This window comes from Puntigrus tetrazona, chromosome 1, assembly GCF_018831695.1.
Source record: "Puntigrus tetrazona isolate hp1 chromosome 1, ASM1883169v1, whole genome shotgun sequence".
Lineage (NCBI taxonomy): Eukaryota > Metazoa > Chordata > Actinopteri > Cypriniformes > Cyprinidae > Puntigrus > Puntigrus tetrazona.
The window spans coordinates 27,503,311-27,647,489 of NC_056699.1; the positions used below are offsets into that span (position 1 = coordinate 27,503,311).

At 38.3% G+C, this 144,179-nt stretch overlaps 2 protein-coding genes, 1 long non-coding RNA gene and 2 pseudogenes across 3 annotated transcripts; 2 read left to right on the top strand and 3 right to left on the bottom strand.

Annotated features, from left to right (window-relative positions):
• Nucleotides 1–2,730: 2,730 nt before the first annotated feature.
• On the top strand, nucleotides 2,731–13,877 carry LOC122344650. Its single transcript, XR_006250917.1, has 3 exons — nucleotides 2,731–2,866; nucleotides 3,053–3,156; nucleotides 13,748–13,877. It is a non-coding gene; the product is annotated as an uncharacterized LOC122344650 (long non-coding RNA).
• LOC122344592 lies at nucleotides 3,405–27,565 on the bottom strand (annotated as a pseudogene).
• Nucleotides 27,566–29,493: 1,928 nt separating this feature from the next.
• LOC122349218 lies at nucleotides 29,494–56,841 on the bottom strand (annotated as a pseudogene).
• Nucleotides 56,842–68,712: 11,871 nt separating this feature from the next.
• Nucleotides 68,713–91,816, top strand: LOC122344622 (complement C3-like). The gene is given in 41 exon segments (XM_043238141.1): nucleotides 68,713–68,874; nucleotides 70,896–70,966; nucleotides 71,463–71,551; nucleotides 71,693–71,775; nucleotides 71,862–71,949; nucleotides 72,068–72,170; nucleotides 72,286–72,406; nucleotides 72,484–72,528; nucleotides 72,531–72,598; nucleotides 72,833–72,985; nucleotides 73,147–73,350; nucleotides 73,480–73,671; nucleotides 73,758–73,910; nucleotides 73,985–74,114; nucleotides 74,906–74,950; nucleotides 76,127–76,238; nucleotides 76,314–76,405; nucleotides 76,507–76,649; nucleotides 77,953–78,159; nucleotides 78,493–78,553; nucleotides 78,687–78,770; nucleotides 81,182–81,391; nucleotides 81,760–81,835; nucleotides 81,983–82,142; nucleotides 82,755–82,850; nucleotides 82,932–83,088; nucleotides 83,352–83,515; nucleotides 83,586–83,744; nucleotides 83,946–84,005; nucleotides 85,974–86,061; nucleotides 86,157–86,202; nucleotides 86,467–86,557; nucleotides 86,669–86,755; nucleotides 87,639–87,744; nucleotides 87,996–88,009; nucleotides 88,011–88,061; nucleotides 88,063–88,078; nucleotides 88,684–88,764; nucleotides 88,850–88,933; nucleotides 89,052–89,190; nucleotides 91,040–91,816. Coding segments are annotated over 41 exon segments (4,341 nt in total). The 5' UTR covers nucleotides 68,713–68,804; the 3' UTR covers nucleotides 91,182–91,816.
• Nucleotides 91,817–100,867: 9,051 nt separating this feature from the next.
• gcgrb (glucagon receptor b) lies at nucleotides 100,868–130,464 on the bottom strand. The gene is given in 15 exon segments (XM_043228661.1): nucleotides 100,868–101,618; nucleotides 102,451–102,492; nucleotides 102,629–102,773; nucleotides 102,845–102,933; nucleotides 103,838–103,907; nucleotides 106,485–106,545; nucleotides 106,699–106,858; nucleotides 107,052–107,211; nucleotides 107,600–107,706; nucleotides 108,375–108,469; nucleotides 109,554–109,590; nucleotides 109,593–109,663; nucleotides 109,736–109,832; nucleotides 112,324–112,413; nucleotides 130,282–130,464. Coding segments are annotated over 14 exon segments (1,539 nt in total). The 5' UTR covers nucleotides 112,375–112,413; nucleotides 130,282–130,464; the 3' UTR covers nucleotides 100,868–101,264.
• Between the last annotated feature and the right edge of the window lie 13,715 nt (nucleotides 130,465–144,179).

The window sequence follows — 144,179 nt, forward strand, 5'->3', positions numbered from 1 at the left end:
TTTGGAGAAGACCGCACAGTATTTGATGCCAGACAAGATGCTCCTGAAAGTGTGTGTGTGTGTGTGTGTGTGTGTGTGTGTGTGTGCACGCAGTCTTTTCTCGTTTGCCTACACTTTGGGTGGACGTATATTTTAAGCAAATTTTCCTCAAGTGAGATCAGTGGATTGGCTGGACTGCCGAGGCTCCTTCATGCAAATCTGAAATCAGGGTGGACTGTTGAAGATCGGAAAACACTTGCACAAAAAACGCATGGGTTCAGTGGTGATTTCGCCGGTCTAGTTATGGGTTGTGAGAACAGCAAAGAGTCTTGTGAGAACTGCAAGGACAGCTGCGACACCGAATGCGCGTGCCACTGTCATCAGCGTCGCCATGACGACGTGCTGGACGCGTGCGACACGTGTAGTGTATGCATGGACAGTTTCCCCGGATGCTGTGATGTTGTGGAAGTGTGTATAGATTGTTGTTCAGACAGGTGAGTGTCGTTCCTCACTTTTAGTAGTAGGCTCAGCGCTCCTTAACCTCAGTAACCTTTCGGGCCGGTGAAATTTCTGACTCAGGGACAGAGAGACAGAGGGGATTTCGCCTGTTTTAAAAACATTTTGCTCATTTCTGCCGTTTATCTAAGGTGATACTGGAAGTTTAAAACGAACCAAAAATCTTTGGTCGCACAGTAGTGCATTTGCTTCTTGTATTTGATTTAAACTTTATTTTTTCCGTCGTTATTTAGACGTTCCCACGTCAAAGTGCATGTCTCCGTGCCTCCAAACTTTATTTGTGTTGCTAATAAACGTCTGAAATGATTTGTCCCTCACCCAGTCGGCGGTGTGATGTCACAGTGATGTCATCATGAGCTCCCGGGCCACTCGTGATGACGTCACAACGCTAGGACGCAGTTAAAAAGCTAAAAGTGTAACCTCAGTGTGTGCTGGTACTACAGTGAGGTCAAAGTGCACTCATGCATTGCAGCGGGAAGCTTTAGGTTGTCTTTAAAACGTTAAAACATTGCTCTGGGCTTTTGCAACTGGCTCTTTATAATCACAGAGCTATTATAATTGTAAACTTTAGGTTAATAGCTCCTCACAAAAACTGCATGCCGATTGTGTTATTAACCAACCAACTTCATTCACAAATGAAGTTACAGCGGCCCGAAAAATATAATTTTATAACGTCAAATATTTTGATGAACTATCACTATCTCTGGAAAATAAATACAAAAAGAAAATGTAGGGTGACCATTCAATGATACACAACGTATTTAATTATTACAATTATTACGATGCTTTTAAAAATATCAGGCTAAATTCATTTGACCACAGTGAATGTGACAAATTAATAATTGGTTCTGTCTTTGCCCCTAAGTGTTTAATCTGTCCGGAGGATTTCTGGAGGTAATGCAGCGGTCAGCAGTGGAGAGCATCACCCAACATAAAGCCAACAGAACTGTGTGTGTGTGTGTGTGTGTGTGTGTGTGTTCTTGTAAATTGTAAAGATTGCTATACTGCTGAAGACAATTTGTTATATTTTTTGGAAAGTGTACTGCAGGTTTCTACTGGGTCTCCTTCTGGTGGCTCGTTAAAACCAATAAATCCTACATAAATCCTTCAGAGAACAGTTCTTAATGTTTTTAATTGTTAAAAGTTGATGGTTTGTAATGGTGTTGTAGCGTAAAGCTTTATAAATGTATGTGATTATTGCGTTGCTGTTGTCTTTCAGCAGGCGTATCATCATCATGATTCAATTAAAGGAATAAAATCATACCATATTTTACTCACCCGAAGCCAGCCAAGGTGTATATGACTTCTTTAGACAGTTTTTTTTTATTATTTTTGGCTCTTCCAAGCTTGGTAATGTTGTTCAATCAGGTATATCTGCAAGTACTGCTTTGTAAAACTACTATGGCGTTATTTTATATATTGAAAATGACTGGAAAGCCTGCAAGCGTTGACACCTGGTGACATCTGATATTCTGTAAAGTCTCAGACTAGATAACACTTAACACTAACACTTTCAACTGGCTTTTGACTTTATAAAAGCTCGTGAACACTTACTGAGAGAGTGTCTGTTCCTGTTCCTCGAGCGGTTACATTGAAGTCCTTGAAGCAATAGAGATAACTGAAGATTTCATTGATGCAGAAAACAATATTGACAAAGCAGTGGTTAATCGTAAACGTTATCTCCGATATACAACGAATTAATCCTGAGTCTGTAAACGGCATGCTAACACAGGAAAGAGATGCTGAAAATGTAAATGTAATTCTGTAACAGAAATATAGGAAGAAAATATAAATAACGAACTGGTGGTGTGATGGGGCTATATGAACGTAGAGAAAAGTTCAGATGGCAATGCAATTTTCTTTTCTTTTTTACCTCAGAAAGTAGCATTTTCTGGGTGATATGGCAAAAAAAGAGAAACGTTAATCAGAACAAATGTCAGCATAATAGAAAAGTTAAACATATCATTTGATAATTATCTTTACAGAAAACATGCATGAACTACAACTACATCTTGTACAAACGTGTCCTCTGTTTGTTTCATGCAAATGTTTTATGTAGCATAATTTCATAAAGTTTTTTTTTTAGTTATTGCTTTAAAAATAATTATTTTGCTTGTTCCGAAAATACTTATAATTCAAATGTAACCCTGTTTCATAAAATACGTTAATTAAATAAAATAAAATGTATGTTAATTGCGTGTCAGTGAATCGCGGTGATCATCCAATTGCGTTCGAGTGGAACAGAAGCCCCGCCCACCACGTTAGCCGCTCGTGCTGGGCGCCATTTTAGTTTCTCTCCGAGAGATTCACGAGACGAGCAGCGGAATAAAGATACAAATGCATCTTTTGTTGTTTATTTCTTCGGATTTTGGTGAGTTCACAGTTTCTAATGTGTATAAACGGTCGTGTGCGCGCGAACTCCAGTAACGTACTCTTAAATGTAATTTCTCACGAGTTAAGAGAAGTCTGTTGTTTGATGCTAGTTTTAAAAGTTCACATTGTGTAACGATAATTCTGACGTGCTTGTGTGAACGTATTATTGCCTGTATTTATGCAGGTCAGGTTTTTCTCCAGAGCGTGAAGTTCGTTTAGTTCAACGAGTTTCGTGATGGCGAGTCAACCCTCGAGAGACTCGACTGAGTGAACTTCTCCTCAGAACGGGTAGGAGAGATCAGCTTTACTTTTCTTCAAGCGGTTGCTTAAAGCAGTGTGTACTTTTTGTGGAGACGGAGCTATTTTTCTTCCTTTTAATTTAAATTTTCTTCACACCAAACGTTCCCCGCGACTCTTTTGATTCAGATCCGATCGAACCGAGTTTAATGAACGGACTGAACTGAACCCTTCTTCTGAATTGCCTTATTTTACTATACAAATGAATGTTAGGCACACAAAAGGAGATGACAAACACGTTCTCTTTCACCGTTTAATGGACATGATGAAAAATATGCGTAGTAATAATGTAAAAACGCCAAATGCAGCTTTTATATCCATTAAAGAAAAGTAAACGGGCTCATTCTCCAGCTCCCCCAGAGGTAATAAGTTTTACAATTTTGTATTCAGCCGATCTTCGCAATCCAGAATTTGCCATTGCTGGACGCTGAGTCTTTTCTTGTCTCCCAAAAACCTTTAAAATATCTGGTTGTAATTCTGTGACTGTATATGTATGATTCCATCTTTCATTTACCTGATGATGATCTAATGAACCTTAAGGAGGTTAACCAATATGCAGTATAATATGCAGAAACTAAGTCTTCTAAGTTACTCCAGTTTTTTTTTTAAGGTTGATGTACATTTTTCATTTATAGTTTGTGTAAATTCACGTAAATTTACAAAAATATTTAAAAAGAAATACTACTGAGATCAATATCTTGCTATAATGTACAACTAAACTAAACTGTCCTGAAACTGCAGCCTACGGTTGTGCAGGAGCTATTGTTTTTTCATCATCATCATCATCATCATCTGCTGCTCCATATACAGCATTAAATTCAGATACATAACATTTAGTTTAAATGATCTTTAATGCTTACTAGAATACATCCTGTGATGTAATTAAAGGTATTAGCATCAAGCTACACTTTAACATGTATGTAATTATTAACGTATTTGCTTAAACACACACTTGAAGCTAATAATGGGCAAAAGTAATATTGCTTAAAAAAACGTAATGCTTAAATATTGGAAAGAAGAACTGCACTGCTCAGGCTTTGGAGGCGGTGGAGACAATAATTATTCATGCCGCAGTGCATGATGGGAGTTTTCACTATGGTATTACTATTACACAGCATGTATTGCACCATGAAGAATTTTGTTGATTGCCACCGTTGTAGAGGTTCATGTGCTGGTTCTTGATGATGCATCACATGTAGTTTCACATGTAGTTCATATAAACAAATAAAACAAGAAAACATTTTGGATGTGAATAATACCCTTTGATTACCTCATCATATGTAAACACCTACTACTCGCTCACTGTCCAGCGCTGATGTCGCTGCTTCTCTGATCAATCCAGCATAAACAAGCTAGTTTTATTGATTTAATCTTTATCATGGAATTACACCATTCATATGTTATCAAGAACAATTCATTTATAGTATGCAAGAGATGATGTTACATTTCCAGTAATAAAGAAATGTTAAACAGGACATCTACGCTGGAGAAGGATGTCTTGGATTTTGGAGATACCGCTGTATCGCTCCCTGTGTTCTTTCGTTTGGCTTTCTTCTTTTGTAGGCCAGTATTCAACCCAGGTCTGCTCTCCAAACATATACTGCAGACTAAAAACACCAGAAAACACTATTGAAAAACATATGAATTCATTTTTTTTAATAAGTGTACACTAAAAGCCTTTTTTTTTTAGGCATAGTTTGACTTGGTTTTCATCAGTCTGACAAATGACTCATCCAGGAATTTTATTTAAATGTCACCATAATATATTTCTAAATACATTATGATGTTAGGCTGCATTCTATAAATTCATCCGTTTATTTACTGGGTTCTGGTTCTTTTGTTCAGCTCACATAAAAGCCAGACAAAAAACTTGTATGTGACCGTATTGACAACAACCACCAGGCTATGTACAACGATCAGCCAGAAGAAGTTGACTATAAGAACTTAACAATCCCATTTACTAAAGAAACTCAAATTGATAACAGTATGAGGCTTCGTGTAGATTCCCTATCCTGTGTGCAGCTCTGGCACGTCACAAGCTGATCTGTGACAGAAGAAATTTGCCAGATGCTTTTCCAGATCTTTGGGCTGAGCTGTTGTCTATGTATTGGCGTGTTTCTCCAATGAGTGATTTCTGTCCAAGGGCTGATTTTGTTGTGCGTAGCTTTGCACAAAAGGATTTTTGAAATCTCGATAGCTGATTCTGCCTTTTCATTCAGTTTGGGATATTTCTTGTGAGGAGCCTACATGCTCAAATTCCAAACCTAAACGGCACATGTCAGCTCATGTCGAGAAAACTGAGCCTTGCAGAGCCTGATGGCTGTTTCTGATAGATCAGAAAGCAGTTCAGTCTTGTAAAATCTAAGAAATGGTCTATGATTAAGAGATGGTCCTTTTGGCAATGACCTGGCAATTTGTCATGGCCTGGTAGGAGTGTAATGAGATGGCATGGTTTCCAAAGGTCTCACAAAGTCTTTGAGGTTCGCTTGCATACTACTGAATGCGCTTAGGCATCTCTAGGCACAATGATTTAAAAATAATGCACTAATTTGATCTCGATAAGGCCACAATTCTTGTATGCGCTGTTTTTCATTCTGCAAGAACAATGGTTTTGAAAGCCTGTAGTGCATCATCCCCTTCGTTGTGATCTCTGATTGTCTGTAGCTGCTGGTTTGTCACATTCAGGTACTGTTTGGTTGATGAGTTGTACATCTTCTTGCTCTGTCAGCACACCAATGGTATCAGGAACAGACAAGCTTGAAGGACGTCCTTCTAACTAGTTGTAAAACTGATCAATGACCATCCTACACAGCAAAATCCCAGGTGTTAAATGAACCCTTCCAAAGTAAATACGGTAGTTAAGTGTTTACTGTAGTTGTGCTCTTGACTTTAAAGTATTCCATAATTTTTGGCTGCTGTAAATGAATTATAACAACCAGACAAACGAAGAGCAGAAGTCATAGGTGGAGGTGCAAATCTTTGACAATAAAGATACTGTGAAGATTACTTGAAGCCTGCCAGAAATTTCTTCTCTAATTGCATCCAGAATAGATTTAATGTCCAACACAGTTAAACTTTGGTAATAAACATGCCTGCATTCAGATCCCTCTCTCGATCACACAGCAAGACCTGTGACCAGTGAATAATCCTGGTTATATTATGGTACGTGGGCTGCAAAGTGGGCTGGAATGCCACTTCACGGACGAGGTGCTGTCAGCGTCCACGGGCGAAAACTTAATCTGAATGCTCTGTTACTGAGTGCATTATACATCTTCTGACACCATGTTTAGAACTCACTTAGGCATCAAATAAAAGGCAGACACAAGAATGCATGTGACTGTATTGACAACAACCACCAGGGCCATAACAGACGGTAGCAAACGATAACATGAGTTATTACATCCTATAACACTTTTGTGCAAAACCAGAATCCTGTAGGAAAACGCCAACACCTACCTTTCGCCGAGCTTTGTCAGGTCAACAGATTTGCCCATGACGAGGTACGACTTTCCTTTTACCAATCCTAAATGATCTCTGCAACTGGGATGAGCCAGATAGTTTGTCACGTTCGCATCCGCATTCTTATCAACGCCTACAAGACAGAAGAAGCGGTGATGCTTTTTACAGAAACATCCCACATGTCAGCCACAGTTCAAAAGTCATAACCTATTATATTTATATTTAGCTGGACACTGAATAATTAAGTGTACCTTTTCTCAGCACCAGCTCTACCTTCATGTCATAGCTGTCAAAGCCTTTTCTCAGATCCATCTCCACCACTGTGGCTTTGTAAACTGTGAAACACTTGTGTTATACTGGTGTTACATCAAAGCTGTGAGACTAGACGTCAATGGCTGAGGAAGAAGAACATGTGTGTTTACCATAATCCACACCAGCTCCACAGGCTGTAGAAAACGCTCCTGATCTATATCCCGATCCTTTTTTTGTAACTGCATCTTTCTGCGTTGAGATTTAAAAAAAAAAAAAAATACACAACACACTAACAAAACATTTTCATCCAATATAAAATTAAGTAAATTAATAACATGACTTATAACACCATATAAAGAACTCCAATCACAGCTCTCAAAAGAGACATCGAACAACATCCTAGCCCTATCTGTCATCAACTTATGATATAGCACTGAGCATGAAACACCTCCTAGCAGCTAGTTTCATACACAGTTGAATCACGTTGAATTATGAACAAACACAATGATAGATGAATTATTCCACTCATGCGTTAAAACTGAAGGTCTTCTGTGGAAAACTAGCCATTTTTCATCCATTTATCCCAAACTATATAGATACTACATAGTGTATATATATATATGGGAAGGTTTTGAATCCTAATCTCTTTTTTAAAAAACTATATAAAGACAATCCTTTTAGTGGAATCACAAAACCTCGTGAAGGAAGATGGACCTAATCTCGAAAAATAATAATAATAAATGTGATTGTTTGTCATAAGTCCTCAAAGAGTTAAAGTTAATGAGATAATTAAGAGACTAATGAAATGATGGTTGTGTATTATCGATGAACACCTGTTATTGAGAATTACAGAGTGTGCTTAAGATTATTATGCTTTTATGAAAAATGCTGAATGGCTTTTGTTAAACATGTTTGGTGAAGGAGTTTAATACCTTCTACACACTTGCAAAGATCTCCTTTGATCTTGCAAAGATCTCTCCTTTCAGGGTGGTAGAACTTTGTACAGCGTGCATCTGAAAACACATTTAATTATAAATTCTCGTGCATTGTGAAACCTTGCCAGAAAATAAATCCAAGATGCATGCAGCAAGTCATACACACTTTCAGCCTTAAACCAGAGCATTTGTTTTGCACTTTTAAAACAATGTCCTTGTGTGTTGAAATCTGTTACAGCAGAACAACTTTTGATTCGAAGCGAATTGATTTATTCCATCCACTCCATACTTCAGTGTATTATTTTCATTGGTTAATCGTTTTGGCTAAATGATATATTTTGGGTGTGTAGAAGATGCTCCTTACCTGGTGAGTAATATTCATATATTGTGACTGCAGCAGGTGGTAGCAGACCCACATTAAACATCTTGTGCATTCTGATGGAAATTATTGGTTGATCTTCACGCAAAACCTAACAATAAATCAAATGTAAAAAAAAAAAAGTGATTTTGCTCGTTATTAACACATTAAATAATAATATAAAAAAAAAATCTAATCTATGTATCTCAACTGACAAACAGCATATTTAGAGCTGTGGATGACTTCTGATTGGCTACGACATGCTTTTTTGATGGTCAGCGTTGTTTGCTGTAAATGTTGTGGCAAAAAAAAGAGGCAAAACAACAGATTAAAAATAAATGCTCTGCTATGCAAACACACACATCAAGAATCAGTGTATGAATCTAAACAACAGTGACAATCAACCAAAATAATAAACAGATCAATCAATCAGTGGCATATTTTAATCGTTGCAATGCTTCATAAGCGAGGTTTGTACTGCACTGGTACCCAGCATGCATTGCAGCATAAAGCTTTTTACTCACTATTTGTGAGGTTCATATGCTGCTGTCATAAGGATGTTGTAGTACTAAAGGTGTTGTGCATAAGACTTCTTACATTTGTTCATAGTAGTTTATTTTGCAGAATGATAACGATATTAAACTAAAACAAAACGCAGTGTCATTAAAGTGTACCCAGTAAATGAGATCAGAGAAGCAGGCCTGCTTTATGATGACTTCAATACATAAACATTTACTTAAAATACAAGAACTGTTTTATGTTGTAGCAGCCAGAAACAAAAATAGCATTAAAACATCAAGAGCCCAACTGAAGCAAATGCCACGGCTGTGCAGTAACTGTGCAGTTAATGAAGCACTTCCATCAGAATCAAGTATTAAACATTTCACAGAATATTAAAGCAAAAGCACATATTTTTCAGACTACATGAGGAAGAACGAGAGTTTGCTGACATACCTTATTTAAGTACAGGATGAGAGATCTTTGCTCTGACAGTATTTGGTTTTCATATTTCTGAATATATATGTCCTTTCCTGAAGACATCTGAGTGCAAGAAAATATCAAAAAACGCAATGCATTATCAAAATGATTTATGTTATGTCTGAAAATGTGTTGAGTTCCTCTTCTAAAAACATAAGTTTATCACCACACTACCTCTTTGAGATCTTTTTGATCAACGTAAAATCCAGTCGGTATGCTAATGTCCAGAATAGTCATGGTGGCATCGGTTTTATCACTTTTGTAGCTGCGAAGATGGAGATCAAGAACAGATGTTATAACAGTTTTGGTGTTTTCCTTCATCTTCTCATTCTGCCTTTAAGGCTGTTTTCACACTAGAGCTTTTGGTGTAAATCCAAGTCTGTTTTACCTCAGATTTATTGTTTTTGTAAAGCATCACATTTGCGACGTGGACATACCACCAGAATGAGAAAAGTGAGATGGGAACAAAGTGTGGAAATGAAACGGTTTTCCAGCATAACAAATGATTAGAACATGTGTTCACATACTAGAAATCCAGAGTGAGCTTGTACGTTTCAATGGCGTATGGTTCCGCTAAAGAAAACAAGAAAAGTAATTCAAATAAAAAGCAGCACACAAAGTATTTGAGGTTTTATTTCTGAAATTCCCCAGAAAGGGTAAGAACTTACGTTTGCTGTCTTTTTCCATCGTAACATTCAGATTAAAGGCTGTACAGTCTGTGTTCTCAGCAGGTCTGGCGTAGTACTGCGTCGTAACCTGAACACAGCAACACAACCGGTTATATTTTAACACACCTGTGTGTCAAGTTAAGGACAACACATTTGGTGCTAAATCCATTTTAACACAGGCAGTGTGTTGATATTTAACACGCTGTGTGTCATAAATCACACAGGAAAAAAACTGCTATATTTGTCTAGATTCAAACGTGTTTTGAATACTCAACATTAATAACAACAAAAGTAGTTCACAAGCACTAATGTAATGTTCTCAGAGCATCCCGCCAGAGTCATTGACATTCACTGAACGTTTCCTGAGATGAGCGAGATGTGGAGGCCTTTAAAGGATTGAGAGTCGTTATTCGGAGGATTTTCAGATCAACACACTCTGAACAGTGTTAAAGTAACACTGAAACAGAGCCGAACATTAATGACAAGCAGAATTACCAAAAGGAAAAGACCAACTGAAACACAACTACAACTGACTAAGTCACAGCCTGAGAGGAAATCTCAAGATCTCAGCATCTCCCACTTCATTACTATTGTTCAAACCTCATTTAATTACTCAGTTATCTCATGAAGTCTTTGAGGATTTGGGATTTGACTCTGCTTGGTTGTGTCTTGAAAGGAATAACTTTGGTTCCTCCACTGGTGTAATCAGCTCCTGAGTAGTAGTTGTGTTTCTGTTGGTCTCTCTTTTATTTGTTTCTCTTTCCTTCTGCTTGTTAATGTTCTTAAGTTCTTCTCTTTCAGCGTTACTGTAATACTCTGTGTTGTGGGATCAAACGCACTCTGAGTGTTATTCTGAAGAACCTCAACCCTTTAACACTACATTTTACCCTTTGCTGTTATTCAAATGTCGATAAGTCTCCCAGTCATTGCCTTACTAAAACAGCATAATTTATAATCCCCTGTTGTTAAAAATTGTTTATATGAAGCCAGATCAAAACGAAGTGCATTTATACCCAAATTTACCCACCATATAACAGCTGTATTTTCGTGCTGTCATTTTCTGGCCGCTTATGTTCTAAAATTGTTCATTGCTAGGCAACACTTTCACTCAGTGACCAAGTGATTTAATAAATAAAGACAAAATAAGTAAAGAAAGATGATTTATGGTTGCTAAATAGGTATAAGTAGTAGTGCTGGGTGGTATACTGGTATTCATATAGAATGTATTTTTCTTATGATATGCATTTTTTTTTTTATTGCAGCGATATACGGCATATACTGACTTCCAGTTATTTTTCACAAGAGCATCGAGTTCCAGCTTCATTGAGTCATAGGTCAATCTGCTTTAGAGGACATGTGATCGCATTTTACGTCACAGTACTTGTGGATATATCTGATTTACGGAGCTTCAAAATAGTGGCTGCTATCCACCAGCATTACTAAGATTAGAAGAGCCAGGATACATTTAAAAAAAAAAAAAAACTGTGTTCATCTTAAAGAAAAAGCCATAAACACCTAGCACGGCTTGAGGGCGAGTAGTTTATGGGGCAATTTTCATTTTGGGTGAACTAGTCCTTTAATAAGCCTATATTCATTAATGACTTATAATATTATACAACCCAAATATGTTGACAACTCCCATTGTCAATGCAGACTTGTTTAGCTTATATTTACCGTTATGAAAAAAGCAGAGTGTAATTTTTATTAAAAAAGCCAGGACAAAAATGTAGTTGATAACTAGATATAATCATTCCATGACATTTACACTTCCCTTGTGAATATTGTGGCATAATACAGTGAAATAATAGCCATATAAAAACAGCTGTAAAATTTTCCCTGCCATTTTTAGGGCATAAAGTGAGCCTCAGCGGTTCTAGTGTTTTTAAGTGCTCCACATCATGATCATCTCAGGAAGTGTTTGTTAAATGTCATTGACACCAGCGGGATGCTCTGAGAACACTCCGGGAACATCACATTTCTAGCGGGTAAATACCTAATACTCTGTTGTTCCTCTCCTGTAAACACATATAGTGCATGAAAACTCACAGAGAGTGGCTCTTCCAGTTCCTCGAGCAGTTACATTAAATTCCTGGCTTAGGTCAAACTGTTGAGTGAACGCAGAAGCATTTGAGGCATCAGCATACTTAAAACCTTAAGATTTCATTGATCACACACTTTTAGCATAGGTAATAAAATCACGAATGGTAAACAAAACACCCAATTCTTCATTTAATAAAACCTTATGTACTTTAACAGAAATGAGCAGCAAACAACTTAAAATGTAGCAGATGAGGTAATCCTCACCCTCTCTGTCCGTCTAAGATGCATGTTATTTCTTTGGAAAATCCATTTGACAGGTTTGCTTCTTCCTTGTACAGACAGCTCCACGTCCAGATTGAAGTTTTGTTTGTTCTTCACCTGCGTGCGATACTCTGCCACGGCCTGGAACACCATGATGGTCGCCTAGAAAAGACAGAAAAGCATTGAAATCAAGTCCTGTAGTGTCAAATGATGAGGTGTTGATGTACAGCACCTGTGTGGTTCCAGATCCTCCATAGTGAGACTGTTGTCTGCCCAGCCAGTGCACTGCCTCTCCTGCTTTATCAAACTCTTTGGCTTTCACAAGCGCCAGCACAGCATACGCCACGTCGCCTCTAGTGAGTGATGATGCTGTCCAGAGACTCTCCAATACCGACCGCCTGTTTCAAACACAACACAGCAATAGAAACACAATTGTTAAGAATTTACAGCCAAGAAGTGCTCATTACGGAGTGATGTCGGCCTGTGATTGATCGCTCAGAAGAGAAGAGCGTGAACTAGTCTACAGTATGAGTAGACAACAGAAACATTCCTTCTTTATCTCAAGCAGCTGTCATTGCACCACAATGCCTTTGTAATGCTTCAACTATTTGGGTGAGTTGCAAAATGAATCTCTTTTTGGTGGCTTTTTGACTTGACTTACCTTCTGTTGGAGTAGAGTGTTTCATCAACATTTCTTTACTGAATTTGTCGGCATTGGCCATGGCGTAGGATGCCATCGCAACAGCGTAAGGGTTGCTCAGTTGTGAAGTCGACCTTCCAAGAACGTAACAGCCTTCCTCATACTGTCAGGCAGACTCTGTAAAAGTGTGTAAAATCATAAGCGTGTGAAAAAGCCAATGTTCATTTTTAATAGTTCTAAAAAGATGTGTACTTACACCAACTGTTTGATCACAAACATCTTTGCCCTCTTGCATGGCAATCACAACAAAGGCCGTCAGAGAGGCATCGGCATCTTTGCCCTGTACATCACCCCTGGAATAAAGCAATAATAAACAGAAAATCATTAAAAAAATCAAATCAGCAAAGTTTGGTAAAAAAACTTTTTTCATGACTAGAGGACTACAGGAGATGGGTGCAACAATTTGTTAGATTTGTTGCCCTATGTTAGATCTGCTGTTTATTATTTATCATTAGTTTATTATTATTATAATTTTGGGAAAGTGATGTAAGGCCAGGAATAGAGGGTGATTATTCACTCCCCTACCAACAATTTCTGCCGCACCTGAGGCTCAAACTTGCGAACTTTGGTTACAAGTCCAACTCTAATCATTAGGCCAACTGTCCCTGTGGTCAACCAATAAGCTTATCTTATATCTTACTATAGGGACATGGTGATCTTTGCTTTTGGGGTAAAAATGTTTGTGTTGCCCAAACAATTTCGTCATGGATCACTCCAAAAACAAACAAAAACAATGAAATAAATATATAACAGCAGAATTAACTAGTACTAGTACTGAGCAAGCGTGTTCAGCAGAGTGCAATACTTTTATATATATAAGAGCAAAAGCATTGAAATATATTTTTCCTTTGTATCACTTGAACTGCATTTTGTTTAAATGCAATCGGTCATAGTGACGTTCAACTTACCACCATCTCTCTGTGAATTACAGCTGAATCCTCTTTAAAAGAGCCGTCTGACTGTTGTTTGTTGAGGACCAGCCACTTGAGGGCACTGCAGAGCACATTGTCCTCCATCACAACAAGATCCCTGGCCATGAAGAAGACTTTGGCCACGTATGCTGTCAGCCTTTAACAGACAGAAACAAATGTAACTTATTAACAAGCAACAATTTTCCACCAATAATATTTATTGTTAATCATCATCATACGTTTTAAGGAGAAATTGGAAATAATGACAGATAAAAACAAATGTAATCAATTTAAATAAAACTACCATGTGCTGCTCGGTCTTTGTGTCCATGCAGCGTAGGATCCATCTGATTTACGATAACTCAACTGCCGCTGATATCCTTAATACAAAAGGGATATATATATATATATATATATATATATATATATATATATATATATATATATATATATATATATATATATATATATATAGTAATTAATTAATCAAACTGCCCAACTAAACTACACTAATCACCAAGGGTTGAATTGGGATTTGTTCTTCAATTAACAAACAAGTAAAAATTAACAATTGTATTGTACTTGTATTTCGGCAATTAACAATTGTACCAATTGACAAACTGTATAATATAACGAAAAACGCCTCTAGTGTAAACGGGCCTCAAAATCATTCTAGATGCTGGCAGTGTGATATTTGTATAGTTATAGATATAGATACTTTATATCTGTTGTGTTCTGCTGACCTGTGTTGACATGGTTGACGGCTTCATTACGGCGCTCCACACCAACAGCATCCCACTGATTTGTGTGGTCCAGATAATGAGTGGCAATGAGAGGAAGAGTCATATAGATCATTATTGTCTCTCCATATCCAACGGGTTGGACAATAAGTCGACCCATGAAGCTTCCACTGATGGCCTGCTCGACTTCGACTGCCTGAGTGATCTCTTCAGCTGGAGAAATGAAAGAAGAAAAACCAAGCTAAGACTAACACAAATGATCAAGAAAAAACTGGAAAGAAAGAAGAGCATCCTTTAGAGTATTTTAATGGTGCGCCAAAGTAAAGACAAAGTCTCAAAACTAGATGGCACAGGCCTACGGCTTCTAGCTCAGCCTGATATAATGGACATCATTATTCATGTTCAACATTTAAAGTGTTTGCTGTAGCAGTTGCAAGGTGTCTAGATAGCAACTGAAATTTCAAATCCAAGGTAGGTTCAATACTTAAATGCTATTGTGTTTTAAAGCTTCTTAACACTTTTGAGACTGCTGCTGTACGGCAAACTCAAAGCAAAATTAACTCTATAATTGTACTCTATAAAATGAACTCTTAATTAACCTAACTTTAACTTTTTGCCGACTTGGAATTTGACTCGAGACTTGTTTGTGTCTTGAAAGGAATGACTTGGTTCCTCCTTTGATGAAATTAAAAAAAAAAAAGATGAAAAAAAAATAGATTTCTGGTGAAATCAGCTGCTGAGATCATGAGTGGAATAAACATATGGCAGGATTTTTACACTTTTACTCTTTGTCCCCTGGATTTAACACCTGTCTCTAATATACAGTCATGTGAAAAAATTAGGACACCCTTTGAAAGCATGTGGTTTTATTGTAACATTTTTAATAAATGGTTATTTCATCTCAGTTTCAACAATACAGAGAGATTAAAGTAATCAAACTAAACAATGAAAACTGAAGAAAAGTCTTTTCAAGATCTTCTGTACATGTCATTCTACAAAAATGCCTATTCTAACTGAGGAAAAAGATAGGACACCCTTGCCCCTAATAGCGAGTGTTACCTCCTTTGGCTGAAATAACGGCAGTGAGAGTTCTTGTAGCCATCTACCAGTCTCCGACATCGGTCTGAGGGAAATTTTACCCCCTCAATGCAGAACTTTTCAGCTGTGAGATGTTTGAGGGTTTCTTGCACAGACAGCCCTTTTCAAGTCACCCCACAGCATCTCAATGGGATTCAAATCTGGACTTTGACTTGGCCGTTCCCAGGACTCTCCATTTCTTCTTTTCAGCCAATCTTTGGTTGATTTACTAGTATGTTTTGGGTCATTGTCATGTTGCATGGTCCAGTTCCGCTTCAGCTTTAATTTTCTAACTGATGGTCTCACATGTTCTTCAAGCACCTTCTGATACACAGTAGAATTCATGGGGGATTCTATGATGGTGAGCTGACCAGGTCCTGCTGCAGCAAAGCAGCCCCCAAACCATGACACTTCCACCTCCATGCTTCACAGTTGGTATGAGGTTCTTTTCTTGGAATGCTGTGTTTGGTTTACGCCAAACATGTCCTCTGCTCTTGTGTCCAAATAATTCAATTTTGGACTCATCTGTCCAAAGAACATTATTCCAGAAGTCCTGGTCTTTGTCAACTTTATCTCTGGCAAATGTCAGTCTGGCCTTGATGTTTCTGTTGGAAAGCAAAGATTTCCTCCTTGCACACCTCCCATGCAAGTTAAACTTGTACAGTCTCTTTCTGATTGTAGAGGCATGTACTTCTACATCAACAGTAACCAGAGCCTGCTGTAGTTCTCGAGATGACACTTTAGGGTTTTTGGAGACCTCTTTTTAGCATCTTGCAGGTCTGCTCTTGGGGTGAACTTGCTGGGGCGACCAGTCCTGGGCATGTTGGCAGTTGTTTTGAAAGCCCTCCACTTGTAGACTATCTTCCGGACAGTGGAATGGCTGATTTCAAAATCTTTTGAGATCTTTTTAAATCCCTTCCCAGACTCATAGGCTGCTACAATCTTTTTTCTGAAGTCCTCTGACAGCTCCTTTTGCTCTCACCATGGTGCTCACTCTCACTTCAACAGTCAGGAGCACACCAAACTAAATGTCTGAGGTTTAAATAGGGCAAGCCTCATTCAACATGCAGAGTAACGATCTACTAATTATGTGCACCTGGTGTGATGTACCTGTGTGAGATCTGAGCCAATTTAAGAGGGAATACATGTGAGGGTGTCCTATCTTTTTCCTCAGTTAGAATAGGCATTTTGTAGAATGACATGTACAGAAGATCTTGAAAAGACTTTTCTTCAGTTTTCATTTAGTTTGATTACTTTAATCTCTCTGTATTGTTGAAACTGAGATGAAATAACCATTTATTAAAAATGTTACAATAAAACCACATGCTTTCAAAGGGTGTCCTAATTTTTTCACATGTATCTGCTTGTTTTACACTCTTTGGTGACCAGGTGGTGCTGTGAGCAAACAAAGCCTCCAGAAATGAACCCTTTTGTGAACAACTTGGCTGAAATCTCCACAAGCTTAATTTAACAATGGACTTCATTTCTCTCAAAATAAAACATGAATGCAACTTTAAAGAAATAAACAAATGAAATCATCCCTTTCCTTACCGGTAATGAAGATGTTAGTGTAAGCAGGTGTGTCTGAAACCGATCAGCCGGTATGGCAGCTTTAAAAACGAAAGGATTTTCACCTGATCCATTTGGGAAGAGAAAACGCAGAAAAACAGCAAGATGGAAGAATGTTTAAAACCCCTTGACTCTGGTGTTGAGTAACAACAGAAGTATAACACAGTGACGTTTTCGCGTGGTTCCCAGCAACTCTCACCATTCTTATTAGGATTGAGCTCCACATTTGCTTCACGTATTATACTCAGCACACCCTCAGGCTGAAAGAGAAAAAGAGTGTAAACTACCAGCTTTTGTTGCTCTAGTTCAGGGGGAGCCACGGTCCTGGAGAATTCAGCTTCAAGCATAATCAAACAAGCTAATAAATGTGTTCAGGATTATTAGGGCTTCAGACAGGTGAGATCAGAACCGGATCAGACTCTACCCCTGCTTTAGTTCATGCAGGTGTTTAATCTTGCTCATGAGCTCGTGGTGATAATACTGTGAAATCAAATTGTTGATTGGGATGACATTCATTGATCATTGCATTAACATCTAACCAAATCGAATGAAACGGAAGTGCAGAGAAGTGACAGATTTCCCATCAAACCTACCACCACCTTCAGCGTCTTTCTCACTCCATCTTCAAAATCTAATATCGAAGCTTTCACCTCAATATCATGATCTCCCGTCGTCATGGGAATAATCACGTATGAAACTGCTACGCTGGAGTCCTTATCAACTGATATTATTGTTCTGTATTTTCCTTTCTTCCAGGCAGAGCTGCAAACATCTTCTGTCTCCATGAACTCCACACGCACCTGGTGAAAACATTTATTTATATAGAATGAGACTCAGATTTGACAATAAAAAAAACTACAGAAGAAAAAAAAACTTACCAGGCAAACAATAGTATGATGTAAGCAAAACTACAGAAGCGCATTTTCCAAAAAATACATTAAACAATTCTCAGTCTGAAAGCATATTAAATGCAATACAAACCCAACAGAATAGGAATAAAGCCATGAATCGTTTAATTTGTGTTCCTCAGAGCAAATTATACGGTAAGGGAGATAATTAATAATAATATCAAAAAGAATAATAATAATAACAATAATCACATAAGTCATAATGCACAACCAGTACCAAATTTTATCAAAGGAGGAACCAAGTCATTCCTTTCAAGACACCAACAAGTCTCGAGTCAAATCCCAAGTCCTCAAATAGTTAATGAGATAATTAAGTGATTAATTAAATTACAAAGGATCACATGTTGATGTTTTACTGGCTAAAATGATTACGCCACCCTTGATATAAGTGTTTGCTTTAGTTGGGCTCTTGACCCTTGACTCCAGTTTTAAATCTCTCTCTGTAGCAATTTAGATTAGATTAGATTCAACTTTATTGTCATCACACAATGTACAAGTACAAGGTAACGAAATGCAGTTCAGGTCTAACCAGGAGTGCAATAAGCAGCAAGTGCAGGATACAGGTACAATATAAATTACAAAGACAAAGATAAATATGTACAAATTAAATTACAGATGAATTTACAGTTCGTGTGGTGTTGAGAAGCAGAGAGATCAGTGCTGGACAATGAGCAGATGTTAGCTGTTTTTATGATGAGATAATTATCACAAGCTGGTTTGGGTGGCAAATGAATCTCAGCAGAGGAGACAATCAACAGAATGCTTCGTACTGCAATGCATGCTGGGTAACATCCGAATAAAAATATTTATTGATATTTATTAATATAAATATGTATTAATATTTATACTCTATAATTGTTATAACTATTAGTTTAGAAACATGCATGGCAGTTACTGAAATTTAATGCATTACAGTAACATACTTTAACATGGCTAAAAACTGTACAATTACAGTAACCTAAAGGCAAATGTGCTAACAGTATTTTACAGGATAATTTTTACTACACCATAATTATATGCCAAAATAAAAAAAAAATAATAAGTACTTAAAGTACTAAAAGTGAAGCTGCTGTCGGATTATTACTGTAAAATTACAGTGAAACATTTTATGATGTAGTACATGATTTGATTAAAGCATAATTGGTTGCTATGGCTTTAATTTTTACCTCATATGTTTAAATATCAAATGAGATCTACCTTCTTCAGTTTAACTGGGGTGTAGTTGTGAATAATGGCCTTGATTTCCAGTTGTTCACCGCGCACAGCTGAGTAAGGAATCTTGAGATCAATAAAAAATCTCTTAGAAAAGACTATCTCCTCAGGTTCTGCCACACAGATGCCTTTGGGACACAAACAACAATAGAAGTTCTTAAAGTAACAGCTCCTGGATGCTAATGTTGCTTTTCAGAGCATATATATTGGGTTTGCAGCTTCTTCTTACCAAGTGTTGAGACAGACTGACAGCCAAGATCTGCCACGTAGTGATAGAGTCTTTCAGGTAGATCAGTTTATTTGTGGCTGATGTTGATTCACTGAAAAATGAGCAAGGAAAGACTTGCGTGATTCAGTTCAATACAATAGTGTTGTCTAAAGAAACAGACTCTTACTAGTAGTTTCCATTGTTATTGGGTAGATCAATCTCCTCAAAAAAACAGCTCTCAGGGAACTGTGTGCGTGAGACAATATCTTCAGAATCTGTATAACTGCCATCATCATCATCTGTTTTTCACAGAAACAATCATTAATATCTCCAGCATCTGTGGATACATTTATTGCTATCAATATATCTTAATAAATATAAATGCATATCTGTTTCTTAATTCATCAATGTATTTAATTCAAGGGCAAAGCCACATAAGGACTGGAGTAACACTGCTCAGTCAACACGTGAGGTCATGCAATGATCACAGTGACATCACAGCAGGGCTGTCCAAACTCAGTCCTGGAGCGCCGATGTCCATCAGAGTTTAACTCCAATTTACCTCAACACACAAGCATGAAAGTTTCTAACATGCTTCAGGTGTTTAATTAGAGTTGAACCAAACCTGGACCAGCCCTGTCATACAGTGATCCTCACAATGCGAGTAATATGTGAGCTAATATGTGTGGTGATGGCCAGATGAAGCCTCGTGAAGACAGGAGCTTTTCAGTTTTTCTTAAAGGATTCATTTCTGGAGGCTTCGTTTGTCAGAGGTGGAAGCTCAGGGGGACAAAAAGCAAAAAGTCCTGTTTATTCCAGCTATGAACTCAGCATCTGATTTCACCAGAGGAACAAGTCATACAAGTCAAAGGTAATGAGATAATTAAGATTAAATGATGATTATGCACTAGTAGTGAACAACTGCTTGTTATTGAGAATTAGAGGACCAGATGGTGATATGTTGAAATGATGCCACCATCATGGAGATCAGTGTTTGCTTTAGTTAAAATCAGATGATGGCTATAATTGATAAAATACACCAAACTGAGAGATTCAGGTGAAATTATGTTGATATCAAAACATAAATCAACACCACCTGATTTCTTTATTGGTTTGGGGGTGTTCCATGTAAACAACAAAAATATTAATTTGTGAATAGGTTGACATAACGTGCATGCATATTAAATTTTTGCAGGTAGTCTTTTTTGTGCAGTGAATATTTTTGTTGAAAGTGCACATTTTATGCTATTTTACTTTTTTTTTTTTTTAAGGTTAATCGTAAACATTTAATATGATTAATTCTATTAATTAATCAGAAATATTGATTGTAATGTTTTACAATCAATATTACATATGGCAGTACTTTTCTGACCCCTGGACTTTCCACCTCTGAACATATTTAACAGCAAAGATGAACTCTGAAAACATTTCTAATATTTAAATGAGTTGATTCAGAATTGCTGTTTCTCACCCAGTGATCGCCGCCTTCTCTTTGAAAGTAAGGGACACGCTGGTGCTAGAGGAAAATTCATTATATACAGTATATAGGTAACATTAAGTGGATAAGAAGAAAAGAGAGCATAGACAACTTTGATGGAAGGTTTTGATTCGTATTTTCTCAGCATTTTTGCCTTTATTATTGATGAGACAGTGGCATCTTCAATTGGCTGCATTCAGACTAATGCACAGATCTATTTTTCGGTCTATATCTTGATATATCAGATCCATCCTACTCTGTATAACTGACTATGTTTACATCGATTTCATATAAAAGTACTGAAAAATTCATTTAGTGCATTCAACTGCAGTGGCGATCAGTTGCTCCAGAACAAGCAAATAAAAACCGCATGTGAAAGTCTGTTAGTGCATGACTTTCATGCATCTATAAAGTACTGCATTCCAAACTATTAATGAAAGTATATCTAAATTAAAACATGGTGGGTGGAAGCACATACTTTCAAGCAATGTGCACACGTCTCACAGCAAAATTCTTTGCAATAAAGCTGCCTCAATTGTCTACTGTGCCCATGACAAAAAAAAAACAAGCTCAGAACAGAAGTAAAAATTATGATGCATCGGAGAATATATATATATATATATATATATATATATATATATATATATATATATATATATATATATATATATATATATATATATATATATATATATATATATATGTATGTATATATATATATATATGTATATGTATATATATATATATATATATGTATATGTATATATATATATATATGTGTGTGTGTGTGTGTGTGTATGTGTGTGTGTGTTACAAATACACATATATACTTGTTCTGGTGTTGGTTCCTCCTGCAGTGTTGGACACAAACATCAGACCTGCATCGTGAAAACCCCATACTGTCCTTTCCTCCTCCTGCTGTACAGCCGGTGTCATACTGCTCTATGACGTCCCCAGATCTAAAGAAACAGACCATTTACAAACAAATCTCAAGCATCCAATGACTTTCGAGGAGCTGATGAATGCCCTTCACCTTTGTCTGGGTGAGTCTGTTCTTGTTAAGGACATGCACAGCCTTGTCAACCACCACCAGACCAACTTTAGCTCCAGGATCTCCAGTGATCTGCAGCTGAACATCATCTCCTGTGCTGTAGGTATTCCTATTATCCTTCACCTCAACCTTGAGCTGTCATTAAAACAAGACATGCTGTGTCAAGAAAAAAAACTAGCTGCTTGGCACAACAAGTTATTTGGTGATCTTACTTGACCCACCGTTCCCATGCACGTGTCCTTCACATCGACCCAGACTGAATCAGACACCACTTCAGACGAGCCCACATGATAATACGCCACAAAGCGGAAGGACGGTATCATGTCTTTGGTTACAGTCACAGGCACAGCCACTAGAGATTGTTCATTTGGCTTAAACCTGCCTACTTCTACAATCTGACCTTTACTTAAGATCTAAAAATGATACAGATGACAAAATAAACATATTAATTTACTCATAATATTCAATATAATACAAAAACTATACACATTTTACTCAAACAATGACATCTCTGCTTGAACCATGACATGACTGTTTCTCACCATGTATGTGAAGTCCTGATCTTTAAATCCTGGACTTCGTCCGCAATTAGATAAACTGTAATTTGATCATGAATCTGAAGCTGCAGAGCATCAATGATAATATGCAGGTAGTTTTGGAGCCGTCTTTGGGCTGGTAGGCCTGAGCTGTCATCTTCTTCACTGCCTGCTGATCGTCTCTTAATTGTGGGTCTACGGTCTTTGCCTGGAAATCATAAGTATTTCGTTTCTGATGTGCTAAGTACAATGTAATATAATATAATAAACAGCTGCACTGCTTGTTTAACATCAATTAACTCATTTATTTTACACTAGATCGCCAGTGAAGCTGACAGATCATCAGTGCTGTCGAGATGGCAGGTCTTACAGTGATCTCAAGTGTTGAATATAATCCCAGAGTGTTAACAGCAACCTTCGCAATGCCATTGGTTTTTGTTTTGCCTCTGACTGGCCCCTGATTGCCCATCACTTCAACTTCCACATTTACAGCAGGTGTCTGGTCAATGTTTGATACATAGACCTGTTGTAAAACCAAGTAAAAAAAAAAGAAGGAATTCTCAGTTCCTATAACCTTTAAGCTTCTCAAATATCTAGTCCAGCAGTTCACCCCCGCCCAAACTGACCGTTCAAGCAGTGATCCTCTAACAAGATGCTAATCCTAAATCAGGTGTGTTAAATAAGAGAGACGTGCAAAATATAGGGACTGTATACAAGGACTGTCATTTGAGAACCGCTGATCTAGCTGGGTGTCTTATACCAAGACAGTGAGGGGCATCCCAGGTTTGAAGAAGTGTGGTGTTTTTGAAGTGGATGGTGTACGGGACGTCACAATCTGAATGCCTCTCCTTTCTGCTTCCACCATTTCACTTCCTGAAACACAAACGATGATCTTCTCACACACATGCGTGTAAACATGTGCATACAGATGTACAGTATCTGTTGAGTCTTACCACTTTCTGTTAAAAGACTGACAGAAACATAGATCGACCGTCCAACCAGCTGGTTAATGCTTGGAAAGGTCTTTTTTAATCATCTCATCGGTCAGTTCTGCAGCGCCTTCTCCATTCTCAATCTATTCATATCCAAGAAAAACAGAAATATCAGTCTACAATATGTAGTGAAAAGCTGTTGTGTTTAAATTTTCACTCTATATAGGTGAGAAGAAATTAGATTGAAGACATCGCTCACCTCAACTTTTTGCAGAGAAGTAGGAATACTTGTTTTCTTCTCACCATTCCATCACACCAAACACCACTTAACGCATTTCCATCTACCTTCTGTCCAAACAGATACCTATAAAGCACATCAAAACTCTGTTGAATGTTTATTAATTATTATTAGCACTAGTTACATTTTATTTCAGCTGGAGTATCCTAATGAAGTGTGGTGGTTTAGTCATGTTCGTCTTACTTGGCCTCAATGTCGACTGTCAGACTGTCATCAAGCACATGGAAGAATGACTTACTGGGCTTTAATTTCACATCGAATGTTGGAAGCACTAAAACCAAACCAGACACACAAATGAAGTAAAACATACTTTGACTTGTCCTTTTCTTACACATGTTGATTAATCACAGCTCTCACCATATTCTTTAACCTCAAAGTCTGCAGTAAACGTCTTCTGAGGAGTGTTTGTAAAAAGTGTGATAACCTGCCAGATCCCAGAGCTGAAACAAACACAACACATACAGAATCATGCACGTCTGCCTTCATGGCCGTTTTTGTACGACATTTCCCTATTGTTGAAGTTGTGGTTTCACAAAAAGCTTCAGTCCTGACAGTGTTTTTACGTACGTGGCAATCTCAGGAATGGCATATTTTCCGGACTTCATCCCTTTGACTGGAAAGATCTTCTCTGATGAAACTGTGATGCCTTGAGGATTCTTCAGAAACACAGAAATCGGTATAAAAACTCTTGGGCTGCTGAGATCGTCAGCGTAATGAAGCCCATTACCAGTGTTGTATCAGTGTTAAGCTGATACAGTGCCAAGACCAAGTTGTGTTTCTTTTTTCTTCAGTGATAATGATTGCTAACAGAAGGTGTTCATTACATAATTTAATTAGCTACTTAATTATCTCATATTAACTTTGATCAAAACTATATTAATTATAACTCGATGCTGGACTCGGATGCAACGCTGAATATTACAGTTGAAATCTTTTATCTCTTGTGTGTGTGTGTGTGTGTGTGTGTGTGCGTATGTGTGTGTGTGTGTGCGCGCGCGCGTGTGTGTGTGTGTGTGTGTGTGCGTGTGTGTGTAAATGTGCATGTGTGTGTGAGTGTGTGTGTGTGAGTGTGTGTGTGTGTGTGAGTGTGTGTGTGTGTGTGTGTGTGTGTGTGTGCATACCTTGATTTCAACTGTGATTCCAGACTGACTGAGTTCCAGGTTGGGTGTTAGGGAGAAAATCCTGTAATGAACTGCAAAGGAAGTACAAATATATCAAATAAAATCAAAGTGTGTGTGTGCGCGTGTGTCTGTGTGTATCTATGTGTGTGTGTTATAGCTCAGGGATGTCCAACCTTCTTCCTGTTTCCAGGAGATCTACCTTACTGCTCTGATCAACCCTGATCAAACACAACTGAACCGACTAATTAGGATCTGAAGTCTGATAGTGGTGTGTACACTGCCAGCGTTTATCACACGCTTGTGTATTGCAAAACAGAGCATTGTTATTTCTGGCTCATATTTCCATTGTTCTCCTTCAAACACTATGCCATCCCACATGAAAGAATACTCTAGTTATTTATTGAGTACTGCAGCGTTTCTGAACCATGCTACAGTGAAGTGTACACACGTAAAATGATTCACTATATTTACTCCATAAAACTATCGATTAATTAAACACATTAGAATGAATTAGAATTAGCCGAATGAAATGCGATGAAAAGTAAATTTTAAACTAAAATATTTTAGAAGCAATATTATGAATTAAATTTAACACATGAAAAATGAACTAGAATTAACCAAATGAGGATGTATGAGATGTTATATCCCAGACTTGGCAGCAGTGGACAGGTGCTAGAAGTTAAGAACTGAGAGAGGTCCTAGCTGCACCGAGACAGCTGAAGAGAAGGTGGAGAGATATGGCTGAGTGTTTTTGATTGTACTATTCACACTTCATAGAGATTTGTGAACAGTCCGTAGAACTTCCTTACCTGCCTGATGTACTGAATTGCCACATAGACCAATCATTACCAATCTGTCCATCATAGACTGTGAGACTTTGTGCGGATTTTTTTTTCAGTGACTAAGCAACAAATACATTTTTGGCTGGCCAAGACTAAAGGGTATCTGACTATTAGGGGGCCTCCCTAGTTGAATTCATCATTTCAATTTTGTGCTCAATGTTTTCCGTTTCACAATGTCTTTAAGCTTAGATGAAGTCAAATTTACATTTCGCCCGTTGACTGTTTTATTGAATCTCTTTAATCTTCAACCGACTAAAGACATAAACGGTAGACTTATCAATTTATAAAAACAGTTTACTCCTTATTCAGATTTTTGCTTTTGGATATAAACACTCAGACACAAAAATGATGTAAAAGTTGCTGGTTACCAGAGCGATCATGTAGGGAATATTTTCACCAACAGAGGGCGCTGCAAGCTACACTGAGTCCGTAATTTTTACCTCGTTGTCGCCATCTCTGTTTGAAAAAAGTGGCATTGCAGTTATTTGCAGAATTATATCCCATGTGTGGTTTGTGCTTCATGAATCTAAGGTTTTGAGGTGAATGTGTAGCTGATTCGCCAGAGATCAGAATAATCACAGATTCTAAATCACGTAGTAGTAAGTAGTAAGGGCACTATTTAGGAGTTGGCCATTTTAAGGGCGGTCTCAACCACAAAATGGAGCATCGGCACTCACTACCAGAAATAACATCATATAAATATATTTAAATCTCAAAAATTTAGCTAATATTAACATCATTAATGGTCTGTCTTATCCTTGGAATATATTGACGTAATTATTCATTTAGTGAGGTTAGGCTCATAAAATTATGTGAGTTTCCATTGTGGGATTTTTAAAGGGAAATATTTAATACAGTAAAATATTTAAACAGGATGATAGCTGGAAGATATCAAATACGGACGAATCCTGGAAAAAGGGAGTGTTGACAGTTAAGGTCTTTGAGGATCCTGCTATCTTGATAATTCCAAGGGATTGTGGAGACAAGAGAGAAGACGCCACTCTACTCAAAATGTCATTTCTACCAAGATTTCTACCACTATGTTTTCTAGGTCCTCTGAACAACATATTGATTCAGGGACCCTTGAAGAAATGGTATTTTCAGCAGGGTGACTCTGGGCTTGTGCACACATCCCATTATGATTGTAAGTTCACATTGTGCATTAATACACTCTGTATTCGTTTTGTATAATGTTTGTAACACTTAATTGGTACCTGTGCTAGAAGGTGTGTAGATGGGCTTGTCTGTTTGTACAAATATATATCCAGACTGGAATGAGACCATGACCACTTTCTCCAGAGTGATGGTAGGAAACTCAGCTTGTAGATACACAAACTGCTTCTCCAGAGGATCGTCAGAGAATAAGTTCTGATCATCAGGGATCTAAATGACAGAAAATGAATTAGTACTCTACCAGTTTTGAATATATATATATATATATTAGTAATACAAACTAAATTGGATATGATGCATTACACAACTAAACGGTCACCTTTATATCTGTAAGGATCTGGAAATTGCTGGCTGCAGTCAGTGTCACTGATTTGGACAGTATCTCCTTGTCTTGTTTTAGGTAGTTCTTAACCATGATCTTCACGTTCAGGTCTCCTCCAGAGTAATCCTGAGCCTCCAGAAATACCTTCTGAGAGAACCCACCCTCAGCAAGTTAGGAGCTGACAGAACGTTACTCTGAGGAGATCAAATCAGAGCGTTTGAGAACAGATCCGTTAGTGACTCCGTGAACAAACAGTGTTTGATACTCACAGCGGGTCACATAGTGTGAGGATCGGTGAGGAGAGAAGAACAACAGTCAGAAACAGCAGCTTGACGTCCATCCTGACCGTCTGTGTGTCTCTTCCTGTGAGTGCACAGATTTCTCGTAAATGACCTGCAGAAACAAGTTGTGTAAATTCAACCTTTAAAGTAAATTGGCAGCTGTTCTGTTGATCTTTTAAGGGTCAAAAAATGGACGAATAATATATAATGCCATGCAAATATGTCCTAGATGTTTCAGCTCAACACCAGTGTTGGAAAACCAGAAGACATAGAGTAAAAGTGTTGTCTATTCCAGCCATGAACTCCAGCTGATTTCACCAGAGGAGGAACAAGTCATTCCTTTCAAGACACAAACAGTCCTTAAAGAGTTAAAGTTAATAGTTGTATTGGTACGTGATAAAAAAACAACAGCAACAAATCATTTTGTTGATAAATAATTTTTTTAATACCACTCATCCAATCATCCTAAAAAAATTCCATTGGCATAGAATCTATAAAAGGATACAGGAAGTATTTAGACACACACTGACTTCAAGATGCAGCATGAATAATCATTGTCACCACTGCTGACGATCTAATAAGTGTTCATGTCTAAAAACCTGAGTAATATGAGTAATATAGTTTTTTTCTCTCCTCAATATTTAAGCATTTTGGAAACATTTGTTTAATAGGACATTTTTACAACAAACTTACAGATGTCAGGCAGTAAACCAAAATAGAACACCTTCATGATGTTCAAGTGACTTATAAGCATAAAGTGTTTTCTATTGAAGCGTTATGGTGGCATTTGTTTAATAGAATTTATTTTGCAGTTCAGTAATACCTATATGCTAGTCAATAAACCAAAGAGAGAACCCTGTTGTTTCAACTTGAAATAACTTATTACATTGTGTGTGTGTGTGTGTGTGTTCTTTCCAGATCTTGATATTTTCATTTATGTATTTATTTAACAGCAGGTGCTCACTAATGCTCAATCATCATTTAACTAGGGCGCTTATTTATCTCATTAACTTTAACTCTTTGAGGACTTGTGTCTTGAATGGAAAGACTTAGTCTCGCATGATTTGTACAAAATGCTAAGGAACTTTTACTTTCTGCATCCGGCCTCTCCACCTCTGCCTTTAAGACATGTATTGGGTTCATTATGGTACCTTTAAAAGGCACAAATAGGTCCTTGGGGTACAGTTATATGTTTTGTTTCCTAGGATCAAAATTGTACAAAACAATGATATAATAATGTTGTATAATACTCATTGAAGGAGTTCTTCATGATAAAACAGTTACGTTATAACTGTAACAAACATGCTATAGTTAACTAGAGCGAACATTAATTTGAGTGGTTTACAGATATTATAGGATTGATGCAGATATGATGATCAAAATCGATTTCAAAGAGGAAAATTAAACGAATTGTTTAAATAAAAATTGAATTTATAATTGTGCATATAAATAACTGGGAAAAACATATACATCAGATAAAAACAGTGCACAGTTCATTTGCCTATTATGCCATTTCTGTACTTTGGTTTCCCTTTATAAAAGTCCAGCAATTTGACAATTTGACGATGCCGATGTGCAGCCAATCAGCTACGGCTCGTGGTTTCAAGTATCTACACAGCTTCCCTTTTGGAGAGACGTGAGAGCGTGCAGGATTAAACAAATGAATCCAGAGAGTTTAATCTAATACGCTAATTTGTTTAAAGAACCAGCAGTTATCAGGCGAGAAGATCTGGCATCTCTTAAATCATCTCAGATGTATTAAAGAAGGTACGGAAGAACAGACCTTTGGTTTAAAACACTTTATTTAAGCAAATAAAAGTAACTTCAAATTTCAAGTTGATTAAACCAAACAAACAGGTTGTTTTTTACAGTGTATCAGAAAGCTACTAAAACTATGCAGCTTTAGATTTGCTAACATAGTGGACTCGTGGAAAAAAACACAACGGATTATCATATATTTTGTTTTATCATTATTTTATTTTTTCAAGCAATGACACCATGATTAATAAGTCAGGGTTCTAAAATGAACTAGCTTTATTCAGTCGACATTTAACAAAATTCTTTTGACGTAAACAATATTATTGAAGATTCAGAGAGAGATTATGCTTGTTTGCTTATAATCAAGAAATACCCATTATCTAATTATGTAGCACATCCATGCTCGAAAAGCCTGTTCTGGAGGTCAGATATGCCGATGTATCGCTCCCTGTGTTCTCGAGTTTGGCTTTCTTCTCTCGTAGGCCAGTATTCAACCCAGGTCTGCTCTCCAAAAACATACTGCTTACTAAAAGAGAAGAGAAGAGTGAAATCAAAACAGCAAAACCCAAGGCATTCTTTCAGCTTTAATAAAAAGAGATGTTTTTCAAAACTGCATGCGTCTATAAAATACATTTAATACACAATTATTTTCTTTTTATAGGTCTATAATGGCTTCCTGCAAAAAGGTTCTGTTATACTAACTATATAATACATCTAATAATAAGCTTTTTTTTGATTCGGTTCCAATTTTAAATGACTCCCTATAAAATCCTAAGCTAACTTTGAGCTAATTCATTCCTTACACACAAAAAAAAAATCTATTTGAATTAACTTCAATTATGTAATTAAGGACAGTGGTTCCAATTTGTTTTGTATTTACATCAACTGCTCTAAATTTAATTAAGTTGCGTCAACTAAACTGAATGAGGACGAATCTGTGAAATTGTAAAGTCATTCACTTTCTGCAACTCAAACCAGTTAAGTTCAGTGAACATATTTTGGTTTATTAAAAACTGACCAAATGTCTTCCACTTTAACAACAATCCTTTAACAAAGCATTTTTGTGTGCACTTTGTGCACTGTGAAAATAAAGAACCTCGACTCTATTCTAGGTTATTAAAAGTGCATTATGACAACAAAGACATGAACAAAAGGATATTTTGCTTATTTCACGGTGCAATAGCCACCTTTCACCTAAGGTCAAGAATCTGCCCATGATGAGGTTTTACGACTTGTCTTGTACCAATTTCAAATTTTCTCTGCAAGCAGGACCAGAGCCAGAAATTTTCTCACAGTACCTTCCAAAGCGACCACATCAGTGCCTTTCACCTAAGAGAGAACGGAGTTTGATACGACTTGTCTTGTAGACGTGTTATTGAGAGGACACATCAAATGCATTTCAACATGCAGGGAATAATAAAGCACCTTCTTTCAGCACGTGTTTCACCTCCATGGCATAGCTGTCGATTTCCTGTGACAGATTCATCCCACCACTTTGACTTTGTAAACTGTCACAAACAGGGGTTATATTGTTATTGGCTCGTCTGATTACACCCAATCAGTTTCAAAAGTCAAACATTTTTATTGCATTCACACACAGCAGTGCTGGCTGTCTACATGGATCCATTCTACAGAGTGTTAAAAATGAACACTGAACGCATAAATCAAGTGATGATTGTCTATTACTGAAGACACCTGATGTTCATCATCACTCCATTACCTCATTAACTTTAACTATAGGTTGGATCCATATATATATACACCCAGCAGTGTTCTTTTAAGGGTTAAAGGAATATTTCACTCAAATAGACACATTATCATCATTTATGCTCTCATGGTGTCCTGTATGACTTTCCTTTGCACAAAAACATCATTTTTCGATTAAAAATCATATTATCTGACTGCTCACTGACTTGCAATGGTTGTGAGAATTAGCAGAGAAAACTGAATGCATTTACCGTAATCCATGCCTGCTTCGCACGACGTATTCCAACGTAGCTCTTCATCAACATCGTTTTTCAACTGGTACGTGCAGTTTTCTGTGTTTAGAGAAGTGAAAGTTTACACACACACACACACACACACACACCAATGAACAAGAATTATAAAACAACTGTTTAAAAATTACAAATTAAAACTACAAGGAACAATACCTTCTGCACACTGGCACGCTTCTCCTTTACAGAGTCTGAATATCGCACCATCTGTTCTTTCAGGGTGATAGAACTTTGTACAGCGTGCATACTGATACACACACACACACACACACACACAACTATTGTCAATTATTTAAAAACAATACTGTAATAAAAATGTAATGATATACAATCTCAATAAATATAAAACATGTCTAATGAGAAAAGTCAGCTGATGCAAGCTCTGTACATTTCAATAATGGTCTTCACTTGTCCGTAGTTGCATTTGTCTGCTTATTTAGTTTACCAAGTTTATTTAACCCACTGCACCTTTGGAATTGTGTGAAGTAGGGAGCTCACCCTTAAAACGTGTGTCTGTCTGTGTGTGTGTGTGTGTGTGTGTGTGTGTGTGTGTGTGTGTGTGTGTGTGTGTGTGTGTGTGTGTGTGTGTGTGTGTGCAAAGTGTGTGTGTGTGTGTGTGTGTGTGTGTGTGTGTGTGTGTGTGTGTGTAAAGTGTGTGTGTGTGTGTGTGCGTGTGCTCCAGTAGCTCACCTGGTGAGTAATATTCATATATCGTGACTGAAGCAGGTTGTAGCAGACCCACATCTGAGTTGTTGTGCATTTGGAAAACAACATTTTCTCTCTCTTATGAGAAACCTAGTGAGACAAAATGTGTGTGATATTAAATATGTTGCACATTGTAAACGGTCACATTTGCTTCCTCGCTTTTGTGTGAACTTTTAAGTCTCCTCCTATCCGGTGTGTCTTTGTAGTCAGTTTGTAGTTTTTTGGCTCCTGCCATTATTCTCTTATTGTGTACAGATGCGTCTTATTAGTTAATTATAGGGTGACCGCATGTCCTCTTTTTCCCAGACATCACAGCATCACAGTGAGGACGTCGATACAGAGGTTTCCAAACACGCTCCTGGAGGTGCTTTTTGTTGGTTTTGCTTTCTTTATTCTTTGGCTTATTGTGTTAAATTGCACATGGATCCTACTCGCCTGTGTTTGCATACATTACCTTATTTAGGTACAGGATGAGGGATCCTCGCTCTGACAGCACTTTATTATTTTCATATTTCTGAACGTATCTGTCCTTTCCTGAAGACATCTGAGTACAAGGAAATAATAATAATAATATGACACATATCAGAGAACATGGCGTGATCAAAAGTTTCAGGTCTTGTCTGCACATGCAGGCTAGATTCATCTGCTCTATACAGATGTGAATCATCACTGAACCAGTTTATCACCACAGTACCTCTTTAAGATCTTTTTTTTTCATCAACGTAAAATCCAGTCGGTATGCTAATGTCCAGAATAGTCATGGTGGCATTAGCTGCATCACTTTTTGTAGCTGTGAAGATGGAGATCAAGAATCAAGGTCAAGCTAAAGAAAACACTCTATAACTTTATTATTTTCAGCATCTAAACCTCTGTTTTATTATCAGTTAACCATCAATGAATACGTTTCGACTGGTTTGTAATAAGCAAAGATGCTGAGGTTTAGAGGAGTTTATTGTTCTGTTGCCGCCATGTGATTCATTTATCACAGAGCTTGGCCACAAAAACTGTACAATTACAGTGTTTTCAGCATATTTAAATAATGTCACATTCATTTGATATTTTTGGGTTTTGATGGCTGCATTTCCACGGCAGGTTCTGATGACCAGTTCTGATTTCGTGACTGTAGTTCTCCATGTAGTCTAATGGGATGCGGAGACAAACTAAATGAAAGTCTCACTTTAAAAGGCTCTTATATGACAATCAGCAGACTAAAATTTGACCGGTCCAGCTAATAATAAAAAAAGGACAGGGCCTTGTTTTTGATCGACCCGATTCTCTCACTAATGTGCAGACTCCTGTCCCAAATCAGCGCCAGTATGGTCGCACTCTATTCGTGACAATGGCGGCCTCAGCGTTATTCAATGGAAGTGAATGAAGGCGCGTCGCCCATCTTTTTCCACAGTCTATGTCCTGCCCCTCAATTCGATTGACAGCATTAATGTAGACTTTAGAAATTCAAATGCGAAAGGAATTATGCATTCTGTTTGAGTTTTGGCAGGTTGCATGAGCGCCGCAGAGAAAAAGAAAACGTACAATTAATATCGCTATTTTTAATATGTCAGGCTCATAGCTCTTAAGGCATGAAAAATACGGTTGCAAATGAAAAGTAGCGGTCACTGTGCAAGATTTGGATTGTCACAACTTACGTGTCCACATATAAAAATGCAATTTGCAGTTCTATTTGAAAATACTCCTGAAAATCACTCATCATAACAATGTCTTGACAACGACAACAAAAATAAATAAATTAAACTTATTAGGATACTGGGTCACATACATGAAATCCAAAGCTTAATCTGTAAGTTGCAATGGCTCCTGTTTTGCTAAAGGGAAACAAAATATATAATATGTCATTAAGAGTTAGGTCTAAATAGGGGTTTTCACACTTAAAGTAGTTAACCCTGGGTCATTCTAAACATAAGTCTAGGTTATATTGCTTCACGTTCACCCTGCTAGTTTACTCCAGGATTAACAGCTAACATATTTTCACATTTTACATTCCTAAACCCTGAGTTGACATTTCAATTTGCATGTCCGTAGTGTTAGTGTAATTTATTATCTGTACACTGTAAACAAAATTACAGTACATTTTGAAAAAATTGTTCAAATTCCTGTGAGCTGAGATTTTTTTATTTATATATATATATATATATATATATATACATATATTGTATGTATATATATGTGTACTGTGCAAAGGTGTGAAAAAATGCTATTAGAAATACAAATAATGATTGTTTATTTTATCAATTCACAAAATGCAAAGTGACAAAAGAAAAATTTCAATCAAATCAATGTTTGGTGTTACTACCTTTGGCCTTCAAACCATCAGCAATTCTTCTAGGTACACTTGCACAAAGTCAGGATTTCTGTTGGATGATCGGGGAACGAGGCCAAACGACTCAAGTATGCAGGAAAACGTAGGAGCTGGGGTGCAGAAAATTTGCAGCATTGCTCTGGACTGATGAGTCAAAATGAAATATTTAGCTGTAGCAGAAGGCAGTTTGTTCGCCGGGCTGGAGAGCGTTACAATACTGAGTGTCTGCAGGCAACAGTGAAGCATGGTGGAGGTTCCTTGAATGTTTGGGGCTGCGTTTCTGCAAATGGAGTTGCAGATACTTATCCATCATGCAATACCATCAGGGAGGCGTGTGATTGGCCCCAGATTTATTCTGCAGCAGGACAATGACCCCAAACATACAGCCAAAGCCATTAAGAACTATGTTCAGCCTAAAGTAGTAGTAGTAGTACTGGAAGTGATGGCATGGCCCCCACAGAGTCTTGATCTGAACATCATCGAGTGTGTCTGGGATTACATGAAGAAACAGAAGGATGTGAGAAAGCCTACATCCACAGAAGATCTGGGGATCTTAGTTCTCCAAGATGTTTGGAACAACCTACCAGTGTAAGTGTACCTAGAAGAATTGCTAGTGTGGTCAAACCAAATATTGCTTTTATTTCGATTTCTCTTTTGTTCATTCATGGCATTTTGTTCATTTAGAAAAATCCATTTTTGAAAGCATTCTTTGTTTACAGCATTTTTTTCACATCTACCTAAAACTTTTGCACAGCACTGTGTATAGATATATAGATTTCACGAGTTTGCACTTACATATAATTAATCATAGTAAAAGCAAGCATGCTTGGCGTGCTGTCAGGGAGAGAACTCAGAACTCGGTGGACCCCCAAGGCCAGGGTTTTTTCCTCCCACCCGATCCCTGAACAATGAACACCCCAAAACAACGGTAAAACTGTAAATAACTTAATCTTACTTTCTGAGTCTTCCTCCATTGTAACAGTCAGATCAAAGGCTGTGCAGTCTGACTTTTTCTCAATAGGTCTGGCGTAGTACAGCGTCAGAACCTGAACACAGCAGCACGTCTCAGATCAGATGTTCATGCTTTAATCTTACTGTTGACTGTATAAAAGCTCGTGAACACTCACTGAGAGAGTGGCTGTTCCTGTTCCTCGAGCGGTTACAGTCAAGTCCGTACCTATGTCCACCTGTTGAGTGAACGCAGACGTACTAGTGTCATCAGAATAAACAAATACAGAACGATTTCATTAATTTAACTCTATTGATGTAGGCGATTAAAATGAAACGACAGAAGTCCCATACTAAAATGAACAAACAGTAGGAATCATTTGAAATAATTTAATTCCTCACCTTGTCTGATCGCGTAATATGTTTATTATCATTTTTGAAATTCCATTTAACAGGTTTTGTCTTCCTGCCATGGACAGCTCCACGTCCAGATTGAAGTTTTGTTGGTTCTTCACCTGCTTACGATACTCTGCCACGGCCTGGAACACCATGATGGTCGCCTAGAAAAGACAGAAAAGCATTCAAACACAGGACTCAGACTGCAGCGTAATCGCACCGGTGAATGAAACACAGCTTTCTGAAGCTGAAGAAACCAAACCAATCGCTTTGTAAAATGAATCACTGCCATCAAAGTGCTAGAAACACACCTTGATGGTGTAAATGCGATGAAATCTTCCATAAAAACACCTTTTACGAAGCATTAGCAAATGTTTTATTGAAAGTGTAGACTAAGAAATGCTGGATCTCAGCTTTGAACAACTACTATCACAGTATATGATACAGCACCTGTGTGGTGCCATATTCTCCATAGTGAGACTGTTGTCTGCCCAGCCAGTGCACTGCCTCTCCTGCTTTATCAAACTCTTTGGCTTTCACAAGCGCCAGCACAGCATACGCCGTCGCCTCTAGTGAGTGATAATGTCCTCCAGGGACAGTCCAGGACAGACCGTCTGTTTCAAAAACAACACAGGAACAGAAAAAGATGTGTAAATGAATCAACATCTACATATTCTGATCCCGACCATTGAGCTTGATACAGTTTATAATTTCGACTCATTTTTGATGTTGACGTGACTGACCTTTTTCTTTGGTGGGGTGTTTCAATAAGAATTCTTTACTGAGTTTGTTCTCATTGGCCATGGCATAGGACGTCATCGCAACAGCGTAAGGATTGGTCAGTCGCGGAAGTTTACCTTCCAAGAAAGAAACAGCCTTTCTGATACTTTCAGGCAGACTCTGTTAAAGTTTGGGTACAATGTTAATTCCAATCAATATAAAAAAATATTACATTTACTTAGAAACATTTTTTTTTGAACTTCGGTAAAACTAAAAAGCAAACTAAACTAAAGCAAACACTGATTCAGTTAAGTCAGTAGTTCTTCTGTTTTCTTCAGTGATGCTGATTGTTAACAGTAAGTGTTCATCACTAATGCTCAGTCATCACTTAATTAGTCATTTCATTAACTTTAACTCTTTGAGGACTTGACTGTAGACTTGCTTGTGTCTTCAAAAGAGTAAGTGTGTTCGACTAGAAGCAGTGCTGCAGCCACTGATCGGTGTACGACATAAAAGTACTGCAAGAGTGATTATATCAAGCATCAGATGTCAAACGCTCTCATGGTACTTTGATGTCATACACCAATCGGTGGCTTCGATTCAAACGCACCTAATAACTTGGTTCTTCCTCTGGTGAAATCACCTGTTCATGGCTCAAACTAAAATATGGCAAGGACCTTCACTCTTTGTCCGCTGGATTTCCACCTCTGCTGATTGTTATAACTCTAAAAAATCAGGTGTCTTTAATAATTGTCAATCATCACTTAATTAATCACCTAATCTCATATCTTTAACTCTGCTCTTCTCAGTGTTGAGACTCTTCGGCATTAATTTTAACAGTCTTGTGTGAAGCCAAAAAACTACTGGGCCCCAACAACATTAGATCCGTGGTTTATTGGCAAAACTCTAGCTCAAATGTCAAGCAGAACGTTGAAGAAGTTGACTTACAACAACTGCATCAGTGCAGATCTCTCTGCTGTCTTGCATGGCAATCAAGACAAAAGCTGTCAGAGAGGATTCGGCATCATTGCCCTCCACGCCACCCTGGAACAAAGACAAATTACAAAAACGTGTGTTTTTATCATCAGCATGACTTATGATCTTGATTATGGGTTACATATGACATATTTGTAATTCCAGGGCTTCCCGTTTGCCCCGTACACTGCACGACAAACGACGCACAACAAAGCTGAAAAAGAGTTACACGAGTCAGAGATCGGCTCTTACTACACGCCACCGACCTAGTTCAAAAGTATATAAATGGGCCAGGAAGATATTCAGTAATTAAACCATAATTTAAACCATTAAGTTTCTATAATATATGATAATATTTATTATTCGTGTTATTCGATATTTAGTGTTCCTCTCAGTGAAACATTGTTTATTATGAAAGTATCAAATCTGATACCCTCCAAATAATTCAAAGGTATGATTAAAACCGGCAGTTCCCCTTGACTTAAATCATCTGTCCCATGACGTTACTTACAAATTGTGAAAAAAACATTACCATTTTACACATTGACTGTCACTGGTCACTGCGATTTATCCTCCAAAGATGAATTTAAATACAGTTTGTCATAGTAGCATTCAGCTTACCACCATCCCTCTTGAAAATACAGGAGCATGTTCTATAAAGGAGCCGTCTGGCTGTTGTTTGTGGAGAACCAGCCACTTGAGAGCGCTGCAGATCACATGATCTTCTAAAGAAATGAGATCCCTGGCCATGGAGAAGACTTTAGCTACATATGCTGTCAACCTTTTAACAGACAGAGATAAAAAAAAAGTGAATTAATAACAATTAATACTTTGCTACATTTAATCACAATAATATTGAAAATGCCATTTACCATGTGCTGCCTGGCATTTCTTTATAGACAGCGAAAAGATCCATTTTCGCTATGGTAGTTTAGTTGCCTTTGATAACCTTAATAAAGAAATATTATTAACTTTACTAACCATTTATGTATTTCAGATTTTATAGAAAAATGTCATTTCAATGTCTATTTCAGAGTCCAGGTATTAGAGATCATCTGGGTTCTGTCACTTTTTAGTTCTGTTCTTTGCTGACCTATGTCGATATAGTTGGACGGCTTCATTAGCGGCGCTCCACACCAACAGCATCCCACTGATTTGTGTGGTCCAGATAATGAGTGGCAATGAGAGGAAGAGTCATGAGGTACATGTTTTGCTCTCCACAACCATAGGGTTGGAAAATAAATTCACCCATGAAATCTCCATTGATGGACTTCTCACTGTCTGAGAGATCTCTTCACCTAGAGGATTAAAAAAAAGAGTATTGTGTGACTAGTATTTTTCCAAGGACTCATTCGTAATGATACACATCGAGAACACTCACCAAGACGGCTTTATAATTTAGTATGTATTTACATGTGAATAATGTTGTAAATAGACCGTTCCAATTTGATTATTCAACCAATTTTAAACTTTCAAGTGCAAGCCACAAGCTGTAAGAACATAATTCAGAGCTTGCATGCTACGTTCTGTGCACACACACAGAAAAATACGCTTTATAGTTGAGTTTAAATGCTTTGAAATTGTTTAAAACACGTGCAGTTGTAGGTTTAATATAGAACAAAGATTGGTATCGTGCGCTGGAGTGACAATATGTTGTGAAAAAAGCATTCATTTTATGATTTCGATGTTTAGACTCGCTGGAGTCCGCCATCTTAAGTATGTTGTCTACCACAGTGCTTTATCGTTACTAACAACTCAAACAAGGTGTTACGTTCGCTAACGAAACCAAAGACTTGTAAAATGCGACATAAAGAAACAAAGCGTCATGATTTATTAAGGTTATGCTTGGACAGAGAACGTATATACTCTGGAAAGTGGTTAAAGAGACAAAGTGTAAAGGTTCAAATTCAATTGAACATTGTTTATTTTTGATGTTATTGAACAAAATGAGCATTCACATGCTTGATATGCAAACTGTCATTTCAAGTGAATGTGTTCGCGTTCGTTTGTTAACATCAGGGAGCGTTACAGAGCATTACGCTATACTGTGTTGAGGATACAGTAATACAACAGTTCACGCGAATACAAGCAGAGAATCTAAAACAAATTCCTTGTATATGCTAACATACTTGGCAATGAAGCGCTTTCTGATTCTGATCGTCAAACAAAACATGTATACAATTTTAAAGAAACAAAGATGTTTTTTTCTTACCAGTTATTGAAATGTATGTTTTAGCAGATGTGCCTGGAACCTGATCATCTGGTATTCTGGCTCTAAGAAGTAAAGGTTTTTCATCTGTTCCAGTTGACATGCGAAAATGGAGGAAGTCATGTGCCGATCACATTTTGTACAGTTTTGAAAGATGCTAATGATATTCGCAGGCAATGTATGTATAATGTGTGTAATGCTGTAACCAATCATGTGGTTCAAGGTAAATCTCACCATCCTTAATGGGTTTGAGATCCATATTTTGTCTATGTAATGGAGTCAGTACGCCCTCAGACTGAAAGAGAAAGAGCGTTAACTACCCATGGTGCTCTAGTTCATCTATAGAGAATGACATTTTTAGTGATCGTTACTTTAACGTATAAACAAATCAAATGAAACACATTTTAAAAGTTAGATGTTTTATTCTCATCAGGCTGTGCCACCACTTTCAGCGTCTTTCTCACATATCTTCAAACTCAAGTATTGAAGCTTTCACCAATATCATGATCTCCCAGCATCATGGGAATAATCACATATGAAACAGCTACGCTGGAGCCTTTCTTAATTGTCGGTACTATCATTCTGTATTTTCCTTTCTTCCAGGCAGAGCTGCAAACATCTTTGGTCTCCATGAACTCCACACGCACCTGGTTTAAATATATTCACCTTGATTTAAATATAAAATCACGATGATTGAGGATATTTACGTTTTAGCACTGGACAGGGTGTACTTCTCATCAGTTTTAGTCACAGTCAGAATCCATATGTTGTCATTAACAAATCTTTTTGGTTTGAAGCGGAAATGGATACTATGATGGTTTTAATGTTGAATAAAATTCCTGAATGAACTTTTCATATCAAATCAGACCTACCTTTTCCAGATCCTTTGGGGTGTAGTTGTGAATAATGGCCTTGATTTCCAGTTGTTCACCGCGCACGGCTGAGTAAGGAATCTTGAGGTCAATGAAAAAAGCCTTAAAAACGACCATCTCCTCAGGTTCTGCCACACAGATGCCTTTGAGACACAGACAACAATAGAAGTTCTTAAAGTAGCAGCTCCTGGATGATGATGATGATGATGATGGCGGCCCAGCGATGGCGATGACTTCATAAAATATCATAAATTGTGGGTTTGCAAATTCAACTTACCATGGGATGGTGACAAACTGACAGCCAAGACCTGCCAGGTCGTGATAGAGTCTTTCAGGTAGATCGTTTTTCTATAACAGTATCGTTACTGTAAACAACAAAAAAAAAACATTTTGAGTAATCATTTAACACAAACTCAGTTAAGATATGATGTTTACCTATAAACAAATTTCGGGAGGAGCACAGGGGGTGGGGGCACTCAGGGGACCGGGTCGGACACCCGAGTCCTGTCCGCTTTCACGGATAAGAGGAAAAAACTCTGGACTCTGTAGTCTGACGAGTTCCCGAGCCCTCTCTCCTGACAACACGCCAAACACGCTTACTTTTACCGTTACTATGATTAATTATATGTAAGTGAGAACTCGTGAAATAATATAAATAGATTATTAAGTATTTTCAATTTGACAAATTAATTTGATCAAACCAAAGGTGAGCATATTTTTTCACGTTATTTGTTTAAGTATTCAAATCACCTAATCATCTCATATGTGTCTTAGTTCAACCAATTAAATAATTGGTATATTTTTATTGTTCTTTTTATTTCAATTATACATTATTTAATTTCAAATGTTTCAGTCACGTTTCGGTTAACAGGCTTTTTCACTCCTGTTTAAATTAATTTCTACTGCATACAATAACTGAGTCTGAAGTCAGCTATTGAAACTTAACTCATGTTTAAAAGCCTCTTGCTCTGCATTCTTTTACATGGATTAATCTCCTCCCAAAGCCAACTCTCAGGAAATTTGTGCGTGACCACGATAATCTTCAGAGTCTGTATAATATATTTCATCATCATAGCCTGTTGTAAAATAGAAAAAAAACTAAATCAGTGAGAAAACAAATCTTTCATAGCCAAAAAACTGGCCCATAATGGACAGAATGGACATAAAAAGCAGCTCCCATGCCTACTTTTCTACTGTTCATTATAATTTTATATATATATATATATTTGCTGTGAGCCAGAACCAGCTCCTCCTCTTCGTCTCGGTGATCATGCTTTTTTGTATCTCATTGCAGCAGTGCATGAAGGCCTCGTACACTGTTCCTCCATCGACAATGTAACTGGCTCTTCGCTCACAGGTGTAGCCGAGTTTATTACTTTTCATTCCATCAATGCAGCAATGCTTTAGATCACCAGAGTATTGACTGGCTGAGAAGACAATGAGGAAGTAGAAAGAGCATGGTGAGAATTTCTAAAGCTCTAAACCCCAAAAATTACCTAAAAAGAGATACTGGATTTTACTTGCAGCTAAAAAAATACATTCATAAATGATTTGATTGGTATGAGTAAAATTGAGTCCAGCTTCTCTCTGGTTGTACTAGTGATCTGCGGGAGACTCTCAGCTCACCGTTTTCTCTTTGGAGGGCGCTGCAATGAAGCTCTAGAGAGGACAATTCATTCAATTTTTACTCTTAATTGTGAACACACTGGTTTTATAGTACAAACAGGAAAAAGGCGATATATCACCAATCCACTCCTAACAATAACACTTATATATTATATAGAATTATATATAATTTATCAGCTGAAGATAGAAAAAACCTTTTCTGTATCGGTGCCTCTGCAGTGCTGGACTCAAACATCAGACCTGCATCGGTAGAAACCCCATACTGTCCTTCCTTCCTCTCCTCCTGCTGTACAGCCCGGTGTCGCACTGCTCTATGACGTCCCAGATCTAAAGAACATCAGTTGCATGCATTTAATGCCCAGAGAAAATCTCATAAATTGAAGATTTTTACTATGAATAATCTTCACCTTTGTCTGGGTGAGTCTGTTCTTGTTGGAGACATGCACAGCCTTGTCAACCACCACCAGACCAACTTTTAGCTCCAGGATCTCCAGTGATCTGCAGCTCAACCTGCGTCTCCTAAAAGTCCATTAGGTATTCCTTTTTTATCCTTCACCTCAACCTTGAGCTATTTATTAAAATAAGAGGAAGTAGAAGTCATACCTAGTTTGGCATGTCATCTATTTCTCACGTGATGTTTGACCCACCTGTTCCCATGCCGTGTCCTTCACATCCACCCAGACTGAATCAGACACCACTTCAGGCGAGCCTACATGATGTCGCCACAAAGCGGAAGGGCGGTATCATGTCTTTGCTGGTTACAGTCAAGCAGGCACAGCCACTAGAGATTGTCCTGTTCTCAGTAAACTTGTCTGCTTTTACAATCTGACCTTTATTCAAGATCTGAAAGAGAACAGATGAGTTAAAGCATGCATATAGTTTCAAACACAAGCTGCTGTTATAGTGTAGCTTAACAAAAGTAATCATAATCTTTACCATGTATGTGAAGTCTTTGATCTCCTGAATCCATGGACTTTGTCCAGTGTTCAGAAAAGACTTTCAGTTGATCACCGATCTGAAGCTCGTGAAGCATCAATGCCGATGTGCAGATAGTTGTCGGAGTCATCTTTGGGCTCATAGGCATAGCCGTCATATTCTTTACTGCCTGCCGCTGTTCATCGCCGCTAAACCTCTAGCTTTGGTCTTTTGCCTGCAAAATAAACATTGTTTTCTGATGAGCCTAAGTATAAAATGCTGCATTGCTCATTAAACATCTGGCAACTGATTTTATTTCATTCTAGAAACCGGATAAACATTAGTGGAGTTGAAATCGTAAGTCTTACTACGTGATCTGCAATGAAAAATCTTTCTGAGTGTTGATGGTAACCTTACTAAATGCCATTAGATTTTGTTTGACTGTGCCCTCCAGGACTGATCCTCATCACTCCATTATCAGCTGGTGTTTGGTCAGGATTTGTCACATACACTTTTTATTAAACTCCAGACCAAAAATAAATACATGAATTGAATGAATTAAGCAGTATTACAATACTGTCTCGTTCTAGGAGCTACAAGTATCTGTATTTTGTCTCATCCTATGAGCTAAGTGTACACCTCCTAGTGTCTATGTATGATAAAGCTAATAACTTTCAGAGTGTATGACATGAAACTTTTACTCTTCATGTCATATATTCATTAGAAAAATCCTCTAAATAAGGAAAGCGATAACTTTGTCATAGTATTCTTGACAAAGTTAGTTACCACTACTGCATCGCTTGCGGCCATCTCTTTATTGTTTACCTTTTATTAGTTTACATTTATTAGAATTCAAAAGATATTGAATTGTAATGTGAAAACCAAAACAAAACATTGCTTGAAAAGTCCTTGAAAGTCACTGATGCATCATGCATCACTGCTTTCCAGGACCTTGAAGTGCATGCATGTTTTAAAATCTATGAAGTATAATGAGTAACTTTGGCTAACGATTAAGCGTCGATCCGGCATCCCAGGTTTGAAGAAGTGTGGTGTTTTTTTGAAGTGGATGGTGTACACCGGGGCGTCACAATCTGAATGCCTCTCCTTTCTGCTTTCCACCATTTCACTTCCTGAAACACAAAGCGATGATCTTCTCAGATACGATCACACACATGCGTGTAAACATGTGCATACAGATGTCACGAGTATCTTACCACTTTCTGTTAAAAGTGACAGAAACATAGATCGACCGTCCAACCAGCTGGTTAATGCTTGAAAGGTCTTTTAATCATCTCATCGGTCAGTTCTGCAGCGCCTTCTCCATTCTCAATCTATTCATATCCAAAGAAAAAGCAGAAATATCAGTCTACAATATGTAGTAGAAAAGCTATTGTGTTTAAATTTTCCACTCTATATGGTGAGAAGAAATGGTCAGACATCGCTCACCTCAACTCTTTGCAGAGAAGTAGGAATGTGTTTTCTTCTCACCGTCCATCCCTGCACAAACACACAGTATGTTCCAGCCACCTTCTGTCCAAACAGATACCTATAAAAACATTTAAATTCTGCTGTAAAAACTGAATGGTGATGATGGCTGTCACTGACACAGGTCCGCCGTCATATGAAAAAAGCCCATGGACATTTTAGAGGAAAGCGAGAAGGAACTTTCCACCATTTGCTTTAATCTGACCTGTACAGTTATGTTAAATGGATGCAGTCAAATCAGTGTTTTCACATACTAAATGTAATAGATATTGAATATTTTGTATATTGACTACTTACTTGGCTTCAGTATCGACTGTCAGACTCTCATCACGCACATAGAAGAATGACTTACTGGAGTTTTAATCGCACTTCAAATGTTGGAAGTACTAAAACCAAACCAGGCAGCACAAATAAATAAACATTTACATTCTTTGACTTATCATGTTCTTATGCAACAACAGTTTGTAAACTCAGCTCTCACCATATTCTTTGACCTCAAAATCTGCACTAAATTTCTTACGAACATTTGAGAACCGTGTGACCACTTCCAGATCAGGCTGAAACACTAGCCAGATACACACTTAAAACTCAGTTAAAATTTGTCATTTAACCTTTTTAATTGCCTACTCGAGTGATGGCCCAGTGACTGTGAAAATCATAGCCATATTGCAGGCTGTGTGCATTTATAAAACTTATATTGGTAGTTACAACGCCAGCCTACGCTTATTATGAAAAGCAAGAAAATTTCCAATTGAGTATTCTTATGTAATTTAACTCTCCTAATAGCTATAGTATGTATACAGCCCTTCCGTGTTTCCTTTAGTTAAGTTCTAAAATCTAGTTTAGTTCCTTGTCTGGACACTCCTTGTGTTAGTCATTACCCATTAATGCTTCAGATTAACCTATTCTTTCTCGTTTGGATTCATTGCTCATGTTCTTGGTTCGTCTCTTGTCAAACCCTCTAGATGGTACGCAAGCGAAGAGCCAGCTTACGTGGGAACACTCATATCTCATACCACGTTTACTTTTATTTACTTACTCTGTCTGTGTTATGGCCATGTTTGCATAATAAGAGCTCAGGATATGGATTATAGACAGGACCCTGCCAATGAAGCATTGAAAGTGCAAGTGAAAATTACCCGTTGTTATTTTTTTGTATACATGAAAATCACACTAAAGGTTATAGTTGCACAACAGAAACCTGATATTATAATAATAATAATAATAATGCAGTTCATGACTGCGAGCAAGTGTTATAAATTACTAGATGTAATTGAAATCTTAATTGAAAGAATCAATACAGGTAATTAAAAATTCACTCCAAGCTAAGGCTTTCTCCATTCTGGCGGTGTTTTTTACACACTGGCCATTTCAGGAATAGCGTATTTTTGGACTTGATTCCTTTGACTGAAATATCTTCTCTGATATAACTGATGTTTTGGGGATTCTTCAAACACAAATCCAGCTTTAATACTGAAAGCTCAGGTTGTTAGATGTTAATTACAGCAGAAAATATAAATTAATTAATGTATTATAACATAGGTATGTAAATGTGGTTTAGGCAATCTCTGTCCCTATCATTGTTTCGTTCAGGCAAAACACACACACAGAAATTATATACATGATTTCCACGGTGATTGACTCACTGTAGTTTCATGTCGGAGTGTCGAAGAAAATCCTGTACTGAACTGCAAAGAGTCAAACTGAAATTTATATTTCAGTTATAATGTAACAGTTAAAGTTCCCACTGTCAATAATGCAATATATTTCACATTCATTTTATCAATTAGTCATTACACATGCTAGAAGGTGTGTAAGATGGGCTTGTCTGTTTGTACAAATATATATCAGGACTGGAATGAGAGCATGACCACTTTCTCCATCTTCACCTTCTAGTGTCGGATGAAAGCCCCAGGCTTGTAGATACACATACTGCTTCTCAGGATCATCAGAGAATAAGTTCTGATCTTGAGAGATCTTACAAAGGGAGGAACAATGTGGAAACAATCAAAGTCAAGAAAATGAAAGTATACAGAGTAGTACAGTTAGTTTTTGGGCTTGTTTTAAGCTATTGATTAAGAGAGATAGAGATGAGATAGAAAATATCTAGGCAAAATGCCTTTACAGGCAAATACACAAACGGTAGTTCATAAGACACTAGAGTAAGATCTTGTAATACAACCAAAAGACAGATGCTGTCATCGTGTTGTATTTTCTGTTGTCTTCCTTTGGCCTTATTTGGTGATTCCTGTCCTAGTTAGAGATTATTAGTTAATTGAGTCCCCACTTGTGTTTGTCAGCAGTTTCAATTCTCCCAATTAAGTCTCTGGCGCCAAATACCCTGTCTGTTGAGTTCTCCACCGTTTGTACATGCCCCTTTGCCAAGTGAGTTACTACAACCAAAGCCCTTCTACATGTACAGAATAACAAAAAGAATATAGCTGTCCTTTAAACAAATGTTGAGAGTGCATTTATCAGTAGCGTGAAGTGAGAATTACAGAGAGCGATTTCTAGAAATATGTAGTGTATACTCTGCAGTGGTCTGCTTGCCATGTTCTGAATCAGCGTAGTATTGGCTAATCTTGGACAGCCTTTGGCACTTTAATATCTCAGGATTAGTGCTTCCATTTTAAATATAGTTCTTACAAAACCAGAAAGGTATTTAAAGAAATACACCCTTTCCATCACATTCAACGTGCACAGCAGATCTTCTGTGAACATGAATTTAACGTGTACGCCTTTCTACAGGCAAATAGCAAGCTTGTAAGAATTCTGTAGATCATGTAACACAACAAAGAAACATATTTTTGACAGATTTCAATGTAACTAGAAATGATGTAGTAGAAATTTTTGTACAGTATATAGCCAGCATGCAAACAAATGCTTGTGTGTGTGGAGTTCATCAGTGCATGTGTATCAGTCTTTCAAAGTGGTAAAGCAGCAAATCTAATTCTCAATCATACAGAAGTCAGGAAATTCAAATACGTTGGCTCTTTGTCAAATATTCTTACGTTCTCACAGTAAGTAACAGCGAAACCAACGGTAAGAAAAGACCCGACCAAGAATGCAAGAACATTAAATAAAACACATGAACCATTGATGCTGTTCCGCAATCTTCTAACTATGTATATAACTCTTCTATCAATCAGCAATAAGACATATCTCTCTCTGTTTGTGTGTGTAGTCTGCATATAGTCTGAAACCTAACTGACCAGGTTCAATAAAGAAGAGGACAACATGCAATACTCTATTTTGACCGAGGAAGCAGGAGAGGCCATTTGACTTTCCTATTTAAATGCATTTTTTCAGTTTAGACTAGGTTGCAGTTTTGCTATTTATTAATTGTATAATAACATAAAGAAAACCAGCGTGCAAGTACAACAACAAAGAAAATAAGAAAAAGAAATAAGCTACTTTAATATTATTATTCAAATGGGAATAGGATCAAATAGAGAGTGCAGGAGTTAACAGGATCGAATGAAACGGAAGAGAGTATTGTTTTAGCCAATTTTTGCATTACATTTGGATTAATTGTAAGGTTTGATGAACTGGCTGGAGAAGACTGCAAAAGAGAGCATTTACCAATAGTCCAGCCTGGGCAGAACAGCTTGAACAAGGAGTTGTGAGTCATGCTCCAAAAAATTACTCGAGGTGAAAATGTGCAGTGTCACCTTTATATCTATGAGATCTGGAAATTGCCTGTCTGCAGTCAGTGTCTGATTTGGACAGTATCTCCACATTTTGTGCAGAAATTGTACACAAAGATCCTCCACGTTCAGTCTCCTCCAGAGTAATTCAGAGCCTCAGAAACCGTTCTCTGAGGAACCCACCTCAGCAAGTCAGGAGTTGACAGAGCGTACCTGGGAGATCAAATCAGGCGTTTGAGAACAGATCCGTTAGTGACTCCGTGAACAAACGATGTTTGAGAAAATACTCTGGCCAGGTCACATAGTGTGAGGATCGGTGAGAGAGAAGAACAGCAGTCCAGAAACAGCAGCTTGGCGTCCATCCTGACCGTCTGTGTCTCTGTAGGCTCTAGGTTTCTGCACCCCCTCCACCAACCTCCGGTCAAACTGATCTCTCTCTCAGTTGCTCTTTTTGCACTACTGTGGAATCACTAACACCTTTTTAATAGTTAGATTAGTGAAGCTTTATTTCACCGATGTAGAATTGAACAACAGCAGAGTGTTATTTAAACCAAAATTTTTTATTTTTTTCATTGGTGGGTGAATGAGCCGGGCTCTCAATAACTTGAGATTGGGATCAAACTCTCAAGTTATTCTTATCACGTGTTTAATGTAGAAATAAAGCTGTAGTTGCTAAGTGCAGTTTGTGCATCAAACAGGAGATTTAAAAGGAGACACAGAGTTCACTGCAGATCAATACAGATTTCTCAAATGACCTGCAAAGAAACCCAGTTGTGTAAATTTAACCTTTGGTAAATTGCATGTTCTATCGATCTTTTAGGCTAGGTACACACTGAAATATATTAAATATCTTATAAGATCTTCAAACTGTGAGAACCTGAAACAGAGCAAAAAATCCTAGATTTGAGTAGGTATGCGGTATTGTGTCTTCGTTTTCCCAAACATCAGGATTTCTATTCGTAAATATTCAGCATGTTGAATCACGATTGCGATGTCGTCAGCGATACCACAGGCGTTCTTCAAGCAGATTCAATTACTCTTAACGCACATCTTTTCTTCCTATCCGATAAGATAATCTTAAAAACACAAGATAACTGAGGCGTTGCCTAGGATTGTTGGAAGGGAGAAAAAATCTTTAAAATCAGCCCAAATATCTTGTAGTGGGTACCCAGCCCTTTTATTAGTGAACAGCATAATATATATACAGTAGCAGCCAAAATATAAGGTTTACATATATTAAAGAATTAGAGTTAGAGGCCTCACATTAAGAGAGTCACTTTGTGCAGGCAGACAGTATTACACTAGATGTGACAATAAGACATATTATATCACATTAGAATGTGACCATAATGTGCATATACATGCAAGGAATACATTGTTGAAATATATTTAATTTGTTTACAGATAAACAAGGTGGAAAAACAAGGCAACAGATGCGTAGACTATATATGCTATATGAGTTTTTAGACATGCGCACACACACACACACACACACACACACATCAGTTTAAACATTGTGATTGGTACTTTATCAGTAAAATACAGTGAAACAAACTTCATTTTACTTATTGCCAACATATAGCTGCTCAAGAAACCGACTGGTAGAGATAATGTTTAAATAGTTTTTGATCTTTGTAGGTACAGTTGAGCGTATTGTTTCAATAGTTTAATCAGTCATTTCCCTCGAATCACTGCATCAGCAGTAACATTTATGGCCAGATACATTTTCCAAAAATACAATGAACAATTCTCAGTCCAAAAGCGCCGTAAACTCAACACAACAGCGTGATAATCATCACAAACTGGTTTGAGTACATCCAATATAACTTTCTTTATTTCATTTTATATGTTTGGTTTGCATAATCAGTCTGTAAAACTGCAGCATACAGTATTTTTTCAATGAATGAATTTTAACACTGATAAATGTCCTGTGACCTACACAGACAGTAAAACAACATATGAAGCTCAACAATGAAGACAATCAACAAAATTTAAAGCAAAGGTTGCTCCTCATCATAAGTTATAAACAGGAAGCATAAGCTAATCACTACTTTTGATTTGATTCTCATTACCTGAAATGTTGCTGTGGAACAACCAAGCTAGTTCTTTTTTTAGAACTTTTTAGCACAAAGGCTCAGAGCCCAACAAAACCAAAGTGTCATGAATTATGTCATTAACTTTGACTCTTTAAGGACCTGGGGATTTGACTCAGGACTTGTTTGTGTCTTAAAGGCGACTTGGATTTCTCCTCTGAAATCAGCTGCTGGAGTTCCTTGGCTGGAGTCAAAAAATATGGCAGAACTTTTTGTCCCCTGGATTTCCACCTCTGGGCCGGTTCTGGTCCGACAGTATGCTGCGATCTGAGCAGTAATTAAACCAAGCGGGGACACATGGGATTTTGAACAGTTCATGATCCAGTTTAGTTTAAAAATGTTTGTATAGAAATTTGACCTTTGGCAAACTGGCAGCCTCTGTTGATTTTTTAAAGGAATTTGAAAGATAAATGTCACCACAGATGTTTTAGCAAAATCATTGCTTGTGCTGAATTTGAACTTCAAACTGCAATGTTAAAAGGTGTGGGTGTTTGGTTTAAAAACAACACCCATATCACTTCTGGAGTCCTAGAGATCACGTTAAGTAGGTTGTTTGACAGGACTCTTATCGAAGTAACGCGTCAAGCAGGACAACAACTACGTACTGTTTCCTCAGCAACCCATCTCTTACCTGAACAAAGACTTCTGAACATTCTGATAACACACAAGACTGCAAATTGAATCGTCATCGATGTGGAAAGAATGAAATTCGAGAGAAGCAGTCAGAACTCCTTAAGTTACAAAAGAACCTGTAGCATGAAATGGGAACAACTGTAGTCTTTTCTGGGCTCATGGCCTCCCACCCCAAGCAAACAGCAAGGTGTGCCAATCCTCTAACCTGAATACACATGCACACCTGGACAAGTTTGGTGACTACAGGCAGCTTTCAAGTCATATTGAAGAATAAACCTCCTATGAAGCTTTCCGGCTCTTCAGCCAAATGGTTCAAAAGGGTTCATTTCTAGAAGAACTTATTGACCAAGAGTGTAAAACAAGCAGATATATTACAGGCAGAGAAGTAAAAGTCCAGGAACAGAAGTATGTTTATTCCAGCCATGAACTCCAGCTGATTTCACCAGAGGAACCAAGTCATTCCTTTCAAGACTGGAAACAAGTCTTGAGTGAATCCCAAGTCCTCAAAGAGTTAAGTTAATTAGATTATTAGATACTAATTAAATGATGTTTGTGCATTAGTGATAGACACCTGTTGTTGTGGGGAGTACAGAGGATGGATGTTGATGTTTACTGGTTAAAATTATGTCACCATCATGGAGATCAATTTTGCATTAGATTTGAGCTCTTGCCTTTTAGTAGCCCAGAGTGTCTTGCTTTTAAACAATTGCTTCACAACAAACAAATTACTAAATTAAAAACAGAGAGGCAGACAGGCTTACACACTTTGCTTTTGAATAGACATCATGAAGGTTTCTCTTTGGTTTATTAACTGACATTCAACTATTGCAGAAACAATAAGTTACATTACCCATGCCTTTAGACATGAACATGATCCCTTGACAATTAGTGACAATAATAATTTATTTATTTGTTTATTTTTTACTGTCACCATATTTAGAATTAGTATATTTAACTGTGATGTCTGTGTGTATAAATAGTACTTGAGTTCAAATATTTATGTGCATTGCATAGAATTAAATTCATTCACTATAACTTTTGAACTACACTCCGCATATTGTAATTTCACGTTAGTTGGTTATTGAAAACCTAGAATATACAAATAAAAATATAAAAACAAAGATTTGGACGTTGGTCAGTACTTGATAGTTAACTCATCATATAGAAACAAAGTTCACTGTCAGCCTAATCTCTCTGCTTCTCAACAGGACATTGAGTGTTACCACGAGTCCAAGGGTCAGAGCCCAACTAAAACCAAACACTGAGAATCTCCATGGCGGTAGTATCATTTTAACTAATAAAACATAAAGGGCAGTGTTCTGTAATTCTCAATAACAGCAAATGCCTCACTAGTACACAATCCTCATTAATCATTAACTCTTTGAGGACTTAGGATTTAGACCTGTTGTGCAAGAATAGTCCAGTGGGCGAAGTTCCTCAAAATGGACAACTTTCGCCAATACAAGAGTCTCTGTCAGGAAAGAATATCAAAGCTTAGTCAGTGCAGTAAAAATAGAAAATTACATTACATAGACCCAAAGCTGAGATGAGATTGTGATACAGGTACTGATCCAAATTAACATTATTTCAAGATTTGAACATTTCACTCTCTTCTGGCGAATTTGTAACACGTGGCAACACGGAGAGGGTAGATAAACAGCCTAAACTGGATGAACGGAAAATGAAGCGTGTATAATCCCAAGAACATAGCGCCGGTTGTACCCACCAACCGTTGAATCCAGTAGAGGGCTGGGTTGAGGATTGTAAGGTGGGAAGCAATGCGCCCATCTAATTCTCCTTTAAACCTGACAACCTCACTTCTACGCCTTTTCCATAGAGAAGGAACCCAGCAAAGGTAACCAATGAGCGCACTTGACGACACTGCCATCCAGAGATGTTTAAATGCATTTCAGACAGTTCACCTCCACCAGGCCTTCGCAAGATCTTCGTTCTAAACCCCAAAGAGTATAGATGACATGGAGTTCACAGAAGCTGGGAAACAACATGAGCAGCCAACAGTACCAGTCTGTACCATGAAGAGAATTTGAGAAGGATGACTTTGAGGATAGTATTTTTTTTTTTTTATAAATTATTTAATTTATTTTTATTAAAAGTGATGGTGAAGTAGAATACACACCTGTTCTTAGGCTTATCCAAAGCGTTTGAAATGGCTGGTCAAATTACAAAGGCAGGAAAAGCACACAGAGGAGAAGGCGTTGTGCAGAGGGTGTGTGATTCTTCAGTTCCAGCTTTTTCAATGGTCAAAGAAAGCCAGTAGCTAAACCGCGTAATGTTTAATAACTGATTTATATGAAATATTCAACAAGCAACAGTAATAAGCAAAGATAAACTTTTGACAAGTATTTTTGAATTGAAAAACATTATTTAGTAATTTATGAAAAGTCATAACTTAATAAGGAGACAACAAAACCCAGAGATCCGTTTTCTTGTTTACCCAATTCCATAGAATGATAGACTATGGCTTTAGCTATTGTAGAAAATAAGAAATTGTCAAAATTACCAATTGACACACTATGTGTAAGTAGAATATAAAGTCGCAATTATCGAAATGGGCTATGCTAGCTTTCAGAAAAACTGACATCTACAACTAAAAGCCATTCTGTTGAACACTTGAGGAACCATTTAGCTAAGTACTTGGTACCAAAATTTAATGTGCGTTCATTGCAGTGAAATATTAGTCAAGGAGCTGCCTGAACAGGGAGTGTGTGTGTGTGTGTGTAGGTATGTCTGTGTAAATAAGACCAAGCTCCAGCACATCCATGTTGATCACTCTTCAGTGTCAGAGAGAGAGACAGAGAGAGAGGGCAGAGAGAGACAGAGAGAGAGAGAGAGCAAACATGTGGTAGTGATGATGGGAGCATAAGAAACAGAGTAATGAAACAATGAAATCAATGAAGTCCCATTCAGTGTTCCTCTAACGTGTTTATGTGTTTTTCAGCAAGCTTGGTTTTAGCTTAAATATGTTATTAATGAACAAACATTAGTTTGAAGCGACAGAATAATACTGCTTATAAAACAAAAAATGTGCATGCATACATATAAATGAGTCAAGCAATATGAAATACTATAACCAGGTCTAATTAAAGTATATTTCTGAAATGGATTCAACCTGAAGACTAGACTTGATCTCTGAAAGAGCAAAATGTTCTACTTCTTATTGATATTAAAGGGTTAAGAATTGAATATTAGTGTCAATAAATGCAAACGTCATGTAGGTCACACACAGAGAGATCAGGAAGTGCTGTCTTAAGTTGTATGCTAGTCAGCGGAACTGGCTGTTTTGATGTGAGGATGTGTGTGTGCAGAAGTGTGTGCGTCGGTGCATGTTAATGAAACGATCTAATGGGTTCAGTCTGCTGACGCCTGAACATCCCCGAATGGGCCCCAACATTCGAGCGCATCACTTGGGCTCAGGATAAAAATGAGAATCTCTCCATTTGTCTCTGTCGATTTCTCTCCGTTTGCTCAGCACGGCGGTCTGCCAACACTTCCTCTTCCTCGCTCTGTCGTTCTCGGATACGAGACTTATCGTATCACAATTCAGTGAATAAACCTAAATGCAAAAACATAACATTTCGGAGAGTTTTGAGACGGCTTGTCCGCAGGAGATGTCAGAAGTCTGCACACTTCTCACGCTTCATTTCAGTCATACAGCATCCTCAAAACTGCTGAAGTCTCAATGCTCACCGAATTAGAAAAACGTCAGATCAAGCACCTACTTTTAATCTTCATTGGATTCTTCTTGACCTTGAATCACCTCCAGTTCTAGTCATTTTCAGTAGCTGGGCGTGGAGATGTGGAGAAACACATTAATTATGAACAACGTAACCATCTTCAACAATACATTTTGTTAATGGTTTCTCAACTCTTTTAGTAAAAATTTAAAATCAATTGCAAATGGGTATGATTTGCCATATTGAAACAACAGACCAGGCAATTCAACATCTAAATTTGAACCTTTCTCACCACATTCTTGATATTTTTTCATTTAAATATTTTATGAACAAGCATAAGTCTGTTTTACACATGTAGTCAAACTCATAGCGAAGAATATTTTCTGTAGATGCGCTTCTTCTAATTTGGTTGTCAACCACATCCTGCTGCACCAACTGAGAGTCTTATTAAGCTCTTTGAAAGAGCTACAGAGAGAAGATTCACACATTCAGTCACTAGCCACGCTTGCAAGTGTGGTAATGCTGGTAGAAATTTTAGTGGCAGTTTTATTATGATGACAGGCTTGACTCATGGTTTGTTGTTCTCAGAAAGCCCTGGAAAAACGTTCACTAGTTCTTTTTCAAACTTCATGTCCAATTGCCAAGAGATAAAGTGTATATCTGCACACACACACACACCTGAACTAACTGATGTAATAAACACAAACTGCCTCTTCTGAGAATGGCTCTTCCTGTCACATGACTGAACAAGAAAAACCACACAGCAGGAGTAGATACACACTCCTCAGAATGAAGAATCAGAGAACTAGTTGTTATGCTGTGATCTGCTAACAAGTTAAAGCACAGGGTGGATTGAGGAGGAGATGGGTTTGACTTAGGTCTGGCTGTGTGAAACTGAGCTAGACTGGACTGGTTACCTGCGTGGCTGACTGACCGTGACTTTAACCACATCCTCTGCATGAAATTAACTGATGTGACTGGCTGTGTATATTTCTATTTGATCAGATCTGGTGCCTGTTTCAGTTCCTGAGGCTTTAGTGATGAGGTTGAGTACTCTAGGATCGCAGTGACTTTTCATTTATTGATTTGGTGTATTTTAAAATAAACTGTTTAAATAATTGCATGAAAAGGTTAAAAATACATAAATGATACCTCTATAACATGAGGCAGGCGCTTTACATATTTCATCCATTTACTTCCTCAGCAGCGTTGGTTTTGCCAAAGATCAACTATGGCATTAATGTCAATCAATTATCAAATAACAGTTACAGAAAATTGTCACTTTAATAGCATAGCTTTCATAAACTTTAGTTTGATGGCGTTTTCTTCTGTTCTGTCACAGAGTCCCTGCAGTCCTTGCCTACTTCTGCTTCCCTTATGACATAGGAGGTGAAAATCCTCGTTCGTCACTAAGATAACCTCTACGACCTTTTTACCTGTTATGACTGATTAACTGTAGTCGATTGGTGGACAGGAGTGAAGGACACGTTGCCGTCACAGCACTTCTCATTCGTCCTGACCCGATCTGGAAGGATGTCGAAGCGCTTGACTTCTGGCAGACTCACCTCCAGCTCTCCGTTGCTTGGCCATCCTCGGGTCTCAAACACCCACAAAATACACCCAGAAACACGCAGCGGACACTCGCTGATCAAGACACGCTCTACTTCTCATAGCCCGATCACTTTTTCTTTCCAGTTTTCATTGTAAGGTGTATGTTAAACTTGTGCAATTTGTCTCCCAACACAGTTTATTTGCCCTGGTTTGAGGTCTTACCACAAACTTCTGAATAATCTATTTGACTACTCAACGAAGGACAGGTATGATTTAACTCCTGACCCACATTTAAAAAGCCATTTATCTAATGCCACTTATTAATTCAAACACTCTGCTAGACCAATGAGATGAAGAGCTGCTCTCGGTGCTCTACAAGCGCCCCGTGCCTCCAGCCAGCGGCTCCATCACGCTACAGATAGTAGGGTACTCGTATTGGCTGGCGGAAGTTCCATATGATCACATCGACATCACAATCAGGTTGGTGTCATTTCTTCACTGAGGAGGGAAGCGCTAGCGTTGGGCCTTAAGATGCACAGCATCTGTGGACCGCCCTAAAAGGGGAGGGAGTCAGAGGGTGAGTCCCTGATCCGCATTAAGAGCAACCGGCCGGACCAGACCTTAACCCAGCGTCTAACTTAATAAGTCTAATACAGTTCATACTGTGAGCGAACTAATCCAGTGTTCCAAAAACTAACCTGGATCTCTAACAATGTGCTAAAACACTAATGGGTCCTTTTTGAATAACAAAAGCATGCCTCCTAAGAACCTTGAATCAGGCGGTTTCCTCATTGCATTCATCTCCCCATCAGATCCGTACTTCATCGCGCAGATCCAAAGCCCTGCCTTCTATTTGAAATTATGAGTTTTCATAGTTTTATCATTTTATCATTTAAAATAGCTGCTTTTCGGCATTATAGGCAGTCTTTACAAATTATTCTAATGCAATAAGTTTAAACAAAATATATTAAGCAGCCCAACTGTTTTCTTCGATAATAATCAGAAATGTTTCTTACGCACAGAAGACTGTGATAATGATGCACAGAAAAAATTCTGTGATCCTGAATAAATTACTTTTTCACAACATATTACAGCAGAAAACAGTGCTTTTTATATTTAATTTCTATTAAGCTACAATGCGTATTTACAATATTACTTTTTACTGTACTTTTCTGATCAAATAAATACAGCCATAGTTAGCAAGAGATGGTTTCTCCGACATTTGACGGTATGTTATGTCTATGGTGTTGTGTTTCATCAGAGGAACCTGTGGAGCTGGTGGTGGCGGTGGATGTAGAAACCTGCTGACTCTCGCCGGCATGTTGTTTGAGAGAGCGGATCCTCATTTACTGCACAGTAAACTCAGCACCGTGATTCAATCTGAACCGATGGCAGCTCGGTTCCCAAGTGAAAACAACAGGTCATGGCGTTTCCCAAAGAAATCATGCACTGGGGTATCACTTTGAACAAACAAACATTGTACAAGACAACCATTTCTGTGCATTTTCTGCAGCTAAGCTCAAATGGATTGGCTATTCTTTCCAACCCCTAAGCGTGGCTCACGTTAACCAGAGTGTGTGAGTTTAAACACCACAAATCATTTGTCCCAACCAGTAGGAGAGAGCTTCACATTAAACAAGCACCAAACAATTGAATTTGTGTGTGTGTGTATTCAGCTAATAGCCTGCATACACCGCGTGCAGGATGCTGTGCCCCATGTACTGGCAGCACATCTTTCATCCCAGTGTTGCCTCCTCACCTGCTGGACCTGCTGGTGAGGCGTTATTATTATAATCAACGTATTTACTGACATAGAATTCAAAGAAGACCAAATGTAATTATGTTTCTTATCTTACTCTCTTTTAGAATTTTATTAATTTAACAAATGGTTATTGTTGTGTGCATTAATGAGGGTCTTCAAGCTAACAGAGTTAAATACCACCAGGCTAAAACAATTAAGTAGCTGTTGCTAATGCCAACCTCAATGATTGTAGAGCAATAAAAATATTAAAAGGTCACTAGATCAATGGCTAAAACAGTACAGATACAACCCATCTGTTCACTGATCCTATAACAACGTTGCTATTTTTCTCTCACTTTTAAAGTTTCGTTTGATGTTATCATTGAATTGACTAATTATAGGGGATGTGTAAACTCTTCCTGGATATTTTGATGGTCATCTTTACACAAACTTTTCTCTGTTAAGCTCTCTCTAAAGTGGCAGCTGTGATGAGAGTGGAACTCTGGGCGTGATGTACAAACGTGAGACAGCAACACCCTGGAGTCGCCCCACGAGGACCTAGAAAAAGATCGGCAGCGTGGTAGAGACTCTGCCGGGCCCTTTCAGATCTCTGACTCGGCAAGGGTGAAGGTTCTGGTGCTCTCTGTTCCTGCAGGTAAGCGGGGACTGAAGGTCAGGCTGAAAAAACAGGCGTGGCCCGTGGCTTGGTCAGCGCTACGCTCCTCCGAGCCAGGCTCTGCTGTTGGAGGATACAAGGCGCCACAGCCGTCGGATGTGAGTAGCGCACGTTCACGTCCAATCAATAGAGCTTCAGAAGCCTTCAACAGGTGCTTCCTCTCTCATATGGTGAAGGAAGGGCCGGTGGTGTTCTGCAATGAGCTGTTTCTCAGTCATAAGTCTCAAAGCATGAGGAGTTTCTGAAGCGCCCGTTCACCTGCAGTGTTTCAAAGAGGTAACACGTTCATGCAGCGTCAAGTCTAAGGGCATCTTTTCATTTCCGTGTTGCATACAGCTTTAAAATAAAAAAAGTTCTCAAGTGTCAAAGCAATGTTTCTTAATGTTTTATTAAAAAAATCTGTGTGTAAAATGAGACAGAATGGAGCATTTATTATTGGTATTATCAAATCTAACAGATAATTCCTTCTCATTTAAAGCACACCGACACAGCAACATTTCTAAAACCGTGGCATGAAATGAACTTCAAAATTAATTTGAATGATGGCCACTGGTCATTAGCATGCCTTCAATTTCAACGTTTCCAAATCTCACATAACCTGAAACAATCATTTTAAATGTGCTGGAAGCTTGAGCATGCACAAGGTTCCAGCTTCAGTGATTCTTATATAAATATGCAGGCTGTATTTGTGTCTCCTATTCTAATGTCATGCTGTTCTCAGTTTATTGTGGCGGGTGAAAATGCTGGACCAGGGGCAAAAGAAGTGAATGATGTAATTTGAGAAGAGGTGCTTCAGTGTAGAGCTTCTTCTGGTGAGTGTTCGTCTGGGAATAAGACTTGCTCGTTAATTCGCTCATTTTAACACCCTTCTGTTGGTGCTTGCTCTCAGGTGCCTCTAAACTGCAATGACAGTGGGTGGGGAAACCTAAGTAGGTTTACAGGAACTCTGGAACACACACTGCTCAGTGTGCATAAAGAGCACTCTTTTGCAAATACAGCTCTTAAAATTAAAGTGCTAAAAGTTCTTACTTGGTATTGATGTCTGTGGAAAAACCATTTTGATTCACAAAGGAACCATTCCATGACAAACATATCTCTCTCTTACCTTTTTATAATCTGAAGAACATTCCTTTTCCTTAAAAAAGACCTTTTTGAAAGAGCAGAAGGCTCTTTGGATGTTAAAGTTATTTCCAGAACCATTTAAGATAAAAAAACAAAAACCCCTTTCCGTGTTTAAGAGTGCGACATATTAAGTTCTAGTACAATAATGTTCATCTTACAGCTGTCAGATATTTCCATTTCAGTCAGACAAATAAACAGAATGGGCATCAAACATTGATGCATAATTGAAACAAACTTTAGAAAATTGTTTTGCACAAAATTAGAGTGCAATTTGTAAAAATCGGATCCTCACAGAAAGGGCGGAGCTCATAGTTGTGACATGGAGAAGACTCGCGAACAAAGCGGTGAAGTATTTATGCTTTACTGTCACGTTTCATTTCCATCTGTTTAAATAAAAGCATTAGCACTCATTTTTATTTTTTTATATTCTAGCACAAACAGTATACGGCCGCGTGCTGTACAAACCTTCTGCAAAAACATATATAATAGATAAATATATATAGAGGTTTTGACAAGTGCCACTAAAAGGAAAAGTGTCTAAAATCTAGATCTTGGGACCATCACTGTTGCATTATTAAATATTACATAAAAAGCGGTTTAATTTAGTTATTCTTTTCAATATGTTCCTCTTTATATCTGGACCAAGTTTGGGCTGAAAAACCTCTCTGTCATCAAAGGAAATTGACTTTACATTCCTTATATATACACACACACACACACACATGTATTTCGTGTGATTAGATGTTTTATATTTCATTGTTGGGATTTTCCCTTTCCAGGACTCAAGTGAACCTCATGCTGCAGAGGCGGGTCTGTGTGTGGGCGCACCTTTCCGCCTCATCAATCAATTTGCCTTCAGAATCGTCTACCAATCACACAGCACTTTGGCAGAGTACAAGGCATCCCAGAGCAAGATCTGCGCACAAATTATGACATAAGCTAAAAAACAGACTGCATGTTAGTCCAGGAAGTATCTTCTACTCACCAAACCACCATTTGATTACAACAACAAAAAAATACAAGTAAAAATCTGCAATATTGTAGAATATGATTAAATTTCTAGAGTTTAAAACTTTGTTCTGTGTATGATACATTGTAAAATGTAATTTGCTGTAAGTAAGAGATGAGATTCCAACATCATTGCCAGTCTTCAGTATCACATGAGTTCAATATACAGTTATTATCAATGAAACCTGATATATTTGGGTTATTTGATGAATATGATGTGTTCAAAGAATAGCATTTATGTAAAATAGAAATCTTTGCTTTGTTTGCACAAGCAGTTTCTCTTTCTAAACTTGCTAATAGTATGCTTCTAAACTGAGTAATAGTAGTAGCACACTGTATCCTGGACTAATGTATGCATTTCATGCAGTTTGGCTCTACCTAGTGTTCAACCACAAAACAGTACATTCACTTTACCTTCCTAAATATGACGTTTGTTTTTCTACTGTGCTTCAGTCTAGAAGCGTCGCCAGCCTTGCATAAACATCCACAAGACACCAGGGCAGCCAGCCAACAGACAGAGGCAGCAAGCGCCGCCAGGAGACAGGTAGGTTGAGAAGACCGATGCAGGAGCGCCACCAGCCGTTTTGTGTATTTTTACAATGCATTTTCTTTCCAGTGCAACAGAAGGTCCCGAGCAGTGCTCTGGCGCCAGCGACTTACAGGAAGATGATGATGATGATGATGATGATGATCTCTTGGCCACGACCCAGAGGAGATGGACCTGCTCGGGAGATCTTCGACACGCTGGTGCATGAGAGCTCAGAGCCAGGTTGCTATGCAGCTGCGCGGCCTGCGGCCTCACTTAGCTCCGACAGCAGTGAATTCATCACATACCAAGGCCTGGATCTTTGCAGCGTCGCAGCTAAAGCAGTGCTAGACAAGGTGTTTGTGACCTGCAACAAACAAGCTGCACTCCTTTAGAAGCACATTTAAAGTCTTTTTATAACCCTGGCTCCACGATCAGAAGACATTTATCCCTGTGTAGTATGCATTCAAATGGAGAATATGATTTTTACATATGATAAAATAGCTCTAATTAAAGTAAATATAACATTTCTTATAATATTTAGAAAAATAAATGTACAGGAACTGAGGAATTGTTGCTAAATTGCATGTCTTTTACATAAAGAAGACAGATATTTAAAGTGAACTGAGAAAATAAAATAGCTTTTGCTATTTAGTTGATTTAATTGATTTAGTTACCTGACTACCGTTTTTGAAAACTAGTCCAGCACGGGAACCTATCGGTGGAAAGATACACACTCTCACTATTTAATTTCTCTTTCAGAAGAGAGTCAGCCAGCAAGTCAGGAGGCCTAAGTCCCTCTTTTGGGAAACAGCCCAGTCTCGCCGGGCTGGGAGGAGGAGAGAGGGCTAGAGGAGGAGCCTGTTTTTGAGGGGAGGGGGCCTCATCTCCCGATCGACAAGCCACAAAATGAGCTTACTTAATTAGAAAAGGACTTGAAGCGAGTTAGGGGAAAATCATGTTCAGATCTACAAATTCTAGAAGAAGCACTCAGGATGCTTCTCCAGGATCCCAGTAGGTTCTCAGGAGCAGAAAAAGGACAGCTGTTCGAAAAATGATGAATAAATGAGCGGAACATGGAGAAGCTTGGGAAACTGAGACAGAAGTTACAGAGAGGACAGAGATACCTTCGACAAGAAGAACTCAGAAAGCGTGAAGACAAATGACTTAGGCTAAACGGACCGACAAATGAAGGGAATCCACCCTCCGCCGTTTCACTCCATGTAACGATAGACAAAGGCGAGCTAGATAAGAAGAGCGCTGAACCTTCTAAATCACCGAACATTTTGTCTGCTGTAGCTTTGTTCCAGTCCAAGTCCTCTGAGTCTCCTGGTTCGAGGTCACGATAAATCTCTAAACTCCCATCAGAACCCACAAAATCAGTGTGGGACCAATGATGGAGCCTGCAGGCCTGAAGAACAAACACCCAGCGCCAGCCATCAACATCAGAAGAACAAACCCAGCCTCCTGTTAAAGTCTCAGAGCTGAAGAGATTTGAACAGATCATTACAAAGAAAAAAAAGAAGCATGCGAAACCAAAACTATAGTGATGAACTTCTTTATATTGTCAGTTACAAATGTTAAGGAAATAGCAGTTGCACCCCTTTTTTTGAGTCAAAATCAATAAAAATATCCACTAGGTTTTAACTGGATGCATTGAAAGTTTGGTATTTCCATACTAAACTTTGGATTGTGGAAAGTCTCATGTAACTGTTTGTTTTAAACAACCAACATCAATAAAATCGATTAAAACAGTAATTATTTCAATTTAGTGATTACTTTTCCTTGAAATAATGTACACGAAAGATTACATTAAAATAAATCAATTCGATTTAACTTTTATTCTAACTAAATCTGATCGTTATCAAAAAACTGATAAATGCACCAATTCCACAATCAATAAAGTCCAACACATTTTTCATCAAACATATTTAATCATTTAAACCTTATCTGAAATTGCAGAAAGCACAGCTCCTAACTCAGGTAAATATTGACTCAGCCACAACCAAAACCCTTGAATAACACGCTCTGAACAGAGCAGGAAACGATCCTGACGTGCATTTTATTTAAACATCAGCATGCTTGATCCCACCATCATTGCTAACAGGAATGTATTTACGAACATGAAAAACAAATACAAAACATCATTTTGGCAAAAATTTTAATATATATATTTCTCTCACCTCCCAAAACCTGCTTGTGACAAAACATTATCTTGCTCCGCCAAAGTATTCAATGTAGTGGTAAACTATTTTGGAGAGTAAAGCTGCCCGTGACTCCTTCAGTGAGTAAACAAAGTACAGATAAGTAAACAAAGTCAAACAGGTTGTGTATGCGTAAACCATCTGGCTTCTCTTTACTTTGATAAATGCACTTCCGGTGTCTTCAGATATCCACGGGTATGCTGAAAACCTCTTCAGGCGTACTTGAATTGATTTGTCAGCATTAGCAGTGCGTTGCGTGTGAAGCATTCTCACACCTCAAAAACACCAGAAATACCAACCACCAGCACTTTAACGTTCTCATCGCGGCCTTTGCTTGTTGTCGGGACTGCAGGCGTGTCCGACCACATAAATATCAATATCAAAGTCATTTTGGTCTACCTGATCAGCTAAACGGTAGGTTATTCAGATCAGCCGCTCTTCTTTGGGCGTGTGCAGGAGGCGAGGCGGGTTTCTCGCTCCGTGGTTCTTGGCTTGTTTGCTCTTCCGCGCTAGGCTGATGCGATCCTCCGTCTGCCGACTCTTACGGAGGGCCTTGCGAGAGCAGAACCAAGGCCAGAGCCAGCAGAAAGACCACCGGCATCAACCAAGGCCCGGCCAGCTCACGAACTCATGATGCTCGCACACGCACATGTAAAGCAAACACAGACTGAGAAGCGTGTGAAGCAGCGGCCCAAGGATATGCGTCCGTTCTAGAAGACACAAGATGTGTGTGTGTGAGGAAACAAAGTACCTGGTTAACCGGGACTAAACAGCGGAGACATCCTTTTACATTTTTGAAGGAACTTTAGCCTAGTGGAGGAGGAAGATAAAAGCAAGACGTGAATTCTACTGCACATTCCACAGCAGATGAGAGATAATTTAAAGAGAGTCTACTGTTGTTAGGCTGTGGACTGATGGGGTTAATTATTAGTCTGGAAGAACAACACTAACCTACAGCTACAAGGACATCTACAAAATACTAACCATGAAGCTGAGCTCAAGTCGGTATATGTATGCATGTATATATATATATATATATATATATATATATATATATATACACACTGCACTTTATATTATATTTATGTATACACACATATATAAAACACATGTGTGTTTGTGTGTGTTTTCTAAAATTATTAAATAGCAACACATTAAGTATATAATTCATATAATGATCCTGGCGAATCCGTAGCCCCTAAGCAAACACGATTTAATCTACAAAACGAATATCAAACATTTCCACATTTACCGTTTTTCACTATTTTCAGATAAGTGTTACCAAACGTTAAGTTTGGGCATAAACGTACCTCAGTCTCGCATCCCTCACGCGTGTCATACTGTCATCCGATACTTGCTTTATAGGACTTTAGTTTCAGTTCTTCCTGCAAATTATTTGACTTCGATTTGAGATCTGTACCGGAGAGGTTTGCTTTAATAGGTAATGATGAGAGAGAGTCAGTCAGTCGATCAGTCAGGAATGCGGGGTGGCGGAGTCGGTTTGACGAGCCTGGCACCAAAACGCTCTGAGACGAACAGCCATCCGAGCGAGAAGAACTGAAGCTCACCTGAAAGCGCTCTGATAGCCGGAGCTGTCGGTGTTATTATTCGCGATCCCGAACGATCAAGACCTCAGCGTCCCGAGCCGAAGAGCGCGAGGCAGACGCCGTCGATCCGCGCGCTCGCGGCTGCGACTCTCTCACCTGCGGCCGGAAGCGCGTCAAACTGCTATGCCTGTTCCTCTCACGAAACTCAGGTGAGCGACTCGAGAATCAACGCCTTTTCCCCAAAGCGCACGTTCACACGAACTTTTCCTAAACTTCCTACAAGATGTATACAGTATATAAAATGACTTAAAAATGTAAATAAATAACATTTTATTTTGAAAAATAAGCTAACGTAAAAAACATTTTATTAATGTTTACATTGTAGCGTTTATGGATCCGTAGAGTAATGCCATAAAATAACGTTACAAATATTTAGTTTTTGTTATTTTTTGTTGTTAATATTATTATTATTACTAGTATTTGTATTGTTATTATTGTGTGGTAGTAGTAGTAATAGTAAATAGTAGTAATTGTGTGTGTGTGTGTGTGTATATATATATAGAATATAAATATATAAATATAAAAATATAAAAAACATATATATGTATTATATTAATAGAAGATATAAAAGTAACATAAACCCATATATATATATATATATATATATATATATATATATATATATATATATATATATATATATATATATATATATATATATATATAAAACAAAAATAGCTACAAAAATAAAATGAATTCAAAATGTGAAACACTATTAGAAGTTTTTATGGTTAGAAATATAATGTACATCCCTACAATAGAAATTACAGGTATCTCTTGTTTTAATGGTCAGAAGATGATCGTTGACCCCTCCACCAAAGCTAAGTCACAGAGGTCATTACTGAAAGGACTGGCTGTTCACAGAAGTGCTGTATCAAAGTTGGAAGAGAGAATTGTCTAGAAAAAGGTGTTCCAGAAGCAGCAGAGATGGGTACTAGCTGGAAAATACTGTGAATAAGCTGAATCAAACACAGAGAGCTTCACAGAGAGTGGAGATGAAGCTGGAGTCTCAGTGCTCAAAGAGTTTCCACCGTCCAGGCGTCTTCCGGAAAAGAGCCACCAAGACATTTTCTGGAAACAGAAACAATGAAGCATCTTAACTGGGCTGGGGAAAAATATCTGGACTATTTACCAAAAAAAAGTACATTTTGCATTTAATTTGAAATCAAAGGTCTGAGTTTGGAGAAGACCGGAGAACTACAGAACCCATGCCTGAAGTCAGTGTAGGTTCTGAGACCGGTCATGGTTTAGGTGCTGCTGAAATCTGCTGGTGTTTGTCCATTTGTTTCATCAATCAGAAGTCAATGCAGCCCTTCTGTCAGGTGATTTTCGGTACTTTGCTTCTATCTGCTGTGTAAACTTTATGGAGATGCTGATTTCCTTTTCCAGCAGGACTTAAGCGCCTGCCACAGTGACAAGACCACTTCTAGGTGCTCCGCTGACCACAATATATGCTTTATCGGTCAGCCAGCATGTTTGACCTGAATCCCATGTGGAATAAATGGGATATCTTCAAAGAAGATGAGAAGCAGTGCATCCCCCAGCAGCAGAAGCTCAATAGATGTCTCAACAGATCCACAGACTGATCTTCTCAAATCACTCCTCACTAAAGGCCCAGGCCAAGTATTGAGGGCAGAAATAAACACATGCTTTGAAAATGTACATGTGCTAAGCGGGATTACACCTGTGCTATGCCTTTAGAGCTGAAATCTTGCAGGTGAATAGATGCATGAATTTGCCAATCTTATACTCTGCTTTATGTCTTATGTCACACTATTTATTGAGAAAGTCGGTAATGCCATTTCTTGTCTTTTAATTCAGTCCCAATTTCGCTTTTAAATATTTCAGGTATAGAAAACATAAACTAATAAGAAATACAAGAGTGTCAGTGAAAACCTTAAGTGATTCATAAAGAGTCCCAAAAAACTAATTTTAAAAAACTTACATTTCAATTTTCCTATAATACTTATTTTTACTTATTTGTTCAATGACTCTAACGATTCATTCAGCGATAATTTTTTAAATACCCTCCAATGGTCAGGATCTCAGCAAATAAATCGCTAATGTTTCATTTCACGTCAACATAGTTTCAATGATTTAGGTATTTCGTTCTTTTGAGAGACTATAACTTTCCAGCCTGTCCTCAACCAAAAACCACTATGAGTTGTTTGTTCAAGTACCTTATTACAACCTATATTTATGTTTTAAAAATATCATTATTGCATTTCGTTGAATAGAACATTGGAGTTCGCCATTATCTTAGACAGCCATTTTCTGAGAACTTCATTAAGCTGATTTTTAATCAAAACTTTTCCCGCATTTCAAAGTGAGTTTAAGGCACACACAAAAGCACAAGCACTTCTGAGCGTTTGTTAAGTGTGTATTATGTGTTCTGACACTCCCTCTCCCTGCTTACAGTCATTTCTCAACCAGAGATTAGAAAAACACATGTTCTTAATTATCAGTAAATTTATTTTATGAAGCGGTTGTTATAATAATAATAATATGTGTGTATGATCCTATAGGAAGATGATGTTCTTAGTCAAATTAACATTATTTAGCAAATCTACGTTCCAGTGGCTTACATCTTTTACGTACTTTTCATGATAATATACTGTTCAAGTACCTGGACCCCTAAAGATATTAGAGTATCTGCCAATTGCAAGGTTGAATTTACACAATAAGCGCAATCATTTCACAAATCAAAACCTCTATTAACTCTTAAGCTCTTTATAAGTCTCTGTCTGTTAAACAACACTTCTGTTTTACAGCTATATAGAAAAAGAGTACTTGCTTCAAGTAATTTTATACAGAGCAGTTCATCATGGAAAGTTTCAGGAGTACGTGCTTTTCAGACTGTATACAGTTGACATTTTGTTAAAAAACATTTTCATTTAGGAATTTAATTTTTCATGGTTGTTTGTCCGTAGTTCTGCCTGGTATGAGCTGCACAGCCAGAATAATATGGATATGTCATATCTTGGGTTTGTTTGCATACAGGATGAATAATGACATCAAAATATTATTAGAAGTGCATAAAGATGATAGTGAGATGCACGACAATTAGTGGAGTTTTTTCCTCACACAAAAATATCCAATAAACACAATATTGTTGGAGCTTCTCATTTGAAATTCCTCAAGATCACCCTTTTCCAAACCTGTTGCCTAATCGCATATGATAGGAAGAGGAGTGTCAATGGGAGATCAGTTTGCTCTGAGGTTTGGTGATGGTATAAAATAGCCCGATTACCAGGTTCACAGGCGCTCACAGGAAGAGACACACAGGCGGTCAGGATGGACGTCAAGCTGCTGTTCCTGACTGTTGTTCTTCTCTCCTCACGATCCCTCACACTGTGACCGGCTGAGTATCAGAGAGCACTGTTTGTTCAGGTCACTAACCAGGATCTATTCTCAAACGCTCTGATTTGATCTCCTCCGATCGTTCTGTCAGCTCCTAACTTGCTGAGGTGGGTTCCTCAGAAGGTCATTTCTGGAGGCTCAAGTTACTCTGGAGAGACCTGGGCGTAGAGATCATGGTTCAAGGCTTCCACCCCAAAAACAAGACAGGAGATACTGTCCAAATGGTGACACTGACTGCAGACAGCAATTTCGAATCCTTACAGATATAAAAAGGTGACGTTTAGTTGTATAATGCATCATATCCAATTTAGTTTGTGTACTAATATATATATATATATATATATATATATATATATATATATATATATATATATATATATATATATATATATATATATATATATATTCAAAACTGGTAGAGTACTAATTCATTTTCTGTCATTTAGATCCTGATGATCAGAACTTATTCTCTGACGATCCTCTGGAGAAGCAGTTTGTGTATCTACAAGCTGAGTTTCCTACCATCACTCTGGAGAAAGTGGTCATGGTCTCATTCCAGTCTGGATATATATTTGTACAAACAGACAAGCCCATCTACACACCTTCTAGCACAGGTACCATTAAGTGTTACAAACATTATACAAAACGAATACAGAGTGTATTAATGCACAATGTGAACTTACAATCATACTGGGATGTGTGCACAAGCCCAGGAGTCACCCTGCTGAAAATACCATTTCTTCAAGGGTCCCTGAATCAATATGTTGTTCAGAGGACCTAGAAAACATAGTGGTAGAAATCTTGGTAGAAATGACATTTTGAGTAGAGTGGCGTCTTCTCTCTTGTCTCCACAATCCCTTTGGAATTATCAAGATAGCAGGATCCTCAAAGACCTTAACTGTCAACACTCCCTTTTTTCCAGGATTCGTCCGTATTTGATATCTTTCCAGCTATCATCCTGTTTAAATATTTTACTGTATTAAATATTTCCCTTTAAAAAATCCCACCGGCGGGAAACTCACATAATTTTTATGAGCCTAACCTCACTAAATGAATAATTACGTCAATATATTCCAAGGATAAGACAGACCATTAATGATGTTAATATTAGCTAAATTTTTGAGATTTAAATATATTTATATGATGTTATTTCTGGTAGTGAGTGCCGATGCTCCATTTTGTGGTTGAGACCGCCCTTAAAATGGCCAACTCCCTAAATAGTGCCCTTACTACTTACTACTACGTGATTTAGAATCTGTGATTATTCTGATCTCGGCGAATCAGCTACACATTCACCTCAAAACCTTAGATTCATGAAGCACAAACCACACATGGGATATAATTCTGCAAATAACTGCAATGCCACTTTTTTCAAACAGAGATGGCGACAACGAGGTAAAAATTACGGACTCAGTGTAGCTTGCAGCGCCCTCTGTTGGTGAAAATATTCCCTACATGATCGCTCTGGTAACCAGCAACTTTTTACATCATTTTTGTGTCTGAGTGTTTATATCCAAAAGCAAAAATCTGAATAAGGGAGTAAACTGTTTTTTATAAATTGATAAGTCTACCGTTTATGTCTTTAGTCGGTTGAAGATTAAAGAGATTCAATAAAACAGTCAACGGGCGAAATGTAAATTTGACTTCATCTAAGCTTAAAGACATTGTGAAACGGAAAACATTGAGCACAAAATTGAAATGATGAATTCAACTAGGAGGCCCCTAATAGTCAGCTACCCTTTAGTCGAGGAGAAGAAGACTTGGCCAGCCAAAAATGTATTTGTTGCTTAGTCACTAAAAAAAAAATCAGACAAAGTCTCACAGTCTATGATGGACGGATTGGTAATGGTTAGTGTATGTGGCAATTCAGTACATCAGGCAGGTAAGGAAGTTCTACGGACTGTTCACAAATCTCTATGAAGTGTGAATAGTACAATCAAAAACACTCAGCCATATCTCTCCACCTTCTCTTCAGCTGTCTCGGTGCAGCTAGGACCTCTCTCAGTTCTTAACTTCTAGCACCTGTCCACTGCTGCCAAGTCTGGGATATAACATCTCATACATCCTCATTTGGTTAATTCTAGTTCATTTTTCATGTGTTAAATTTAATTCATAATATTGCTTCTAAAATATTTTAGTTTAAAATTTACTTTTCATCACATTTCATTCGGCTAATTCTAATTCATTCTAATGTGTTTAATTAATCGATAGTTTTATGGAGTAAATATAGTGAATCATTTTTTACGGTGTACAGATCACTGTAGCATGGTTCAGAAACGCTGCAGTACTCCAATAAATAACTAGAGTATTCTTTCATGTGGGATGGCATAGTGTTTGAAGGAGAACAATGGGAAATATGACAGAAATAACAATGCTCTGTTTTGCAATACACAAGCGGCATTTCAGCCGTGTGTGATAAATACTGGCAGTGTACACACCACTATCAGACTTCAGATCCTAATTAGTCGGTTCAGTTGTGTTTGATCAGGGTTGATCAGAGCAGTAAGGTAGATCTCCTGGAAACAGGAAGAAGGTTGGACATCCCTGAGCTATAACACACACACATAGATACACACAGACACACGCGCACACACACACTTTGATTTTATTTGATATATTTGTACTTCCTTTGCAGTTCATTACAGGATTTTCTCCCTAACACCCAACCTGGAACTCAGTCAGTCTGGAATCACAGTTGAAATCAAGGTATGCACACACACACACACACACACACACACACACACACACACACACACACACACACACACACACACACACACACACACACACACACACACACACACACACACACACACACACACACACACACACACACACACACACACACACACACACACACACACACACACACACACACACACACACACACACACACACACACACACAAGAGATAAAAGATTTCAACTGTAATATTCAGCGTTGCATCCGAGTCCAGCATCGAGTTATAATTAATATAGTTTTTGATCAAAGTTAATGAGATAATTAAGTAGCTAATTAAATTATGTAATGAACACCTTCTGTTAGCAATCATTATCACTGAAGAAAAAAAACACAACTAGAAACACAACTTGGTCTTGGCACTGTATCAGCTTAACACTGATACAACACTGGTAATGGGCTTCATTACGCTCACGATCTCAGCAGCCCAAGAGTTTTTATACCGATTTCTGTGTTTCTGAAGAATCCTCAAGGCATCACAGTTTCATCAGAGAAGATCTTTCCAGTCAAAGGGATGAAGTCCGGAAAATATGCCATTCCTGAGATTGCCACGTACGTAAAAACACTGTCAGGACTGAAGCTTTTTGTGAAACCACAACTTCAACAATAGGGAAATGTCGCACAAAAACATACAGTATATATATGTTATGAAGGCAGACGTGCATGATTCTGTATGTGTTGTGTTTGTTTCAGCTCTGGGATCTGGCAGGTTATCACACTTTTTACAAACACTCCTCAGAAGACATTTACTGCAGACTTTGAGGTTAAAGAATATGGTGAGAGCTGTGATTAATCAACATGTGTAAGAAAAGGACAAGTCAAAGTATGTTTTACTTCATTTGTGTGTCTGGTTTGGTTTTAGTGCTTCCAACATTCGATGTGAAATTAAAGCCCAGTAAGTCATTCTTCCATGTGCTTGATGACAGTCTGACAGTCGACATTGAGGCCAAGTAAGACGAACATGACTAAACCACCACACTTCATTAGGATACTCCAGCTGAAATAAAATGTAACTAGTGCTAATAATAATTAATAAACATTCAACAGAGTTTTGATGTGCTTTTATAGGTATCTGTTTGGACAGAAGGTGGATGGAAATGCGTTCGTGGTGTTTGGTGTGATGGACGGTGAGAAGAAAACAAGTATTCCTACTTCTCTGCAAAAAGTTGAGGTGAGCGATGTCTTCAATCTAATTTCTTCTCACCTATATAGAGGAAAATTTAAACACAACAGCTTTTCACTACATATTGTAGACTGATATTTCTGTTTTTCTTGGATATGAATAGATTGAGAATGGAGAAGGCGCTGCAGAACTGACCGATGAGATGATTAAAAAGACCTTTCCAAGCATTAACCAGCTGGTTGGACGGTCGATCTATGTTTCTGTCAGTCTTTTAACAGAAAGTGGTAAGACTCAACAGATACTGTACATCTGTATGCACATGTTTACAGTGTGTGTGAGAAGATCATCGTTTGTGTTTCAGGAAGTGAAATGGTGGAAGCAGAAAGGAGAGGCATTCAGATTGTGACGTCCCATACACCATCCACTTCAAAAAAACACCACACTTCTTCAAACCTGGGATGCCCCTCACTGTCTTGGTATAAGACACTGACTAGATCAGCGGTTCTCAAATGACAGTCCTTGTATACAGTCCCTATATTTTGCACGTCTCTCTTATTTAACACACCTGATTTAGATTAGCATCTTGTTAGAGGATCACTGCTTGAACGGTCAGTTTGGGCGGGGTGAACTGCTGGACTAGATATTTGAGAAGCTTAAAGGTTATAGGAACTGAGAATTCCTTCTTTTTTTTTTACTTGGTTTTACAACAGGTCTATGTATCAAACATTGACCAGACACCTGCTGTAAATGTGGAAGTTGAAGTGATGGGCAATCAGGGGCCAGTCAGAGGCAAAACAAAAACCAATGGCATTGCGAAGGTTGCTGTTAACACTCTGGGATTATATTCAACACTTGAGATCACTGTAAGACCTGCCATCTCGACAGCACTGATGATCTGTCAGCTTCACTGGCGATCTAGTGTAAAATAAATGAGTTAATTGATGTTAAACAAGCAGTGCAGCTGTTTATTATATTATATTACATTGTACTTAGCACATCAGAAACAAATACTTATCCTTTCCAGGCAAAGACCGTAGACCCACAATTAAGAGACGATCAGCAGGCAGTGAAGAAGATGACAGCTCAGGCCTACCAGCCCAAAGACGGCTCCAAAAACTACCTGCATATTATCATTGATGCTCTGCAGCTTCAGATTCATGATCAAATTACAGTTTATCTAATTACCGGACGAAGTCCAGGATTTAAAGATCAGGACTTCACATACATGGTGAGAAACAGTCATGTCATGGTTCAAGCAGAGATGTCATTGTTTGAGTAAAATGTGTATAGTTTTTGTATTATATTGAATATTATGAGTAAATTAATATGTTTATTTTGTCATCTGTATCATTTTTAGATCTTAAGTAAAGGTCAGATTGTAGAAGTAGGCAGGTTTAAGCCAAATGAACAATCTCTAGTGGCTGTGCCTGTGACTGTAACCAAAGACATGATACCGTCCTTCCGCTTTGTGGCGTATTATCATGTGGGCTCGTCTGAAGTGGTGTCTGATTCAGTCTGGGTCGATGTGAAGGACACGTGCATGGGAACGGTGGGTCAAGTAAGATCACCAAATAACTTGTTGTGCCAAGCAGCTAGTTTTTTTTCTTGACACAGCATGTCTTGTTTTAATGACAGCTCAAGGTTGAGGTGAAGGATAATAGGAATACCTACAGCACAGGAGATGATGTTCAGCTGCAGATCACTGGAGATCCTGGAGCTAAAGTTGGTCTGGTGGTGGTTGACAAGGCTGTGCATGTCCTTAACAAGAACAGACTCACCCAGACAAAGGTGAAGGGCATTCATCAGCTCCTCGAAAGTCATTGGATGCTTGAGATTTGTTTGTAAATGGTCTGTTTCTTTAGATCTGGGACGTCATAGAGCAGTATGACACCGGCTGTACAGCAGGAGGAGGAAAGGACAGTATGGGGGTTTTCACCGATGCAGGTCTGATGTTTGTGTCCAACACTGCAGGAGGAACCAACACCAGAACAAGTATATATGTGTATTTGTAACACACACACACATACACACACACACACACACATATATATATATATATATATACATATATATATATATATATATATATACATATATATATATATATATATATATATATATATATATATACATATATACATATATATATATATATATATATATATATATATATATATATATATATATATATATATATATATATATATATATATATATATATTCTCCGATGCATCATAATTTTTACTTCTGTTCTGAGCTTGTTTTTTGTCATGGGCACAGTAGACAATTGAGGCAGCTTTATTGCAAAGAATTTGCGCTGTGAGACGTGTGCACATTGCTTGAAAGTATGTGCTTCCACCCACCATGTTTTAATTTAGATATACTTTCATTAATAGTTTGGAATGCAGTACTTTATAGATGCATGAAAGTCATGCACTAACAGACTTTCACATGCGGTTTTTATTTGCTTGTTCTGGAGCAACTGATCGCCACTGCAGTTGAATGCACTAAATGAATTTTTCAGTACTTTTATATGAAATCGATGTAAACATAGTCAGTTATACAGAGTAGGATGGATCTGATATATCAAGATATAGACCGAAAAATAGATCTGTGCATTAGTCTGAATGCAGCCAATTGAAGATGCCACTGTCTCATCAATAATAAAGGGCAAAAATGCTGAGAAAATACGAATCAAAACCTTCCATCAAAGTTGTCTATGCTCTTTTCTTCTTATCCACTTAATGTTACCTATATACTGTATATAATGAATTTTCCTCTAGCACCAGCGTGTCCCTTACTTTCAAAGAGAAGACGGCGATCACTGGGTGAGAAACAGCAATTCTGAATCAACTCATTTAAATATTAGAAATGTTTTCAGAGTTCATCTTTGCTGTTAAATATGTTCAGAGGTGGAAAGTCCAGGGGTCAGAAAAGTACTGCCATATGTAATATTGATTGTAAAAACATTACAATCAATATTTCTGATTAATTTAATAGAATTAATCATATTAAATGTTTACGATTAACCTTAAAAAAACAAAAAAAGTAAAATGGCATAAAAATGTGCACTTTCAACAAAAATATTCACTGCACAAAAAAAGACTACCTGCAAAAAATTTAATATGCATGCACGTTATGTCAACCTATTCACAAATTAATATTTTTGTTGTTTACATGGAACACCCCCAAACCAATAAAGAAATCAGGTGGTGTTGATTTATGTTTTGATATCAACATAATTTCACCTGAATCTCTCAGTTTGGTGTATTTTATCAATTATAGCCATCATCTGATTTTAACTAAAGCAAACACTGATCTCCATGATGGTGGCATCATTTCAACATATCACCATCTGGTCCTCTAATTCTCAATAACAGCAGTTGTTCACTACTAGTGCATAATCATCATTTAATCTTAATTATCTCATTACCTTTGACTTGTATGACTTGTTCCTCTGGTGAAATCAGATGCTGAGTTCATAGCTGGAATAAACAGGACTTTTTGCTTTTTGTCCCCCTGAGCTTCCACCTCTGACAAACGAAGCCTCCAGAAATGAATCCTTTAAGAAAAACTGAAAAGCTCCTGTCTTCACGAGGCTTCATCTGGCCATCACCACACATATTAGCTCACATATTACTCGCATTGTGAGGATCACTGTATGACAGGGCTGTCCAGGTTTGGTTCAACTCTAATTAAACACCTGAAGCATGTTAGAAACTTTCATGCTTGTGTGTTGAGGTAAATTGGAGTTAAACTCTGATGGACATCGGCGCTCCAGGACTGAGTTTGGACAGCCCTGCTGTGATGTCACTGTGATCATTGCATGACCTCACGTGTTGACTGAGCAGTGTTACTCCAGTCCTTATGTGGCTTTGCCCTTGAATTAAATACATTGATGAATTAAGAAACAGATATGCATTTATATTTATTAAGATATATTGATAGCAATAAATGTATCCACAGATGCTGGAGATATTAATGATTGTTTCTGTGAAAAACAGATGATGATGATGGCAGTTATACAGATTCTGAAGATATTGTCTCACGCACACAGTTCCCTGAGAGCTGTTTTTTTGAGGAGATTGATCTACCCAATAACAATGGAAACTACTAGTAAGAGTCTGTTTCTTTAGACAACACTATTGTATTGAACTGAATCACGCAAGTCTTTCCTTGCTCATTTTTCAGTGAATCAACATCAGCCACAAATAAACTGATCTACCTGAAAGACTCTATCACTACGTGGCAGATCTTGGCTGTCAGTCTGTCTCCAACACTTGGTAAGAAGAAGCTGCAAACCCAATATATATGCTCTGAAAAGCAACATTAGCATCCAGGAGCTGTTACTTTAAGAACTTCTATTGTTGTTTGTGTCCCAAAGGCATCTGTGTGGCAGAACCTGAGGAGATAGTCTTTTCTAAGAGATTTTTTATTGATCTCAAGATTCCTTACTCAGCTGTGCGCGGTGAACAACTGGAAATCAAGGCCATTATTCACAACTACACCCCAGTTAAACTGAAGAAGGTAGATCTCATTTGATATTTAAACATATGAGGTAAAAATTAAAGCCATAGCAACCAATTATGCTTTAATCAAATCATGTACTACATCATAAAATGTTTCACTGTAATTTTACAGTAATAATCCGACAGCAGCTTCACTTTTAGTACTTTAAGTACTTATTATTTTTTTTTTATTTTGGCATATAATTATGGTGTAGTAAAAATTATCCTGTAAAATACTGTTAGCACATTTGCCTTTAGGTTACTGTAATTGTACAGTTTTTAGCCATGTTAAAGTATGTTACTGTAATGCATTAAATTTCAGTAACTGCCATGCATGTTTCTAAACTAATAGTTATAACAATTATAGAGTATAAATATTAATACATATTTATATTAATAAATATCAATAAATATTTTTATTCGGATGTTACCCAGCATGCATTGCAGTACGAAGCATTCTGTTGATTGTCTCCTCTGCTGAGATTCATTTGCCACCCAAACCAGCTTGTGATAATTATCTCATCATAAAACAGCTAACATCTGCTCATTGTCCAGCACTGATCTCTCTGCTTCTCAACACCACACGAACTGTAAATTCATCTGTAATTTAATTTGTACATATTTATCTTTGTCTTTGTAATTTATATTGTACCTGTATCCTGCACTTGCTGCTTATTGCACTCCTGGTTAGACCTGAACTGCATTTCGTTACCTTGTACTTGTACATGTGTGATGACAATAAAGTTGAATCTAATCTAATCTAAATTGCTACAGAGAGAGATTTAAAACTGGAGTCAAGGGTCAAGAGCCCAACTAAAGCAAACACTCATATCAAGGGTGGCGTAATCATTTTAGCCAGTAAAACATCAACATGTGATCCTTTGTAATTTAATTAATCACTTAATTATCTCATTAACTATTTGAGGACTTGGGATTTGACTCAAGACTTGTTGGTGTCTTGAAAGGAATGACTTGGTTCCTCCTTTGATAAAATTTGGTACTGGTTGTGCATTATGACTTATGTGATTATTGTTATTATTATTATTCTTTTTGATATTATTATTAATTATCTCCCTTACCGTATAATTTGCTCTGAGGAACACAAATTAAACGATTCATGGCTTTATTCCTATTCTGTTGGGTTTGTATTGCATTTAATATGCTTTCAGACTGAGAATTGTTTAATGTATTTTTTGGAAAATGCGCTTCTGTAGTTTTGCTTACATCATACTATTGTTTGCCTGGTAAGTTTTTTTTTCTTCTGTAGTTTTTTTTATTGTCAAATCTGAGTCTCATTCTATATAAATAAATGTTTTCACCAGGTGCGTGTGGAGTTCATGGAGACAGAAGATGTTTGCAGCTCTGCCTGGAAGAAAGGAAAATACAGAACAATAATATCAGTTGATAAGGACTCCAGCGTAGCAGTTTCATACGTGATTATTCCCATGACGACGGGAGATCATGATATTGAGGTGAAAGCTTCGATATTAGATTTTGAAGATGGAGTGAGAAAGACGCTGAAGGTGGTGGTAGGTTTGATGGGAAATCTGTCACTTCTCTGCACTTCCGTTTCATTCGATTTGGTTAGATGTTAATGCAATGATCAATGAATGTCATCCCAATCAACAATTTGATTTCACAGTATTATCACCACGAGCTCATGAGCAAGATTAAACACCTGCATGAACTAAAGCAGGGGTAGAGTCTGATCCGGTTCTGATCTCACCTGTCTGAAGCCCTAATAATCCTGAACACATTTATTAGCTTGTTTGATTATGCTTGAAGCTGAATTCTCCAGGACCGTGGCTCCCCCTGAACTAGAGCAACAAAAGCTGGTAGTTTACACTCTTTTTCTCTTTCAGCCTGAGGGTGTGCTGAGTATAATACGTGAAGCAAATGTGGAGCTCAATCCTAATAAGAATGGTGAGAGTTGCTGGGAACCACGCGAAAACGTCACTGTGTTATACTTCTGTTGTTACTCAACACCAGAGTCAAGGGTTTTTAAACATTCTTCCATCTTGCTGTTTTTCTGCGTTTCTCTTCCCAAATGGATCAGGTGAAAATCCTTTCGTTTTTAAAGCTGCCATACCGGCTGATCGGTTTCCAGACACACCTGCTTACACGAACATCTTCATTACCGGTAAGGAAAGGGATGATTTCATTTGTTTATTTCTTTAAAGTTGCATTCATGTTTTATTTTGAGAGAAATGAAGTCCATTGTTAAATTAAGCTTGTGGAGATTTCAGCCAAGTTGTTCACAAAAGGGTTCATTTCTGGAGGCTTTGTTTGCTCACAGCACCACCTGGTCACCAAAGAGTGTAAAACAAGCAGATACATGTGAAAAAATTAGGACACCCTTTGAAAGCATGTGGTTTTATTGTAACATTTTTAATAAATGGTTATTTCATCTCAGTTTCAACAATACAGAGAGATTAAAGTAATCAAACTAAATGAAAACTGAAGAAAAGTCTTTTCAAGATCTTCTGTACATGTCATTCTACAAAAATGCCTATTCTAACTGAGGAAAAGATAGGACACCCTCACATGTATTCCCTCTTAAATTGGCTCAGATCTCACACAGGTACATCACACCAGGTGCACATAATTAGTAGATCGTTACTCTGCATGTTGAATGAGGCTTGCCCTATTTAAACCTCAGACATTTAGTTTGGTGTGCTCCTGACTGTTGAAGTGAGAGAGCACCATGGTGAGAGCAAAAGAGCTGTCAGAGGACTTCAGAAAAAGATTGTAGCAGCCTATGAGTCTGGGAAGGGATTTAAAAGATCTCAAAAGATTTTGAAATCAGCCATTCCACTGTCCGGAAGATAGTCTACAAGTGGAGGGCTTTCAAAACAACTGCCAACATGCCCAGGACTGGTCGCCCCAGCAAGTTCACCCCAAGAGCAGACCGCAAGATGCTAAAAAGAGGTCTCCAAAACCCTAAAGTGTCATCTCGAGAACTACAGCAGGCTCTGGTTACTGTTGATGTAGAAGTACATGCCTCTACAATCAGAAAGAGACTGTACAAGTTTAACTTGCATGGGAGGTGTGCAAGGAGGAAACCTTTGCTTTCCAACAGAAACATCAAGGCCAGACTGACATTTGCCAGAGATAAAGTTGACAAAGACCAGGACTTCTGGAATAATGTTCTTTGGACAGATGAGTCCAAAATTGAATTATTTGGACACAAGAGCAGAGGACATGTTTGGCGTAAACCAAACACAGCATTCCAAGAAAAGAACCTCATACCAACTGTGAAGCATGGAGGTGGAAGTGTCATGGTTTGGGGCTGCTTTGCTGCAGCAGGACCTGGTCAGCTCACCATCATAGAATCCCCCATGAATTCTACTGTGTATCAGAAGGTGCTTGAAGAACATGTGAGACCATCAGTTAGAAAATTAAAGCTGAAGCGGTAACTGGACCATGCAACATGACAATGACCCAAAACATACTAGTAAATCAACCAAAGATTGGCTGAAAAAGAAGAAATGGAGAGTCCTGGAACGGCCAAGTCAAAGTCCAGATTTGAATCCCATTGAGATGCTGTGGGGTGACTTGAAAAGGGCTGTCTGTGCAAGAAACCCCTCAAACATCTCACAGCTGAAAAAGTTCTGCATTGAGGAGTGGGGTAAAATTTCCTCAGACCGATGTCGGAGACTGGTAGATGGCTACAAGAACCGTCTCACTGCCGTTATTTCAGCCAAAGGAGGTAACACCGCTATTAGGGGCAAGGGTGTCCTATCTTTTCCTCAGTTAGAATAGGCATTTTTGTAGAATGACATGTACAGAAGATCTTGAAAAGACTTTTCTTCAGTTTTCATTGTTTAGTTTGATTACTTTAATCTCTCTGTATTGTTGAAACTGAGATGAAATAACCATTTATTAAAAATGTTACAATAAAACCACATGCTTTCAAAGGGTGTCCTAATTTTTTCACATGACTGTATATTAGAGACAGGTGTTAAATCCAGGGGACAAAGAGTAAAAGTGTAAAAATCCTGCCATATGTTTATTCCACTCATGATCTCAGCAGCTGATTTCACCAGAAATCTATTTTTTTCATCTTTTTTTTTTTAATTTCATCAAAGGAGGAACTAAGTCATTCCTTTCAAGACACAAACAAGTCTCTCAGTCAAATTCCAAGTCGGCAAAAAGTTAAAGTTAGGTTAATTAAGAGTTCATTTTATAGAGTACAATTATAGAGTTAATTTTGCTTTGAGTTTGCCGTACAGCAGCAGTCTCAAAAGTGTTAAGAAGCTTTAAAACACAATAGCATTTAAGTATTGAACCTACCTTGGATTTGAAATTTCAGTTGCTATCTAGACACCTTGCAACTGCTACAGCAAACACTTTAAATGTTGAACATGAATAATGATGTCCATTATATCAGGCTGAGCTAGAAGCCGTGAGCCTGTGCCATCTAGTTTTGAGACTTTGTCTTTACTTTGGCGCACCATTAAAATACTCTAAAGGATGCTCTTCTTTCTTTCCAGTTTTTTCTTGATCATTTGTGTTAGTCTTAGCTTGGTTTTTCTTCTTTCATTTCTCCAGCTGAAGAGATCACTCAGGCAGTCGAAGTCGAGCAGGCCATCAGTGGAAGCTTCATGGGTCGACTTATTGTCCAACCCGTTGGATATGGAGAGACAATAATGATCTATATGACTCTTCCTCTCATTGCCACTCATTATCTGGACCACACAAATCAGTGGGATGCTGTTGGTGTGGAGCGCCGTAATGAAGCCGTCAACCATGTCAACACAGGTCAGCAGAACACAACAGATATAAAGTATCTATATCTATAACTATACAAATATCACACTGCCAGCATCTAGAATGATTTTGAGGCCCGTTTACACTAGGGCGTTTTCTCGTTATATTATACAGTTTGTCAATTGGTACAATTGTTAATTGCCGAAATACAAGTACAATACAATTGTTAATTTTTACTTGTTTGTTAATTGAAGAACAAATCCCAATTCAACCCTTGGTGATTAGTGTAGTTTAGTTGGGCAGTTTGATTAATTAATTACTATATATATATATATATATATATATATATATATATATATATATATATATATATATATATATATATATATATATATATATATTATCCTTTTTGTATTAAGGATATCAGCGGCAGTTGAGTTATCGTAAATCAGATGGATCCTACGCTGCATGGACACAGAGACCGAGCAGCACATGGTAGTTTTATTTAAATTGATTAAATTTGTTTTTATCTGTCATTATTTCCAATTTCTCCTTAAAACGTATGATGATGATTAACAATAAATATTATTGGTGGAAAATTGTTGCTTGTTAATAAGTTACATTTGTTTCTGTCTGTTAAAGGCTGACAGCATACGTGGCCAAAGTCTTCTTCATGGCCAGGGATCTTGTTGTGATGGAGGACAATGTGCTCTGCAGTGCCCTCAAGTGGCTGGTCCTCAACAAACAACAGCCAGACGGCTCTTTTAAAGAGGATTCAGCTGTAATTCACGGAGAGATGGTGGTAAGTTGAACGTCACTATGACCGATTGCATTTAAACAAAATGCAGTTCAAGTGATACAAAGGAAAAATATATTTCAATGCTTTTGCTCTTATATATATAAAGTATTGCACTCTGCTGAACACGCTTGCTCAGTACTAGTACTAGTTAATTCTGCTGTTATATATTTATTTCATTGTTTTTGTTTGTTTTTGGAGTGATCCATGATGACGAAATTGGGCAACACAAACATTTTTACCCCAAAAGCAAAGATCACCATGTCCCTATAGTAAGATATAAGATAAGCTTATTGGTTGACCACAGGGACAGTTGGCCTAATGATTAGAGTTGGACTTGTAACCAAAGTTCGCAAGTTTGAGCCTCAGGTGCGGCAGAAATTGTTGGTAGGGGAGTGAATAATCACCCTCTATTCCTGGCCTTACATCACTTTCCCAAAATTATAATAATAATAAACTAATGATAAATAATAAACAGCAGATCTAACATAGGGCAACAAATCTAACAAATTGTTGCACCCATCTCCTGTAGTCCTCTAGTCATGAAAAAGTTTTTACCAAACTTTGCTGATTTGATTTTTTTTTAATGATTTTCTGTTTATTATTGCTTTATTCCAGGGTGATGTACAGGGCAAAGATGCCGATGCCTCTCTGACGGCCTTTGTCGTGATTGCCATGCAAGAGGGCAAAGATGTTTGTGATCAAACAGTTGGTGTAAGTACACATCTTTTTAGAACTATTAAAAATGAACATTGGCTTTTTCACACTCTTATGATTTTACGCACACTTTTACAGAGTCTGCCTGACAGTATGAGGAAGGCTGTTACGTTCTTGGAAGGTCGACTTCCACAACTGAGCAACCCTTACGCTGTTGCGATGGCATCCTACGCCATGGCCAATGCCGACAAATTCAATAAAGAAATGTTGATGAAACACTCTACTCCAACAGAAGGTAAGTCAAGTCAAAAAGCCACCAAAAAGAGATTCATTTTGCAACTCACCCAAATAGTTGAAGCATTACAAAGGCATTGTGGTGCAATGACAGCTGCTTGAGATAAAGAAGGAATGTTTCTGTTGTCTACTCATACTGTAGACTAGTTCACGCTCTTCTCTTCTGAGCGATCAATCACAGGCCGACATCACTCCGTAATGAGCACTTCTTGGCTGTAAATTCTTAACAATTGTGTTTCTATTGCTGTGTTGTGTTTGAAACAGGCGGTCGGTATTGGAGAGTCTCTGGACAGCATCATCACTCACTAGAGGCGACGGCGTATGCTGTGCTGGCGCTTGTGAAAGCCAAAGAGTTTGATAAAGCAGGAGAGGCAGTGCACTGGCTGGGCAGACAACAGTCTCACTATGGAGGATCTGGAACCACACAGGTGCTGTACATCAACACCTCATCATTTGACACTACAGGACTTGATTTCAATGCTTTTCTGTCTTTTCTAGGCGACCATCATGGTGTTCCAGGCCGTGGCAGAGTATCGCACGCAGGTGAAGAACAAACAAAACTTCAATCTGGACGTGGAGCTGTCTGTACAAGGAAGAAGCAAACCTGTCAAATGGATTTTCCAAAGAAATAACATGCATCTTAGACGGACAGAGAGGGTGAGGATTACCTCATCTGCTACATTTTAAGTTGTTTGCTGCTCATTTCTGTTAAAGTACATAAGGTTTTATTAAATGAAGAATTGGGTGTTTTGTTTACCATTCGTGATTTTATTACCTATGCTAAAAGTGTGTGATCAATGAAATCTTAAGGTTTTAAGTATGCTGATGCCTCAAATGCTTCTATGCTTCACTCAACAGTTTGACCTAAGCCAGGAATTTAATGTAACTGCTCGAGGAACTGGAAGAGCCACTCTCTCTGTGAGTTTTCATGCACTATATGTGTTTACAGGAGAGGAACAACAGAGTATTAGGTATTTACCCGCTAGAAATGTGATGTTCCCGGAGTGTTCTCAGAGCATCCCGCTGGTGTCAATGACATTTAACAAACACTTCCTGAGATGATCATGATGTGGAGCACTTAAAAACACTAGAACCGCCGAGGCTCACTTTATGCCTAAAAATGGCAGGGAAAATTTTACAGCTGTTTTTATATGGCTATTATTTCACTGTATTATGCCACAATATTCACAAGGAAGTGTAAATGTCATGGAATGATTATATCTAGTTATCAACTACATTTTTGTCCTGGCTTTTTTAATAAAAATTACACTCTGCTTTTTTCATAACGGTAAATATAAGCTAAACAAGTCTGCATTGACAATGGGAGTTGTCAACATATTTGGGTTGTATAATATTATAAGTCATTAATGAATATAGGCTTATTAAAGGACTAGTTCACCCAAAAATGAAAATTGCCCCATAAACTACTCGCCCTCAAGCCGTGCTAGGTGTTTATGGCTTTTTTCTTTAAGATGAACACAGTTTTTTTTTTTTTAAATGTATCCTGGCTCTTCTAATCTTAGTAATGCTGGTGGATAGCAGCCACTATTTTGAAGCTCCGTAAATCAGATATATCCACAAGTACTGTGACGAAAATGCGATCACATGTCCTCTAAAGCAGATTGACCTATGACTCAATGAAGCTGGAACTCGATGCTCTTGTGAAAAATAACTGGAAGTCAGTATATGCCGTATATCGCTGCAATAAAAAAAAAAATGCATATCATAAGAAAAATACATTCTATATGAATACCAGTATACCACCCAGCACTACTACTTATACCTATTTAGCAACCATAAATCATCTTTCTTTACTTATTTTGTCTTTATTTATTAAATCACTAGGTCACTGAGTGAAAGTGTTGCCTAGCAATGAACAATTTTAGAACATAAGCGGCCAGAAAATGACAGCACGAAAATACAGCTGTTATATGGTGGGTAAATTTGGGTATAAATGCACTTCGCTTTTGATCTGGCTTCATATAAACAATTTTTAACAACAGGGGATTATAAATTATGCTGTTTTAGTAAGGCAATGACTGGGAGACTTATCGACATTTGAATAACAGCAAAGGGTAAAATGTAGTGTTAAAGGGTTGAGGTCTGTTATTTGGAGGATCTTCAGAATAACACTCAGAGTGCGTTTGATCCCACAACACAGAGTATTACAGTAACACTGAAAGAGAAGAACTTAAGAACATTAACAAGCAGAAAGAAAGAGAAACAAATAAAGAGAGACCAACAGAAACACAACTACTACTCAGGAGCTGATTACACCAGTGGAGGAACCAAAGTTATTCCTTTCAAGACACAACCAAGCAGAGTCAAATCCCAAATCCTCAAAGACTTCATGAGATAACTGAGTAATTAAATGAGGTTTGAACAATAGTAATGAAGTGGGAGATGCTGAGATCTTGAGATTTCCTCTCAGGCTGTGACTTAGTCAGTTGTAGTTGTGTTTCAGTTGGTCTTTTCTTTGGTAATTCTGCTTGTCATTAATGTTCGGCTCTGTTTCAGTGTTACTTTAACACTGTTCAGAGTGTGTTGATCTGAAAATCCTCAGAATAACGACTCTCAATCCTTTAAAGGCCTCCACATCTCGCTCATCTCAGGAAACGTTCAGTGAATGTCAATGACTCTGGCGGGATGCTCTGAGAACATTACATTAGTGCCTGTGAACTACTTTTGTTGTTATTAATGTTGAGTATTCAAAACACGCTTGAATCTAGACAAATATAGCAGTTTTTTTCCTGTGTGATTTATGACACACAGCGCGTTAAATATCAACACACTGCCTGTGTTAAAATGGATTTAGCACCAAATGTGTTGTCCTTAACTTGACACACAGGTGTGTTAAAATATAACTGGTTGTGTTGCTGTGTTCAGGTTACGACGCAGTACTACGCCAGACCTGCTGAGAACACAGACTGTACAGCCTTTAATCTGAATGTTACGATGGAAAAAGACAGCAAACGTAAGTTCTTACCCTTTCTGGGGAATTTCAGAAATAAAACCTCAAATACTTTGTGTGCTGCTTTTTATTTGAATTACTTTTCTTGTTTTCTTTAGCGGAACCATACGCCATTGAAACGTATAAGCTCACTCTGGATTTCTAGTATGTGAACATGTTCTAATCATTTGTTATGCTGGAAAACCGTTTCATTTCCACACTTTGTTTGTTCCCATCTCACTTTTCTCATTCTGGTGGTATGTCCACATCGCAAATGTGATGCTTTACAAAAACAATAAATCTGAGGTAAAACAGACTTGGATTTACACCAAAAGCTCTAGTGTGAAAACAGCCTTAAAGGCAGAATGAGAAGATGAAGGAAAACACCAAAACTGTTATAACATCTGTTCTTGATCTCCATCTTCGCAGCTACAAAAGTGATAAAACCGATGCCACCATGACTATTCTGGACATTAGCATACCGACTGGATTTTACGTTGATCAAAAAGATCTCAAAGAGGTAGTGTGGTGATAAACTTATGTTTTTAGAAGAGGAACTCAACACATTTTCAGACATAACATAAATCATTTTGATAATGCATTGCGTTTTTTGATATTTTCTTGCACTCAGATGTCTTCAGGAAAGGACATATATATTCAGAAATATGAAAACCAAATACTGTCAGAGCAAAGATCTCTCATCCTGTACTTAAATAAGGTATGTCAGCAAACTCTCGTTCTTCCTCATGTAGTCTGAAAAATATGTGCTTTTGCTTTAATATTCTGTGAAATGTTTAATACTTGATTCTGATGGAAGTGCTTCATTAACTGCACAGTTACTGCACAGCCGTGGCATTTGCTTCAGTTGGGCTCTTGATGTTTTAATGCTATTTTTGTTTCTGGCTGCTACAACATAAAACAGTTCTTGTATTTTAAGTAAATGTTTAAGTATTGAAGTCATCATAAAGCAGGCCTGCTTCTCTGATCTCATTTACTGGGTACACTTTAATGACACTGCGTTTTGTTTTAGTTTAATATCGTTATCATTCTGCAAAATAAACTACTATGAACAAATGTAAGAAGTCTTATGCACAACACCTTTAGTACTACAACATCCTTATGACAGCAGCATATGAACCTCACAAATAGTGAGTAAAAGCTTTATGCTGCAATGCATGCTGGGTACCAGTGCAGTACAAACCTCGCTTATGAAGCATTGCAACGATTAAAATATGCCACTGATTGATTGATCTGTTTATTATTTTGGTTGATTGTCACTGTTGTTTAGATTCATACACTGATTCTTGATGTGTGTGTTTGCATAGCAGAGCATTTCTTTTAATCTGTTGTTGTGCCTCTTTTTTTGCCACAACATTTACAGCAAACAACGCTGACCATCAAAAAGCATGTCGTAGCCAATCAGAAGTCATCCACAGCTCTAAATATGCTGTTTGTCAGTTGAGATACATACACTGATTAACTATCATTTCAGTCTAAATGCAACTATAGATTAGATTTTTTTTTATATTATTATTTAATGTGTTAATAACGAGCAAAATCACTTTTTTTTTTTTTTTTTTTTACATTTGATTTATTGTTAGGTTTTGCGTGAAGATCAACCAATAATTTCCATCAGAATGCACAAGATGTTTAATGTGGGTCTGCTACCACCTGCTGCAGTCACAATATATGAATATTACTCACCAGGTAAGGAGCATCTTCTACACACCCAAAATATATCATTTAGCCAAAACGATTAACCAATGAAAATAATACACTGAAGTATGGAGTGGATGGAATAAATCAATTCGCTTCGAATCAAAAGTTGTTCTGCTGTAACAGATTGTTCTGCTGTAACAGATTTCTCTGGTTTACAAAGACTTGCTGCATGCATCTTGGATTTATTTTCTAGCAAGGTTTCACAATGCACGAGAATTTATAATTAAATGTGTTTTCAGATGCACGCTGTACAAAAGTTCTACCACCCTGAAAGGAGAGATCTTTGCAAGATCAAAGGAGATCTCCTGCAAGTGTGCAGAAGGTATTAAACAGGTCAATAACAGGTGTTCATCGATAATACACAACCATCATTTCATTAGTCTCTTAATTATCTCATTAACTTTAACTCTTTGAGGACTTATGACAAACAATCACATTTATTATTATTATTTTTCGAGATTAGGTCCATCTTCCTTCACGAGGTTTTGTGATTCCACTAAAAGGATTGTCTTTATATAGTTTTTTAAAAAGAGATTAGGATTCAAAATCCTTCCCATATATATATATACTATGTAGTATCTATATAGTTTGGGATAAATGGATGAAAAATGGCTAGTTTTCCACAGAAGACCTTCAGTTTTAACGCATGAGTGGAATAATTCATCTATCATTGTGTTTGTTCATAATTCAACGTGATTCAACTGTGTATGAAACTAGCTGCTAGGGAGGTGTTTCATGCTCAGTGCCATATCATAAGTTGATGACAGATAGGGCTAGGATGTTGTTCGATGTCTCTTTTGAGAGCTGTGATTGGAGTTCTTTATATGGTGTTATAAGTCATGTTATTAATTTACTTAATTTTATATTGGATGAAAATGTTTTGTTAGTGTGTTGTGTATTTTTTTTTTTTTTTAAATCTCAACGCAGAAAGATGCAGTTACCAAAAAAAGGATCGGGATATAGATCAGGAGCGTTTTTCTACAGCCTGTGGAGCTGGTGTGGATTATGGTAAACACACATGTTCTTCTTCCTCAGCCATTGACGTCTAGTCTCACAGCTTTGATGTAACACCAGTATAACACAAGTGTTTCAGTTTACAAAGCCACAGTGGTGGAGATGGATCTGAGAAAAGGCTTTGACAGCTATGACATGAAGGTAGAGCTGGTGCTGAGAAAAGGTACACTTAATTATTCAGTGTCCAGCTAAATATAAATATAATAGGTTATGACTTTTGAACTGTGGCTGACATGTGGGATGTTTCTGTAAAAAGCATCACCGCTTCTTCTGTCTTGTAGGCGTTGATAAGAATGCGGATGCGAACGTGACAAACTATCTGGCTCATCCCAGTTGCAGAGATCATTTAGGATTGGTAAAAGGAAAGTCGCACCTCGTCATGGGCAAATCTGTTGACCTGACAAAGCTCGGCAAAGGTAGGTGTTGGCGTTGTCCTACAGGATTCTGGTTTTGCACAAAAGTGTTATAGGATGTAATAACTCATGTTATCGTTTGCTACCGTCTGTTATGGCCCTGGTGGTTGTTGTCAATACAGTCACATGCATTCTTGTGTCTGCCTTTTATTTGATGCCTAAGTGAGTTCTAAACATGGTGTCAGAAGATGTATAATGCACTCAGTAACAGAGCATTCAGATTAAGTTTTCGCCCGTGGACGCTGACAGCACCTCGTCCGTGAAGTGGCATTCCAGCCCACTTTGCAGCCCACGTACCATAATATAACCAGGATTATTCACTGGTCACAGGTCTTGCTGTGTGATCGAGAGAGGGATCTGAATGCAGGCATGTTTATTACCAAAGTTTAACTGTGTTGGACATTAAATCTATTCTGGATGCAATTAGAGAAGAAATTTCTGGCAGGCTTCAAGTAATCTTCACAGTATCTTTATTGTCAAAGATTTGCACCTCCACCTATGACTTCTGCTCTTCGTTTGTCTGGTTGTTATAATTCATTTACAGCAGCCAAAAATTATGGAATACTTTAAAGTCAAGAGCACAACTACAGTAAACACTTAACTACCGTATTTACTTTGGAAGGGTTCATTTAACACCTGGGATTTTGCTGTGTAGGATGGTCATTGATCAGTTTTTACAACTAGTTAGAAGGGACGTCCTTCAAGCTTGTCTGTTCCCTGATACCATTGGTGTGCTGACAGAGCAAGAAGATGTACAACTCATCAACCAAACAGTACCTGAATGTGACAAACCAGCAGCTACAGACAATCAGAGATCACAACGAAGGGGATGATGCACTACAGGCTTTCAAAACCATTGTTCTTGCAGAATGAAAAACAGCGCATACAAGAATTGTGGCCTTATCGAGATCAAATTAGTGCATTATTTTTAAATCATTGTGCCTAGAGATGCCTAAGCGCATTCAGTAGTATGCAAGCTTAACCTCAAAGACTTTGTGAGACCTTTGGAAACCATGCCATCTCATTACACTCCTACCAGGCCATGACAAATTGCCAGGTCATTGCCAAAAGGACCATCTCTTAATCATAGACCATTTCTTAGATTTTACAAGACTGAACTGCTTTCTGATCTATCAGAAACAGCCATCAGGCTCTGCAAGGCTCAGTTTTCTCGACATGAGCTGACATGTGCCGTTTAGGTTTGGAATTTGAGCATGTAGGCTCTCACAAGAAATATCCCAAACTGAATGAAAAGGCAGAATCAGCTATCGAGATTTCAAAAATCCTTTTGTGCAAAGCTACGCACAACAAAATCAGCCCTTGGACAGAAATCACTCATTGGAGAAACACGCCAATACATAGACAACAGCTCAGCCCAAAGATCTGGAAAAGCATCTGGCAAATTTCTTCTGTCACAGATCAGCTTGTGACGTGCCAGAGCTGCACACAGGATAGGGAATCTACACGAAGCCTCATACTGTTATCAATTTGAGTTTCTTTAGTAAATGGGATTGTTAAGTTCTTATAGTCAACTTCTTCTGGCTGATCGTTGTACATAGCCTGGTGGTTGTTGTCAATACGGTCACATACAAGTTTTTTGTCTGGCTTTTATGTGAGAGCTGAACAAAAAGAACCAGAACCCAGTAAATAAACGGATGAATTTATAGAATGCAGCCTAACATCATAATGTATTTAGAAATATATTATGGTGACATTTAAATAAAATTCCTGGATGAGTCATTTGTCAGACTGATGAAAACCAAGTCAAACTATGCCTAAAAAAAGGCTTTTTAGTGTACACTTATTAAAAAAAATGAATTCATATGTTTTTCAATAGTGTTTTCTGGTGTTTTTAGTCTGCAGTATATGTTTGGAGAGCAGACCTGGGTTGAATACTGGCCTACAAAAGAAGAAAGCCAAACGAAAGAACACAGGGAGCGATACAGCGGTATCTCCAAAATCCAAGACATCCTTCTCCAGCGTAGATGTCCTGTTTAACATTTCTTTATTACTGGAAATGTAACATCATCTCTTGCATACTATAAATGAATTGTTCTTGATAACATATGAATGGTGTAATTCCATGATAAAGATTAAATCAATAAAACTAGCTTGTTTATGCTGGATTGATCAGAGAAGCAGCGACATCAGCGCTGGACAGTGAGCGAGTAGTAGGTGTTTACATATGATGAGGTAATCAAAGGGTATTATTCACATCCAAAATGTTTTCTTGTTTTATTTGTTTATATGAACTACATGTGAAACTACATGTGATGCATCATCAAGAACCAGCACATGAACCTCTACAACGGTGGCAATCAACAAAATTCTTCATGGTGCAATACATGCTGTGTAATAGTAATACCATAGTGAAAACTCCCATCATGCACTGCGGCATGAATAATTATTGTCTCCACCGCCCCTACAAAGCCTGAGCAGTGCAGTTCTTCTTTCCAATATTTAAGCATTACGTTTTTTTAAGCAATATTACTTTTGCCCATTATTAGCTTCAAGTGTGTGTTTAAGCAAATACGTTAATAATTACATACATGTTAAAGTGTAGCTTGATGCTAATACCTTTAATTACATCACAGGATGTATTCTAGTAAGCATTAAAGATCATTTAAACTAAATGTTATGTATCTGAATTTAATGCTGTATATGGAGCAGCAGATGATGATGATGATGATGATGAAAAAACAATAGCTCCTGCACAACCGTAGGCTGCAGTTTCAGGACAGTTTAGTTTAGTTGTACATTATAGCAAGATATTGATCTCAGTAGTATTTCTTTTTAAATATTTTTGTAAATTTACGTGAATTTACACAAACTATAAATGAAAAATGTACATCAACCTTAAAAAAAAAACTGGAGTAACTTAGAAGACTTAGTTTCTGCATATTATACTGCATATTGGTTAACCTCCTTAAGGTTCATTAGATCATCATCAGGTAAATGAAAGATGGAATCATACATATACAGTCACAGAATTACAACCAGATATTTTAAAGGTTTTGGGAGACAAGAAAAGACTCAGCGTCCAGCAATGGCAAATTCTGGATTGCGAAGATCGGCTGAATACAAAATTGTAAAACTTATTACCTCTGGGGGAGCTGGAGAATGAGCCCGTTTACTTTTCTTTAATGGATATAAAAGCTGCATTTGGCGTTTTTACATTATTACTACGCATATTTTTCATCATGTCCATTAAACGGTGAAAGAGAACGTGTTTGTCATCTCCTTTTGTGTGCCTAACATTCATTTGTATAGTAAAATAAGGCAATTCAGAAGAAGGGTTCAGTTCAGTCCGTTCATTAAACTCGGTTCGATCGGATCTGAATCAAAAGAGTCGCGGGAAACGTTTGGTGTGAAGAAATTTAAATTAAAAGGAAGAAAAATAGCTCCGTCTCCACAAAAAGTACACACTGCTTTAAGCAACCGCTTGAAGAAAAGTAAAGCTGATCTCTCCTACCCGTTCTGAGGAGAAGTTCACTCAGTCGAGTCTCTCGAGGGTTGACTCGCCATCACGAAACTCGTTGAACTAAACGAACTTCACGCTCTGGAGAAAAACCTGACCTGCATAAATACAGGCAATAATACGTTCACACAAGCACGTCAGAATTATCGTTACACAATGTGAACTTTTAAAACTAGCATCAAACAACAGACTTCTCTTAACTCGTGAGAAATTACATTTAAGAGTACGTTACTGGAGTTCATGCGCACACCCACGACTTATACACATTAGAAACTGTGAACTCACCAAAATCCGAAGAAATAAACAACAAAAGATGCATTTGTATCTTTATTCCGCTGCTCGTCTCGTGAATCTCTCGGAGAGAAACTAAAATGGCGCCCAGCACGAGCGGCTAACGTGGTGGGCGGGGCTTCTGTTCCACTCGAACGCAATTGGATGATCACCGCGATTCACTGACACGCAATTAACATACATTTTATTTTATTTAATTAACGTATTTTATGAAACAGGGTTACATTTGAATTATAAGTATTTTCGGAACAAGCAAAATAATTATTTTTAAAGCAATAACTAAAAAAAAAACTTTATGAAATTATGCTACATAAAACATTTGCATGAAACAAACAGAGGACACGTTTGTACAAGATGTAGTTGTAGTTCATGCATGTTTTCTGTAAAGATAATTATCAAATGATATGTTTAACTTTTCTATTATGCTGACATTTGTTCTGATTAACGTTTCTCTTTTTTTGCCATATCACCCAGAAAATGCTACTTTCTGAGGTAAAAAAGAAAAGAAAATTGCATTGCCATCTGAACTTTTCTCTACGTTCATATAGCCCCATCACACCACCAGTTCGTTATTTATATTTTCTTCCTATATTTCTGTTACAGAATTACATTTACATTTTCAGCATCTCTTTCCTGTGTTAGCATGCCGTTTACAGACTCAGGATTAATTCGTTGTATATCGGAGATAACGTTTACGATTAACCACTGCTTTGTCAATATTGTTTTCTGCATCAATGAAATCTTCAGTTATCTCTATTGCTTCAAGGACTTCAATGTAACCGCTAGAGGAACAGGAACAGACACTCTCTCAGTAAGTGTTCACGAGCTTTTATAAAGTCAAAAGCCAGTTGAAAGTGTTAGTGTTAAGTGTTATCTAGTCTGAGACTTTACAGAATATCAGATGTCACCAGGTGTCAACGCTTGCAGGCTTTCAGTCATTTTCAATATATAAAATAACGCCATAGTAGTTTTACAAAGCAGTACTTGCAGATATACCTGATTGAACAACATTACCAAGCTTGGAAGAGCCAAAATAATAAAAAAAACTGTCTAAAGAAGTCATATACACCTTGGCTGGCTTCGGTGAGTAAAATATGGCATGATTTTATTCCTTTAATTGAATCATGATGATGATACGCCTGCTGAAAGACAACAGCAACGCAATAATCACATACATTTATAAAGCTTTACGCTACAACACCATTACAAACCATCAACTTTTAACAATTAAAAACATTAAGAACTGTTCTCTGAAGGATTTATGTAGGATTTATTGGTTTTAACGAGCCACCAGAAGGAGACCCAGTAGAAACCTGCAGTACACTTTCCAAAAATATAACAAATTGTCTTCAGCAGTATAGCAATCTTTACAATTTACAAGAACACACACACACACACACACACACACACACAGTTCTGTTGGCTTTATGTTGGGTGATGCTCTCCACTGCTGACCGCTGCATTACCTCCAGAAATCCTCCGGACAGATTAAACACTTAGGGGCAAAGACAGAACCAATTATTAATTTGTCACATTCACTGTGGTCAAATGAATTTAGCCTGATATTTTTAAAAGCATCGTAATAATTGTAATAATTAAATACGTTGTGTATCATTGAATGGTCACCCTACATTTTCTTTTTGTATTTATTTTCCAGAGATAGTGATAGTTCATCAAAATATTTGACGTTATAAAATTATATTTTTAACTCGCTGTAACTTCATTTGTGAATGAAGTTGGTTGGTTAATAACACAATCGGCATGCAGTTTTTGTGAGGAGCTATTAACCTAAAGTTTACAATTATAATAGCTCTGTGATTATAAAGAGCCAGTTGCAAAAGCCCAGAGCAATGTTTTAACGTTTTAAAGACAACCTAAAGCTTCCCGCTGCAATGCATGAGTGCACTTTGACCTCACTGTAGTACCAGCACACACTGAGGTTACACTTTTAGCTTTTTAACTGCGTCCTAGCGTTGTGACGTCATCACGAGTGGCCCGGGAGCTCATGATGACATCACTGTGACATCACACCGCCGACTGGGTGAGGGACAAATCATTTCAGACGTTTATTAGCAACACAAATAAAGTTTGGAGGCACGGGAGACATGCACTTTGACGTGGAACGTCTAAATAACGACGGGAAAAAATAAAGTTTAAATCAAATACAAGAAGCAAATGCACTACTGTGCGACCAAAGATTTTTTTGGTTCGTTTTAAACTTCCAGTATCACCTTAGATAAACGGCAGAAATGAGCAAAATGTTTTTAAAACAGGCGAAACCCCTCTGTCTCTCTGTCCCTGAGTCAGAAATTTCACCGGGCCCGAAAGGTTACTGAGGTTAAGGAGCGCTGAGCCTACTACTAAAAGTGAGGAACGACACTCACCTGTCTGAACAACAATCTATACACACTTCCACAACATCACAGCATCCGGGGAAACTGTCCATGCATACACTACACGTGTCGCACGCGTCCAGCACGTCGTCATGGCGACGCTGATGACAGTGGCACGCGCATTCGGTGTCGCAGCTGTCCTTGCAGTTCTCACAAGACTCTTTGCTGTTCTCACAACCCATAACTAGACCGGCGAAATCACCACTGAACCCATGCGTTTTTTGTGCAAGTGTTTTCCGATCTTCAACAGTCCACCCTGATTTCAGATTTGCATGAAGGAGCCTCGGCAGTCCAGCCAATCCACTGATCTCACTTGAGGAAAATTTGCTTAAAATATACGTCCACCCAAAGTGTAGGCAAACGAGAAAAGACTGCGTGCACACACACACACACACACACACACACACACACACACTTTCAGGAGCATCTTGTCTGGCATCAAATACTGTGCGGTCTTCTCCAAAACAGCATGCGACATCTGACAACTCTTTAGATAAAAACAAGCTGTTAAATAATGACTACTGTCTAAATGTAGTACCTTGAAGAAGCCAGAAGAAGGCAGCATCACCATGAAGATCCTTTTGGCAAACAGTATGACCCACTTGAGAATTTGAGAGCAATGTTTTAAAGTTTAACTTAGCAGCCAGCAATTTTCTGCAAAGACAAAGTGCATGTGATTGATTGTATTTGTCCATTATAAGCAGGCTGATCTGCTTTGAATGTAGTCTGGATGAAGTGACAGGTGCATTTGCACAGATTTGGGATCAGCAGAAGATCCGGGAAGTGTTTCGCCCTTCCTTTTAAAAGTTCAAGCATGTTTGTTTGCAGCACCATTAAAGACAGCCGATCTTTTGTGATGGAGATATTGTATGTAATGGCCACTAGAGGAGTCCAAGAAGGGTACATTTAACACAGAAGTGCAGATCAAAGGCTGTCTCTACTATTGAATAATCTGTACTTAACCAAAAAAAGCTTAAAACAGTAGAACAGTCATATTAGAAAACAATCACCAGTTACAATCAAGAAGACTTGTTTTTACTCAACTATGAGATATAAATCTACATCTTTCTGTTCAGGAGTCTCTGTACCAATAAGTCTGTGATGATACACATATATATATATATATATATATATATGAGGAAACATATGGCAACTTAACAATTGGAACCAAAAAAATGTAATATATAGAAATAGGTGCCGCCATTCATTTATGAGCATAGCTTCTTGTCTCATCCGCGTCCAGATATTTTTAGCTGTACAAAACAGACTTTCACAGCAAAACAATCCATCACAATATTTAAATGTGTTATCTTAATTATGAACACGCTGGTTTGTAGTTTTAAAGTTTCATTCAGCATTCTGTCATCCTCTCATTTCAAACCCGGAGGACTTTGAATGATATATTTTAATAACCACAAAACATAAACAGACGGGAGGTCATTATTCACTGAAAATCAACCTTTGGGTTTCTCTTCTCTGCTGAGCACAAAACACAGAGATAAAGAGAACAAAGCCACGGCACGGAGGTAGCATCTGCGCTTGTGATGCTTCCCACGAGAACGCCAGCTTTTTATTCCCTTTCTGCTCAGGAAATTATTTGTTAAATGTTCGTCTACCAGACGAATAGATCAGTAACAGACCGTGAAAATGTGTTTATTTGAGGAATCACTTCTGTGTTTCTGCCACACGTTCTTGAGTTGATCACTGGTCTGTTCGAGAGACACCTTAAGGACTTATTATAGAGGTTATTATTGTAAAAACACTACACTCGAAGGCCTGTAATGGTTGGTGTTGGACGTGTATGTTCACAGAGGCTTTTCTGAAGGTTGAGGAGATCTAAAGGTCACTAAACCACGTCATATTATAATCATATCATTTAGATTAAGCTGGTTAACAAATCAGTTTAATTACTTTTGGATTTACGATAACCATTTACCTGAAATGGACAGTCTGCTTTCAAGTCGTTGCAGACCTGACATTTCTTCTGTCAAACAAAAATGTGCACATCATTTCAAAATAATGCTTGATATTCTGCTTTATGTTTTATGCACGTCTTTTGTGGGAGGTTCGTCACGTCTGTAACACAGCACACATCATACTGAACTGAAAATGAAAACTATTGTCCGTCAGTCAAAAAGCAGATGCTTCCTATTAGCCATCTTTGCTTTCTCATCCATTTCTAGCACTTCCTATATACTGCTGGTGAGCGGGTGAAGTGTGGGATGGGATGACTATAAATCACAGTCATTACAGGAGAGAGAGAGAGAGAGAGAGAGAGAGAGAGAGAGAGACAGACAGAGAGAGAGAGACAGAGAGAGAGAGAGAGAGAGACAGAGAGAGAGAGAGAGAGAGAGAGAGAGAGAGAGAGAGAGAGAGAGAGAGAGAGAGAGAGAGAGAGAGAGAGAGAGAGAGAGACAGAGAGAGAGAGAGAGAGAGAGAGAGAGAGAGAGAGAGAGAGAGAGAGAGAGAGAGAGAGAGAGAGAGAGAGAGAGAGAGAGAGAGAGAGAGAGACAGAGAGAGAGAGAGAGAGAGAGAGAGACAGAGAGAGAGAGAGAGAGAGAGAGAGAGAGAGAGAGAGAGAGAGAGAGAGAGAGAGAGAGAGAGAGAGAGAGAGAGAGAGAGAGAGAGAGAGAGAGAGAGAGAGAGAGAGAGAGAGAGAGAGAGAGAGAGAGAGAGAGAGAGAGAGAGAGAGAGAGAGAGAGAGAGAGAGAGAGAGAGAGAGAGAGAGAGAGAGAGAGAGAGAGAGAGAGAGAGAGAGAGAGAGAGAGAGAGAGACAGAGAGAGAGAGAGAGAGAGAGAGAGAGAGAGAGAGAGAGAGAGAGAGAGAGAGAGAGAGAGAGAGAGAGAGAGAGAGAGAGAGAGAGAGAGAGAGAGAGAGAGAGAGAGACAGAGAGAGAGAGAGAGAGAGAGAGAGAGAGAGAGAGAGAGAGAGAGAGAGAGAGAGAGAGAGAGAGAGAGAGAGAGAGAGAGAGAGAGAGAGAGAGAGAGAGAGAGAGAGAGAGAGACAGAGAGAGACAGAGAGAGAGAGAGAAATTAAATTACATAATTTCATTGTGTTTCTCACAACTTTATTTCATCTAAAATGTTATTTGAATGTTTATTTCTGTCCAGTGTTCTTGTTGTGATTTTAATGTTAAAGGTTTCAAAAACGTTTCTTATAGACTTCCACTAACTTTATTGATATTAGCATCAGTGTAATAAAAAATCATTTTAAGAGCGATGTCATTCTAGGAATGTTTTATCCACGTTACAAAAACATATCAAACATTACCAGTAAAAAAAAAAACTTTCCATAATTTAGAATGTTTAATTTAGAACTTTAATAAGAGAGAACTGTTAGCTAAAATCTTCAAGAAAATGTGATCATAAAAGGCTAACGTAAAATTAACTAACTACTGCATATGACAAGACAAGCTGAACAACCAAGAAGGGCACTGCTGAGTCTGAAGATTGCTTTCGAGGTTTTATCTTAAGAACATTTGAGGTGTCTTAACTACAGAAAGGCTGTTAAACCCGCAGTGCTGCACAGGATCATTTAATCAGGTGCTGCTGCAGAAGGATCCCGACCCCACCAGGACATACATCAGAACCTTCTCGAAATGACACACAATTACAATCCCAGAGTCGTTCAGCGTCAGACGATCCATTCAGGGACGACTCTTGTCGGGCGTGAGGTCCGGCTCTGTGACGAGGAGGGCTTTGATCAGACCATATGCTCGAGCACCGCGCTGAAACATGCATGAAATAGCTGCCTCATTAACAGAAATGACTGAAATGTGCTTCCAGCAAATGACCTGAGGACAGAATTAATGAAAGAGGAATAATACCCTCACGTGGACGGGCCTTTTTTGCACATTCACTTCACTTACACTTTTGATCAAGCCGTTTTGTTCTCGGCTGATCGATGTTTGGACGTCTGCAGTGGTGTTAGTGGCCATGTGTGTGTGTGTGTGTGTGTGTGTGTGTGTGTGTGTGTGTGTGTGTGTGTGTGTGTGTGTGTGTGTGTGTGTGTGTGTGTGTGTGTGTGTGTGTGTGTGTGTGTGTGTGTGTGTGTGTGTGTGTGTTATGCGGTCCACCGTGGCTTCAGCGAGTTCCCAGAGATCTCCATAAGAAGCATTCATCAGCCTGCAGTAAATCAAAGCCATCCACGACAGACTAAACAACTGGGAGTTTTATTTTTTTTGCGATTTTTCGTTCTTTTTTCCCCCTCTTTACTTGTTCTCGCAGGCAATAACAAAACTGATTTACACAAGTACCGCAGTTTAACTCTTCCGTACAAATTCTTTCCACGAAGCACAAAAAAAAGAACAAAAACCATGACCATGACGCAGGTTACACTCCGTACGAAGCTCCGTGTTTATGATGTATTATTAATATTAACTGAAGCTCGGCGGTAGTCACTCGAGATTTAGTGGTCGGGTTTTAATCGACTTCTTCTTTCAGTGTCAGCCTCATTGCTATTCATTTGCATTTTTATGCTTGCATTTTAATAAACTTCAGATGATCGATACATTATGTAAATCTTCTATATAAAAACAGCTATGGCACAAAACACCTGCTCATCAAATGCTTATATTATGGACCACATCTTCAAGCCAGAAGATGGCATATGTGACACTAAAATATGATTTTGCATCCTTATTATTTTTTTTTTGGTATACTTAAGGCTGCGAATGAATGCTGCGTTCAACAACACATCTATTTTTCAATGTATATACATAGATATATATTCATAACAACACCGTGGTTTGCTTCAGTAAATAATGCATCATGAACAGGGAGAGTGCTTCAGCCTTGTGTCGATTTAAACAATTTTCACCCAAATACAGAATGATTTATCGTGTCACGTTTAAGTAACGGTTTTGAATGCTGCTAGAGATCCTCCACAATCCGAGAAGCCTCGCGTGGGAGCCGTAAAGATCATCCCTGAGCTCCCGGCTGAGCCGTTTTTCGTCCTGATGAATTGTGGGTAGCCCAGTGAAGTGTGCAGAAAGACGTATAGTGAACACTGTACCTTTAAAAGCTTCCACTGAGGATCTGCTTGAAATTGACGGCGCGTTTATTGAAGCACCTGATCACGACACCATCAACACCCCACGTGAAACATCAAGCTCTGACGTCAAGCGAGCGGTAAATCTCCTTTTCTGTCTGTGGTTAGTGCTCAGTAGAAATGGAACTGAATTATGGATGCGTTTCTTAAAGGGCAACACAATGAAAGGTGGTTTGGCTCCTGAGTGGGTAAATAACCAAGTGGTTTGTTTTTACTGCTATTAAATGAGCAGCGCCTTGCCGTTTCTTCACAGCATGATGTTCTCCAGACCCTTCACCCTCTCTGCTTCTCTCAGCAGGAATGAGCATCTGCTAAGTGCATGAAAAGTAAATGTAATTGGTATTTCCACCACAAATAAGTTGCTTTTAGTGTTTACAGGCGATTGTTTAGTCAAAAGAATATTTTTATTTTTTTAACTAAATTTCAAAGCCAAAAAAACCCATTCATCGCCTACTGACGATGAAGAAGGCTCACATGTTCAAGACACATTCAGACTAAGCAGCTTTTTGTTGGTCAACGCAGCAATTTAATGTGAACTACTTGAATATAAGGCAACTTTTTCGAACTCATGTGGATTTCTGTGTTGATGAGAGACATTACAATAACGCAAGTTACGCTTTTAATTACTTTTCCCAAGTGACTAGCAATTACTTTTTCATTGACAAGAAAATGTCCAGGTTACTTAAAAAAAAAATTACCAAGCTGTGGTTAATGTGCCCGTAGCTTAAGAAGACGTCAATAAATAATACTATTTGGTAATTTACCAACTCAGGAGATTACTGCGATTTGTTTTTAAGGGTTAACAGATCCACCTCTCCATGCTGTTTGGTAACGTGAAGACCGTATCTGATCCATCAGTGTTAAAAACCTCAAACGTTGGTTTCTGTCACCGCTGCTGAGCACTCACTGTTGAGGGGACGCTCTTCCAGACAAATGTCTTCTGTCAGAGAGCTGCAGTTACTAGCGCCCTCCTGTGGCTCGGAGGTCAGCTGCAGCCTGGCACGGCCCCGGTTCCGGCTCGCTCCGTTCTGAAGACCCATCACCAGACGCTGGGACTCTGCCGAGGCCGCCAGCTCTGGGGTTTCGGGGCATTCGTGGGTCATCGCCGGAGCCATGCTGCCACTTTTGGCATGAGGCGTCTGGCTGTGGGTGTGACGGTACTCTTCCTCAATGTCCTTGCCTAGTTTCCACCTCTTCCACTTCTTCAGCATCTCGCTCTGGACCTGGAGAGCCAGGGAAACACAGACCGTTGAGTCACAGGACTATTCACGGCAAAAACAACCAAAAATAAATGAATCAAAAGCAATAAATATAAAGAAAGGGCACACTCATGCTCAACATAAGAGGCTCCACAAGGAATCTTTACTCTGTCATGGTGTTTAATATTTGATATTAATTTCATGCTTTCTAAATTGGTTGTTTAACATATACTGCCTATTTTAATAATACCTGATGCTTTTTCTGTCTATTTATATTTGCTGCAATTTTGGACAAGTTTATAATAGTTTACTAAAATTAAAACCATAAAAATAAATGTTATCTGTCATTTATCTACCCTCAAGTAGTTCCAAACTCGTATGAATTTCTTTGTTCTGCCGAACACAAGGGAAGTTTGTAACCAGGCTCTTTAGGGTCACCACTGACTTCCATGGTATTTTTTTCCTTCTGTGAAAGTCAACGGTGACCCAAAAAAGCCTGGTTACAAACTCTCCAAAATATCTGTATGTAATAACTAAATTCATACAGGTTTGGAACTACTCGATGGTGAGTAAATGATGAGTGAAATTCATGAAAAAATAAAAAATATTCTAATGATGTTGAAGAAAAATCGATCATTTTGACCCCTACTATGTATTTTTGGCTATTGCTAAAAATACACCCATGCTACTTGGATTAAAGATTGGATTTGTGCTCCAGGGCACTAAAAAAAGCAATGATCTTAGGTCACCAATCAAATCCATTGTGCAGCTGGGTTTTAGAAGCGAAACTAGATGAGAACTGCTGTTTATAGATGCGATAGATCACGTGTAGCTCAAAAAGAAACATCTCTCTCACCTCTTTGTTGACGAAGCAGTAAAGGATGGCCACCAGCAGACCCTGAAGATTACAGACAACAACAACACACATGAACCTCAACCATCTGCTATCATCTCACAGCAGAAACAATCCATCAGAGAGATCTCTTTAACGATCTGATATGACGTCGGTGGGCGGGTGACCTTTGCCCTCTGACCTGGAAGGAGCTGAAAAGGAGGTCGTAGAAGAGGCGGATGAGCCTCAGAAGAGACTCCTTCGGCACGGACTCATCGATGACGAAGGTGAAGAGGATGGCGTGAATCCCCAGCAGAGGAATCAGGGTGAGCGTGGACTTGGCCAGCCTGAGGAGAACGCCGGAGAAACACATGAGCACGAGCTCCGCTCGCAAGAGAAAAAAGACGGCAGAGATTACCTGAACTTGTAGTCGGTGTATCTCATCTGATGCGCCTTCAGCTTGGACATCAGAATCTTTATTATGCGAATGAATATGATGAAATTAATCTATTCCAGAAGGAAAGAAAGAGACGGGTTAAAAATCACTGGAACTGCTGTGATGGGTCTCATTCAAATCACTTTAAATAATATCCAAGACAGGTCAAAGCTTAACACATGATCTCAATCCTAATGGGATCTCTCCGTTCTGACTTCATGATGCTTTCATGTGAAACTTCTAAAGCCGTCTGGATCCGTTTCAAAACATAGCACGAGCGCAGTTCAAACGGGAATCGTGAAATCAATCATTTAGGTTGTGGAGAACCGCAATTTTCGGTTGCGTTTGTGTTTACTGCTTTGTAAAGCCCTCGGAGCATTTTTCTGTGCGTCGATGAGCGCGTCGAACAAACGCTGAGTGACACGAGGATGTCATAAAGCGTTCCTGAGCCCGAGGCGCTCGCCGGACGAACGCATCCTCAGATAATACGAGCGTGCGAACGCAGAATCATATCAGAGACTGCTTGAATCTCAATTCTCCGGCCCATCCATATGCAACACACACACACACACACACACACACACACACACACACACACAGGATGTCGACGTGACGAACGGTATCGTTGTCATTCGAGGCTGTGGTTCTTTCCCAAACAAGACAGAACATTACGCTAATGTTTTTCCTTTTTGGTTGTTTTTGGGAACCCTGTAGGTTCTCTTTTAAAGAACCTGCAGGTTACGTTTAGGTGTTTATTTTTATAACCCACCAGCGTTCTCTGAATGTTCCCGGAGGTTACTTTTGAGTTTTATTGTCGAAAACGTTCCCTTAACCTAAAGAGAACATTCTATTTACGTTGAGAAAACGTTCCTGGCTACCCGACAGGGAACACTCCTGGGAAAGTGTTTGGAAGCGAGAGATGGCGTATCTTCATTGCGTGTTTGAACGATATCGTGTGGATGATAGGTCTCTTACCAGATACGCGAACAGTATGGGAGAACGGATGATCCACCAGTAGCCCATGTTGATATTCCTTTCCCAGCATCTGCATATGACAAAATGGCATAATTCATCAATTTAAACGTGAGAAAACTGTCAAACGGTTAAAAACCTAATGCATCATTCATTTTTTCATTACGCTGGTGACACGAGCAATTCGATTCCGCGTTTAAAGTCAACCCGGAAGATTTTCATATACACGTGACATACTTCATAATAAAACAGCACATGTAATGAGAAACGGCGTAAATCTGAATTGATTGTGTGGCGAGAAAGAAAGGCCTTTATCGTATTTTGATGAAGGATTATTTCAGAAATAGTTCGTTGTAAGTCAAGAAACAAGTAGACGCAGAGAGTTTGGATTTAATATTGACTTTTCTTTTCTAAACTGATTAATGCATCTAAGTAAAAGAAACATGTGTCTTTAATTAAGCGTTACCATGGCAATGATCTGCTTTATTGTTATTTCACTTTTTTCCCCTCATCGGCTTAATAACCCTTTCTAATAAACCCCCGCTCACACAGCTGTGAACATCTGCTCAAACTGTGATCTCATTAGCTTTCAAAGGTATTTTTGTAGAGTTTTCATTAAAAGTCTAAACCTTCCCAAATGGTTCTGAACGCAGGAGGAGTTTGAGCTCGGTGTCGTTCGGTAATCCCTCTCCGGGACTCGTTTATTCAGCTCAACATAGACTTCATAAATGCTAATTCGGTACATTTATAATAGTACATGAAGTCATTTGAGTCTGTGTACTTCAGAACTTTATGTCTATTCATTATTACCAACAGCATTCCTGGGGTTACGTTAATATAATAAAATATAAAAATATATAGAATTTTGACTTTTTATATTGTTTTATTAGTCTTAAAATCTGTTTTTTTTTTTTTGTTGATTTCGCCAATACTTTTGTTTCCTTAATCATTATTTTTATTTTATTTTTAGCAAATAGTTTATTATTCTTTTTCCTGTTTTGCATTTATTGTATTTTTGTTGACTGTACATTACGTAGGTAAATATTTAAAGAGTAGCTTACTTGTTTTTTTAAAAGACAAAAATTTGACAATTTTCAACAATTATAATTTGTAATGAAGCTTAATTTTTAATATTTCGATTTTTAAGGTATGAATGTATTAATGCTAAAAGTTACACAAAGTGGTTGGTTATGAAATATGTTGTACAACATCCAACTAAACTCAAACAATAAACAGAAAGAGAGGGAACGGTTTCCGCAGGGAGAAAAGAAGAACGAGCACATGGAGACGTGATGAGAGAGAAAGACAATCTTTTACTCGTCCGCGACTCATCCTCAGCATCACGAGAGCACCTGATTGGTGCAGAGGGAGAGGGGGCGTGTCTAAGGTCACCATCAGCCGCACTTTAAACCCAAACACCCAGATCGCTTCTCATTATCAGCGTGTTTTATTTAAGAGCAATGGGCCGCTTTACGACTCTTTTCCTCCGCTTTCAGTCAGAACATGAACGTCCGGGGAGATCAGGGATGTGAGCGGCTCATAAAGAGCTAATAGTCTCCTGATCCTGCTGTATCCGTGCCGATCCCACACAAACTCATTCCATGTCCGTCAGCACAGCTTTGATAGGCTTCAAATCACACATTGTTTGGAGGAAAAAACTATGTACGATATAGAAATATTTTATATTTACAGTATATGTACAGTTATTATATCACAATTGTTTTTTATCTCTCTATGGGTTATGATTAATTGTGATTAATCATTTGACAGCACACACACACAAACACACGCGTGTATTTATTTTGTGTGTTTTTTTGTCAAGTTTTTTTTTTTAATTTCAACATATTTGAATTTATTTATTTAGACAATCTTTTATATTTTATTAATTTTCTTATTTCAAGCAACATTATTATTCTTATTTTTATCTTATTCTTATCTGTCATGAACACAAAAAAAGTATTATAAATGATTATTTTTTTAGATTTTGTGTTCATGACAGATCAAAAAAGAATTATATATAAATAATATATCATTTATAAAAAATTATCTATAAATATTTATATATTTTTATATATATATATATATATATATATATATATATATATATATATATATATATATATATATATATATATATATATATATTATTTATACATTATTATTTTTTGATCTGTCATGCACACAAAATATCTAAAAATAAAAAAACTATATATATTAAATTTAACATTTTTATTATTATTATTTATAATTATTATTTTTATTATTATTTATACATTATTCTTTTTTTATATGTCATGAACATATAAATATATATATATATATATATACAGACATTACAAATTTTATTGTATGTAATAAAATAAAAAAATATATAATATATATTACATACAATAATATTTATTTATTTACATACAATAATCCCAAAATATATTTGGCCATTTCAGTCACAAAAGAAAACCTGAACGTCGCTGCATTACATACTAAATATGAACCTAAATGGCATTTATTTTCAAGAAACTCAAATAAAGCAAGTCGACGCTTGAACTCCATTAAAAACGCAAAAATAAATGAACAGAGCTGATTCAGTGACAGCTTTAAGTGTGACTCTCTGGAGTCCCTGTCAGTCAAAGTTAGGGTAAAGGAAACATACTCTTCGTTTTCATACAGGTATTTGACCGTCATCCACGGCAGCACGAATATGAGCGGAGCACCTGCAACACAAGAGAGACACGGTCACCTGACGGACGGCCTGCCAATCAAACGCTTTCGTGGCCTCTCTTTGTGAGATCAGACTTCAATAATCAGAAAAAACAGCCCCAGACAAAAGAGCGTCTGAAAGGAAGTAATTAGGCACGATTGCGCACCCCAGCCGATGCAGAGGTAAAGGTAGAAGTAGTTCCTCTCGGAGAAGACGGTGATGACCAGCAGGCTGTGGAGATACAGACCCTCCACCAGCAGCCAGTAGTTGTTGGCCATGACGCTGTACTGCATCATCACCATCGCAGCCCGGCATCCGCTCAGCGTCTGAGGAACACACCGACGGACCGCTTCAGTCACGTTCATGGGCTAATCAATGACATCGATGAGAATCAAAAACATCGTGCGGGTTTTGATCAAGCGTTTAGCTTAAATATTCATTTCTTTTCAATTGCATATATTTTGGAGCCACACACACACACACACACCAATCAAGAGAGCGGAGTGAAGCGTGGCGAACCTGAGCGCTGAGCCGGCGCTGGCCCTGGAAGTGATGCGGGCCGCTCCGAGCGCTGTTCATCCGGTCCAGCAGAGCGTCTTTCACCAGGATGGAGGCGGCGCGCAGGATGAAGGAGCCGAACAGGTTCATGTGGATGTTGTTCCTCATGCAGTGCAGCTTCCTGCAGAAAAGCAGACGCACGAATCGGATCGCCATTGCTTGGGCTTTCGATCAATCGCTTTTGTTTATTCATTCATTTAGAGGAAGCTTTTATCCAGAGTGTGAAGAAGCGAGGAACACGAGGAACGATTGATCATTAGTCAGCGACCTGAGAAGTGCTGGCTTTACAGCTTCATCACTAGAAGAACTGAGCTGAATAGGGCACGAATAGGGCAAATATACAGAAAGAGAGTTGTTTTTTTATTTAAAGATCTATTTATTTTCTTATAGATAACATCATGTTTAATTCAAATCAATATGAAAGTAAAGGGAAACGCACCCCGAACACTACATAGAGTATTTCACGGCGCTCTATACTTATAGTGAGTGATGTAATAGTCTGTGTTTACCTGAAGCTGATGAGGATGGCCAGAGCGAGGGTCAGCGCCGCCAGAGACAGAGAGTATCCCACTGTGTACATGGCTCTGAACTTACTGAGGATCTGACCGTACTGCTTCTTCACACACACACACACACACACGGAGAGAGAGCTGGGTCAGTGGAGCGTCGCTCGCCTCACACTCGTCACACACTCGTCTCACACTCGTCACACACTCGTCTCACGCTCGTCACACGCTCGTCACACGCTCGTCTCACGCTCGTCTCACGCTCGTCACACGCTCGTCACACACTCGTCACACACTCCACACACTCGTCTCACACTCGTCACACACTCGTCTCACTCGTCACACACTCGTCTCACACTCGTCACACACACTCGCTCGTCACACACTCGCCTCACACTCGTCTCACACTCGTCACACACGCGTCACACACTCGCCTCACACTCGCCACACACTCGCCACACACGTCACGCGCTCCACACTCGTCACACACTCGTCTCACACTCGTCACACACTCGTCACACACTCGTCTCACACTCGTCACACACTCGTCACACACTCGTCTCACACTCGTCTCACACTCACACTCGTCACACTCGTCTCACACTCGTCACACTCACACACTCGTCACACACTCGCCACACACTCGTCACTCGCCACACTCGTCACACACTCGTCACACACTCGTCTCACACTCGTCTCACACTCGTCACACACTCGTCACACACTCGTCACACACTCGTCTCACACTCGTCACACACTCGTCTCACACTCGTCTCACCTGTCCAGGGTCGTCCTGCTCACACTCGCTGGTGTTTTTCCCACGAGCCCATCGGCCGTCAGCGCCACACACACGGTAAACCAAGCCCCGCTGCACTGCTCAAACACACCAACACGTTACACTTCTTCAGGACAGCCTTAGCATGCGAGGAGATGACCAGCTGATGGAAAACCTCATCAGAAACATTCCAGTGCTAGCTTAAAGGTGCCTCAGAATGGAAAACTGTATTGATCTCGGTTGAAGAGTTACATTTCTTTTTAAACGCGAGCAGGGCTTGACTGTTTGGTTTTATTATAAATACTTCTGTCTAAAGCTATTTACACGCCATAAAGTGCAATGAATAACCCTCAGGCCGAAGGAAAAGTGATGTCTAGTCACTAAATACAGGAGAAGAAGCTTCAATACTCTTCAGAGCAATTGTTAGTTTCTCTAAACTAGTCATTTTTGCTTAGTATGGTTGAACTGGATCATCAAAGGTCAGCAGCAAAGGCATTTGAATGGGATTAGATGCGTTTCTTTTAATTATTGCAGGTTTGCGTAATTTCAATAAATACAGTTTTTTGTTTTGTTTTGTGAGTGAGATGAATTCACGTTTAGTCTAGAATTCACACACAAAACTTTCACAAAACACGAGGCCCGCCAGGCAATGAATGGGAAACGCTTTTTAAAAAAACAAATTTATATTAAAAATACTAGTTACATGAGAAAAGTAATCCGATTACATATTACTTGTAATGCTTTACCCTGAACGCTGGTGCACAGCATTAATCAATTAATTAATGTTAATTACAGTATAATTACCTTGAAATCCTTCCTAATAATCCAGTAGTTTCTTTCTAGGGAGAAATCCAAGGCTTCGGAAAAAACGTTTTCTTTTATTTTCCATTTTATATTTACTTTAGGTTTTATTCATTTTATATGTCTTTGTCATGTCATTTTGTATGGGATATATATTATATACAGTATATATATAAAATAAAACATGCTATCATGGAACCAGCTGAAATATGATGACTTTAACTTGAATCATGTAATAACAGCTCTTCTTTTCTAACATGGCTGCCGTCTTGCCATGTTCTTCGGTGTTTAATATGAATGACAGATAAGAGCTGAGATCTCGTTCCTCTGATGTCTAATGGAGACGGTCCTCAAGCCCTGCATTTTAAGCGAGCGCTTTACCTTTCCGGTACCAGGGCAGGTACCACGGGCAGGACACGCGTTGACCGTGGTTCCCGGCGGTCCATCGGGCCAGCACACGTACTGATCAAAGGTCCTGTTACACACGGGCCCTGGGGCACACAGACACACGTGAGCCGCTGAAGAAGCACACACTGATCACCCGCTGCGGTCTGCGGACTGACCTGCGGCCGGCGGAGAGCTGCTCAGGCTCTGGACGCACTCATTGGTGTAGATCCTCCACTGCTCCTGCAGCAGCTTCAGAGATTTCCCAGAAGACACCTACAAACAGCACACCCCTTCAGACCTCCGCTCAAACACACCGAACATTCACACGGCCAGAGGCGCTTCTGAAAAACCAACCCAGTTACAAAGAATATCATATATTAGGAGATATAATTGTTTATTTATTATTATAGTACTTTTTCGTATTTGGAATTTATTTGATACTTTTATTGTTATTATAGTTTTCATTTAATTTAATTAAATTTTTGGTCATTTTATTGAGCTGTTGTCTTTATTATTCGTTAGTTGTTCTTTAAAAATAAATAATAATAATAATAATAATAATAATAATAATAGAAGATGAGAATAGCAGTAATAATAATATTTTTTTATTTAGTTATTTATTGTTAGTATTTTTTTATTTCAATCATTTAGGTACTTCATCTTATACCACTTTATTTTAGTTAGTTCCTAGTTTTTATTTTTATAATTAATTTTATAATATTTCATTGTAGTTACAATTTTGGTAGTTTTGTTGTGTTTTTTCAGATTTTTAAAATTTTTATATTTTATTTCTTTTATTTTATTTTATATTTCACTGCAGTAATGAGTTTATCATCCTTCTTCTTCTTCTTCTTCTTCTTATTTTATCTTTAACAACATGGACACTGAATGATTCTAAATTCTTTTTTTCATCATAAAATGGCATTAAAAAAACCTCCCCAAATATCAGAGAGATGTTGATAAGACTTCAAAAAAACGTGTCTCCAGGATTTTAATTGGCGTTCACATGTGGGTCGCTCTGCGTTGATCAGATCCTTCATTAAAAACGGCTCGGGCTCCTCATAAACAGCTCAAAAGTACCTGAGCTGCGCTTTGAGATAAACGTCCTCTTTCTTCTGATTTGATTCGGGTTAATTGTGCCGTTTTAATTGCGCTGAAACACAAGCTGTAGAGCCTCTCTGATGTTAAAGTGGACTAGATTTCATTCAGTTTGTGCTTTCTTAAATACAAATCTGTTTATTCAACTGCGTCCCCAGAAGAAACCCGATGGCATCTCGTGTAAAGTTCACATGGGTTGAGATTCCCGGTAAACCGGCCTGGAGGCGCTGATGCTTTCGTGTGGCTCAGATGAAGACTCTCCACACAGATATGATATAATGACCTAAAGCTGACCTGGGGCTTTTCTTCATGTTTCTATGCCTGATGTATGCTGATGAACACACTGCTACACGATCATAACCAGTGTTTTCATCTCGCTTTCCAGTTGAACACAGATCCTTAGTGTCCAAACTAAATTAAGTCAGGTTTTTGTTTAAAAGAAAATAATTTGACAGTAACAGATCAAAACACAAACAAAAAAACAACAACTTAATTTCACTAAAATGTTGCGGCAAGTAAATAAATAAATCTAAATTAATATTTTTAATCATCAAGGATGCATTCAGTTGATCATAAAACACTTCTATTTCAAATGCATGCTGTTCGTACGATACTACTCATCTGTGAGGCGCAAAAAATAAAGTTTCAACAAAATATGCTGCTTTCAACGTTGATAATAATCAGAAATGTTTCTTGAGCGGATTTCTAAAGGATCATGTGACGCTGAAGACTGGAAATTCAGCTTTGATCACAGGAATAAATTACATTTTACAATAGAAACGCATAGAAAGCAGCTATTCGAATTATAATAATATTTCAGATTTTTAATGCATTTTTGATGATGTGAGATGATGATAATAAAATAATAATAATAATAATAATAATAATAATAATAATAATAATAATAATAAAGAAGATGAGAATTAAAATAATAATAATAATAATAATAATAATAATAATAATAATAATAATAATAAAGAAGATGAGAATTAAAATAATAATAATAATAATAATAATAATAATAATAATAATAATAATAAATAAAGAAGATGAGAATTAAAATAATAATAAAATAATAATAATAATAATAAAGAAGATGAGAATTTAAAATTTAAAATGAAGATGACATAATAATAATAATAATAATAATAATAATAATAATAATAATAATAATAATAATAATGAGAATTAAAATAATAATAATAATAATAATAATAATAATAATAATAATAATAATAATAAAGAAGATGAGAATTAAAATAATAATAATAATAATAATAATAATAATAATAATAATAATAATAATAATAAATAAAGAAGATGAGAATTAAAATAATAATAATAATAATAATAATAATAATAATAAATAAAGAAGATGAGAATTAAAATAATAATAAAATAATAATAATAATAATAAAGAAGATGAGAATTTAAAATTTAAAATGAAGATGACATAATAATAATAATAATAATAATAATAATAATAATAATAATAATAATAATAATAATAATAATAATGATGATAATAAAATTAAAATTTTACAATAGAAACACATAGAAAGCAGCTATTCAGAATTCTAATATTATTTCAGATTTTTAATGCATTTTTGATCAAATAAATGAAAGAAAAATGAAGTGAAAAAGCTCAAGGCTAGTGTGTTTTGACCTGAGCGTTTGAGGTGAGTGTGAAGAGGACCAGCAGCAGACAGACGGACATTCCTCCCTGCGGCTCATCACTCGCTCGTCATCACACCGCCTGCAGAAGAAGCAGCGGGTTACAGCCACTTTCAGAGTTATTATCCATCACTGAGATTCATGTGAATGTTTTTCAGACTGTGAGAGTTATGAATTAAAGTGGTGCCTCCATCGTTGTTTTCTCCTCCGTGATCATTATCATCAGGAACAGACTCCTACAGAGAGTGTGTGTTATGAGTAAACTCCTATTTTGGCCGAATCCCTGCGGAGCGTTCGGAGCGGAAGAGATTTAGTCCTCAGATTTCCCACACTGACATTCCTCTGGTGACATGCCATGGCATTACACACACACACACACACACACACACACACACACACACACACACACACACACACACACACACACACACACACACACACACACACACACACACACAGACATACACACACACACACACACACACACACACAGACATACACACACACACACACACACACACACACAGACACACACAGACATACACACACACACAGACATACACACACACACACACACACAGAGTAACAAGAGCAGAAGGAAAAAAAAATAAAATCACAATAATGTGTTTTAGTGGAAAAGCTCAGCTCCGTCCAGTGTCTCCTTCCACGCGACAGTAGACCGTTTTTTTTCCGAAGCTGGAGAACGGAACGAAATCTGAAACGTTTCTGCAAAAAACACCTTTACCATGGTAACATTTTTGGCTAAAACGTTTCAAATTCCATTCTGTTCCAATCTCTCCGCTGGACGTGTCTCCCAGATCCAGCCGTTCACTTCAGTCCGGCGATGAAGAACGTCAGAAGACATTCGCATTGCTTTTCCTGCTGTGTAGGAAATGATTACATTGAATCTGGATTGAAGTACCTGTAACTGGATTATATTACAGTTAAAAAAGCTTATAATCGATACTTTTTCTAGAGCAAGAATGTGACTTGAAAACCCACCGCATCTCGTCTGTCGTCATGATCTGTATAAACCCCAGTGAGAGCTGAGGTGCGGGTCATTTCTACAGATTCATACGAAATGTGCAACTTGCATACAACTGGTCAAACACCATATAAAACAGCAGTCAAATATTCCAAATGTATTGATTCTCTCTATTTTTTTTCGCTTTCATGGATTCCTTTCCACTTGCATAGCTTTCAAATTATTTCTTTTCATTTTATACTTTAATGAATTCGTATCAATACGGTATGCTTAATGCTAAGACGGAAAAAGAAAGATAAAAGTAGCACAAGTGATAGACAAGGTGAAATGTCAGAACAACGAGTAAGCCAGGTTACTGTAACATGTCTGTTCTGTGTTTCTCTGACCTAGTTCGTCTTTCTTCTGATTAGTTTATTCGGTGTTTTTAATCATCTCATCAGTTCAGTTGTTTGCTCACTGCTTGTAAGCCCTCGGTTTCCCCGGCTTGGAATAAAACACCAGCTTTCTATGGATGCTTCCACACAGACCCTAAAATGCAAATGTTTGGGTTTTTTCCATCCTCTTCATCCAGGTCGACGAATCTTTTCAGTTTCGCCCGTTTCGCCAATGGCGGTGTTGCTTCGAAAAGCCGCGTGAAGACTATCCTCGACGTGATCCCGCGGTACTTCGTACTCATTTTACGTGAAATAAAATATACAAAACTGACGTATTGGCTAACAACATATCCTTACGAATATTGAAATTGAGGCATTCGTTTTATTATTTTTGCCGTTTTTAGGCGTCATATCAATGACCTTGTTTGCAACTGCATTAATTATGTGTTTTATTCTGTTCTGTGGGATTTCTGCTGGTAAAAAAGTACCTCTACTTTTCCTTTATTGTCTAAGTTACGTGCCGTGGGCCACAAAATGTACTCGACTGCGAGGAACACCCAAATCCCAAATCCTTATTCCTACACACACACACACACACACACACACACGACCACTGCATTACTACATAATCTGAAGTTGTAGGAGAAACCCTGAAATCAAGTCAACGCATTTTGTGCAAGAAACACACCTGAGAACCTGAGAAGCCTCGAGCGCCAGAAACGAGAAGCCCCTCTCAATAACCATCTCCCACACGTTCCCCCTGCAATCCCTCACCCGTGTCCTTTCTCTTTTTCCCGCTGCGGTAAACCTGTAAAACAGTTTCACCTCTAACGTGCGACCTGACCCTTCACAGCTGAAGAAAAAAGATAAACGGAGGGAGGAGAGATTAGATTTGGAGGGGGCAGAGAGGGTCAGAAGTGTCAGGGATGAACACACGTCCTGCAGCTCGGTGCACACGGCATTGTGGGAAATAACGATTTCTGTGCACTAATTCAGCTTAGATTAGTGCGAGGGCCTCCTCCGTCCGCTGAGCGGTTAGCATTCACTTAAGCGTCTGTGTTTAAGGTGTTAACCATTGATTTAATTAGCGCCGCTCTCGTTGTCTTAAGTTAATTGTTTGTAATTCAGACTTGATCTTTCAAATCACGGCTTGTTGAAGAGATCACCGCGCTGTTGTTTTTGTGGTACGACGCACATTTTCACCTGATAGACACGAGCCACCTCTAGAGAGCAGAACACGCTAGAAACCTTCACGGAGATGATGTACTAACCGAGCTTTTGGTCTTAAGACATCCATAATATAGAAGAAAAATACAATGGAAATGGATGGGGACCGACATTCCTCAAAATATCTTCTTTTGTGTTCAGCTGAAGAAAGAAAGTCATACGGTTTTGGAACTTTAGGGTCAGTAAACGATAACAGGAATTTATTAATTTGTTTATTTATTGGCTGAATGCATTAACTACAGAAAATCCTTCATTCCTCAATAATCTCTCTGACAGAGACGGAGAGAGAGCGGTAATAAAATACAGCTTAATAACCAAAAAGCATGCTGACTGAAAATGCCATTTAGTTATTAATAGTGTGTGTGTGTAATGGTTTTAGTAATAGGCTGAATTAAGGCCGGATCTGAAGTGGACTGTGTGAGCCTCTTTAGTTCATTGCTTTTTAAATACTCTCATTATGTGCAATAGATAAATGAATCATCTGGAAGTAAATGCTTATTGATTCGGAGGAACTCAAGTACCGTTTTCAAAAGCGATTAGGACCATTGACACGGAATATAAACAGCACGTAAATCAGCTGCACTGTGAACCGTGAGATGTGTGAGACGTCTTCACTGCTGCTCCATCGTAACGCAGCTTTACACAACAGAACATCTTATAATAGTAATATTAGGGTTAGGGTTAGGGTTAGGGTTTTATTATATTTCAATAGTACTATTTGTATTATTTACATTTTAATATTCATTATTATTCGTTTTTTATGTTTGCTTGTGTGTGTGTGTGTGTGTGTGAAACATATATACACACAATATTATTACATCTAGTATAGTGATAGCATACAGTAATATAACATAGTAATAACTACATTATACACACAAATATAAACTGGTCATCCAGTATTATAGCAAAACTCAAAGCCTGTATTAAAAAAAACTAAACAAAAAATCCTAGCAACTCTAAATTAAAAATTTTATTGAAAAACACAAAGTAAGAGGATGAACATTTCCAAGTCAATGACTATATTTCGGGGTAATTAAATTAATAATTCAAAGACCGTTTTATCCTCAAGAGCCAAGTGAGATTGAGGAGGTGGTGTTCACTGACTCTGTCAGAGCTGTAGACTTCACGGGCTGTGATTGTACCACGACAACAACAACAACAACAACAACAACAACAACTGACGCCTGGAGCTTCACACAGTGTGAAAACAACGAGCGAAGGCCAGTGTGAAATGTCACATGACATCTGAGCTCCAGATTGCCAGGAGGCATCCGAGAGCCCCTGCATTCAGCTGGGACGAGCTTTCAGTGCTCGGATCACACCAAAGTTGAGCTTTCTGGTCATCGGATGAAACGGCAGCCTCGGCGTAAACAAAATACCGAGCATCCTCGGACACATGGCGCCCAACTGTGAAGCATGATGATGGGGGTGTGCCGCGCTGCGCTGAATGCAGGACAACGCAAAGAAGACTCAAGAAAGTCTCCAAGACGCCTGGAACCCTAGGGAGATCCTAGAACACCTTTATGAATTGCTTTCCAGCTGGATGCTGAAACATCAAACCAAATCTATGCAGGAAATCAGCTACGTTTGAGCGTCCAACTCCGACTTCAGACATCGGGCTAGTTCATGTTTTATTAGTGGACTTAAAAAAAAGAGAGAAAGTGAGGAAAGAATGAGTTCAAGAGAATGAAAAAGAGAAATCCCAAGTTTACAGCAATATGTGCAATCGCATAGACCCGTTTCTCCCCCCAGATCATAATGTTATCTCAGCAGTCACGTGGTTCAAATTTTCCTGCTCTTGCAGAATATAATTTTGGACATGCTTTCTATAACAGGGACATGATACATTTGACTAAGAATTGATTGGAAGAAACGTTTCAAGCAAGGAAATTAAAACACACATACCAAACAGATATGGCTGCGCAAACCATTCCATAGTTATATAAAATGCATACACAATGAGTGATTAACACATGATAGTTAATTGCGTGGGTTACATATAATATGCAACTATGCATGTGGGTGATATAAATCCTGTTATGATGATTCTATGCAAGTATAGGCATGAAAAAGGCATGAAAAAGGCAGTTTCTGTGCCAGTTTGCAAACGTAAGGGCAGATGTCTCATAAGGAATTTATGGTCTGATGAAAGATCCATCCAATCATTTTTTTTTTATTATTTTACCCATGTAATTGCCATGACGGGCTATGACTCTGAAACCCTGTTGGATCATACGTTCAATGCATAGTGCCAAAGATGGCACAAAGGGGGTGAATACTTATGCAACTGAATGTTTTAGGTCTAATAACTACACTAGAAATAATAGTCTCCTGTCGCTCAGAATAAAAACACACCAACATTAGTCGATTTAGACCAACAAACCATCCTTACAGGAAATACAGCTAAAGCCACGCTCGATAGCAATGGGAACATTGGGCCAAATGTATTCAGTCGTTTACTAAACCCATTTTGGTGTGTAGAAAATCAGCGCAAAACCACTCTTCCTGTCATTCGTCTCCGCTCAAACACTCTTAAATTCACAAGTGTGCAAATTAATTAATACTTTTATTCAGCGAGTATCTATCAAAGAGACAGTATAGAAATGTATAACATTCCAAAAAAGTTGAAAAAAAAAGCTTTCTTAAGGATCATATGACTGCAGTAATGATGCTGAAAATGTGGCTTTGATCACAGAAATAAATGACATTTTACACTACATTTTGGATCAAATAGTTGGTGAGCAGAAGAGATCCAAAACATTTTAAAAGTGAACCAATCCCAAGCTGCGTGCTGGTCACATGTCTTGAATGTAGACTAATGTATAACATCTGTAAAACGTCACACGTGTCTATTTCTGCTTCGGTCTACTCACGCCACGAGAATCTGACGGCTTTGCTAATGTAAATGTCCTCCGCGATGAGTTCTCATCAAACATTCAACACCATTTGATCACGCACGGCTATTCTGTAATGGATTTTCTTTATTTATTTAATTGTGAGATCGCTGATATTCATAATTTGCGTCTGAGTCTCTGCAAAGCCCCGTCTGACATGTTAAACACCGTGGCTTCCTATCAGGAAAGAAAGTTCTGCAACATCACTGTCTGGTTCACAGACAGCTCAAAAGTGAGAGCTTATTCAGTATTAGACCTTCAAGAAAGTTTGTTGAATGGTCTATGACTCTGTAAAAGTTAAAGCTCATTTGAAGAACAGTTCCTGACACGCATTAACAAAAATCACTTCCTTTTTGCCGCAGAGCTTCAGGTTAAGCAGGTCAATAAAATGTCTGGCAACATGTGCTTCACTTAATGGACATCATGAGTAACACCGTTAAAGTGTCTGGCAACACCGTCGTTCTTCAAGCGTCCTCAAGTGGCCTTATCATCACATGATGGGCAACATGAATCAAAGAAAAGTTATTACTGAGATGATGAAGGTTAAAACGATGATTTGACAGCAGCTCTAGTGGCCAAAATGGATAGCGAGGGCTTCCAAGTGAAGGAGAAGTCATTTTATTTAATGGGATGTAAAAATGACTGTGTGAAAAAAAGGTTGGGCTTTTCTCCTCTATGATTTTAAAAGAGACTACATCTACATGCACTCATATATATATGCTTGCTTAGTGTGTGTGTGTGTGTGTGTGTTAGATTCCCCATTTGATCGTTTCAAGCACACAAACCACATACACAGTTTAAATAATAGGACATCTATGGTTCCACTTGTATGAATGATTATGTGACCCTTTATATTATTTAATAAAATAAAAAAAAATATATATATTACAAAGCATTTTCGGCTTTGGGTTTTGACCAACCACATCCAGAATTCACAGTTTTGGCCCAAAACACACACACACACACACACACACACACACACACACACACACACACACACACACACACACACACACACACACACACACACACACACCAGTATGCAAAATGATGTTTAAGAGGGTTTATTCTTTAAATATCTTCAATGTTGCTGAAAAATGTGTGGTTTTTTTTACCATTTTTTACTATTTTGATTTATGTCTTAGTTTTAGGTTGTACTATGTTTATCTTCTTTTACAAAGTAATTTGAGATTGATTTTTATTAACGTATTTGAATGTAATATTGCAATAAAAATGCACTAAATGGGTTTAGTTTAGTTACTAATATACATAATTGTCTAAAAAGGAAACAAATTACTTGTTCATTTTAAGAGACCTGTCTTATTGTCCCTTCTATATTTAGGATTGCTCTTTAATAAAAAGTATTTAGTTTTATCAGATTACTTGGCATGATGGAATTTTGGGTAGAATACTTCATTACTAAAATATTAAACAGCTACAGCCCTAATATATAAGTGCTAATCGCATTCAAAATAAAAGCTTTTGCTAACGTACATGCATATATTTATGAAAAATATGTTGTGTTGGTATATTAAATATATTTACATATATTACATGTGTGTATTTATATATACGCTAATAAATGTACTCACACATACTGCATAAAAGCTTTTATTTTGGACGTGATTGTTTGTAATGCGCTGCGATAATGCAATTTCTTTGTGCAGAAAGCACCTTTCTTCTGAGACTGCTGGAGGGTTCGTGGTTTGTTAACACAAACAACACAACAGATTGAACTCAGTCTGGCAGTTCTGAAACGATCGAGTGCTTTCACACACCTCCAAACGACCTCTGCAGCCGCCTTCACCCACAGAGCGAGCTCAAACACAGGGAAGACGTTCCCGTGCCACGACGTGGACACGCGCCAACATCAACACGCCACGTTTATGATGAGCATTTACCAAAACCAGATAAAGGCCTTGTGTGCAAACATGTGCATGTGTGTGTCTGCGGATGATTAAGCGATCGCAGTGATGTCATTGGCATCCCAGCATTCCGTGGCTGCAGATGTTTTCGGTTCGACACACACACACACACACACACACACACACAGGGAGCATCAAGACTAATGTCATATTTTACCCCAACATCAAAATAAGAAAAAAAATCAAGTTTTTTTGGACAATTATAATTGTTTTGGCTTTTAAAAACTAGGTACATAGTTCATAACAATACAGACAATAAATAACAATAAACATATATGTTGCATGTATATAAACGTTGTAGAAATGTTCCTGTTATAAAGCAGAATTCAAATGTTTGAGGCCACATTCATGTAAATTTTTCAGTTCAACTTCTAACTCAATTTGTTATGCAGATAATTCAATATTTTGCATTAAAATAGCACAGAATATGCAAAAGAATGCAAATCAGAAGCATACTTTGACTGCGATATATAATATAACTCGCTTAAACAACATCACCGCCGTCATAGCATACTCCTGATGCACACACATAAACACTTAGTGTCATCTACACTATCTGACACAGCTGCGCTTTAAAATTGAACTGGAAGTTAAGTGCTGGGCGTCCAGTCAGAGGAGAACTGACCCCAACTGAGTCTGGTTTCTCCCAAGGTTTTTTCCATTCTGTATGCATGGGGTTTGGTTCCTCTGGCTTGCTTTGTTGGGGACACTTAACTTCTAGTGATTATCGTTGAATTGATTACAGAGCCTCTGCATTTAATAATAACCTTATACTGTTCAGTGCTTTGATGCAGCCTGTGTTGTTAAAAGCGCTATATAAATAAAAATGATTGATTGATAAGACGCTCTTGCGCTCTTAATAAAGGCTCCAAAATGGGTGCATTTTTGGTTTGCCCAAAGTATCTTTCAGTGAATGGCACTTAAAAGAAGCAATTTTCCACTATAAAGTACTTTTTGTTAAAATGGAAAGGTTCTGTGGTTGTTAAATGTTCTTGACGGAATCATCAGTGCCAACACGGAACCTTCATTTCTAAGAGTGTAGAACCACCATTTTTGGTTCCCCAAAGCATGTTTCAGTAAACTATTTTTAAAAGAACCACAATGAACCCAGAACATGGCAACAAGATTGTTTTTTTAATGAGCTGAACAGAAGGTACGTCACCCAAGTTCATTTCTTCAGACTTATGTGCCTCCAGAAGCTTGCGTTCTGCAAATAAACGTCACTTTATTGTTCATCCCGCTTTCACAGACTTTTACATTAAATGTTCCCTCCTGCTGGAACGACCCGCTCAACTCAATCCTTGGCCATCTTCAACAATTGAAGAATTTGACCCTCTAACTCTAGCAGTATCCCAGTTTTAAAATTTAAGAAAACATTAAGAGTCTAAAACCACCATTTATGGTTCCCTAAAGAATCTTTAAGTGACCAGTTCTCAAAAGAATCCTTTTTATCTTAGTGCGAAGAGCCTCTGTCCAATAAATAAGCGTTTTTTGTGTAATGGAAAAGTTCCATTGATGTTAAATGCTCTTCATAGAAGGACCTTTATTTTGAGAGTACTCGGCCGTCCCTTCAGTCTCTTTGCAGATGGCTGAGGTTCTCCGGGGTGTTTGGTGGTGTTAATGCGGGCGTCCATCCAGCGCCCAGCTGAGAGACATTAAACCGCAAGCCCTTCAGTTCTCCACGGGGCCCAAAGGAATGTAGAACGACTAGAATCTCCCATACAACACACGCACTAACACACAGTCGAATGCTCGCATGCACGAGCGCTTCCATCTCTAACCCTGAGAGTTTGCATGAAGTTACGCAAAAGAGCTCCTGCGATTCCCAGCTGCTGCGTTAATCAACTTCAGTCATTTTTGGCATCTGGAGTCTCGCAGGTGCGCGATTCACTATTCAAGAGATGCAGAACCAAACATCTGCCGCACAGGAGGAGGAACACGACTGCGGGGAAACGGGTTGGTAAGTGATCGATGGCAGCGGGACATCTAATACCAGGCACACACGGAGCCTTGAGCAGCTCGAACTAATGCACATGTTCTTCACACAGCATTTAATTGCACTTACATGCTCATGTCTTCCCAGAATGCCTTCACCGTCGGCACGGGAAACTCTTTATTGCATTTCTCAGATCTCCTGGTTCATCATCTGCAGGACCGTCCTACACCTGAGGAAAGCGAAGTCCCTCTTGTGTTTCGTTCTCTGTGTTTTCTCTATTGATGTGTGTGCAGTCGGGCCTGAAGAATAGGATGTGTTATTTAATTTGGTTCCCTCTCTCTATCTTTCACTCCGCGTTTCTGTCTCGTGAGATATGAGCTCGAGCTCAAGCTCGCATACTGACACAGACGCTCAACAATGCACAGTCAGACTGCTCATTTGTTTACTTTCAATTACATTATCCTCCACTGAAAGTGTCTCTCTCTAATTCGGTTAGACTAATTGCATTCGAGGTTTCCATTAACCGACAGAATAACCAAAGTGCTAGTTAACGTCACGTAAAAGAGAGTTTGATCGGATGAGCTAAATATAAAATAAAAACAGGGTGATGATACGAGTTCGTTTTATTTGTTTGTTTATATTTTTACCAAGTATTTTCTGCAAGAAAGAATGAATTGTATTATTACTTTTACTGTGATGAGTAGTTTATGTACCACAGCAACAGCAATTTTTGTTTTATCGTGATTTATCGATCCAAAATGTGTTAAAGTCTGCCACGCTCACACAGTCAATCCCATTTTAATGACTGGATCCCACACTTTCTGCATCATGGAAATCATAGTGCTGCATGTAAAAATACAGTTTTTATTAAAGCAATAATCCAATTGAGCTTTGCATGGTGTTCTTTACCTTCTTAAATCAAGGTAATTACTCACACGGCTTTATTTATTATTTAATTTATTTATTCAGGATTCTGCAGCATATGGCACCCGGGGATCCTGAGAGGACGGAGGATCTATGTATTCTAGAAGCAGAAACACTGGGCATGAAAATCAGATGGTGACCTGGAGGAACACGAGGACTTCACAGATCGGCGAGCGGCTCGATCGCTCCCAGCCAGATGGGCTCGAGCGTGAGTTTAAGAATGAGTGTGTGTGTGTGTGTGTGGTTTGAGCTCCGTCTGGGGTCAGTTTCATACGTTGTACTCTCTGCTGTAATACTAACACAGACACTCTACCCATAATTCCGTATTCTGGAAGAACCACAGGGACTGAAGGGAAATGATGAAGGACACAGAGATCCACAGGGAACTCAGGTCTCCTGAAGTAGTGAAACTCATCAATCAGTGTCCAACAAAACAATTTCAGTCCACAGATAACTGACATGCTCTGCCTGAACTCAACGTTTAGATTGAAAATTAGTCAAGTATTTGGTAGTTTAGTTAATTGCATTTAAAAGACTTCAGAAAGATGGCAGCATCATGTTATTTTCACACGGCTGTTGACTTTAGCATCTTTTTTTAATTATGTGCCGATGGCGACAGCTGAAAAAAGCACTTCTTGTTCCTTCTTGAAGTCGTGAAGTTTCAAGTCTTAAAGGGTAAGTTTACCCAAATATGAAAATGCTGTCAGTTATTTGTCACCCTCGCACCGTTTCATGAAGTATGGCAGAATTTACATTTTTGGGTAAACTAACCCTTTAAAGATATCTTAATATCCTTTTGAGCTCTAGGTCTTGATAGACTTTCCTTTTGTCGAGTTCATTTTTAAGCCCGTTTCCAGAAGTTCAGGGATCGCAGCGTGGCTCCTCGGTATCTGCTGCATTCAGCTGATAACTTCTTTTCTTTTAAAGAGAAATGTCTGAACAACAGATAATGCTGAAACTAGAAACGTGTCTTGTTTCCTTCAATCAAAACAATTAGAACATACCTGAGTGCCATAAACTCCATAAGTATTAAAGATTAATATCCTTTGAAATTCTGGTTCTTAATAATGAGTAACGCCCTATGCGTTTCATTCCCAGAGATATCTCAAGTCCAATTAGACCTGATGTCCAAAGTGTTGAATTTTGCCCATTTTCACTGGCTGTAACCCGAAGGTGAGTCACTTTGCGTACAGCGAATACTTCAAGGATTCTCCGTAACCCTTTAATGCATCTTTAGAGTAGAGTCTTAAGAACAAATCACATTTAAAGCAGAAATATTTCTTGTTTTCTTAATCTTTCCAAACTGGTTTTGCCTGTATTTCAGCTCCAAATCTCAGCAAATATGCTGAATCTGGAGCATTTGATAGTTTTTTGAAAGGAGAGCTTAGTCTTTCATCGCTATCCGTTTTTTTGTGCTTCTTAAGACAAGAAAAATATTTTACAGTCAAAAACTTGAGCTTGGATGTTTGGTTGATTTTACTGTGTGTGTGTGTGTGTGTGTGTGTGTGTGTGTGTGTGTGTGGACAGAGATATTCAGCTCAATTAACTCAATTACACAGACCAGAACTTTCAGAGCTCATCGCCATGACGACCATTACTATAGTGATGACATGCAAATTAAATGGTGAGTTGTTGGGAGGAGCCGAGATACAAGGGCTTGAAAGTTAGTGAACTCGTTCGTTCGTGTGTGTGTGTGTGTGTGTGTGTGTGTGTGGGGTGAAGGTCAAAGCGTTCACCGTCCAGCGCACCGCTCTTTAATCTGAGCGTCACGGGCAGATAGAGGGAGACTAATAGTTTGAGGTAATTCTGTCAGGCTCTGCAAACGTTTCTGGCAGGAAGTGACGGATCGATGAACGTCGGTGTCGGAAACAAAGAGCAGGAGAAACCGGAGGCTTAAGCAGATCTAAATGCCACATCTATCATTAATCCGTCACTCATTCACGAACGCCGAGAGAAACACTAGATGAAGGTCAGAGCTCTTTAACATCAGCATTGTGAGCGGAGAGGGAGACGGATGGAGACTCGCAGCACTTTTACTGCCTAATTCTGCCAGACGCTGTGAACATTTCTGGCAGGAGCCGGTGGATCGATGGATGTCGGTGTCAGAAACAAAAGAGCAGGAGAAGCCCGAGTCATTAAAGGAACCCGGGCTTCTGATTTACACTCTCAAGCTCCACAAAGCACCGTAAAGTCATCCATGCGCTATGAGGGAAGGTGTTTAAATGCACGCCGGACTCAGAGCGTTGAAGTTAAAGGCAGTGGGAGTCTGGTGAGCGTTGAGCAGTAAATGATCCGCTGCCAGTGATCAGAGCCGTGTGATGAACTTTGATGATTCATTCACAACTCCAGTGAGGAGGGATCAGCCGCGCCAGAAACGTTAGATAATCACCGTCAAAAAATCAATCCGGGGTCGCTGTGGGCCTCAAATATCTGAGGAAATAAACATCTCCGATTCTTGATTTAGTGAACGCGGCGCTCAGATGCGCGTCTTCAAACAACCGCTGGAGCTTCAGGCTAGCGTTTCCACAAGATTATTTTGGCCATTACCGCATGCGTCATTCAGAGCTCGGCCGTTTAGTTCAGTTGTTCACACAGTATTTAAAATGATTTGATTAAAAATGATTTAATTTAAAATCCTCAAAAATATTATAATACTAATGCAATATAAAAACAATAATAATAAATACTAATTTTAATGTAGGAAAAAAATAAAAATTAAGACAAATCATTTTATAAATTATATAAAATATAATGTGACAATCAAGTTTCAATGTTTGTGTCACAATTTAAAAAATTGCACAAAGTGTACAAAATAAACATTATAATGAAATATATATATATATATATATATATATATATATATATATATATATATATATATATATACACACACACACACACATTTTATATTTCATTATTACATTTATTTAAATGTGAAAAAATACAATTAATAAAAATTATTTAGAAATTTGAGGTAAAAAAACTATGTAAAAATCTCATTTTAATACAATAAAGTGTAAAGTATACTTATGAAAATTATAGAATAATTATTCTTTTGTATAAATGAATAATTATAATTGATTATCATTGTCTAGATGTAGCCTAAATGCAGCTATTTTTTGTTAGTAGTGTCTGAATGCATTTTGTGAGGCAGGTGGAAATATTTTATGTTATGAGCCGTTTTAAAGTGCTGATGTGTGTCTTCTGGACTTATGATGCGTGATAGTGTCTGGTGAAAGACCACAAACCTTAATGTTCCTAATATCTCCACAGTCCATGAGCCGAGCACAGGAGAGCTCACACACACACACACACGATTCTAAAACTATAGCATAGCGCTGCAAGCTACTAGCATAAAAATTATAACAGAGTTAAATTATTTAAATAAGGCCGTGAGCACAATAAGTTGTAACAGACAGTCTTCCATGTAACACACAATCTGCATGATTTTACTTTTCAAAACTTTTTAAGAAAATCTGTGATCTTCCAGTCTTTTCCCATAATCTTTTTCACCTGCTTTTATGGTAATAACTGCAAGCCTGATCACACGAGGCACAACTTCAAGCAGCAAAACGAAAGTCCGTTGCCATATGAGAAGCTGCACTAGCGCTAACGCTAGCGACGCTCCATCAGGAAGCACTAATAACAATAGCAGCGTTGCTTTGAATAACCAGCCGTATTGTGTTGTGCTTCTATGTGTCCATTATAAAAGCAGCCCACATCCCTGGTCCTTCATTATCTAGAGCTTCATTAATATTCCAGCAACATCAAAGACGAGTTCCTTTATTGTCCTTATTGGAATTACGAACTAAGTAAAGAGAGTTATAAGAGTCACAGAGAGAGTGCAGCGTGCATGCAGTACGCACATGAATAAATGAGGTTTTAAAGAAAAACCAGAACAGGACATGGTAGTATGTATTCTAATCAAGTACAAATCAATAAGTACAAGCTCCAGACCCGTCAGACTCGCATCTGAGAGTCTCTGCCCGTTCAATTATTCTCTCTGCCCCCGGCGATGAAATCCGAAAAAAGGCTCATTAGCATAGATTAATCAGTCCTAAACGAGTCTGTAAAGAACTCAAGATCCACATTAATGACTAGCGCCATGTGTCTCGTGAGCGTGAGCAGTCTGCAAGAATCGCTTTCGTTGCACCAGTTTCGATCGCACTCCTGATTTATTATTTCATCAGTTCAGCACGTGACGATACGTTTCTTCATAAGGTAGATGTGACTGAATCGTGGGCTTTAAAGTAAAACAATCAGCTATGAGATTAGTGGACACATAAAGCAAATGCATACATCAAAACGACAAGCGGCTGGAAGTTATTCAGGACTCATTGAGCAATCGTTGGGTGTCATTTAGTACTAAAAAGACTTTCTGGATGGACTGAAACAATCACCGTGAAGAGTCAAACGTGTCACTCAGATATTCAACTAATATCAAGGGTTTTTTTTTCCTTTGGAAACACAGTTTTATGAAGACTTTCGAAACCACTCTTCACAAACCATCAAACTCATCCTTTAAAACACCGTTTCTTCGTTCACACACATTACGAAGAACGTTATTAAATCTTGCAACCAGCCTTTTGGAGACACAGTGCATGAGAAAAGGCTCAAAACAGCAGCGAGTAAGTACTGGTCAAAACCTCAGAAGAAAAGATTCAGAACCCCCGAAGCGAACCGATTCGGTGAGAAGAGTCAAATGCGTTCAAACTGAGAATATATCACTTGAATGATCACCGAATCGCTGAAATGTCTTGTTTTTCGTCTGTGAAGCACAAGATGATGTACTCCGAAGATCTAAATCCAGCAGTGAACAGAAACCGCCAAGATCCAACACGGACAAAAAAGCCGCCATTAAAGCGCCATAACGGCATCTAAACGACTCGTAGCACTGGATCCCACGTCTTATATAGAGGCTTTGCGTGAGAAAATATTCCCACAGCAACTCACTGAACTTGCGTTCGGTGCTCTGTGTGATGAATGGCCCCGAGAACTAATCAAGACCCCGTGTCATTTATACATGTCACTATACACGACCTAGCAGCCAAAACTAGCGCTAACAATGTTTTCTTTAAAGTAATAACCGCCTCCCCGAAGAGCTGTGCTTTCTTTCTCAGGGATACAGCTGTGTTTAATCTATTCAGGTGTGTGTGTGTGTGTGTGTGTGTGTGTGTGTGTGTGTGTGCCTCCCCGTGAGACGGACCAGTGCTTCACGGCCCTACCTGAATACAAATACACCTTCAATAGGCTTCAAGGGAGATACCATCGGCCGCATGTTAACAGGGTTGTGTTTCTAATCACGTGTGTGACGCCTTTGACGTCACTGACAGCGCTGAGAGCGATTCTCTCGGACCACACCGAAACACACCCTACGTAGGCAGCTGCCTCCGAATAAGCAATCTCGTTCCTCATCGATTTGAGACACTCTCGCACAAACTCGCCATCGATCGAAATGGATTGGTGTCACAAAGTCAGATTGAGTTAATATCGGGCAAACAAAACAACCTTTTGCTTACTTCTCAGTAGTGTGTGAACTATCAAGATTATAATCAGCATCCTAGAAATCAGAGGCGTTTCTGTCTTCTATCACTTATAATACAAATACACACACACACACACACACACACACACACACACATAGAGGAGAAAAAAGAAAAGCAATTTATTCAGTAATGGCTGTTTCCACGTTTCTATCAACAGATCAAATTAAATAAGCCGAAGTGAAAATGAAGGTGAACTAGAGAAAGGAGCACAAAATAACTTAATTGATTCAAACACAAACACGAATGACTCTCGAGTATTAAAGGGATATTGAAGTGGTTTTCCAAGAAAATCACAATTCTTTATTATTACCTTCATTTTGGTGTAATTCTTTACATCAGTGCTATTTTAACCTGCTGTATACTTTTACACACTTTATCTCATTGAAAATATTAGATACACTATATTTAATTTGGTAACTGTGCAATATTCTTCTCTGTTGTATCGCTTTAGCCATTGTAAATACTTCGACTTTAACGCATTTCATTTTAAAAGCTTCTAATCTCATTACATTTTTCGCGTGGCGTTTACTTCCGCTTCGTTTTAATTCCCAAAACCAATTCTACCTGTTAGCCTCAGATCATTTCCACGGCAGATTGAGTTTACTCATCACACCGAGCTATTAATATCCTTACGAATAACTAATCCCAGTTTCTTCATCAAATTTCAGATCTTCAGGGGCGGTCGAAGACTTCCAAATCTCGAATAACGTCTAAACCTTGGCTTGTGTCTCACGCTGAACTCGTAACAGCGGTTATGATATTACACAGGCGTGAAGTACATGAAGCGTGGTTTCACTGGACTGTTCGGGCTGTTAGGTTTATTCTGGGACAAACACATGCCTTACACGACCGGTCTCTCTCAGAAGAGTCAAACCCGGAGCAAATAATCGGCTAATGCAGGAGCGCTTCTATAACAATCCCAGGAGATTATAACAGCAGCCCCTCTGATCTCCAGAGCAGCTATCACCAAATTGCTGATCATGTTTTCACTGTATCGCGTTCAAACGCTCCGGGAATATAAAGTCGATATGTAACTCTCCACTGTTTGCTTGAAGCTCTGGATGCCTGCTTCTAATTATGGATCAATTTGCTTTACTTAAGTGTCCCACACACACACACACACACACACACACACGGATGAGCACATCAGCGTGTGTTTTATTCACGGGGAAGCAACGTGTGCAGCCTCTGGGGAACGGCTTCGGCGTAAGATAAACACTTGAGCCAACATCTCCTTTAATGACCAGACAAGAGAACGTCGCCGGCCAGCGAGAAGAAATAATCTTCTGCCTCGCAGACTGTTTACTGAAACTCACTATTTATAGCCATCAATGTGCTGCTCATCACCGAAGATCACGAACGTCGGAGTCGTCAAATGCATCAAAGTAAGGACAGAAAGCGCTGCCGACCCGTTTGCACCGTGCCATCGTTCTACCGTGGTACACGTTTGGTGAAAATGGTGCGAAACGCTCAAGAACACGCCTGTAGGGCATGCACTTCCCAATATCAATGCAACTAATCAACTATTTTTAAGGAAATTAAACATTTTCTTTAAAATGTGGACCTTTTTGGTCTTTGTGGAGCTGGACGTGTACAAAACAAGCGCAGCTGATCCCTTAAAAGAGCTATTTTTACCTTAAAATGCATCATAAAATCACTTTATGCACAAATCTCTGAACCCTCCACCCATCCAGAGGGTTTTTTGGAGTCTTTCTACATTTAAATAAAAAGAAAGAAACATAGCCTGTGTGATTTTTTTTCTTCACTTTTTTTGCATGCATCATACTGTGGTGGCATTCAAGGCAGGCATATTACCTGTCAAAAACTAACATCCATTTTTAATCTGCTCGCCAACCTGATGGACTTTTTTTATAACGTGGACCTGGATTGAGATTCTGCTGTTTTTCTACTGAAAGCATGATAAAGTGCGCGCATCTCCCATAACACCTCCACTGAGAGTTTGATCGCCTTCATACAAAGTCAGCTGAGACCTATTAAAGTACCGCAAACTGACCCAGCAGCATCTGAACGCGTTTCTGAGAGAAACCGAGCCGCCTCAGGTGGAGCAGGTGTTTGAGCGCGTCTTCGGCGGACCACTTTTAGACATCATTAAAGCAGCTTTAAAGCAGCCCCACTCACCCGAGGAGCGTCCAGCGCGCGCTTCATCTCTCAAAGTGCTCATCTTCCTCGCTAAATCCCAGAGTTAGTCCAGCGCGGCGCGTAATCCACCGCAAACACGCAGACTGACGCGCGGCGATCGGCGGGAGCGCGAAACACTTTCTCTCGCGCGGGCGAGCGAGGAGCGCGCGCGGATCAGCTCCGTTAACCGGGAGCCCGGCGTGACGTCACCGCGGGCGGCGTGTTTACTACAGCGGAGCGCGCGCACCGGATCGATATCGGTTAAAATGTAATTAAGGCTCAAATCGGCGAGCGAGAACATCTCGGACTGCTCTGAGAAACACAGAAGCACAGCGGCGAGATTAGTAAGAGTTTTGCATCATGAATGCGCCATAGTGAAACATCGAAGTTTTAGCAGTCTAGACTTAGTCTTATATCTTAAGCAAGCTGTTTTCTTTCACATCTGGGGCATATTTCACCCCTAAAGCAATGGGAATATATACCAATTTATGACAATATTGTGATGCGAAACGAAACAAAGATATTTTAAAAGCTTTTATGAATAATGTAGTATAGGTTGAAGTGAGAATGATTCAGGGTGACTTTTATGAATATGTTACAGTAGGCTGAAAGTGAATCTATGTAAAGTCGCCATATACATACACATATATATATATATATATATATATATATATATATATATATATATATATATATATATATATATATATATATAGAGAGAGAGAGAGAGAGAGAGAGAGAGAGAGAGAGGTAAATGAATAATTATATCAATACTGCCTACTGTCATCAGTTTATGCTCATTTTAGTTAAAAAAAATACTAAAAATTGATAGGATGACGCTCATGACAAAACTAATACGAATTTAATGAGAACCGTAAAGGAGGATTTAAAACACACATTACTCCTTTCTGTCATGAAGGCTTTCTGTGGTCTAGAAAATAATAACATATAAATGCAATGTTTGTGTTTGTGCTTCTATATTTGGCAGTGGCATAAAAAACTGTTCAGGCAGCCATCTGTAGTCCAGCATCAGCTCTCGGGTTCAGATCAGGCTTTGTGTGAAACGCTGGGGTATTGAGTATCTCGGTATACAGAAGCAGCAGACATATGATACAACCACACACACACACACACACACACACATCACACACACGTATATCACACTTCGTCCCCAAAATCCCCTTGAGCAGACTTTGAGCATCATGTAAATATATTCTAAGTGCCCCGGTTTCTGCAGATTTATTCACAATTCTGCATGAAAACAAATAAAGCACCTTCTTAGCTCACGCTAATTATAGTCACCTTTGACCCTCAGCTGCTAAACGTGTTTGTCAACAGTTGTCACGCGACCTCGTTACACACATCAACTGAAGAAAAGAAACGTTGCAAACTGCTACCGTGCGGAAAAGACCAACCTTCCCGCGGGGCGGCGAAATAAAACGGAAACTGTTTATCAATTAGTGCGATGCTTATTTCTTTCCAAACTCAAATGATGAGTTTCCTTAAGGCATGCATGAAGAATTCATATGCTGTATATTGTGCTACGTTCCGCACATAAAATATTCATCGGAGGCGATTCCAAACACAGCCGGAGACTGTGATTGTGCGTGGTGATGCATTCGGATGCGATCTGAATTCTCATCGAATGTGTGTGTGTGTCTCAGAGATCAGAGGGACTCCGGGCGAGACACAGAGCAGATACAGCTCCAGAAAGACAACACCAGATCAAGGTGGCCAAGGTGGGTTGGTCCGAGATGGTCTAGCAGCTAGCTACCAGGTCCATTCCTGACCATAGATGATAGTTTTGATCTTCGCAAGATTGAAGGAAAACCCAGATCGTGCCAGAGCTGATGTTTAACAGCTCTAACAGAGGAATCATCTGGGAGTTTCTGCTGAATTAGCGAACGTCACCATCTGCAGCCGCTCCTATAGAGAAACACCCGAGTCAGGACGTCACGCCATAACAAGTGCTGAACGGATGGAAAGACGGCGAGAGCCGTTACACTGTCCTTTCACTGACCGGTTAAATTCAGTTTCAAGCAAATGCTCTTCCGCTGAACCATGTCCTCCAACATCTAACCGTTTTCAATATTGATGAACTTATTTTAAATTCGAATCGTATTCTTTATAATTAGATTTTTAATCAAATATTTGAGCTTTTATGTGTGCATCTGCACGGGTTGTTCAGTAATATGAATTTTAAATCAGTGTCAGTAACCTCCATCATGCAGCATGTGATCTGGAATAATTGGCGAGGTCGAAAGTTCAGTGGCCCAGTGCTGATGGAACGGGATTATGATCTCAATCATACTCCTGGAGATCGCCAGCAACCTCGGTGTCAGCAGTACAGACGCTTAAAATACTAGTTCACCCAGAAATGCAAATGCTGCCATCATTTACTGACCCTCATGTCACGCCGTGCAAGTACGATCTTATTTTCTGCTTCGGTGAAGACGGATATGAGGATATAAACATCCAAGCTATGGCTTTCAAGGAGAGTGAATGGTGTTTTTTTTTTAGGCAAGCTCTGAAAAGGAAAAGACTGGCATATAAAAAGATAAAATAACAAAAAAGTAGATAAAAAATAAAAAGCAAAAGGCAAAAAATACATGGAGCTCTGCATAAAAAAATCACCTGCTATTTCACTTTCATGTAAAACAGCTCAATATCTGCATTTTACAGAAGCCAGTTTCCATATAAATATAATAAATATACCTCACAATTCTGACGTTTTTTTCTTGGAATGGCAAGATATAAACTCACATCATCTCGGTTACGTATGTAATCGTCAACTCAAATAAGACTTTATGACTCGAAATTATTAGTTTATGTCTCACAATTCTGAGAAAAAATCCACTTTGTAACTTTGTATCACACTACGTATATAATTTCACGATATAAAGTCGCAATTATGACTTTATAACTTAGAACTGAGAGTTTGTATCCTGCAGTTCAGAAAAAAAAATCAGAAATGCGAGATAAAAAGTCAGAATAACCTTGTTTTTTTTCATTCAGTGGCAGAAATGGGCTTCTACAGTGAAGTGTCCTGTCTTCACAGAGGAAATCGTGCGGCTTTGCCTCAAGCAGCTCTTAAAAGCACTAAACGTAGAGCTCAGATCATATGAAATCAAATTATCCTTCAGCTTTTTAAATAAAAGAGTCTGCTGTGTAATGGAAATGTACGGGAACTTTCGCAACTTCCTCCGTCATTTATTGCAACTTAGCAAAAATATCTTGTTCTGAATCCCTTGATTTTTGAATTAAATTAGCATATAACCACCCAAATTTACATAATCAACGCTTCTTATGATTTTAGATGATACAGAGGATGAAGAAAATAAGCTATTATTAAAAGTAAAATGCGAGAAGATCCCAGTTTGAATGATCTCATAATTTACAAATACATGTATGAAGAATGAATGCACAAGAAACACTGCTATATACACATGTACACCAGCCATTAAAGTGTTATTAAGCATATTCATTTAGCTATTAGTTATACTGCTCTATCAATGCAAATTGTCTTTCAGGGCTGTAACTACATGAGACACTATTTATGCACAAAAACAAGTGCATTTCAGAGAAAGAGAGGATGTAAAGATAAACACGTCTGATGCGACCCCTTTAAGAGTATTATGAGATGATCCGTGGAAATAACACTTATTCTGGACTAAAAGCTCTTATAGATGTTATTGAAATGCCATAATTACACAGCAGTTCACAGACCCTGTAATTAAAGCTCTCGATACGGAGGTTTTCTGGAGCTTGACACCTCTCGGGAAGCACAAATACATCCTCGAGCGCTGTCAAGTGATTGCGTTGATGTAATTTAATACGCCACACTTTAATTGAAACATGTCTTTACGTGTTTGTGTGGGCACGCGTGTGGGCCACAGACCTCATCAGCACGCTCCGGTTTCACAAACAGCTCGTTTTTAGCACATAAACGCAGAAATTTGCAAATAGGAGAGATTAAATACGAAGTAGGCAGCCCTCCACCAACCACTGACAAACTCAAGATGCTTTGGAGGATAAATGTTCTGTGAATCATCACAGCAACTCTGAACAAAAAACACGACATCAATATGCTTCAAAAACCTTGATTCAGGCTCTACAGCACACAGACGTCGCCGGGTGCTCGTGAAGGTGACTTATCAGCCTCCTACGCCGAACAAGATCGCAATCCAATCCTCCCGTGTGTTTTGCAGGCCGTTTCCGTGGAGATTTACCATCATGCACATGCAGCAGGGGAGAGTTTCTAACATCTCGCAGAAGACTGATTGACCGATGGCAGACATAATGTAACATAATGTGCACAATATCACATCCATTACATGTGATATCGGTCTCTCATTACAGCTCTCCTTCTTTAATGCCTCTCTCTAATCAGGTTAACATCCATCATTATCGTAGAGGCATGCTGGAGAACATACACATTTCCACAAGCAGTGGGCTTTAAAGGCGTCGCTGATCATTCATGGTCGGAACTGGTAGCTAGATAGAGTTGGTAGACCACCTATGACCAACAACAAACCAGTCTGCCAACTTAAAACTGGTGTGATATATTTCCTAAAGACTTTTAAAGGTCTGAACTTGTCATTTATAGCCAAAGTTGGAAGTTGGCTTTGTTAGAGCTGGTATACCACTTTAAACTGGTTGGAGTTCCTTCAGGCTCTTAAAGGTGTAAGCTGGTCATTTATTTTTCAAGTTGAAAACGGTAACTAATCAGAGTTGGTAGACCAGCAAAAAGGTCTAAGCTGGTTATTCCTGGTCCAAGTTGAAGCTGGTAAGAGCAAGTAGACTACTTTTGACCAACATGGTCTAATGAGCTAGTAAGATCTGTAGGCTTTTATATGTCTAAACTGGTGATTTATGGTTCATATTGGGGTTGGTATCTAGTTAGAGGTGGTCAATCTCTACTGACCCACAACAAACAAGGATGACAAACAACAAGGATGTTAAACATCAGCTCAACAAACAAATGACAGCCTAAAACTGGCATGATCTGGGTTTTCCTTCAATCTTATAAAGATCAAAACTGGTCATTTATGGTCAGAAATGGACCTGTTAGCTAGCTGGTAGACCATCTCAGACCAACCCATCTTGACCACCTTGATCTGGTATAATGTGATATTTCTGTTAAAGGTCTAAGATAGTTAATTATGGTCCAAGTGAGCTGGTCTATCTTTGACTATCTACTGTTACGTGCCGTGGTTGTAGTAAATAGCTCAATGCAGGAGTATACAAAAAGTTACTTTAATAGCGAGTTCAAAAAGGCTTCGACACACGCTTGACATTAACAGCAACAATCCACAACAAATATATGATATAATATGATAACTGTATGATAATTCCTGAGTGCTCTAAAAGTCTAAACTACAAAGTTGTTGTCCAAATTGGACCTGGTATCTACTTGGAGCCGTAGACCACCAGCAACAAACTAGTCTGATCACCTAAAACTAGTATGGTGAGATAGTTTCAGCAGGCTCTTAAAGAGACAGTTCACCCAAAATTATAATGGTGTCATGATTTAGTCACCTTACTTTTCATTCCAAACTTTTTCTCTTCCAAAAGATTTTTTCTTCTGTTGGATATAATAGGAGTGATGCAGTGACATTATTTAAAGATCATTTGCATTCCACAGAGGAAAGAAAGTTACCCAGTTTAGAACAACATAAAATTAAATTTTTAGGTGATATGCCATAAGCATATGTTGGTAACACGAAAAGGTGTCATTTATTAACATAACTAACATGAACAAGCAATGAACAATTAATCTTTGTAATATTAGCTAATGAAAATACAGTTGTTAGTTCAGTGCATTACCTAATGTTAATAAACACATCTTGTAATTTCAATAATGCATTAGTAAATACTGAAATTAACATGAACTAAGATTAATAAATGCTGTACAAGTATTGTTCATTCTTAATTCATGTTTACCAACGTTGTTAACTAATAAACCGTCTTGTAAAGTGTTACCCATATGTTTTGCATTAAATTGCGTGCACTTAAATGGTTTTCATGGAAACACGCTCATATAAGCACGCATAAGCAACTCACCATAACTGTCATCTTTTGTGCATTAATGACGTGAGGGGATGTGATTCAGCGTGCCAGTCGTGTAAGTGTCAGACGTTCTTCAGCAGGTTTGCATCTTTACAGTGAACATGGTGTCGATTTCAATCTGCAGCAGCCACAAAAAGTCTGCTCTAGTGCTCATTAAGGTCATTGGAGATGTTTTAGATGTACCTGATCAATAACGCACAGAATGGAGAAGTCTAGTGTCAGTGCTGTCAGGGGCCCGGCGTTAGAGTCATGCGTGAGAGGACAGAAAGTCATTACTAAGACGTTTTTGTGCCCATATCGACATTGGCACAGAAATCTTTGTCGAACACAGAGAAAACGGGTCGATCTATCAAAGCCGAGGCCACACACACACATTCCCACTGAGGTAATGAAATAAGCGTCTGACTTCAAGGGCTGATAATGAAACTTCATTAGGGAAAAATTGAATGATGCTCCTGAATCTATTTTCTGTGGCTCATACAGAAGAGGAGGACGCCCTTTCTTCTATTACTCACTCAACTTTATTAGCTCTGATGATCTTCTTATGTTCATCATGTGATAACAGACGCATAAAACACACACAGATAAACGCGTGAGGAATAAATAGATTTGAGAAGGTCATACAGTGTTCTCGTGCTTCTATAGCGCGCATTTCATTTGGCTCTCAGCGTGACGCGTCGGTCTCCAGCCGATGAATGTGTGAGGAAAGGTCAGCGTAAGCAACTGCTCAGCTCCTCTGATACGCTTTTAATGAAAAATCCCACAATCCTCTGATTTTGAGCACACGACCATAAGAAGCATGATTAAACTTGACCATACTTGCTTACAGTAATTCGTCCGTTACTGCATACGCCTAACCTTAACTCTATAAAATTCTAGTCAACTAGATGTATGGTCAAATCCTTTAGTTATGTGCTCAGAAATCTAGAGAAATAAATCCAGCTGACTAGAACGGCTCCATAAAAATCTCATTGAGTTTTACTTTGACAGGTACAGTAAATATCCCCAACAGCCTCCTATCCTATTACTCCTGACTCCGAAGAAACTTTTTGAGTTCTTACAGTAAGAGTTTAGTTCTGTACTGCGTGCTTCCTTCAGACAAAGGGTCATGGAGGACGAAGAAATGAGCTGCTGTGGCCTCTTAATCTCTTAAAGCATAAGTCTGGCTTATTAACGTAAGACCGCCATGCCATTCGCCTGATTAAGTCAAGGAAGATTGCTCATATTAGAAATTAAAACACTTTCCTTAAAGTCAAAAGAGCTATTTTTATTCATAAACAAATTAATAATGAGACCAACTAAAGCCCCCCATGAAAATAACATGATGTAAAATTAACTAAAAAAGATGTTTTCATTTTCAACAAAAGCTGACAAAAAAGCTGACAAAATTAATTAAATTGATTGAATTAAAGATTACCTTTATTTAGCATTTCTTTACATAGCATTTTTCATCATACATGTTGCTTAAAAAGTGCAAACCTTAAGATGTTCCCAAGAAAGAAAGAAAAAACCTTGAGTCTATTCAATCCTTGTTCAGGTTGAATAATGATAACAAAAACAAGATGCAGAGTAAAAAAAAAAAAAAAATATATATATATATATATATATATATATATATATATATATATACATTTCTTCATTCAAAAATATTTGTCATTTAGATGTGAACTATACAGTACCTCAGACATCAAGGATCTCAGAGCACCCACATTATGATCATCTTGTATAAAGACAGAGTGTTAGCATTGTAAATGTTGATAATAGGACAAACGATTTATAAATACAGAAAGTTCAGGGCCGCTGCTCCTCTTTTTAGGAGTGGGCGTCCTGAAAGAAGATGCAGAGAAATCGATGAAGTTCAGAAGACTTACTGAAACGAGCCAACACCATGACGTGTGTACGAGACGTCAAACAGAGCTGAAGTGAGGACAACACACAATGACAAAAACAAACCCCACGCATCTGATCTTCACAAAAGAGCACCTGGATGTTTCACAGCTGGCCAGATATTCTCAGGACACATCCACAATCACGCTTACGGAAAAACACAGAGAGAAAAAATGTGTGTGGAAAAGACACAGAAGATTAAAGAACAACAAAACTCAAGTGAGACGCACGGCTTCGATCCTGGACAGCTTGATATTAGATGAAATGAAAGCTTTCCATTTCAGTGGAAAATATTCTTTACACCTACAAGAAAAAAAAAAGTGATTTAAAGAATCGATCACTTAAAGGTTCTCGGAGAATTATTATTCTATGCAAAAATCCCTTTATGGACCTTTTTTTAGTTTACAGTGATGATACTTTAGCAATCGTGATACTTATGACTTACTGCTTATGATGATTTACAAAGTAATAAGCGCTCATGGATGACATCTGTTTGCATTTAAACACGGAGAGCAGCAAATGAGAGCGTATTAATAGAGATTATTTCCCAGAATCCCCGGGGTAAACACAGGCAAAGACATCTGTCAGACACATGTATACTGCAGATGAATTCACACGGAAAGTCAAGTGATTGAAAGCAAGACGTCCCGCGGTTCAGTAACTGACAGACACTCAACAAACAAATCAAGACACATTTATTTAAAAGTGCTCAGACTGTTTGAAAGCGCGTCACGTGAATAAACAGAAAAACATCAGATTTAACGTGAAACTGCTGGCACTTTACAAAAGACAGCAGTGCCGTTATTCAGCTCAATTTAGTTCTTGATTCATTTCAGTTTAGTAACTGAAGTCGCTGCAGCAAAGTTGTAATCATCCAGATCAGTTCAGAAATATTTTTTTGCGTGCAGTTAAATTGATAAAATTACAGAATATTAAATGTGCAACGAATCAGATTAAGTTTCGAGAAAAGACAATAAAATTGTTTTAAAGGAAATTAAAGAAACGCCAAAATTAAAAATTACCGTTAGATTGTTAACCTATAACTTACAGGAAACGCTCCGTGACATTCTCTCAATGTTATCTATACCTTTTTCCCCTTGTTTAAAGTTCTCTGGTCTGTAACAATGTTTTAAAAACACTCACACATAACATTATTAACACACGTGAAATGTTTTTCTTTTCCACAGTTAGTTAAATTTGTCTAAGATTTTCTTTCTTTAAATATTGGTTTCAGATTGTTCTGGTTTCAAAGTAACATTCCGATTAACGTACAAATGAAATAAAATGGAATGTTCACTTAACATTCACTTAAACAAAATCAAAAACTCGATGTTTTATCGTTTCAGTTTAATGAAAACCTAGCAAAGTGCACATGGGAGACTGGGAAGCCACTAAAGCACAGGACATTCACAAATGTGCGATTTATATATTACCTGATTATAATCATTCATTCAAAAACATTCAGCTTCTTTGGGATTCGTGTAATATATTATATATTGTAATGGAGTGCAATAAACAACTTCACATGGACTATTCTCAAACCTGATCACAGATACAATGCGCTTGTAAGTTAAAATCAGAAGGTTGTAATGTTTTATGGTTCTCGCTCCTGTGAGGCTCTCACATCCTCTCTCTCTCCAGAGAGTCCAGATTATGGGAACCCAAATGCATCCGCTTCTCTGGAGCTTTAACACACATCAACAATCTAATCTCAGTAGCAGTTTCTGACATTCTCATGGTGCTCATAAAATGCTCAGGATGCCGCTGTGCTATCAATAAACCACTGTTTATGATCATCTCTCTGGGATGAGACATGAACACGCAAGAGTTACTATTATATTACATTACTGCAATGTGGAAATCTGCATATATTTAAATGCTCCTGCAATTCTTTGCTCCCGCACATGAACGAGTCAAACGCATGCTGGCTGTTTGGCAGAGAACATGGTTATTCGTATGCTGACGGCTTGAAGAGCTGGAGAGGACTAGTCAAGTGTCTCCATGGTGACAGGAAGTGAGGCGACTGGTGAACTATGAAAGTTCTGACAAGATTTTTTTTACAAGAAATGACTAAATCAGATTGTGTCTTGACAAAAAGATTTGCCAGATGGTGTGTCTCCCTCATCTGGTCAAAGAGAAAACATGCAGAAAGGAAGGAAAGATTTTTAATGTTAATAATAAGCCAAAATGAGTTCAATAATAAATAAACATTGGGACTAATATGTAAACTAATAGGCTATTAATCAAGCTAATAAAAGACTGTAGCAGGTTTGATTTGTGTAAATATGGTAACTTATGCGCATAAACTAAAATATCTTAAATCACGCAGCACCAAACACAACTTTATATGAGCATTAGGACATTATTAGCACACATGACTGGAGAGATTACATTTTCTACTCACCTGTTCTACTCAACTCTCTTTTAGCTCATTTTATATATAGTCTATTTTCCAGTCGTTCAGTCTCATTTAATTTTAGGTCTTTTGTGGTAGTATGTTATCGACATATGGACTAGATTTAAAAGCTGATCTTTGCCTGCTGAGTTTGGGAAGGTTTCATGATGTACTAGTTCTGAAAGCTGTTTGGCTTTGAATGGTGGCCAGCAGGACTTGTTATAGGCTACGCTTAAAAGGAGGAAGGTTTATAGCTTTTGGGCCTGATATATATATAAATCACACTCATACAAAAGCATGTGAACAACAACAACAACAGTTTATTTAGTTTAGTTTATTTTGACCTTAACGTGGGATGATTGATATACAGGTTAGTGCATAAAATCACCTTGGTTTTCCACAAACCGATTAAAAAAATTGCACTTTGAGGCGACTTTTAGCTCTTGATTTGCTCTGCATTTTTTTACGAAGAGGCGGTCAGAGTTCAAGCTACAAAAACCTTGAGTTTTGTGGTAAAATACCGTTCAGTAATCAGTTCATGACACGCGCCCCTGCTGGACGTTCCTCCGTGTACGCATTTCATCCATAGCCTGAAACCTCCTAACATCGGGATAGTGTAATACAGCATTTTACAAAAGAAAAGCCTGCTTGATCAACTATCAACGCTAGAGTTCGTCACGTTCTCTAGAGAGGCATTTTCTTGCCAAAAAATACAGCGCAGCGCAAAATGCTACCGCGAGGAGAGCGCACCTCCTGCTGTGTCCAGTAAAGCTGTGGATCTTGGCGGTGGAGCGACTGATGCCATCATCATAGCAGCTTCTCCCACTCCTGCTCCTCTTAACACGTCTGCTCCTCCGAATCCGTCTCGTCCTCCTATCACACCTCCTCCTGCTAACAGTCCTCTTTCTCTCAATGCGGCTCCAACAAACACTGCCACCGCCGCCATTGCTATCGCTGCTACAGGCGCGCCACATTTCCTGAGCCAGAGATCTTTCTGAGCCTTCCTATAGTCCTGCTCGGTGTACCTCCTGCATCTATTCTTCCTCCTGAGAGCCTCGGCCTTGTCCAGAAGCTCAGCGACCTTATATCGGTCTTTGTCTTTGTTGTTAAATACCTGAAACCTCTCCTGAACACCCGACTGACCAGCGACCGTGAGGTTCACACCCTCGTAGATAATCTTCATCGGTTCGCTCAACCGATCCGCATGAGTGAAGAGCACTATTGAGTGCCTTAACACCTTGGCGCCAAATTTCTCCCGGATCCATGTCACAGATTCCTCGCTCCTCCTTCGTGAACGCCTCACCCAGTTTGACCACCAGCAGAAACACACATCGACCTGTGTGTGCTGTAAACATCTGCCCCATAGTCTTCACATCTCTGTCCGAGAGTCCCGAGGTGTCGATCACGGTGACAGCTCGCCTCCACCTCTGCATGCGCTTCTGCCGCAGACATTCGCTTCTCCGATGTAAAATAGTTATGTTCTTCAAATGTTTTTCACCCAGGATGGTGTTTCCCGACGCACTTTTTTTCCTGCTCCGGCCAGACCCAAGAGCATGATATTCAGATCTGACACTGTAGAAAAGAGGAGAGAGGTTACGGACGGGTCAGCGGACGGACGGACACCTGAACGCTGAAATGATTTACTCACACGAAGGAGGATGAGACATGCTTCCCTTCCGCTGCGCCTCCTGCATGATTGCGAGTGGATTTCTCTCTCTAGTTTTTTGAGACATTGCACATCGAAATATAAAAACTTGCTGCATCTTTACACATCTCAAATCAAAAAGGACTCATGCGCGTTTACTGGACAAGTATTAACCAATAGTACGATGTCCAGAATATCACGTTACCCTACTCAAAACAATTAATCTAAATATATAAACTAGAACTGTAGGTTAATTGCCTGTATGTGCATCCTCGGCTGTATAGGGGGGATATGGGACACCTAAACTCCAGTGTTTTTATTTCTTGTTGTAACAAAATGTAGTTAAGACTTTCCCTGCGCCAGTGTGCATACTATCCACCCTATCTGCCCTAAACAGCACTGAAATATCACATAGACCTTAGTATGGAAACATTGGGGCGTAGGCATTTACTATAGTTTTATAATGACTTCATGGGGGTGAAGAAGCTCTCCCGGGAAGGTCAAGGACACAGAACCCTGACTAGATACGTTATCATAAAGACAATTTTACAAATTGTTGTCATGTTATTAAAGTGTTGAAAATGCGTTTCCTTTTTTTATTTTCACATTTGTTTTGGCCACACTTTATCAAATATATTTGCGAATCTGGAGCAGCCATCAAATGGGGGAAATATGCATTTAGAGACTTTACGATAAGTCATAAAAGCTAGCTTAGAGGGATGCTACAGAGATGGAATCCGAGAACCACGTTTTAATAGCAAGCAAAGAAAACAGATTGAAGTGAACCATGTTTTTTAGCAATTACAACAGTTCAGATCAGGCCAGTTAACAACGCTTCTTTTAGGCACATAAGTCCCAGATGGTTTATTTGAATTTTGGCACAAAAATACCAATAGGTGTGACCATATCCACTGTGTTTAATATCTACATTCTTTTTTCAGGTTCATGTTGAACTAATGGTGTTGCATAATAAATCGCTGAAGCCAAAGCTGGATAACTATTTTTCCCCAATTACCCAAATTCCCCCTAGCTGCTAGTTTATAGGTCACTGAGCAGAGGCACGATGTGCACGGATCACAAAAGGCTAAAACTTGTTCACACGCATTCGTTCTCGATAGAAGCGATTTGAACAGAACGTCTCGAGACAGACCGAACATTAACGGGCACGTGCCGCTGAAGCGCGCCAGGCAGTCACGTGATTGTCGCTTTCGCTCACCTGTGCCACGAGCTCCTTCACCTTTCTCTTCAAGAGTGTTTCTGCATGCACCAAAGTAAAACTGAAAGCTGGTTGGTGTAAACACGGAAGCTGTGAAGACCCGCAGTAACTGTTTTAAACGGGAAGTACAGCTAAAACCTGTATAAACGTCGCTAGATGTCGACTGAGTGGCGCATGCGCGATTATTCAAAAGTTTTGCGTTCGCTACGGAACCCCTAAGGTAAAATGTTTTTGCGAACTGGGGTTTGCTCCACGTTGTTCTCAAAGGGAACTCGACACACGCGTTTGAGAAATACACAGACACACACAAACAATTGCACCGGATTTTCTTGTGTTAGTACCTTTTTATTTCCATACATTTCAATTGTAGGCAAAACGCCGTTCTCGATGAGACAGAATTGCATTAGTTTGCATATTCGCATTTGGAGGGAGCAGCTCGGTTCAAGCAACAACCAGTTCAACCCAGGTCACCTTCAAACCCTAAATTACAAATGAATTTGTAGGAAAACGCGCTGTACTTTCTTGCAAGCCCTCGATGCGCTGGAGCGGCTCTGCGCTTTCACGCATGCGCAAACAATCACTGCGGGACAGCGCCCTCTGCTGGACACCGACAGGTAAGGCTTCACCAGTCTTCAATTCCATTCTTAGTGTAAGTCATTAAAAAGACAGTTTTAAGCACATACCAA